The following is a 144,179-nucleotide window of genomic DNA, read 5'->3' on the forward strand; positions in this document are numbered from 1 at the left end:
AATACCTTGATTATTAAAAGTTTTAAATAATGTAGAAATGAAGAGGTTGTTTTGTTTTTGTTTTTTTTTTTTTTTGTTTTGTTTTTTTTTGGTTTTTTTAATCTTACTGGTCTTTCTGGGGAATTTGGAGGTACAGTAGCAACTCTAGGAGTAGGTAACCAAAGAAACCTCTGAAATTCTTTATTCATGGGATTTTTACAGATGGAAAAAAAGTTTTGGGAGAAACAGCCCTCTTCCACCCCCTTCCCAGCCTACGCTGTGTGTTAAATGTCAGAGGCTGCTTCTGTTCACTGCTGTGTGAAAAGCAAATCCCTCACAGTCATTTCAAGTAATTAAACACTGGGTGTCCCATACCCTGTGACAGGAGAGATCTTTCTTGTCCTGGGGTACAGAGCAGGTTTCTGCCAGCTCAGTTTCATATTCAATTGCTGAACTCTGCTGCTGTTTGATGTGCTCTGCCCATGCTCTGCTGGAGGGAGGAGCAGCAGGACAGAAGCAGTGGGCAGCACATCCCAAGGTGTCACGGGCAGCTCTGTCACTGTCATCCCCTGGAGCCCCCACCTCAGGCTGGAGCTGGTTTGGCTGACCCAAAGGGATGCTCTGAGTTAGCAGAGACTGAGCTGCTGCCCTGCAGGCAGGGTTTGCACAGACAGGGACCATGCCACAGAAATGTTCCTGCTGCAGGTGATGTGGGACAGCAAGGACAAGGTAGAAGTCTCATCATGATGGGTGTATTTATACACACCAGCAGATTAATGTGAAGTCAATTTTTTTCAGACTTAGGTCTTGAAAATAAGCTTCCAATTTGTGTTCAGAAATAAGTGTACTTAGATAACATTCCCCCTCCCAAACACAAGTTCTGTAAAACTACTTTTCTCCCATGGAGGTGTGAGATGAGGGGGTTGAAGGGTGACTTTCTGGGGGATAGAAGCTGTTGGGTCATCTCCAGCCATTCTGTGTAACAGCTTCTTGCAGGGCTCCTTTTTTGCGATAAGGCATTGGAAGAAAAACTCCACATCTTTTAAATTAGCAGCTTTTTTTTTCTAAGGCCAGTTTTATTTTGTTGTTTGTAAATTTTTCTTCCCTTTCTCTTTTTGAGAAATAACTTTGCTGTTTGCAATAATAGAATTTATTTCCAGGACTAAGTTATAAGTGCTGTGTAACCCAGTCACTCCTGCAAATCCTGATTTTCTGAAGTCTCTTAGAGAAACTGCTGATGGCAAACTGAGGAGCCACTTGGGACAGCTTTGAGCTGTGTGTGTGACTTTGACTTCAGACACAAAACAGACAAAATGGGCTCTTTTCTGTAAGAGCCAAATGGAGACTATTTTTTCTAAGATTTCAGGTCCCTGGTGAGCAGTGTCACTAAAAGATTGTAATAGAAGGAATTCTTAAGTTTTTTTTCTAAGAAATTGAGGTTAAGTCCAGTATATTAAACTTAAAAGTACGAACTTAGGAGTGACCAGGTTGTGTCCATTAATAGAATTCACCAGTGGTGCTCTGTGCAGATGCTCAGCCCTGCAGGGAAGGATTTGATGATACCAGGAGGGCAAAAGGGAGGGCAAGAAGAGGGAAATAAAATTTGAAAAGATGTGACTGTGTACCTTGTTGCCTGGGAGACTTTCTGTATGCATTAATGGATTTAGAGCAAACTTCTCTACTTATACATGTGGTTTCTGAAGAAAGAACCTCCTAAATACAAATGTGTGTGAGCAGAATCCAGGTCTTCCTTTCACCATCTTAGTCTGATATATCTTCCATTGTTTTAAATGCTTCAAATATCAGATAGGTAAAGCTGCTGGCTCTCAAAATGTGTAGGAGAGCAAGGACCTTGGGCAGAGCAGTGTTCAGTGGGGACACTGCCTTGGCAGAGCTGATCTGAACCCTTTGATCTGCTGGGGTCAGCTCTGGCCGCACTCTGCTCTGTGGCAGTGGGGCAGCTGCTTGTCCCCAGGAAATCAGGACTTGAACCTGCTAGAAGAATCTCCTTAAAGCCAGTGAGTTACAAATTGCAGTGGCCCCAGTGGTTTGATACAGGTTTGGAGAGCGTGATCCTGCAACGCAGCCTTGCTGTGCAGCACTGGCTTGGTTCCAGGCTGACACCCCAGGCAGACATGGAATATTTAGCTCTTAGGATTTATTCTCTGCCTTTTGTCTTCCTGTGCAGTTTCACTGACTTGTGAGTCCTACAGGTGAGCTCTTTCCAGCAGAAACTGTCATAGCCATGTGGCATGGGGGAAGAAAACCCTCAGCTCCTGACTTTTGTTAGGGGAAAGTGCAGGAGGACCAATGCTCATGGGAAAGCCCACCTGGAGCAGGAAATGTGAGAAGAAAGATGGGTCCTGCTGGGGCCCCAAAATGTTAACAAACCCAGTGTTCAGGCAGAGCAATGGGATGAGTTATGGAATGCTCTCCCAGAGGAGCACAGGGCTGGTGGTTTCTCCCTGGTTACTCAGGACAGTGCTGTGGCAAACTCCCCATGGGCACTGCCTGTGCATTCAAACAGGATGAAATATTACAACAGAATGAAATACTACAATAATAATAATAATAATAATCCATTGAAAGGGTGGCATCAGCTTCAAAGGTGGAAGTGATGAGTTGTTTCCCTGGCCCAGAGGGAGAGTTAGAACCCTCTTTAATTCCCAGGTCCTGACTCAGCAGAGCACTTAGCCATGGATGTGAAGTATATGAATGCTCCTCAAAGTGTTACAGGGGCTGCTCATCTTTTGAAAGCAAAGCCTGTAATAGTGAGAATTTCTCTGAATGGGGAGCACTCTGCTTCTCACAGCCTCGTGGCCCAGATTCCTGGTGTTCCACTCCTCTTTCGTGTTGCAGTGTATTGACCTCCAGTCTGCCTTGAGGAAAAGCCATCAGGAGGGGGAGGCTGCTGCAGGGCTGTGTTCAGAGCCTCTTAAAAGGCACATTGAGAAAATGGGATTTGGTAAAAGACACAGGGAACGATGTGTTTGTGTCAGGGACAGGACTGTGACTGGCAGAGGGTGAAAGGGATGGAGAATCCATGTGGGACCCCACACATGTCATACATCTAATAAAAAAACAGTTCCGGCAAGTGAAGCAATGCCTGTCAGTCCCTCCATGGTGTGCTTGTGTTTGGAAAGTGGATTTTTTGGTCAGCTTGAATCCAGAGCCTGGTTAAATAGAATGTTTTCTACACATATGTTTTGTGCATTGGCTAAAATTATGGTGGTGCCCCATCCCTGGAAATGCTCAAAGCCAGATTACAAGGGGCTTGGAGCAATTTGGCATTGGAAAACGGCAGGAGAATTGGTACTGGATAATCCTTAAGGTCCTTTCCAACTCAAACTGTTCTGGGATTCTATGATTCTGAATATCATTAATGAAACTTCCTTCTGCAATAGAAATGATCCTGGATATTGATGAGAGCAGCACAGGGCAGGGATAAAAGCATTCCCAGAAAATCAGTTCATGCTCTCAGCATGACAGGTTCTTCTGTAGTATTACTCCAACCGGGCTGTGGAGAAAAACAGGATTATTCTGGAGCTATTCTTGAATGTTTAAATAAAGAGTGCAAAGCAACGTGTGCTTTGTCAGGTTCTGAGGCTTTTGCCAGCAGAAATTCTTAGACCAAACTCATTATGGCTGGTAGCTGAAAACAAGCTATCATTACTTAAAAATAAATAAGAAATACCTGATTTGATAAAACTTGATTTATTCAAAAAGAGCTGAGAGAAATACACGTTCATTTATTGTTGCTTTCTGCATTAATTGGAATTATACCAGTTCAATTTGGTTCAGAGGAAATATTGGCCACATATCAAGGAATAAAATATTGAAATCTGTTATGTAGTAGTTTAGCTTATTGAAGCAAAATAAAACATGGTAACAAAGACAGTGACACGGAAGTATTATCAACTGTGCAACTTTTGGGTTAAAAAAGAAGAAGCTTGCAAACAGACTTCCATATACACACATTTTGTCTGTGTTCTTGAGTGCAAGCCTGTATGTGTGTGTAATTGCATTGTAAAATCTCCTCCTTTGGATGAAATAAGTTACCTACACATATATATATACACAGCTCCTCTGGAGTACTCTGCAGGTCAAGAACAGGGTTAGGAGCAGCATCTGACACCACTTTGAACCCCATTTCAGATGATCCAATATCCAAAACTGCAGCTAAAACAGGATTTAGGACTGGATGTTTCTGGATAGCTGATTTCTCCTGTATATTGAACCATTTGATACTAAAAATAAATAAATAAAAAAAGCTTTGCCTGCTGTTTGTGTTCCCACTGTTGGGAATTATGGACACTCTTCCCAGGTTCATGCAGTTTGATCTGGAATTGTGCTGTAACTGCAAGTTTACAAGAAATCAGCATCTATAAAATAGATTGTCACCTACCTGTGTTAAGCAGAAGCTTTTTTTGCTCTGATTATAGAACTAAATCAGATAGTAATTTGAAATGATAGGGGTTGCCAGTGACCAGTGTTGAATCAAGCTGTTGTCATATTGATAATTCATGCTTCTAATTGGGCTGGGTTTAGATGAAGAGCAAGGAGTGGTAAAGTAAAGCTACTGTTCCTATAAAGCTGTGTTTTATGGCTTTCTGAATTTTTCCCACTTTGTGTATCAAACTTGGAGCACTCTGCTCACACTGTTCATTAGTTTGCATAATATTAAATATATTAATTTTCTTTCGCCACTTCTCCCCATCCTGATTATTTTGGTTTCATGCTGTGGCAAATAATTTCCTTTGCAGGGTATGAAAGGTGAAAATAAATTCCTTAGGTGGTAAGTGTTTCACATAAGTAGTAACTTAAGACTTGATCAATGATACATTCAAACATCAAAAACACTCTTAACAGAATGACAATCAAAAGCCTAAATAAACATTTTTCATTTTCTCCTCCTGCCTGGCAGGCCTCCCACAGCATCACCACGCAGTTCCAGCAGCAGTTGGGAGAAACGGGTCGGGAAAATAAACTCATCTCTGTGGAGCTGTTAGGTAAATACACTGGTTTTTTACATTTGATGTTTGGTTTCATAAACATGGGGGAACAAGCTCCACCAGATGCCCAAATCAGAGACTGTTGTTAATACAATTATCCTTGTATGGACACTGAATGGGTGGATGATGACATTTGCATACACACAGAGCTTAATCTGGAATCATGGGGCAATTTTTTTGCAAAAACTGTATAAATTTGCTAAAGCATTCTCTTCAGTTCGTAATAGAGCTTTTTATTTACAGCTACTCAGATTGGCATACAGCATAATTTTGAGCAATCTCCTTCTGGCCCCTACTCTAAAGGGGGTCACATCCACGCACTGGCACATGGCACTAACTCCTTATTGCACAGGGTTTGTGGTGCCTGCTCCTGCTGGAATGAGAAGTGTCAGACAGCTTGTGTCCTCCACGGGTTCCTCGCCTCCCTGAGCGATCTGTCGTAAGGAAGAGTAGCAAAAAAAGAATTTTTCAGCTGGCAGTTTATGAAGAACACAATGAATGTCACAGTCAAGAACAGAAAGAAAAATAGAATTATGTAAGTCACCAAGTCTGGCTTATTTATTTCCCCTTCTTTTAACACCCTGGCTGTCGACATGTAAAGAGCAGAGGAGCTCACGGGTCTCGGAGTGCTGCTCAGGTAGGGCGTGTTGGTCTGAATCATTAGGTGAGCTTCAGTGGCACTGGTTGAATTCAGCAATTCACTATACATGTTCTTGCTTAAATTTCTTCCACAGCAGAAGTAAAACAGGAGGGCAAACGCAGTCAGTCTTTGGCATAGGAAAGAAATAATGTTCCTGCTTGTAAAAGGATGCAACCCAGCCGCATGTTGTCTGAAACAAATTAATTCACTTGCATGGCTCAGTGACTTTCTTTTAAACCTTCTTGGCTCATATTTACAGCATTTATCCACAAATATTAATAAAAAATGATACAGGTACCTCGTGTCCTGGCCCTTGTTCCCCCAGCACGCCTCGTCTGGGGAAAGGCGCTGGCTCCTCTGCTGGTCAGCCGGGATGTGCGGGGAGCGCTGGCGGCGCGCTGCGAGCCCCGTGGCACGGCTGCACCCGCATGGGCTGAGGGGGAGCCGAGCCTCCGCGGCGTGGGGCTGCCGCCGGGCGCGGAGCGGCCGCGGTTCGGGCCGGCAGCGCTCACCGTCCCTCACGGGCAGGCACGGTGGGCTTCCAGCTGCTTTGCAGAAGTGGGATGCACATAAATCCGGGGTTAAACGGCGTCTGCACGGAGAGGCAGCTGCTGCCTGGAGATCCTGCTGGATTTGCCGTCGCGGTTCTCCGCCTCGGGAGGGTCCGTGCTGCTGAAATCCTGGTGCTGGGAAGCATTAGTTGACTTTCTTAATCCCAGTTAACGGCGCTCTGTGGAGCCAGAGTTAGGCGGCTGAGCTTTCTGCTTGAGCTTTCCAGGCACTCCTTTCATTGCTTTGAGAGAAATAACTTTAAAAAATAAAAATTAAAAAAAAAAAAAAAAAAAGAGAGCGATGTCCATTTGTCCGAGAAAGAAACACCGAAAAAGCTTCCCTGGGAATGGGCGAGGGTCAGTTCTTTGGCAGGCTCCCCGCTGCGGGCTGGGGCTGTGCGGGCTGTGCCAGAGCCGGCTCTGCCCCGGCAGCAGCCCCAGCCCCGGGGCAGCGCCGCTCGCTCCGTGCGAAGGGCAGCGCTGCGCGGTGCTGCCCACCGGCCCCGCAGCCCGCGGTGCAGCTGGCACTGACACGATGCTAAAAAGGAAGAGATCTTCGGATAAATTCCCGTGAGTGCCTGAGGCTCTGGCTGGAGGTTTTGAGCTGGGGGAGGGTAGCAGAGAACGGGACAAAAAAGAAGAAAATTGCCTTAAAACCCTTCTTTCTTCCTCAGCCCTTTATTGTTTAAATCTAGATTAATCAATGTCCTTTTTTTTTTTTTTTTTTTTTTTTTTTTTTTTTTTTGTTTTACTTCTCTGTGATCCGCAGCACCCTCTCCAGCCTGACAATTAGCATGTTAATTCTTTTTTTCAGCGAATTGCTTTATGCTGCTATTAGCTCCTGGCTGCTCGCCAGCTTGCTCTCACAATCTCCCATGCATCAGATAAGCGCCGTTAATACTTTTATTTTAACGCATTGCAACTTGAAAAATGGGCAGGGGAGATGAGAAGAGCGAGGAAGAGTAAATGGGCAGAGGAAGACACCACCTCCAGCCCCAGGGTGCTGATCCCAGCAAATGCTAAAGCTGCTTATGATGAGCTGTTGCAGCCAACAGTGCCAGTGGTTAAACATTTCACTTAGCATAGTAAATGTTTGTGCTGAGAGAGGGCGGATGAAGAGAAGAGAAATCTTCTGGTCAGTTAGATTTGAATCAAATCAAATCAAATCAACACCCTCTGAGGCCCTGGTCAGCATGTTCCTCATCTCCTGGCATCTCCAGGTGCTCCAGTTAAACCCCTTGTGCTGCCAGCAGCTCTGCTGGGGTGGTATAAAGCTGACACATCTCTGTCACATTCCTGCTCACATCCTCCTGCATCCATCCTCAGAAGAGCTGTGTGTTTACTTACAAGTCCTGGGGACCCTGTCATTCACAAGGAGGTCTCCCTCTATGGAAGGTTTTCTTTTGTTCCTCCCTCTCTCTCTCTTCCCCCCGTTTTTCAGCCCAAGTGCTCTGAGTGCCTCATGCTGCTCTCCAGGATGGTAGCAGGAGCTTTCCCTGCCTGCCCCCAGTGCTCCTCCTGGGAGCACATCTCCTGCCCGCAGAGCCACGGGAGCTACACCTATTTACTCTGCCGGTTCAAAGAACAGGATGCCGAGGCAGGCGGCCGTGGGGGCTGGAAAAATCAACAGAGCCACAGAGTTTGAGCTCTCATGTTGCAATGTCTCCTTTCATGCCTCCTTCAAAGAGGGGACTCTATGAGCAGCAGCATGGCAAGGCTGAATGTCTTCCCAGCATCATCCCATCTTCAGCTCTCTCCTCTCTGAACTGTTTTTTGAGTTTAACAAAGCTTTGCATCCTTTTTTACTTATTTCCTTTATTGTTTTTATTAATATGCAGGAAAAACAAGCAGGTGTCTGGGGCTGAATCCTACAAAGTGTGCACAGTCTTAATGTTTTACATACAAGTTCTCTGCAAATGTTTCCAACTCTGTAACAGGAGGAAAATGCAACAAAAGATGCATAGGGATGTCATGGTCATTGATGTGTTTCCTCCCTGCAAGTGTGGTGCAGAAGAAAGGGCTCTGCCAGGGCTCCTTGGCATCTTTCACCTCCATCCCTCCCTCCCCTGAGCCCGTGGGGGCGTTCCCCTGGCTGTGTCCCTGGGGAGGATGGCACAGTCCCAGGACAGGATGGTTCCCTCACTGCTGGGACAGGGCAGTTTGCTCTGCCTGGTAAATGCCCCCAGACATCCTTGTGGGGCTGCATCCCTGCCCTGCACACACAGGGTGCCCCCCTGAGCACCCTCTTTCCACCCCTCTTCTCATGCAGGTTGCACATAGACACAGAAGCAGAATCTTTATTTTTTCCCTTTTGCTCCTACACAAAGTTCTCTCCCATTCTTGGAAAATTCCTGCCCTGAAGGTGCCGTAGCTCAGATCTGGTGCCAGTGCTGTGGTTGTTTCCAGTGGTCACAGTGCAGCTGCCCAGCGTGGGGATCAGTCCTCAGGGTGTTTTACAGTGCTCACAGGGAGTTCAGAATTGCTCTTGCTTTTTCATTGGATGGCTGGTGCTCATCTAGAAACTGATGAGAAACCTTGGGAGTAAATAAGATCTATTTTCCATGGTACTGTATCCAAGCTTAATCTTAAAACAGCCAAATTGCCATAAATAACACCTTAATTGCAAAAATAAGAGCTGATCCTTTCTCTTTGTTCTCCTTAATTTGGAAGAGTATTTAAAGTATATTCAGTTCCTTTTAATTTTTCCTCATTAACTTATTCCTTATTTAGTAGTTTCACTGGGTTTGTTTCTTGGTTTTTGGGATTTTTAAAAAATTCTTTCCCAAGGCTGCCAGCATTTAGTGGCTGATTTTGTTAGTTTTTATGTGTGCTGGCAGTAGCACTGCAAGGACAAACACAGAGCCTCTGACCCTGGCTAGAGTTTAATGATAATAAACTTCAGAGTGTTGCAACTTCCTGTCCCGTTTAGAAACTGGGTCAGCATCGCTGGCCCCGGTGGCATCATGGGGACAATCCTGGGGCTGGAAAGGCTTCTGCCTCCTCCTGTGTCACCCCCATCTCTGGGTTTGTCTGCCCTCAGCTGCATTCAAGAGCAAGACATTTTGTTCAGGTGTGTTGGAGCCCCAGCAGACCTTAAGGAATTGGTTGATGGTTGTGGTGACTCGGTGGCAGTTCTGGTCCAGTCTTGCCAAGGTGTGAGATAAATAATGACACAAACTGTCCAGAGCTGAAAAGAGAGAGAACAGAGCCTGTGCCCCTCAGCCCCATCCCCTGCCGCTCTCCAGGCTGGCAGGATGATCCTGTTTGCTTTAACAATCCTTCAGCCAAGCTCCCACCAAACACAGCGCAAATCTTAGCGGGTGGGAATTGCTGGGCGTTCATCCACACTCTGAGAGGCTGGAGCCTTTCCCCAGTTCCAGCCTGGTAAATAATGCATGATCTCTCTCTCATATGCTTACGCAACCCCTACCACGATAAACACCAACCTAGGGAAATGAAAGTGGAAAGAAACATTATCTTTCTCCGTAATGCAACCATTTACAATCTGCATTACGATTCTTCTGCTCTGCAGAGTGAGCAGCAGTCAGGGGGATGTTTCTATTAGCAGACCAGAATGCAACAAATCACGGGCTGTAACTTTCCAGTGCCGCATAAAAGCAGCTTAAAACCATATAAAGGAAAATATAAAAATAACATACAGGGATTATTTCCTTTTTTGTTCACTCCAAAGGCAAATACTTATTTCCAGGTGCCTGAGTTTCAGATATTTAGGAACATATTTTCAAGTGCAGGGTCATAAAACTTAGCACTAGACACCTGATGTGGGGATCTTGCCTTTGCTTCTTAAATATGGGGCAGGCTGCCTGAAGAAATTGGCTCAAGTGCAGAGAAGTCTTGAAAATGTTTTATTTCAGAAGAGCTTGTGTGTGTTATTTCAAACTGATTTCTACCATTAGGTTCCTCAGGACATGTTTGCATCAGCTAAAGCAGGAGCATTTAGGAAGTTTCCAGAGAAGTCTGAGGCCATGGGGTGGAACTGGGTGATCTTAAGGTCCCTTCCAACCCAAACCATTCTGGGATTCTATAAAAGGGAGCTTGTGTCTATTTGGTTAGTGCTGCATCCAGATCCTTTGTTCTTCTCTAGGCTGGGAGGAGTGTTGTGATTCATCCAGGCATGGGGTGGACAATAAGCACCACACACCTCCTGCCATCCCAGTAAGCTTTGCCACTGCTCCAGGGTGTGGGGGAATGACTCTGGCTGTTACTTGAATGGTGGGAGCATCCCTGCCTCCCTGCCCTGCCTGCACTGGCCCAGCATAGTGGGCAGCTCCACACGGCTTCTGGGGGCTTCTGCAGGGTGAAGAGCTTCACCCCTGGGGAAAGGTTGTGTGTGGTCATGCATGAATTCCCTGGGTCATGACAAAAATTTTCATTTTCTCTGTGCAGTTGCCTTCTTGGTGTGTTCAGAGGGCAAAGCACAGCTTGATCAAGTTTCACACAGCCAGGAGATGTGGGTGGGCATCCAGTGACACTCCTGGGGATGCGGCTTCCACACATCCATGCATGTAGAACACGAGCAGGAGGTGCTCTGGAAGAAAAAGCAAAAGGTTAAATTGTAGAGAAAGGTTGTCTTTTGTACCTCCTTTACACTCAAGCAGATCCCGAGTCAAACAGAGCTGCTTTCTCAGCTGAGCTGGGAACAAAAGGGGCCCTGGATGCTGGGCTGGGCTCTGCAGCAGAACAGCATCACCCAGCTCAGCCCTCGGATGGGCACTGTGGTGCTGCCTGCATGGGCTGGCTCAGGACCACGGCAGTCCTGGCCCTGCAGCACCAGGATGCTCCCTGGGGCTGTTTCTGGCCCAGCCTGGTGCCCTCTGGGATGGGGAGGCAAGTCCAAGGGCAGGAATGTGCAGTAACAGGGCTGTGTGCTGTTCACTGCATCTGCATGGCCAGCGTTTAACCCTAATTATTGGGGGTTGAATTTTAGTAAGAAAAGAAAGGATGAAGGGTTACAACTCACTACAAGGTTTCAGTTCTGAATATGGTTTACTTCTGGTGTTAGCAGTCCCTCACCAACTTGCAATATGAGCAAAAGGCAGTATCAGTTCCATCCTGAACAGATCTTCTGGGGATCAGAAGGAAATCTGGGGAGGCTGTGGAAAATTGTGCTTCTCACTGTCTCCTATTCACGTCTCTTCTCAAAAGGATTAAAGGGAGTCTTTCTCCAGGCTGCTGCTCAACAGATATCCCACCTGTGTGTATAACCCTACTCCTGCCTGTTCCACTGGTATGCTGCAAAACTTCCTATTTAACTGTAATGTCAACTTCATTGTAGGGAATTCAGGGGTGGCTGGGGGTCCCCATCATCTCTTGAAAAAGTGTTGAACTCTCAGGCAGAAATCCTCTGGCGTCACCCTCCTTCTCCCTAAATTAATTTTGCCAGTATCAGGTGTTTGGGATGAGCCAAGGATTGTTTGTGAAACTTCACAGATCATCACAGGGTTCTTTTATTACCAGAATCTGTTTTTATTTATGGCTTCTTGCTGGTACAACTCACCTGTCTGGTGTTAGAAATCTTTCCTCCTCTCTTTCTGAGCCCTGGGCAGGGTCTGTCAGTGGTGGGCAGCAGTGGCTGTGTCTGTCAGGCAGCAGGTGACAGCCTGGGGAGATGGGGCTCCTCTTTCTTCTCTGGTTATTGATTTTTGCTCTGTTTTTCTTACGGCTGATATTAACTGTAAATTCTGAGGGGAGTCAACAGCAAGTAATAAGGTGAGTTATTAAACCTGGGTGATCCCCATGACCTACAGAGGGAAGTTATTTCACAGCCCATGCTGTTCCTGCCTCCCTGCATGCATGCCAAACGTGGGTGTCTCTGGTCATGTTCTGTGCAACAAGATGTCTACTTTGCAATATCTTAGTTTGCAAACTCCTCCTTAGTTTGAAAAGCAGACTTGGTAATACTTCCTTACCCTGCAGGGATCCAGAGGATTAATCAGTAAAGGTAGCAAGGTGCTCTGATGTGGTTAAACGATAAAAAAAAAAAAAAAAAAAAAAAAAGAACCATCTAAAACAGGGTGGAAGATGGAGCTGAACCCTGGAGGTGATGGAGCTGAAATCTTAATAAGCTGTTGACACTCTGGAAAGTTATACCATCATCCCACTGGAATAGCAGTCCCTCAGTGTGGCTGGCTACTGCTTTAAGATGTATTTCCATCTATGACTGTGAAAAAATTAAAGGAAAATTGAACACAGCGTTCCCCAGCAGGCCAGGGATTGGGGAGTTTAATTGCTTGTGTGCTGCTTGATAAAGAAAAACAGTTTTGTGATTTCTAATTTGTCATTCAGAACAGTCTGACTCAAGAAATCACATTGCTTGTTTTTAACTCCAGGGTCTTTTTGATGTTATGATAGAAACCTCCTCTAAAACGCACAGAACATCTCTGAATACAGGGCCTGCTCATAGCAGGGGATGGTCTGTCCTCAGCAGAGACCAGGTTTCCATCAGGTGAAATCTTGTTTGTGTCCCAAACTGAAGTAAATTAAGGATGACAGAACAAAAACTTTGTTTCAATTTCTTTTTATGAACTCCTTAACTGAGAAAAGCAACCTCTTCCTTATTTTTCTGCTCTCTAAAAACACCTGCAGATGTACAAGAGAAGGGTAAATCCATCATTTCCATTCCTACAGAAGAGCTGATCTGAAAGATGTGTGCTGTTCAATGAAGATATTCACGCTAGAAGGGAGACAAAAGGCTCTTAGACCTGTACATCAGGTTTCTGTGTCTGTTTATTCCTTGTTCTGTGGTGGAGTCTGAATCCCAGAGAAGGATTTGATATTACAAAGTTTTACATATTTACATATTGTCAGCACTTTCTATTTCAGGTACATTTTATTATAGAAGTGGCAATGCACTGTCCCTGCCCGAGCAGACCCAGCCTTGAATCAGATGAAATTTTTCTGGTGATCCAGATTTCTAAGTGCCTCCACAAACCCTGGAGCACCCTCTCCTTGTTTCTGTGAGAGGTTGCTGGTCAGACCTTTGTGGAGAGCCAGGAGAGGAAAGCCCAGCTGCCAGGGAGAGATGGACAACAAGATCTGTGAGTGGGAAGCGCAGCTGTCGGTGCCTGCAGGGGGGAATGCACCCTTCCTCATCCCCGAGGCTGGCACAGCTCTCCCTTGTGAGTCCTCTGTGTCCCCTTCCCCAGCTGTGACAGCTCCGTGCCTTTGGCTCTCGAGCCTGTAATTAGCAGTAATCAAGGCGAGGTGCCTGCCCACGCTGCCACAGGGGATGGGGAGCAGCGTGCAGGAGCAGCCTGTGCCTTGGGAAGCCTTGGAGAAAAGCTCCTGGCAGGGCCAGGGCTCCCCCACCAGCTGCCCTGGTCCTCGCTGGCCACCCCAGCAAAGCTGCAAAATGCCCTTGGCAAAGCAGGGCTGCTACGTGGGCTTATTGAATGTACCTGCAAATAAAATCTGTCAGGGTGTGACAAGGGTTATTTTAATAATCTAAAATCTTATTGCTTCTGGAATATCCGCTCTTTCATGGAGCAAGAAAATTGGTTTTAATGTCATTGCCATGATTTCATGGAAATAAATTTGAGAAACTCAAACTCCACTATCAGTTAGAAAGGCAGTATTTTCTTTTTCCCACCTGTAACAGTGCTCATAAAACTGCATGAAATATAAAGCAAATAGAAATACTTGTAACTAATTTCCCCCATTAGTGAAGTAAAAACTTTACCTGATTTTTAATTTTGCAGAGGAAAGCTGTGTTAGCCAGAGATGGTTCTTTTGAGGTGATGGAAGATGTTCCTCAGTCATGTTCCTTGCCTAGATAGAAGCAGATACATTCCTGTTGTATTTTAATTAGTTCTAAACCTATGCAGGTGAGAAGTACAGTACAGTATTCTTATTAAAATTCATGCTTCATAATCAGAACAGTTAGTGCAGTCGCTGAGAACAGCAAACTAAAGAGCTTTTAACTTTGGCTAATAGTGGAATTATCTAACTCCTGCTATCATTTAACCCATTGCTAAGTTTTTAAGTAGAGAGAAAGGTTGTGGTCATAAAGTGAAATTGTTGCATTAAGATCATAAGGAGAAAAGCTATGATCCTTCTCAAAGGCTACATCAGGCCAGCCATTAATTATGAAGGCTCATTAATTATAATGGATTTTCTGCCACAAAATCTCTAACTGATCTCTTGAACTGAACTTCAGTAGGGCAGCTGTGACAAATGTAGGAGGATTGCCCCTTTTAAAAGGCTGGGGGTTTCTCTCTTGTGGCATCCATGCTGAAACTGAAGCAAAATGACTAATGAAGTTAAGAACCTCATTCTTTAGAAGATCAAAGTCATAAAATTCTGTTAATTCCCTTTGAGACAAAACTATCAATTATAGCAAAGAGATTTTTTTCCTTGTAACTTTTTGTTGCATTTTAAAACTCCCTAATTGTTCCCCAAGACCATTTTCCTCTGTACTTTGCTATAAACCAATTTACTGAAGTGTCAGGAATCTAAAAAAGGTACCTCTAGGACAAAACATCATATATTCTTCTTAACATGTATTCTTCTCAAGAACAGAATTAACACCCTATTCCTCTTCAGCAGAACCCAGCACAGGCTGTTAAGGTGTGGCATTAAGCTACCCAAGACCTGTGGTCCTAGAAAAGGGGGAGTAAATTTGGTATTTTTGTTTAGTATTTATGCTTCTCATCTTCTCCTCTCTGAGCTGCTTCCTTCTTCTCTTTTTGGGGTTCAGGACTCTTTGCTGATTTTTTGTAGCTGAACTTCTTCAAATCACCCCCCACCAAGTGTATTTTTGTGTCCCCCATTCAGTTTTGGGGAATACTGGAAGGTAGGGAGGGACAGAGATGTTTAACTACATGGTTGCAACACAACTAAATTTGGCTATAGCTGTTAATCTCTCTCGAACTGCAGTTTTTAACTCCTCCAGTGCCAGGTTGTTCCTAGAGCTGCTGCCATCACTTTGCACTGTCTAGTGCTGTTTTTGGCAGAAATATCCGGTATCTGTGTGGTCCCCACTCTGTAGCCTGGGGGTGCTCATCTCTTCAGTTAAAAATTTCCATAGAAGTATTTTTTTCCTTTGATATTTCAGGGGAAAAAAATCGTAGGATGAAAATGTTGCATCAATATTTTTAATGGTTATTTAGAGAATGAAGCGTTTGGACATGCTTGAAAATACTGCTGGGCACCTATTTGCATGTGTAGGTGCCTAAATATCTGAGAAAAACAACCATCTGGTGTCTCTGGACTCAGATCCTCAGAAAATATGTAGTCTACTCAAACAAAGAGAATTTAGGCACATACATTTCCTTTGATGATTTGCTCAGCTCTTAATATCTCCCTCTCTAATGTGCAGAAGAAGAATACACAAAAGGCTCTGATGCCTTTGCACTGTCTGTATGTGTTTTACAGATAACATTATGGAAAACTAGCAGGAAAACCCATATATTTTATACAAGTATTCTACTCTCCAATTTCAACATCCCTTAGAATTCTTACTTTATAAAATAAATAATTGCCTACCCAGTGCCTAGATAGCATTGCCAATTTTTTCAAAGTCAATTAATTTCTGAAATAGTTTTGAGCTACCTGAAATTGCTTCTCCTCCTTAAAGACTCATTTTCTTCCATCCTGTTCGAGCAGAATTCCAGATTTCATATTTTAATTTCTGTAGAACTCCTGGGTTGTCTAAAGAGAGAATTTGGCCTCAGCATGCCAGAACACAACGAATACAAACCTTCCTGCTGCCAGGAATCAGCCCTGCTTTGTGCACACCTTACCTGGGATAGAAGACAGAAGCATTAGCACCTGAATGCAGAATATTTTCTGATCTGTGCATGATGCCACTTCTGGAAAGCAATACAAAATCTTGTCATTCTGAGCAAAAGACCGTATTGCGCCAGATTTGGGTGGAAGCTCTTGCTGACATCAAGATAATTCCCAGTGGGTGACTGCCAGCAGAGTTTTGGGTTTTTTTTAATGCTTGGTCACTGGATTAAGTGGACACTGAGAAACACTGGTTAAAAAACCCCCACTCCTAAACATAAGAGCTGTTTCAGCTTCCACAGAGCAAAGCCTGGGACAGGGAATTAGTAAAATTATATTAATTTCAATGCTGATTCTTCAAATATAGGGCAACGTCTTGATTCTGAACCTGTTACATGACTTTCTTCCCTCAGTGTTGACAGTATTTAATGCCAAAATTAATGAGATACTCATTGATGCTGGGCCAATTCCCTGACTTGCACATTGTCAATCAGGTAGAAATCCAAATGTTCACCCACTCTCTAAACCATTTTATGTCTCTGACTCCATCACATGACACATCTTGTGGATCATGTGGAATAAAATCATATATTCTTTCCTTTTCACTCTGATGGAAAAGAAAGCACCCCACGATTCTCAACTGTATAATCGTTTCCTATAAAATAAATTACTTTATCTGTCTTAATACTGTCACACTTCTGTTCTCCAGTGATCTACTTCTTCCATCTGTGTGCATAACTGTAATCTTCTCTACACCTACTCTATGTATGCTCAAGTGTCAAAATCCAGCCTCAATCATTCCTGTCATGAGTCTCTTGTTCCTGATGGGATGGTGGGTAAAACATCACTGCCCCTCAGACTTCTCTGGGAGATTTCTGGGCTCACTTTGCAGAGTCTACATGAGCTATCTGAAACACAGTGTGACTGAGCTTTGCTTCCGTTTTTGTCACCTGAAATGTTCCACTTATGGAGTGACAGAGTATTTTCACTGCTGTGTGTCTTGTTTCCATCATGACTGATGCTGCAGTGAAGCATAATTTCAGGAGATATCCACATCACCCAAATCCTATGAAAGTTGACTTGCTGTTTCTTATTGAGTAATTCCGTGTGACTCATCCTTTGTTCTCTGATACAAATTTTTTTCACTCGTTTGCAGAATATTGTTCAGACAATTGAGCTTACTTACTCAAATCACCATCTTTTCTGGTGAGGCAGCACAATCACTTTCCCCTTTCACAAAGCCCTTGCAAGACAATGAGGTGACCCATTGGTTACCACCATCTTGTTTGCTTTAAAATACAGATTATACTTGGCTAAACAAAACAACTGCAGGAAAAAAGAAAAAGAAACCCTGCTGGAGGCTCTGCATCTTCATAGTTTGACATGACAACGTGCCTCTCCCGCTGAGCCATGGCTGGCTTTGCTCACAAAATCCTCTCATTACCTTTCCCCAAACATGAGGCTGTGGGAGCCCCAGGAATTCTGTGCCTCAAGATTCAAAGTGTCAGTCACTGACAGTCCTGCAATGTGGATTTGTGAATTCCTGTGCCAGGGGCTGTGCTGCTTATCGTGTCTCATGTAAATAAAATAACCCCTCTTCTCCTGCAGCTGTTTGTATCATTTCTTGTCTCTGCTCCAGATTCCAGGCTGCCCGCAGCATCCTCAAATTCACAGCTGGATAAATTTTGCCATCTCATGAATGATTCTGATATTTCTTTGGACTGATTTATTTATCAGCCTAATTAAAATGTTTTGCTCTGGTAGTTCAAAACTTTCTTTTTCTTTTTCTTTTTCTTTTTCTTTTCTTTTTCTTTTTCTTTTTCTTTTCTTTTTCTTTTTCTTTTTCTTTTTCTTTTTCTTTTTCTTTTTCTTTTTCTTTTTTGTTAAAGGAAAGGAATTCTTTTTCTCTACGCAATCTATTGTGTGCATCAAAACTTGGTAGGATGCCTGCTCATGGAGAAACAGGAGGCAAGAGTTTAAGCATCAACAGCTGTGGGAATGACCTCCAACATATGGGACGTTTGGTAATTATCCAGTCTCTATTATGTAAAACATAATATCACACAGTTCTGCTAAAACTTGAAAGTAGAGAGAAGGAAAATGATGGCAAATGACTGAATGCAAAGATAAAGATTTTTAACTGTACATTCATATTGTTCAGATCTTTAAAAAAGGCCTAAAATTTGCTTGTTAAATCCAAGTTAGTTACAGAGCAAAGGCTTTGCTTTGAAGGATGTTTATTGATAAGAGAAGAAATGTTTGAATCATAAATATCCACAGCTGAGAATGATTTACAAATGCATAGCTGCAGTAACTGGCTGTGAAAGAGCCTGTGCTGGGATTTCTCTGCTCCAGTTGGAGCAGGGAGAATTTCTGATGCGTGTCAGAATACAGAAGGGTAAGCTGTGGACTTTCAAAACCCTCCCACCCCCAGTGCGTGGTATTTGATGTCCAAATGAGGCAGGCATTTATACTTCCAGGGGGTGAAGTCATCAGAGCAGAACCAACTCAGAGCAGTGAGAACTGTGGAGTTATGTGCTGAATAGATCTCAGTAATGAAAAATTAAGTCAGTCAGTCCTACCAGTTATGGATGTTGAGTTGGACACTATAGGGAAAGACTCTGTGTTGAAAGGCTATCCACTCCTGGGATCTTCACAGGGAATTTCTTTCCCCAAAATTATTCAATGTTGTTGAGCCTAGTAACATATTGGAAAACCAGCTCACATGCACAGTGTTTAGGGACCCCAAATGAATTTACAAACTCTCTCTGGGAACTGGTCCAGTATGTAATTTCCTCCCTGACACTGGAACTTTGAGTCACATTAAGGAGTTTCACTGCACATTTATCAGCTTGCAATTTGGATACCACTATACTGTTGGGAAGTAGAACTGTTCTATAATAACATATACCATAATTTTTGAAAACATGTCTTTGTAATTAAGATGTGTACAGAAGTGTCAGAGTGAGGCCAAGGTATTTAGAGATTCTATGCTTGACACTACAGCCCAAATGATGAGTCCTGAAGAATTCTGTTCCAGTAAGGCATAAACTTCCACGTTTTAAATGCTCAGAAGTTGCCATTTGCAGTAGTTCTCAAACTCTTTGCTTAGTACTTACAAATTCATTTTGTATTGTACTTTGCCTACTTATGGTATTGCTTTACTTGGATTTACAGAACTCACCCTTGCATATAGAAAGAAGCTGTTTATGCTGTATCTTGTAATCTGTTTACTTGGGTTAATGCTTCTTTTATTATTCACAGTTCCAGACATTCTGCTGGTGAAATGTACGTTCTGAAAGCAATGTCTGACTCAAGGATGGAAATTGTCCTCTGAGTTATGAGAACCACACATAGCCCAGCCCTGCCCTTCCTCAAGAAACCTTTTTGTCTATTCCCTAAAATTTTTATGCCACCAGAGTAAAAAAATTATTTGCATCAAAAATCTTCATCTTAGATAAAAGATTTGAGTTGCTGTTTAAAAAAAATAAGTGACACTACCTCTCAAATAGCTGCAGATTCACTTTTCAGATATGCAATTTTCGTTCTATTGAATTTTTTGACATATGGTTATGTAAAACATCTAAAGCAAGCTCTATCCATTTACACCTTCCAGAAGGCAGTGACTTCAGGAGTTAATGTGGGATTATTTTTAGCATGTATTCAAGTTTATTCATGCTGAAAGGTAGTACTTATCTTTTGTAATTTTAGAGTAGTTATTTGAATAAAAACATGAGTATAATTCTATTTTAACTGTCATGTGACATCTGGGAACTGGTTCAAATCTCTCTCTCTCTTGGAGAGGTGGAAATCTCAGCAGTTTTTCTTTCCAATATCTCAGTGGTACACACAATACTTGTGTATGTGTTGAGACCTATGTCTGTAAATAATATGAGTAACAAAATAGGAGTAATCTTCTATACGCTAAGAGAACATTATTCCAGAAACAATGAAAGCATCGAAAAGGGAAAGTGCAATTTTCAGTGTTCTTTGTAGGAAAAGCTTGTTGAAGTTAAATTACCCCTTTGAGTACAAATTCCTTGTTGATCTGTCACTAGAGACACTGTTAGATAAAAATCTGTGGCTGAGTATTTTCTCTCTAGCTGGGTAAATATTTCTGTTAGCCAACTAACTGAGCCCTTTTGCATGTTCAGAGGTGATCTGTGCAGAGGTTGCAAGTTTCTCATGTTTTGGGGTCACTCCTTATATAAGTCTTATGCTGTTTCTACTCTCTAATGGAATCGTGAAGAACAAGGGGTGTGCAAATTTAGTGTGTCATTTTGGTAGAAGGACTTGGACTGTTTGTCCAAGAGGACACACAGGGATTTGGCTGGGGCAGGCTAATGCAGAAGCAACAGCAGGAGGTCAGTAAAGTTTCACAAAATTTTATTTGTTACAAGTTTGCTTTACAGGAAGAGGGACATAAACCTCTTACTTAGAGATGATTGTGAGTCTGACACTGGGAAAAGTTTTGCAGTAAAAATAATAATTAAGTTACAATGATAGCGAGGCTGTAGTTACTCAATGCCAAGTGATCTTTTTGCCTTTGCAGGCGATGCATGATTGTACATTTTGATATTCAAGATAATCTGGGTTGCTCCAGCCTTGGGGCCTGCATTGATGGGTTTGTGCTGTACCATCCTGCAGAAGAAAATATACCAATATTCACAGAATAATGCCTTTCACAGTCTCTTTCTCAAGCAAACATGCCATAAAAGTATTTGTGATACTGGGTCTGTTGACAGTGATGTTCAAAGTGTCATTTTATGATGTATTTTGTGGCATATGAGTAAAACCTGATAAAAGAAAGCCCTTGTAAAATCATGGCTCAGGACTTGCTGCTTTGGCTGGGTACAGCTAACAGCTAGCCTGATAAATTCCTGAGAGAAAGGAATTGTAACAGTGAGAATCAGCTTGCATACCAATCTATTCCTGTGGGAACCAATTTGCACCTGTGAGAAGAAGGATTCTACCCATGTGAAACATCTTTTTCCCAGGAAACAAGAATGTAAACATCTCTGGAGAGGAAAGTTTTTGATGGACACGTACACTAGCCATTACTAACCAATGAACTGATTTGCCATAAGTTATTAACCAATTAAACATGATACCTTAAAAAAACATAAAAATATGAGCTGTGAAGCATAAAGATTAGCTGTTCTGGATGAAGACACAGGTGTCTTCGTCCGTCCCTACTGTGACAGTATTTCTTCTACTGATCTATATTTCTATTCAGTGGATTTTGAAAGCATTTTCCAGCTCTGAGTCCCAGTGACCCAGCCCTGAATGTGCCACTTCCCTCGATGACAACTCTGAACCCTCAGGCAGTGTTTGTCACACAGCTCAGTCCAGCAGTGGAGAGCAGACTCATGGCAGTAAGCAATGCCCAGAAATGAGAGAGTGTGCTCGACTTTCCCAGCAGCAGAGAAGTACAGCAGAGCCATTCCTGTAGGATCCCCGGGTTTCCTTCGAGCATGAGCTGTGTGTGGGGTTGGGGTTGCTCTGACAGGGGAGGTTGGAGCTCAGCTCCTTCCCAAGAGCTGTACCCATCTCCTGCTGGGATCCCAGCCCCTACATGAGCCTTGAGGTCTTCTCAGCTCTGGTCTGACCCCCAACACATGATGGGCAGAGTGGGTGACTCCTTCAGCTCCCATAAAACGTGAGCCAGCCCTTAACTTCAGCTGGTTGAACCACTACTGGCTGCAGATTTGGTAGCAGGGTGGAGAGGAAATAATAATTTTGTTCTTATGAGCTGCTAATTTTCACACTGAGTGTGTGTATCTTCTCTTAATCCTTTGCCTGAATGGAATATTTCCATCTCTTGTTATTGGAACTAATTCCAGAAGACTGTAAAGAGATCCTGAGCTGAGTGATCTATTGTAATTCACTGAGAAAAGACTCAGCAACCTACATGGGTACAAAAAGAACTGAAGGAAATCCTCTTTGAGTTACAGGTCTTTTCTCTTGAGTTTGGAATTTCTTAGTGAGAAGAAGCTCCAAGAGATGTTCCATCTCTCTTAGCTGCTGCATAAGAAATAAACTTTGGTAAAAGAGTTCTTTATTTAAAGGAGCCATTTTGCATGGATCCTGTCATCTTCGTTACCATTTCTGATCAAATTGGTCTAGTGGGAGGTGTCCTGCCCGTGGCAGGGGGTTGGAACAGGATGATCTGTAACATCCCTTCCAACCCAAACCATTCTGTGATTCTGTGCTCTTTAACACTCCTCTGACCTACATCTCACGTGGAGAGTGGCCACTTGGGCAGGTTGTTCCAGGGAGTGCCAGGATCCAACCCTCCAAGGCATCCCTGGCTGGAAGGAACAGGGGCTCTGTGGTTTGCACTGTCCTCAGTGCCTCCCAGTCTGATGTCCCAGGGGCCCCCAGAGCCTGGGCCATACTGGGAGATGGAGGGGGCTGCTCCCAGTGCCCTGGGACACCCCAGCTCCAGCCTCACCCCATCCCCTCCAGGCTCCTGGCTGCGTCTGAGACAGGACACAGGGGGATGTGGTAGGAAGGACCCCAAAGCAGCAAAGCAGATCTGCAGTGATCTTGCAGGTAGTGACTTTTCTCACCTCCACAAGAGACTCAAACACCTGAGAAGTTTTAGGGAAAATAGAGCTGTTTTCTTTATTGACTGCCTCTTTGGTAAACTAAGAAAAACGAGGGAAAAAAAACCTAGCTCTTGTTTTTTTAATCTCTCTATCTGGCTTCATTTATACAATCCATCAAGAGGTATCTCATCAACAACATTATTTAAGCTGAAATAGGAGACTCACTATTAGTCTTAAAAATTCATAAAATAAACAGGTTCTGACATTTAATTTGTTGTAGCCAGTAAAAGAATAAATTATCAAGTAAACATTATGCAGAAAATATTTAAGCAAAGTAGAAATCAATGTTCTTTATATGGGAACTTAAAGCAGAACCATATATTTTGCGTGTTCTGTTTATTGTTGTGTTGGGTAAGATGAAGTGTGCAGTTTGCATTGTTTGCTTAGGGAATAATTTAAGCATGGCTAAGAATGGAGCATCTGTCGAACAACTCTTTGGCCAGTAAACAGTGTAAGATATTTTTTATTAAACATAGCCCAGCCCTCCCCCTTTCCAGGGATGGATGAGAACAGGAGGCACATGAATTTTCTCCAGCAGAAGGACCAGGCTGAGCAGAGCAGGAAGAAATGGCTGCTTTGTTTCAGAGCTATGCAGGCATCAAAATGATTTGTGCTGTGAGGAAAAGAAATAAGGGGTAGAGCCAATGCAGCTGGATTCCAGAAAAAATAATGAATGTCAAATAAGTGAATGCCTGAGGTAGCATCCTCCAAAAGAAAGCAGAGTGGAACTGGGCTGGTGGATAATAGGATTTCCATTAGTTTACCCAGGCTCATCATTCCACTGAGTTGATTTTGGTACAAAAAGGACAATCATGTCTCATTTAGAGATCTGCTGTGCACCACTGCCTGCTGAAACCCATGAATGGCCAATGCAGAGAGAGGCCATGCAGGACAAGGTGTTCCTCAGGGGCAAACACATGGACAAAACTCAGGAAACAGCTGGCTGTGGTATCAAAGGGCAGCTTGGGGCTGTTGGGACTTCACCTTCTTCATCAGAGAGTGCTTGGAACTGCCTGACTCCAGTACTGCCTCCTCCTGCCCTGGCCTCCTGCTCTGGCTGTTGTGCCAGAAAACACCCTGGCCTCAGTATCTGTGATAAACCAAACATCATGGTTATGATTTGAAAAGCATCTTCTTTAAAACTTATGAATTGTTGAGAAATTCTGTTATAAAACCCAGGTAGAACTGATGGAGGTAAACACACTGCTCTGATTATTTACTTCTGTTTGAATTTTGCTAGCTTTTAAAAAATGTTAATGATGAAAACCACACTCATATAAGTGTGGTTCTTATTCAAAGGAACACATGGTATAAGCCTTGGAATTTTGCCTATCTTTCCCTGTTTTGCTTTCCCACCCCTCCATTTATTCACCTGCATCTCTCACTTGCTTCTGACCTGCAGAGATGAGCTCCCAGGGTGAGCTGGGCTCCTGGCTTTGCTGCCTTGCAAATAATGACATGACATAGTCAAAAGGTGCTTCCACACAGAGCAGAGCTATTTTGGTTATTTCTAACAGTGCATGTGAAACTTCTGAGTTCAGATACAAATCAATGAATATGTTCTTCATTTGGTCTAATGGGAGCTGTGGTACAAACAGGAGAGATGAGGCTGGGACTGAGCAGCCCGTGCTGGGATCCCAATCTGGGCCAGCAGATGCTGGAGGTTGTGCTGAGAGATTGGATTCAATTTGCTCTTCTGCGCTGAGTGCTATGAAATTGGGAGCTGGGTGTGCCAGACCAAAGCAAAGAGGTGGCAGATGGGATGAGGGCAAGATGATTAATTGAAATATACCAAGCAGCCTTGCATTAGCTCCTGCTGCGTGTTCTGAAGTGTGTGGTTGTGAGGATCATCTCTGGTTTAGGGGCAAATCTGCTTCTCTGTGCTAGCAGTCCCACTGCGGCCTTCAGAAGCACTTGACTGTCCACATTGCTTACCAAGCTGGGAAGTAAAACTGGAAAAGAAAGGAAAAGAAAGGAAAAGACAAAGAAAATGATACACAGGAATAAAGTCTCCAGCTCCCTGAAGCAGTCTGAGAAAGAAGGACAGGAGAAGAGGAGCTGCAGTCAGAAAGCATTAGAGATGCAGATAGGCATGATAGAGACAGACTTTTAGATCCATAAGAAACTGTGAAGAAAAGATTGTTTGGTAAAAAAAAACTGCCATCAGTGAACCACAGGGACAGTATCCACTAAATGACATCATTTACCACTCTGCTTGTTATCACTCATTATGCTGTAGATCCTATTATGTGCTGCTTGATGTGAGTCTGGCCCCTGCTGTGTCAGGCACAACACACAAAAAGAGAGGAAAAAAAATTTCTTGCCCCAAGGAGTTCATGGTGGAGAGTAAGAAGTATTTCTATGAAAGGCTGCATTATCAGTTCAGTGCTGGAGGTTCTGGAAGACAGTCATAGGTGGACAATACATTTCTCAGAGTTTTATAACAAAAGGAAATTATATATATGTAAAGTAGAAATTACAGTTGGCTGAGTGCAAGAAAACCTTGGAGGTATGGCAGTTTCATTTTGTTGAAGGGAAGTGATAAGTTTTAGTGGCAATGGGGATGCTGGAGATTTCATTAGGTCTTAGATTTTAGTAGGCTACAAATCTTCACTTGTTCTAACTCCTGTGGGATTTGGGCTTTCACTTGGAACCCAACAATCCTTGGTAACCACTCTTGCTTTGATATGGTTGCTGCTTCTAAAGAAGAAATCAAAAATTCAGCAAGTGATAAGTGCCAGAAAATAGAAGAATTCAGGAAAAGTCTTGTAATCCAAAATGACCTCATTTTAAATAGCTCCAGGAAGGCTTTATAACACCACTGCAGGCTAAGGGAGCAGCAGGAGTCAGTAAGAAGGATTGGCCAGGAGGAGGCTGTAGTCAGCCCAGCCCAGCAGTACCCACAGCTTGGCTGAATTTAGGATAAGTAAGACTCTTGACTTGTCCTTCATAGGAGGGGCTTGAGGGTATGTTGTTGGTTTTAGGCAAAATTTGCTTGGGTTGTTTTTCTGTTTTTTTTTTTTTTGTGGTTTTTTTTTTTTTTTTTTTTGTTTTGGTTTTTTTTTTTTTTTTTTTTAGGGAGCTGCATTTCCAGTTTATAAGGATATATTTGATGATATCAGAGAAGTGAATTTGTAAAGGAATGATTGGCAGCAGATGGCTTGTAGCTACAGAAGGATGCATACCAAGCCTGAGGTGTCCTTGACTACCCCAAATGACAAAATTATCCTGAGACCCAAGAGAGAGTGGCTTTCTTCTAAATTCATCTACTGTGGTAAGTGGGGTTGTGTGTTCTTTGCAAGAATGGCAGGGTAAGAGACAAAGCTAAACAAATTTCAGGGTATAAGTTAAACTCCACAAAGCCTTGTCAGGCTTCCCCATATGGAAATGTATGTTTAATTCATACATCTAATTGAGCAAATTCAGCAATGTGTAACAACACAGGACTTGGCTGCCCTGGACTCTGCTACCAACTCCTGAAAGGAAATCCAAGCCTTAGGCTCTGCCATTTGCGTATAAAATGTATTTTGGAGACGGCCACTGAATGGGAGTGAAGAAGGTGCAGGTATTTCAGAGCAGAGGACTTCAATGGGAAATTCACAGCAGGACTCTCTGGCCTGGTGAGAAGAAAATACCTGCTCAGGAGACAGAGGCTGAAGCCACACTAAACCCCAGTGCTTATTTTAGTCATAGGGACATTGCTCTGACTCAGTTTCCTCAATTTAGGTTTAATTTGATTTATTTTGAAGAATGTACCTTATTCCATAGAACTTACCACATTCCATTTATTTCCACAAGTCCCCATCTGCTGCAGAAATTTCCTCCTTTGTTTCACTGCGTTTGACAATAGAAGAGAATTTTCCTCTCTCCACTGGCAGATTAACCATTATAGTTAGTGAAAAATATTGTCCAACAGGGTTAAGTCATCCCACTCAGCTGGCTTTGACTTTGCCATGCCAATTACTAATTTCCATTAAATTCAAAATATGTTTTATGCTGATAAAGCTTCTTAAAGCATTTTCTCTAAAGCTGTATTAAAGAAAGTGACGCTTACATAAGTCCTTTGGAATATCTAATGTGCCATGACTTTTGCTATAAATATGTGCCAGTTCATTATTTTCACTAAAGTTCACAAGTGGGTAGGTATAGATTACTTTAGAGTTAAAAGGGGAAAATCTTGGATACTTGCACATGGTCTGGGTAAGCTTGCAAAGCAATCTGCTGTTTTCAGTCTGGCCAAGTGGGTGATTATTTTCCTGGATTTCCTACTTTCTGTTTCCTCCTGGGTTTTCCATATTTTTTATGCTGGCCAATAATTTGCTGCCTGTAAAAGGTGCTTTACTGTTAGGATTCAACTAGAAAACTCTCTACCCAAAGTCCAAATAAGTTCTTCACACCAGGGAAGAACTTAAGAAATGTGAGGATGAGAAGAACTTTACAAAAAAAGTGAAGATGGGGTGGGGAGGGAATGTGAGTCCTGGCAGCTGGATGTGGGTAGAGCTGCCCCACAGCAAATCCCTGCTCTCTGGGACACTCTGGATTCAATGGTTCTGTCTGCACAATGGAGCAGCATCTCACAGTTTGTCCAAATTTGTCCTTGTTTGTCTCTGACTTCTCCCTTAAAGCTCCTGCAGCCTCAGGGTGATGGGCTGCTGGTCCAGCCTCCACTGTGAGCTGAGAGAGGCTTTGGGATGTTAGTCCACACTGTTTATAACTTAATTAGCCTGTCGGCTAATTGATTCCCTGCTCCTCTCGCTAACAGGCCCAATAAAGCAAGTGGAGGGCTGTCAGTCTGCTGTGTTTGAGGCACCTTGGAGCAAAGGCAGCTAATGAAACTGCTGTCAGCTGAAGGACACTGAGCATGCTGCTCTGGGGACCAGCCATCAGCTCTGGGGCACTTTGGTTTGCTGCTTTGCTTTTCCCTGTCATTTTCTCATACAGAAATTATTTCCAAGGTCTTGTGTTCTGTTATAAAAGTCTATAAAATCATCTTTCTGTGACAAAAATGATTCAACACTGTCCATGGTCTCCTCACCTCTTTCATGGTTCAGGAGGTTCACAGCCATGCTGGATGTGACCTCCAGTTAATCCTGAAATTTTAGAGTGTAAGATGTCCTTTATTTCTGAATATCAGAAAGGAATTTGCTAATTAGGGGGAAACCAAGGTCTCTCACATGGGGAACATTTTAAAAATCAGAAGTGTCATTCTGCTATGACAAATGACACTTAACAATGATAAAATAACATTTCATAGCAGCAGAGGTTATTTGCTGCTGATATTGCAAAAGTCTGGAACTTTGAAGGACTCAAAAAGAAGGAAAAGTAAAGCATGATTCCTTACTTAAAATAAGAGAGGGGTAGGAAGTGAAGAAGATGACTCTCCTACCTCCATGGGGAAAGATGTCCAAAGACCTACCTGGAATGTCTGAAGGAGCAGCAGAGCTGATAATGCCAAGTTGCAGCTTTTTACACTAATTTCCATCACCACACCTTCGCTTCACTCTGAAATTACCTTTGGGTCACTGAGCTGTGGTAACTAGGCTAGGCTGAACAGGGAGATGTTAATTTTGGTGGGGAGAAGGAGGACTTTAGGCAAACGCTTGTGGCACTGATAATTCACATCCTGGTAATTCACATCCTGGCTGTTTCGTATTGGTTTCTCAGTGGAGGCAAGCCCTGGGGATGTGACTTTGATTATCTGAATCAGGCAGCTCCAGATTACCTTAATGTGGTGCTGATTCACCTGGAGTGCTCGTGCAGAAAGGGTGATTAACCACGCAGCCGAGCATGGCCAAAGGCAGCCGAGATGGGATCAGCTCCAGGTGCTTGGTGAAATGCTGGGAGATTGCTTAGTCTGGTTTGAAACTGCACCAGGGCAGACTGGAACAGCAGCATTTGCTCTTGATGGATGAGCCCTAATTTATTTCCACTGCAAGAGGCTTTGGTGACAAGGTTACCTTATAAATAATGCTTAAATGGTAATTTTGTTAAGTATCCTTCTCCTGTAGGGGAAAAAAATAATTGCTGCCTTCTTTGATTATTCCAGATATTCAGTAACCCATCCTCATGCCCAATGTTATCAGTTATTTTATACAATATGTCTTTTTTGTATATGTGTTTTTGTATAATGTATGAATCTGTGTATCTATGTATTTATATATACACAGATATATATGTATATAGATACGTTCCTCAGCAGAAAGATAATTAATGGAGTGATGCCTGATCCAGCTAAGATCTGCACAGGTCCATCAGAGCCATGGACAGCCACCACAGCTGTACCTGCTGAAGGTGACACATGGCACTATCCCTGTGGGACAGTGTGTGCCATTTCCAGGAATGTGTCACCACAGCTTCTGCTTCTAAGAGGATTTCCTCTGGCTCACAAAAAATGAGGAGAGACTTTCTTCCTGACACGCCATGGACAAGAAGGGACTGAAATCAGCCATCAGAGACACCGGTGTGGGGAGGGGGGAAGACACAGCCTTGGGTGTGTGTCCCAGTTTCCAGGGCAGGGTGGAAGCTCAGTGGCTTCAGACTGTGATCCCTGTCTGAACCCTTTCCTAGAGAGCCTCACATACGGTTCTGGTTTGGTGTGGAACAGAAGAAACATGGACAGATGACTTCCCATCCCGGCTCCCTGATTTATTCTGATTCTCTTCACTGGGGCATGGGGCAAATTGAAAACCAGGGCTGTTGATGCCAGGTCCAGTGGCACAGGCAGCGCAGTGGCCGCTGCTCCCCAGCACTGTCTGGCTGTGCTCTCTCACTGCTGCTGCTGGCTGTGGCTTCATTCACGGCACTGACCTTTCCCCAGCAGCTTGTCAGCAGCAGAGGTTTCAGCCTGACAGCTGCTGGCTCCCAAATGTTACCTGGTGCCTGGCTGGGGGAAAGGCAAGCTGCAAACACAGCCTTGGAAATCCTCCTCCGTTCCCAGGGGCGTGTGGCAGAGTGGCTGCAGACTTTTCTCTGTTGGTTCTTGAGAGTGATGGTTTCCCCAGCAAGTGGCTGGGACCTGACTGGTGTTTGGTTTAAAGATTTAATTTTTAATAGAAATTTGGCACTTGATTTTGAGGGCAGCTCATTGTGAAATACCTGCTTAGATTTTAAAATATATTTTCTACCAAAGACCTTTGTTCTTCTTTTGTAGCCTCACTAGGGATGTGTCAGCCAGCAGAAGGCTGGCTGATGTCTCAGATCCAGGCTTTTTGTCTTAAAAAATGAGAAATATTAACATAAAATTGGAAAGTAAAAAGTGTGTAATTTAAACAAATTTGGAGGAGGCGGGGAGGATATTTGTTTAAGTTTGTCTTCAACACTTTAATAGAACGGTTAGAAACCTTTCTGCCTGTGAGCAGGTTTGCTGCAGCATGATGTGAGCTTGCAGCAGTCCTGCCAAAAGCAGCATCGCCTGTTTTACCAGTGGGTGTATTGCAAACAGTGTCTGGAAAAACTGTTTAGAGGGGTGTCACTGGAGGTGTTTCAGCCAGGATGACACCTGGGGTAGCACGAGCCAGGGTTAGTGACACAACTTGGCTTGTTTCCCTGGGCTCGTCCCAGCGAGGGCTGCAAGGAACAGCGCAGCCCCCGCTGCCCGAGGGTTGGCTCCATCTCCAGCGCTCACACAGCGCCTCCCCAGCTCCGGGCTCTGCCAGGCTCGGAGATAAATCTGCGGGGGTCATCTCCCCTCGGGGATTTTGGCAGCTGCAGCACAAATGGTGCCTTGCAGTGAAGCAAGCCTGTCTGCTTTTCCCAGCCCAGGGCTGTGTCTCCTCTTGGATCAGATTCCATCAATGAATCCTGTTCCCCATGCCCTCAGAGACAAGCACAAAGGGTTGGATGGAGATTTCCTGAGGATCACCAGGAACTGGCAGCTACAATTGCTCAGCACCTCCTCTCGAAGCCTGCCCAGTGCTTGGAGGATGTGGAGATGCACTGGCATGACAAAGGTCACCAGTGGGAATGTGACTTGGGGATGGCAAAAGTGCACAGGTGTGTTTATCCAGGCAGAGGGGGAAGCAGTGTGCTGATATTAACAGTTATTAACTCAATTCACAGTGTGAAATATTATTTATATATTTACTTCAAAAAATCCCCTTCCAACCAATCAAAAAACCTTTGCAGGGAAACCAAGGAATTTCTAAGGGCATGTAGCAATAGGACAAGAAGAGGAATAGCTTTAGATTAGGTATTAGGAAGAAATTCTTGCTTGTGAAGATGGTGAGGCCCTGGCACAGGCTGCCCCATTCCTGGAAGTGTTCAAGGTCAGGTTGGACAGGATTTGGAGCAACCTGGGATCGTGGAAGATGTCCCTGCCCATGGCAGGGGGTTTGAACAAGATGATCTTTCAGGTTCTTTCCAACCCAAACCAGTCTGTGATTCTACAGTTCTATGAAGTACTGGTACTAAGAGAAGATGCTTGCAAAGGTTAAACAAGTGAGTTGTCCTGCCCTAGAGAGTAAAGGAAAATTCAGCTGGGTCGTGATTGATTTTTGTCAATGCAAGAAGTCTGAGACTCTGACAGACATTCTGTCTACTCAGACATCAGGGAAGAACTTGTTTCAGTCTCAGGGAAGTCACTGCACAGGACTCATGACTGAGGGCTGGAGCTCCCTGATTCACTGCAGTTATCTAATGGGAAGAGTAACGTGAAAGGTGGGAAGGACTCTCAATTATCAGTTTATAGGGCCTAAAAGTGCAGTCCTGCCTCTCTGGAGCCCTGCTGAAATGAGACACTCACCGAGGAGCAAAGTGCAGAAGTTTTGGTTCAGCAGGTCCCATCATTGCTTGGTTAGAAGCCTGGAAAATCACAGGTTGCAGAAGCAGACTGCCTTAACCTAACTACAGATGTACTCTGTAATTACAGTGCTGTTTATGTGCAGAGCCAAGTCTGCTGTGGGACACTTTTCTTGGCTGGAATCAATGAAAGAATCCAGCAGCCCACTGACTGAGCAAATCAGGAGTAGTTAAGTGCATTTTGTCAGCAGAAGATGATTTTAATACTAGGCTGTGGTCTATCATTAATTAAAATAAACATCTATTATTTGGTTTTGAGATTCTTTCCAAGAAGGAAAATAGAGTTTGGAAAGGTTTTCAGAGCTGATTACTTTGCACAGCCTGGACTGTGCTTGAGACAGGCACGAAGAGGCTCTGGGGAAGGAAGACAAAGATGAGGGGGAACAAAAGGTGTTGAAATCAATGTCAGAAATTAGAGAAAGAACAGGCAGGGAGGGAACAGAAAAAGAAGCAGAACAAAACCAAAGAAGACAGACAAATTGTGATTGATTGGGAGGGAGGGTGGCAAAAGACGGCTGAGTGACTGGTGGGGGTGACAGCACAGATCAGGAGCTGGGGAGGTGTGTTTGAGACATTGTCCCTGGGCTCTCTAAGGGCAGGCTGGGGAAGCATTTGCCAGGCATGGTGTTGGTGTGGTCATTGCTCCCTGAGGTGGAGGTGGATGAGAGGACCTTGGAGGTCTCCTTCAGCTCTGGTTGTGCTCAGGCATCCCATGGCCCCCTGTGCCTGCCCTCCCCTCGCCCAGAGGGACTGCAGGTGGAGATTTTACAGGTCAGGTCTTCTCCTGGGTCTCTTTCCAGTTCACACAGGAGGCAGACAGATGCAGGAAGGGCTTGGAGACTCCTGCCTGGCCAGCATTATCCTGAGCACACACACAGAGCCCAGGGCCAGCTGCAGCATGTGCTGCTCTTGTCCTGCTGTGGTTATCTGGCAACAGACACCAGGTAAGCACATCTTTCTGCTGGGAGTGGAGTAGAAATCCCTGGCACCTCCATAAAACAAGCTCATAAAGCATCTGTGTGTGCAGGGGCTGTCAGGGGAGTGCTCCAACCCCAAACCCTCATCCCTCAGAGGCTTCCTTCACTGAGCAAATGAGCTTTTGTGGTGGCTGCTGTGGTCCTGCAGGGACCTTGTGTCCTCTCCTGTGGCTACAGGAGAGACAAGCCTGCACTTAGCCATAGTCTCTGCTCTCTGTTTAGTTCCCAGCAGAATAAAGAGCTGCTCTTTTATGTGAGGCATAAGGCAGATTTGAGGGCAGAAGGAGGAAAATGTAATTGAGCTTCACACCATCTCTGTAGACACACAAAAAAAGCAACTTCCTAAAATCACAGTTTTTCTTATTGCTTGATGCTACACCTATAGAAATCAGAGGAAAATCTACCATTGAAACCAGATTAAATGCTGACACTGTAATTTTGGATTTCATACTGATAAATAATCAAGAGTAGACCATATGTAGAGAGTGCAAGGTCTGTAGGCAGAGATAATTTTTTTAAATTGATCTGGTATTACCAGAACATTTGGAGGGCTTTTCACCAGCCAAGTGCTTGTACGTAGGAATAGCAGCCTTCAAAATGAAATAGGAATAGAGAAGAGTTATTGAGAGCTTACCTGGATGTGTGTCTCTTAGACCATGGTGGGAGGGAAAGGAGCAGGTGTAGGTGAGCAGTAAGAGCAACATCTCAGCAAGGGCTCTGTGTCTTGTGTGTTTTCTGAAGGTGCCTCAGGCTCCTGTAACCTTTGTGCCTGCTGCCTGGGAGAGACAGGCAAGGTGGGAAAGGGGAAATTCAGGTGTGACCTCAGCCACCTCTGGACAGCTGAGGGGGCCAGAGGGGATATTCCAGTTAAAGGGATGGGCATGGGATCCATGACTTGGGGGCACAGGCTGCAGCCTGGACTGCTGCCTCCTGCCTGGAGCATCTCTCAAGATGTCCTGAGAGAGTGAAGGGCTTGGGATGTTCAGGTGGTTGGAAGACTGGAGATCCTGTAGCCAGGTGCAGATTTCAAGGACCCACAACCCCAGAATGGCAGGATATTTCACGCCTTCCAACTTCCACCTGCTCATTCTCATTCCTGAACCCCTGGGGACCCTCAAGCCCAGGGAATCCCATGCTGTGTATGCATCCATGTCACAACTGAGCAAGTTTCCATCATTTTTCACTGCTGCAGCAAAGCCTTCAGGGATGCCTTGAGATTCCCAGGTGAGTATAGACACAGCCTGAGCTGTGTGGCTCACATGCCATTTGATAAATTCTTAGATAAATTCCTTAACCTTATTTAACTCCCATGGGGTTTCTGGACTTTGGTGTTGAAGCTAATGGGCAACATCAGCAAAGAATTACCACAATATCAAATGTGACATCAGAGATGTGGCATTGCTTATGTGCTCTAAACTAGTGACTAATTTCAGAGCATTTGTTCAGATGTCCTGTTGAAGGTGAAATGTTTTCCTTCGTCCTGTAACTATTTCACACCATAAGGAAATGAAAATCTGCTTTCCAAACAGCTACAGACACTGCCTGTTTTCAAGAAGGTGTGAAATAGAAAAGAATAGAAAGATGCTCAGCACCTCCTACGTGGTTCCCTGCTCTCCTTGAGCAGCAGCACCGTGCAGGATGAGGCCCTATGTTGGCATCAATTTTTGAGTAAACTGCCTCTATAGAAATTGAGCATCTGTTTCTATTAGCAACAGCTGCTTCTGCATGTAAGAGTGTGCTAGTGCATTTAAACACCTCATTATTAAATTGAGTTTGTCTGTGGGTTTGCAGGTTTGGGGTTGGTAGGGTGAGGAAGGGCTGGTACAGGAGAACAGGTCACCGTCGGTGGGAGAGGTGGGAGAGCACGATTCCTACGTTCACCTGTGCAAGAGCCAGGCATCCTCTGCAAACCTCCAGCAAAACCTCAGTAAAGCAGGGTGTCTTGTCAGGCAGCCAGTGCCCGACAGCCAGAGAGGAGCTGAGCCCTGTGCCCGGGGCCCTGCTGTGTGTCCTGCTCCTCCCAGCCAGCCAGGACTGACGGACACCGCGGAGAGCAAAGGGCTGGGTAACATGGGAAAGCACTTGCGGGGCAGTTCAGAACAACAGGATGCTGCCGGTGTGTTCCTGCAGCTATTCCCGGTAGGTCCAGGGGGATGGAAACGCTTTCTGCCATGGTGACTAAAGCAGCACGAGAGCAGCTTTGCCTTTCCCTGGCACGAGTGCCGGCTCCAGCTTGGGCGGGCGGGCTGGGATGGGACAGGAGCCAAGCTGCTCGTTCGCTCCCAGCCGGGGGATGGAGCCCAGCATCTGCTCTGCCCCGCCGGTATCCGCACGTCTGCCGCCTGCATCCGCAGCAGGAAAATAAACACACGCTCGGGAGAGGCTGGGTGTGGGAGGGTGGGACGCTGCACAGCAGGAGCAGCTTCAGCGAACAGCAGCTCTTGTTCACAGAGCAGCCAGCCCAGCCAAGGAAAGGCTGGAGGGCAGCCACAAGGCAGCCGTGAAAGTTTTTTCCTATTTAGCTGCAGGGATTTTGTTGCAAGTCCCAAGGAGACTTTTTCATTTCCTTTGGAAAATAGGCTGCAATCCCCCAGAGAAATGGCATGTGACAAGATTAGGGCAGGAATCACCAGTGAGATGAGCACCCAAAGAGAGCCAAAGGCTACATGAGCATGTTTCACTAAATGTGTGAATATTTCATTCTGCGGTGCTAAAGCATCTCTTAAGGTATCAGTATTCTCTCACTGAAGAAAACAAACCCATGAAATTCAGAGAATATACAAGGTGAAAATTATATTGAGGTTCCTCTCAGTCTCTGAACTTCCTTGCATACAAGCTTTGTCCAAGTGGAACTTACAATTTTCTGCCATAGAAACACAAAATTCTTCTGACTCAGAAAGTTGGAAGGACTAAAACTAATCAGACAGGGTTGTTTGGTAGCTTATAGCAAACCTTAAAAGCTGGGCCAAGCTTATAGCAAATTCAGCTAAGTAGATTAGCATATATGAATCTTGCAAGCTGTCAGCTCCTTGCCCAGGATTTGTATCGGGCACTTTGGACTCTCCTTGGCAATTCCCCCTGGCTGACAGTGCCTGCTCACTCCCGATTCACTGAGCAGACAAATTTTTCTGTTCTTCTTGGGCTTTTGTATTTCAGTTAGTTTCCTTGAGAAGGGGGAAGGGAAACACATTTACGTATTGCCATGGTTGCAAAATCTGGCATTCCAAAGGCAAATCAGCTCCCTTTGTGTGTTATTGGGTCAGCTGTGATGAAATGAGGGGCAAAGAATGTGTCTGAGCCCTTCAGATTTGGAATGTTCAATGAGAGAAGCATTTAAATGGCACCAGGAGGTCGGCTGTGATCTTGCTGAAGCAGCTGCAGAAAACATCTCCACTTGATGCTCACATCTCCTCAGCTGATAATAACCACTGCCACAGCCAAAGGTGACAAAAATTACATAAAGGCTACTCTTTCTGCATGAAATCAGCTGGTTTATTTTGACAACCTTCATTGGTACAATTAGTGACTGAACCCTGTGAGCTGAGCTCGGGGGAGGGGGTGGGAGGGGGAAAGGTGTGCAGGCAGTGTCTGCATCTCCAGGTCACAGCAAACAGTTGGGATGGAAGGAGGGCATGCATGCAACTTCTTAAATTCCTCTAGGCAAGTCTCCTCTGGAGAAATCTGGCATAACACGGATGCTTTTAAGGTGTTTTAGTCATCTTGTAAAAACAGCACAATGGTGAATGCCTGAAAAGAGCAGCACCTCTGCTGTTTGGGAAGTAGGAAGTAGCTGACTCCTGTGGGTTTCCTGGGTCTCTGAGGTTTGCTCAGTGGGCAGCTTAGGGAATATTTTCTGGTATGGTTGCTGAAAGATCTTGCTTTTGCATGATGTTAAAAGAACAAAAAAAAAAAAAAAAAAGCACCTCTCAGGTACTCTGGCTTTGTTGCTGTTTAAAACTGAGTATTTGCTGGTTTTATTGCTTTAAATCCTGTGCCTTATTGCTGACTTTTATCAACAGCCCCTCTGATGGATGCCTCTGCTCAGTACAGCAGATGATAGCCAGGAAAACACATTCCTGTGAGACCCTGCTCCAGAAAAATACATCCTGGGGCTGTACGAGCTCCCGAGGTCAGCAGTGGAGGTGCTGCCCTCTCTGCTGGCTGTGCACAACCTTCCCCGAGGCTGGAGGACAGGGGTTCAGGCTGGGAGCACGCTGGGATTATTCCTGCCAGGTATCCATCTCTAATCACCCTCACCTTCTCCAGTGGGAAGGAACTGATACTGAAACCCATTTGCCTGGAAATGAGCTTTTCCTGAGCAGCCTAATGCTCAGCTTCTAGGTGAGTTTCTATAAATGTGTTTATAATGATTTACCTAATTGCAAGTACTTTCACAAACGATTTTGTTAGCACTTACTGGGGCTGCAGTAACATCTGAGGTTATAGTGATGAAAATGTAATGTGACACGATAGCGTGATAACACCACCAAAAGGACTGATCTGAGAGGGATTAACATCAAGATCCCAGTTGTGGGTGCTTAGTTGGGAGCTCTCAGTGCAAGGAACTGCTCTAAAGTGTGGACAGGCAAGGGGCCCGGGGAGAAGGGAGATGGTGGGGATGTAGAAGAGAGGAGAATGAAGGACAGCAGGAGACCAGGACCCTTTCTTAGAAGCATCGTTAGGGGTCATGGGCACTGACAGAAAGAAAACATTTTTTTTAAGTGACTGAATAAGGCATCCTAGTTTTCCCTGTCTTTTTCTCCTAAAATGACATGAGAATTGCAGGGTAGCTATTGCTGAATAAACACAGTTTCAGTCTAGAATACAGAGCCCATAGAGGGGAGTTCTGTGCAGCAGGTACAGAGGAACAGGTATTCAACATCACCGGTGCAGGGCACAGCCCTTTGCAGATGTCCCTCCCCAGCAGGTAAGACTGGAGCTTTATCCTCTGTGGGACACATTCAGAGGGACCATGGAAGGTGACATTAACCAGGGAATGAGGACATTTGGCCTCTGCCCGGGAGTGCTTCTGTTTATAAATCAGTATCCACTTCCCAGGAAAATATTTTTGATGTTGACTTCAGACATCCTCCCTGGGAGACGGCCCAGCCTCCTGCCTTGCCCAAGAGACAATAGAAGGAAAACAAGCACAATAGGTGCATGTGCTAAACACTTTAATGAGCACTTCCACACCATTCTCCTGCATTTCCCCACATCCCCATGAGTCAATAAGCACCTCATGCAGCTTTCTAGAGAGTGTGCAATAAACTGGTAGAGCCACGGAGCAGCCCCAACATCAGCTCTCATGCACTGCATAATTGATGGAGATGTGAACAGATTTTGTGCTGTGTGTATTGTCTCAGTGACTATTCCCACTAATCCCTCTGCCTGTGTAAGCTTCCTACAACGAGATTATGCTTAAAATATTTCAGATACAATTATACCCATTTGTGCAAGAGGCACTCTGACAATTTTTGCACATGCACAAATGCCCAGTTGATTGATCTGCACCTGCAAACAGAAAAGGGCCCTTGAATTTGTTGCCCTGTGGCTCTGGAGGATGTGTGTCTCTTGTTTTCTCTGGTTCATTTTGAATAGTAAGTTAATGATAGAGCACAAATCCCCAGTGATTATGCTCTGGTCTCCATTGTCACCCAACATAATGTCCTCCTGTGCCTTTTTGTGATGATGCTCTGTGATGCACAGAGCATTCAATAGGAAGTGCTGTAAGTTCTGTACTAGAAAGTCAGCATTTATAGTAGTTACTTGGGACAATTTTATCTCCTGGAGACAGGGCTTTTAAATTATGACTAATACATGGTATCTGGGAGTCTTTCATCTCCAGCTCTCTCTCAGATATTTAGCCCAGATATACTTACATTGCTCCCAAACCACTCAGCCTTTCTCTTCCAATGCACACAAGAGAAATGTTTGTGGTTTATGTAAATGGAAAATTATCAGGCTTCAGAAAATTTATTTATTCTTAAATAAGTTTACATACAACCAGTAACAGGATCTGGACTGAGGGATGTGGATAACAAAGCCTTGTAAATAGAAAAGATGTGAGCAGAGAGGACTAACTTCCCATTCATTTAGACATTAATAAATAATAAAAATGCTGGTTTGGGATGAAATTCTGCCTCCATGTCCACTAAGACCAGCTATTTCAATAAAGTTGGTCTGACTCTGAGCTCTGTGTGGTTGCATCAGCTCAGGATCTGTTCTGATCATTCCTGCCTCTCTGCTGACTCTCTCTGACAGTTCACCAACAGCTTTTCAGTTACCTGAGCCTGTGAAAAGCTCATATAAGTATCTGATTTCATTTAGTGTTTTCCATCATGCTCTAGGTTACACTCAGTGCTTATTATCTTTGCATGTTTTGGAAGCATGTCACTACAAATATAATTTAGTGTGAGTATTCAGAATGAGGGATTGTTGGGAATTTTTCAATGAAACAGTTTTGCAGAAGAAAAAGAGTTCTCAAACTGGCAATGCAGCACTAAACCCAAAAATTGTACTGGGAAAGGTGATTGCTCAGGGTATTGGAGAACGGGATACTTTTGTTGGGGAAAAATAATAAAAAAACATTTTTAAGAAGTTCTTAATTTCATGCATCCGCTGAACCAGATCTTTCTGAGTGCTTTTGATGGACGGAAGATTTTTGGCAGGATGAGACTGTTCCTCAGTGCCCTTTGTAGCTTTAATCACTGTTTTCCCTGTTGTTCATGTGATGAACTCCAAACCATAGCTTGGTTGGCAGCTCAGTATCTCTTTAAATCACTACTGGTTTCTTCTGTGTCATTAATATTTTATTTATGTTGTATTAAATTTCGCATCAGTCTCCATGCCAACAGTTCATGCCAGCAGCAATGTCTGACAGAATAATTTAAATCCTCAGAGATATGAGCAATTCCTTTTTGAAAAGCATCACAAAGTTGGATTCATTTTGTCCTTGTTTAGCAGAGTCAAAGAGTCAGGCCTGGACATAGAATCACAGAGTGGTTTGGGTTGGAAGGGACCTTAAAAATTATCTTGTTCCAACCCCCTGCCATGGCAGGGACACCTTCCACCGTCCCAGGTTGCTCCAAGCCCTGTCCAACCTGGCCTTGAGCACTTCCAGGGAGGGGGCAGCCACAGCTTCTCTGGGCAGCCTGTTCCAGGGCCTCCCCACCCTCACAGGAGAGAATTTCTTCATAATATCCAATCTAAACCTGCCTTACTTCAGTTTGAAGCCATTCCCCCTTGTCCTGCCACAAGCCCTTGTAAACAGCCTCTCTCCAGATTTCTTGTAGCCCCTTCAAGTCAAAGGCCACAAAAAGACCACCCCAGATCCTTCCCTCTCCACACTGAACAATCCCAGTTCTCTCAGCCTTACATGTTCCTCCTCTGGCCCATGTCTGTGGGACCAACAGGGGCATCTTTTCACACAGGGGGAGTTGAGGACTAAAATTCAACCTGGCATCAAATGCCATCTATGACGGACAAAATCCTTAGGGAGAGACAGAGCCTTTTGCTACAGCAGATGATAATTCTGGGAAATCAGAAGGTTTTGAACAGAAAATCCCTTCCTCAGGACACCTGCAAACTCTTGCTTGTGGAGTTGCACCATTCTGGCTACACCCCTGTTACTGCTCTCATTCCCTTGTAAGTGCAATTATTTTATCGCATGTTTATTTTATTGTTCCCATCTGCTTGGTTGCTGTCAAGCAAATCTCTTTGATGCTGGTCTGGAGATAAAGCCACTGAGAAGGAAAACCAGCAGCCAGCTTAACTGCCCCTTAGACATGTACAGTATGGTCTCAATTTGGATTTCTTTATTTATTTATTGTTATTTCAGCCCTTAGTAGATTTCCAGTAATGAGCAAGGAATGGTACTCAGTCCCAGAGGTTCAGCAAGAGCAGACTGCTCTGTTGGGACTGCAAGGCATCTATTCTATCCTCTCTGGGATGTCACAGGAGCACCAGAGAAATGCAAAAACCAATAATAAAACAGTGAAAAGTTGAGTAGAAATAAAAAAGAAGCGTAAACTATTCATGTTTAAATAAAAGAAGAATATGAAGGAGAATACAACCAAAAATGGTTGGAGACTCAAGGAAAAGAGCAGCAAAAAAAATTTAGTGTGTTTCTTCATCTTTTCATTCAAGGGATTCAAGGGACCCCTAAAGAATCAGTAATTGAAATGCAAAGTCTGGATAAAATAATGTGTAAATGGGGATAATGTAATGTCACACAGGGGAGATTTGACACAAAACACTGCAGACTCCTGGGGCCCGACAAATTCAAATTTTCTCCCACCATATTCTCAAAATCCCAAATCTGCAAGACTTGGGAAATGCCATTAATCACAGGTGTAGCCAAAGGCAGAGATCCCGGAATCACAACTGCCTTCATAAGCCTCTGCACCAGAGGGGATTAGAGAGAAATGAGTTTACTGTGGAGTTAGCACATATCATCCATCCCAAGGAGCAATTTGTCAATAGACAGCACATCTCTGCCAGTGGAGGGGAAGCAAAGAAAGACCAAGGCAACAACTGCAGCTTATACACGTGGCTGTATTGATTTTCCATGCCAATTAATGCCAGCAAAGAATACATCCCTGGAGACCACACAGCACGAACTGTAGGCAAAATTGCCTCTCTTGAGACTGCAGCTGCCTTTGCAGCCTCATGGTATCAACCCGCCTTATTTGCTTCTGCTTCTTTTATTAAAAACCCACACTGGGAATGGTGCATCTTCCTGCCCTTGAAATGTAGTTGAGGGAATATCCATCTGTTTCAACAAGTCAGATCTATCCTCTGTCTTGTTATTTTTGTGGTTTGTTTCCTTCTTTGTGAAATATAATGAATGGTCTTGCTTATTTCTCCCAACTAGCAATTACTTCGGAGATCAAATCACAAGCAGCCCTATAACCTTCTGATAGGGCAGGATTATGAAAGACCTGCTGAAGTGCCATGCAGACTCTGCTGTGAAATCTGACAATTTAAGAGGTTCCATCCTGGACCAGACAGTGATGATTTTTGATACCCTTTTAAAATATCCTTCTTTTTTTTCCTGCTCTGATGGGTATTGGAGAAATAAATGAAATCTGCAATCTTTCTGCAGATGGGAGGGCATTTGACAATTCACTGGTTTGGATGGTGCTAACAGCCATCCTTTACATGTCTTGTCTTGGTTTAATAGGTAGTTGCAGCTGTGGGATCATTGCTTTATTTCACAGTTCTGTTCTATTATTAGATATTGGAGGAATATGAGAACATGGATAGCTTGTGTTAAACTACCAGTTCCTGTATTTATTGGCACCACCTGGGAGATTAAAACAGCTGCTGTCACTCTGCAGAGTTATCTTCAAAGCAGGGGAGATCTCATGCATACATGATCAAAGCACCCTTGCTTTGTCCCATTGTGCAGTAATTACAGATGGAAACGTTCTCTGAAAAGGCAGAGAGCTATTTCACTGGCTCTGGTGAAATAGCAGGCAGAAGCTTTGCCCTGATGTGGGAAAGCAAAGCCAGCCATGAAATCACAGAATATCCTGAGCTGGGAGGGACCCACGAGGATCACTGAGTCCAGCTCCTGGCCCTGCACAGGACAGCCCCACAGATCTCACCCTGTCCCTGGGAGGGTTGTCCAGGCACTCACTGAGCTCTGTCAGGCTTGGTGCTGTGGCCACAGCCTCTTCCAGCACCCAGCCACCCTCTGGGTGAGGACACCCAACCTAAACCTCCTCATTTTGCCACAGCTGCTGAGCAAGACCCTGCCTCTCCAGAGTCTGGTTGGGACCTCCCTCCTCTGCACCCAAGGGAAAACATATTTACCTTGAAAACAGCAAGGTAATCTGTCCTTTGGAGGAGAATGGGAAGGAACTGTTGGAGCTCAGATGGGGTAAGAAATCTGTGGCAGAGCCACTGGCTCACATTCCTTGCATGTGTGGGCAAAAGGGACTCAATAAATAATGCAGCAAATGCACAATTAATAATTTAGGCACCATGAGGCTTGGATGAGATACACAGGAACCCCTCCTAAATTTAAAGTGCCTCTCCCTTTTTGCATGGCTGGATGGCATCAGCCTCTGGGACCTGTGTTGCTGGCATCCTGGACCTGCCTCTGCCCACCATAGCTCCAATGCAGCAAGTGACACACACTGAAAGGCAGCAATGCCAGCAAAGGCCTGAGTGAGCAATTTGAACGTTTTACATAAATTTGCATTTATGTAAATTGCATCTGTGTGACATGGCTGCAGGCCAGTGCAAGGTGACATGTGCTGGAGGTGTGTGTGGTGGCTCTGGGTCAGTGAGTTTATGGTGGGTCGCCTCTGGGACCTGCCTGGTGCCACAGTTCAAATCTGAGAGGATGCTGTGGTTAACAATAAATCTGATCTTCCTTCTTAAAGAACTGTGGGAACTACTGAGGGGAATGTGAAGCTGGAGGCCAGTGAGAGAAAAACAAGACACAGGAAGGAGCTGGATCCCTACAGCCCCTGTGTTCTAATGGAGCCCTCAGAATAATTATGAATAAAGCCCTGCTTTCCAAACCACTTTCTAAAATAAACCATCCAGATGGCTGTAAGGGAAGACCTAGTCATCAGTCTGAGTAATGCTTATTTTGAGTACATTACCCATGAAATGTGTACAGTTGTGCTGGGTTGTGCACAGTCAGGCTCAAAGGGATGCAGAAGCAGGAATATCACAAGTGACAGACAGTGGTGGTCCACACTGTCATTCTGAGCTTGGTCTGTGGGACAATCGTGAGAGCTGTTTCAGTGTCTCACATGGAATGTGTAGAGAGGAAGAATATCTTTTCTTTCCTACAGCTTTATAGGTTCCTGGATCACTCAGAAATATGTATGAGGAGATACTCGGGGCTAAGAAAAGGTGAATGTTCTCTCTGTCCTTTCTGGGAGAGGTGGACAGGATAGAGACATCTTCTGATAGTCTGTGTGAACAAGGTTATTTGGCTTTTCAGCCAGTGCTGGGATTCTTGCCCCTCCATTCCCCCATAGCGTCCAATTCAACTTTGATAAAAACGAAATCTGAAAAGCAGCACTCGCACAGAAAGGCAAAACCCTGGTGCTCTGCTAGGGCTGTCTGTGTCTGCTGTAGCTCAACAGAGTATAAATTCACTATAACCATAAATTCACAGCGGTGTTTCCCAGCTAACACCTTGTTTAGTGCTTGCACTGCAGTGCCTGGGATGTGCAGAGCTGTGCTTGAGTGCTCTTTATGGGTGCACTCAGCGGGATGGCTTCCAGCACAATTGTGCCTAAGTGGTGAGGAATCGCCACCAGGTCTGCTGGAATTGTCACTAGGCTGAGCAATTCTGGAAGGGCCTTATTGGCTTCTGCCATTTCTCAAACCTTGAGTGAAAAGCTCTCCACAGGGAACACCCCCATGGTGTTCTGGGGGCTGCTGGAAAGTTCCCCCCAGTGCCAGGACAGGTGGAGGGGCCGTGCAGAGCCCCCGCCCCACTGGGTCCCTTTCACAGGGCCTACCTGCACATGGCAGAGCTTCAGCTGAGAAAAATACCACCTGAAACTCAGTTTGGCCACTGCACACTGATTTGCATCACCAGACCTTGTGCCAAATTACAGCCCGAGTAATAGCAACGGCTTTATTTATTTCATTTTCCTGAATGCTATTTTTATTAGCTGTGAAATCAAGCCCTTTCTGGAAGTATGTGAGCAGCCTTTGTGTATAGGAAGATTATAATGGTGTAGCAGAAAAACCAAACCATTGGAAGCTCTTGAGGCATAAATTCAAACCCTCATTAATCTCTGTGGGCTGCATTTCAAACATGAATTTTTACAGAATGTGGGTGGTGTTTCCAAAGTGAGTTGCTGGAATTGGTTGGCTGAGAGGATTGACTTAGTTAACAATATGTTTCTGAACCACAGCCCTGTGCCTGAGCAAGATGCAGGCTGTGGTTCAGGGGGTGCCCATGGCACGGGGGTGGCTCCAGGCCCCGCAGCTCCGGGCTGTGGGAAGCACTGGGAGCTGTGGGACTGACACACAGAGCTGTTGATGGACTCATTTTGATTTTTCTGATCTTCACTAATTCAATTACAGCATGCTTTTATGTCTGCTTTATTCTTTTTTTCAAGAAACAGTTGAACTTCTTTATCTGGGCCAGCTCAGCTTTTTTACTGTGAATACCCAGTTTAAGTTGGCGTGTGGTGGATGTGTTGTCCCCACAATTCTGAATCACTCCTGCCTTGCACCCCAGTCCCAGAGGGGTCCCTTGCTACTGACAGAGCATCTCAGGTGTTGCTGGAGACCTGAACACCAGGAAAAAATTGATGCTGGCTTTGGAGAGCTGCTCTTGGCTCCTGAGCCTTCACCTGGCTCTGGTGCTTCTGGGAGCACCAAGGTCGTGGGTTTAAGCTGTTATAAGTCAGCGAGGTTTGAGTCACTGCTGCAAGAAGACTGGCAAGAAATAAACTGCTGCACTTATGGAATTCAGCTTGTGACTGAAGTGCTGTCTTTAATTAAGGACGGCCTTTGTGCCTAGAAGGGGCAACAAGAAGGAGCTTAAGGCTGAATTCCAGCTCCAAGAAGGATGAATGCTGAAGGGATTCCTCTTCAGATTTTGGAAAAACTGTCAGTCATTCTGCTATCACAAACATCTTGGTGCCTCAGATGTAAGAATTGTCCACATTTTGTTAGAAATACTACTAAAATTGGAAGAATGGAGTAAGGAAAGGCTGTAAATGAGATGATAGCAGAAACATGCATTTTTATTTTCTAATTTAAATCAGTTAGGTGTTGGCTTATGTAGGTACAGATTGGGAGAAAATCTAACCTTTATATTTTCAAATCAGAATCAATTAGCAGAATCCATATATTAGGGAAGCAGCTGTTCTGGCCACAGTAAGTCCTACGCAAAAAATTCAGCTGAAGAGGGAATTTTCTTCTGGAGCTCTGTATCTATATTTTGTGCAGGTACAAATGAGAGATATTGAAAGGTGTTTTCCTCTGGGAACCAGCAGACATTAAAAAAAAAAAAAAAAGACTAAAAGAGTAAGACAGTAAAAAGCAGAAAACTTCTCTGAGTGCATCAAAGTCAGTTGAAGAAAAATTTACTTTCTCAAGAAAACATCGATCAACATTTATTTATTTTTTTTTTTAATAACAGAGTTTAATAAGCTCCAGATCCTTGTGGCTTTATGAGCTGTTAAAACACGTAGGCTATAATGAGCTGGAGAAAAACCCTGCAGAAAGAGGAGGGGTTTTCTTTTTTTCCTGTAGCTTTGCTTTTACTGCTGAGCATTCCGGAGGCAGAGCTGTGGATTTCTTGATTTCTTGTTCGTGAGCACAACCTGCTGGCTCCCACTGCAACCAGCAGCAAGAGACACGGGTCCAGCCATCTCCTTTCTCTCCCATCCCTTCTCTCTCATCCACAGCAGTTTGTGTTTCGAGTGCTCTGGGTTGTGTTTTCCCCTCATGCCCACTGAAATCTCTATGAGACATCCACAGCTTATATAATAAATTAAATATAGAGAAACTCCTCACAGCTCTCTGTAGGTACAGGAGCTTTGAACATTTACAGTTAAAAGCCAGGAAAAAAACTCCTGAAAAAAACCCAATCAAACAAATAAACAGCAAACAGTTTCTTCCTCCCAGAGCACCAGGTACTTGGGGGGCTGAGGGTTTACTGCAGGCTGGGCACCAACTGACATTTCCAGGCACAATTGTTCCACCCCCTTATGATGCTGTCTCTGAGCCAGAGCCAGTGTGTGGGGTCAGGGTGGCTTTTGGCAGACTCTGCAGCTGGATCCATGCTTTGTTTGTCCCCAGGGGTTAGCTCTGAGCCAGCACAGCTTGGGTAAAGGTGTTCACAGGCAGTAGTTCATGCTGGTGGCTGTAACTCCAATTGAGAAAGGGCTATTATTTTCTCTTATGCCTGCTGACACCTGTAGTAAGCACATTTCTCTCTCTCTCTCAGGATTTTTCATAGACGAGCACAGAGAGAAAGAAAGAGAAAACAATTTCTATTTCTGCTCCTTGTTTTTCCCATGTGGAATGTGTTTGGAGAATTGTTTCCCTGGGGTGATTGCTTGATTGGATTCTGGTGAGGATTGTTTGAGCCTGATGGCCAATCAGATCCAGTCCTGTCTGGACTCTCTAGACTAGGGTCACAAGTTGTGAGTTAGTTAGATATGGTAGTTAGAAAAGCAGGTATGTAGTTTTAGTATCTTCCTTTATATAGTATATTAATGTATTATAGCATAGTTATAATAGAGAAATCATTCAGCCTTCTGAACTGGAGTTGGACATCATCATTTCTTCCCACTGGGTTCACTTGCATTTTACAATAGACACCCACTTTTTCCTCTCATTTAAATATATTTTTAGTTGGACCTTTCCCTCCTCATCATTTTAACTTTAGGATGGATGCAGAATATGAGCCCCAACATTTTTTCTCTAAATATTTAAAGAAACCCAGCAGTAAAACTCAGAGTGCATGGACTTTAATTCACCCCAAAGGGCAATGAGGCACAGGCAGGTGATGCACACCTCAGTCTCCATGCTACAGCTCAGCTGCCATGAGTGCAAAGTTCCTCTCTCATTCTCATTCCTGTCCTGCCTGCAGACACCTGCTCCCACCTTGCTCTGCTCTGAAAACAAAACCTGCTCTAAGTTTGTGGTTCAAGGCTGCGATATCATCCCTTCCATCCTGCCCTGGAGGAGAGTGGCAGCAGTTTTACCCCAAGACCCTGCTGCTCTCTGCAGCTCCTGTGCCAGGCTGCCTCTGCCACCACACCCCTCCACTGTGTGTCCCACAAGGATTCCTGTCACAGCAGGGACGGTGACTCCGGGCATCACCACAGATGTGGCTCTGCTGTGATGCCTAGGTGGCAGCAGGGACCAACCAGGTGTTCCCAGCTACACAACAAACACTTCAGAGTGTTTAATAAGCACAAAAGTCTCCCTCTAGTTGTGTCTTTTCAGTCTGCAGTGAACGTTGCTTCTGATGAGGTGTCTGTAATTCACTCCCTGCTGTACTTTGATCTCTCTAAGCCGCTGCCTGAAAGCTGGGAGCTGGAGTTCTGCTGCTGGAGTTCTGCTCCTAGGTGTGCTTAGAGGCTGCCCCTCCAACAAGCCTGCTGGCCTCTCCTCATCCAAAGGCTTGCCTGAGATCTGTGACAAACATAAAAGTCCCTAAACTATGGCCTCACTTGGCTGGCTGCAAATGCAGTTGGGAATACTCCTGTTCCCAACTTCTGAGTGTGGTCTTCTGAGCATATTGCTGAAGCTCTGTCTGTCTGTCCTGGCTGGCTGCAGGAATGACTGACAAAACCAGTCAGTGCTGCTTCTATACACATGAGCTCAACAAGCTTCTTTTTAGGATGAGCTCAGTTTTTTAATTGTGTTTGGGAATCATGGTGAAGATTTGGCCTGAAGTATATTATTGTACAAAAAGCACTTTTGCATCAATTTGGCTTTTTAATTTCATGGAAGCTTTCATGTTCAAATGAAAACCTTGGAGTGAGTTACTGCAATCCCTGCTGCAGCCCCTGCCATCAGAAGGGATGCTGGTACCAGGGCAGAGAGGCTGGGAGCCCTGCTCCAGGGGGAGAGCACGATGCTCCCAGCTGCTGGGGCACAGGCACAGGTTTCTATCAGCTTGTTTTCAGAAGCAACTTGCTATGAGTCTGTGCCACCCACTTGGATGTACAAGGGTGTGGCTGTGACAGCCTGGTCAGAGAGTGAGAAAACCAGGTAAGTTTTCTCAAGGTTAGCTTGTGAGATTTTAGAGAGTTGTAGAGAAAGAGTGATAGCTTGTTATTATAAACAACCTGCAGGTGGTGTTTTCCTATTCTCTGTTTTCCTGTTTTTCTCAAAGATTGTTTATAAGAAAGTTGTTTTTTGTTAATTAGCCAGTCAGGTGAAATGTATTGATTAATTGACCAATCTAGTCTGTCTGTATCAGAGCAGTCTATAAAAAGAGAGAATTTTCATAGTAAAGATGCTACTGTGCAAACCAGCCTTCAAGTGAGTCTGTGCTGTTTCTTACTCAACAACAAGGGAACAACCTTCATCTCCTGCTCCCTCCCACACGGGTGTGCTGTGCTGCCAAAGCTGTGCCCACCCTGGGGCAGCTGCTGGAGAAGAGCCTGGACTCAGGGCAGTGACTTCACACAGAAATTCATCTCCTCACCAGATCCTCCGTGCTTCTGCTATGTAAGCCTAATTGCAGCACAATAATTAATCATTAGTAAGGGAATTAAATATTAGTCTGTATTACAGTAAACATTAGTTGTATATTAACAGGATCATTAGCTGCTCATTAACTGTTTAAGCTCTTCAAAATCCCCTTTGTCACACTGCAGGTTTGTGTTAAATGTCTGTTTCAAAAGACCTGAAACAAGTGTCCTTTTACCTGCTGTAAAAGGCATCACAAATTCCAGAACCAGTTTAGTTATTTTGTTCCTTTGGTTATAATCTCCCTTTCTGTTTGACTTTATTTAAATTCAACAAAAGTGAAGACATATCATTGATAAAGACCCTCTAAAATCTCCCAGGGATCGAAGGGAATGACTTCCCAAAATTATACATGATCACTGAGGCAATCAATCTTTTTTTTTTTTTTTTTCCCTTTTGCTCTTGTGCTGATGGCATCAGGCATTGGCAGGTCCTATGCCTCACTGAGGAGTATATACTGCCCTACAAAGATGCAGAACAAGGACTAAGAGAGGGCAAAGCTAATGAGCATATTTTCATTCTAATAAGATTCAGAACCCCAGCTCCATTTTTGGCCCCTTCCTTTCAGGTCATTAAGGCAAATCACTGAATTGCTCTGCATCTGCCTTCCTTCACTGGAAGCTACGCTATTTCATTTCCCTTGTACAATAAAGATGTATAAAACTCCTCCTTTCTCAATAAAAAGGTAAGTTCCTTAAGGCTGCAGTTTGTGCAGGCTGCTGTCCAGCACCAGGTGTGGTACCTGCAGGGTTCACAGCCCAGTCACAGCCAAGGTGAAATGGGAGTAATGGGACCTACTGCCTGCAGCATCCAACACTGCAGTGGTGAGAGATTTGTGGCCAAAGCAAGGGCAGGGCTGTTTTTCAGGTCACAGGGAAAGTGTTTACAGTGTCTGGATAGAGGAAACAAATGCCTACCCTGCCCATGTGAGCACAGCCTGCCGGCCTCGGCTGCTGTTGTGGCTTTCCCTTCCCTGCCTGTGGCTTAGTCAGGGCAGCCAGCTGAGGGATGCACTGCCCTGTTGCTCAGGCTCCTGCCTGGCAGGCAGCACAGCTGTTGTGTGGCAGGGCGCAGGGCTGGTCCTGCCTCCTCCCAGGGCTGCAGCCAGACCCAGCTGTGGTGCAGCAGAGATCTGCTGCACATCAGCTGGAGATGTGTTTGGAACCCTGTCCACGCTGCTCAGCTCTCCTGCCTTTGTGGTGATGGACTGTGTCCTGGCTTGTCCTTACTGAGTCATCATTCATTTCTTGTATCTTTTAATTAGGGCAATTTCTTTTGGCCTGCTGGAAATGCTTTCCTCATGTAGATTAATTAAAAATAAAGCCTAGCTCTGACAATTTAATATGAGCTCTGGTCAGGATGCAGGCAGCCTTGTAAGCCATTATTCATTACACCATTCATATTCTTCATAATATTTACTTTTAAACCATGTTTTTCGGGAACTGAGGACACTATTTGTTAGTCATTCTCCACAAAGTTACAGGCAGAATTAATCCAGCTGGAGAGCAAAGATGTACATGAAGCATCACATCTGCCCTGTGGCTGCACAGCCCATCCCTTGCTGCTGAAAGCAGGGCCATGGTGCCAGATGCCCTTGGGCAGCTCCTTTGTTTTGGGACCAGCATCTCTGGGCAGCAGGGGTCCCTGGCTTAACACCAGGCCGTTCAACTCCATGAAATATCAAGTCCTGTTAATGCTTCCTGCTGTTTTTTCCTCTCTGTTGGCAGCAGCTGACTGGTTTGGCCTTTGCAAGGTGTGAAACAACTGTCTAGAGACTTGGCCAGTCAATAAATCAATACTGGCTAGTGAATGACTTTGTTCTGATCCTCCTCAGGGTGTCTATTTAAGTTCCAGTTTGATTGGCCTGTGGTATTTGCAGAATTGTGACCATCTCTTGGAGAGTATTCACCTTTGTGTGGAGGACTCCAGATTAGTTTCATTTTTATGTGACCTCTCTTATTTCCCATAAAAAGTTCTCTATCTACAAATAATTTGGGTAAAGCTCCATCCCTTCACAGTATTAAGGAATACCCACAGTCCAAGGAATACCAAGACCTACACTACAAAGCCAAAGGTAGAGGTGTTACAGACTGCAGCAAATCCAACTCAGGGCGTGGCTGATGTGACACTGCCCTGCCAGGAGGTCCCCTGGTGATGGGAAATGGGACAGGGGACCCACATGTCTCAGGTCTCATCCAATCCTGCACTCACCTACCTTGATTTTTCCTCGGCAAACTCTCTAAGTTCTCTCAGGCTTCTCTTTCAGTGAAGCTTCTTAATTTTAATTTCTTATAAACTGACCTTGGAGAATAAACTCTGCTTCTGCCAACAGCCCATTAATACACAGCGAGCAACTTTCTTGGGTGTGTTACTGGGACCAGATGAGAAAAGTGCTCTGATGTAGTGGGATTTTACTTGTCATGAATATTTATATAAAGTCTCTGTACTTTGATACTTTCAAGGATGTAAATGCAAAAGGGGAGGAAGCAGATTTTTTAAACAATATTTTTAATACATCTTTTATTCTGCTTTTGAAGTCCTAGAGAATATTGTGCTCTTTCTTGGCAGATTCCTGAGTGAGAGCAGCATGCTAACTCCCTGTGGCAGGACTGCCCTGCTTCACCTGTGCAGAGGCTGGAAGGGCAGGAGCTGATGGACACAGCTGTGCCTCCACCTGGGACCCAAAAATACACCAAAGTCATCCACAGCATGGTGTTCTTTGTGCTGACCAGAGCGTGCATTGATTGCAATATTCAGCAGTAGAAGAATATTCCTGTAGGTGTTGCTGTACTGTAGATCAGGCATTTTCCTGAGCTGCATTTAAAAATACAAAACATAAATGCATCATAGCAGGACTTGCATTCAATATCATGAGAAATTTAAATTATGGTGGTCCTTATAAGTTCTACCTAGAATATATTCCTTAAATCCCTGAAACACTAAATGGGAGGGGTGAAGGAATACTTTGATCAGGAGCCCAGTGTAGAAATGTAATCAGATTAAATTTTAAGATGATGCTGTGACAACAGGGCTGGTTTTTTCAAATGGAAAAAAGGTTTTACACAGTGGCTGGAAAGATGGAGAGGGGACAAGTAGTATTGCCATGAAATATATTCCTTCTTCTTATGGGGAAAACTGGATATATATTGGCAATACTTGCTGTGGGAGACAGCCCAAAGTGCTGAGTAAATACCATTTCATAGTTTTATTAATTTAAAATGTATTTTAGTTTAAGTGTTGCATTTTGGCTCTTTCAGGCTTCAGAATGCCTACGGTAAAATTACTTTGTATAATGATTTCATTGTTCACATATTGGAGAAAAGCAAAAAAAAAGAAAAAGATCAAGCAAATATTTCACTCAGTGTACAACAAAATATTATGAGGTAATTTTATTTTGTTTCCATTTTTAGGTAAAAATATTACAGTATACAAGATAATTTTATTAAAGGTAAAAATACAGTATTTTTTTCTCTAAACAGATCTACGTACAGTACACTTTTTTATTTTGTTTTCTTTTATTTTTGTACAAATATAACTATTATTCTAATAGGCTATATGTATTCTCATCTGGCACTTAAGAACAGATCACAGATCACCTTCTGGCTCTGCTTGTTTGTCTCTGCTGAAACCTAGATGTCATGTTCATTTTATAGGTGTCTCATGTAAACAAACAGTCCAGTTCCGTGGTTCCCAAGTAGTAAGGTGTGCTTTAAGTAGTTGAAATCATGTAGCAAACCATGAAAACCCAAGCCATCCATGTTTGAAGTTGTGTTGCACATACTTACAACTTTCCTGTTGAAAAGTGTGATCCTTCTATTACCACCGCCTTAGAACAGTTTGAATCCCTTTCTCATCCTCTGTAAGAGCCAAGAACATGACAACAATTCAATTTCTACAATGAATTTTCCTTTATTTCCTTTTTTTTTTTTTTTTTTTTTTTGGTCAAAATGTTCAATTGAAACCTTTTTGTACTGATTTGAAGGCTGGAAACTACTGGGCAATGTTCCTTGTGATTGATCTCTCCCTATGGCTTGCAGTTTGACCTCTGGAATCTGAAAGCTGAGCTCCATTGCATCGCGGTCTCTGGATTAATGTTGTTCTTTGAACTGAATACATTAGCACAAGGTATTTTATCTCTGGGTATTCCTGGGAAGTGAGTTTCACATCATTACGAGTATTTCAGTACACTGTTGTCGGAGATGGGATCGACTAAAGATAAAAGAGAGGCTAAGTGCATACAAAGAGACCAAATCCATCAGCAGACTAGCTAATACAGCTGGAAAAGGTGGACAGGAGTGTTTGGCTGGAAATCCTTTCATCAGGTTAAAGGATAATTTACCCCACAAGCTTGATTTCATTTTTCCAATGCTGTCAGTGTCTACTTCTTGCTCACTGCCTTGGTCACTTCAACAGATGATTTCTCATTAGTTTTTCATTAGCCACGGTGCTGATCAAAGTTATATTCAGGGTTTCCAATGTAAACAAAAAAGGAGAGTACACACCCAGGAATAGGAATTTAAAAAATTTTGCAGGGAATGTGCTTGGCACATTTTTCTTCAGGCTTCACCCATTTCTGATCAGTACAGGTTCTGTTGGTGTTAATGAACACAGTTACATTGTCTTCTCTGGAGTCAGATGAATGAAGATCTGGCCTTTTTTTGCCTTTAATTGGAGGTGCCTTCTCTATGGTGCATCTGTTTCTGATGTCGAGGGGCACAGGTTTTTACCATGAAGTCACTTTCGTATCAGAAAAGATTTGACTGGTCACTCACCAAGTGCAGGAGAAACGCAAAGTGCTCCTACCAACACTTGCTTGTCAGCAGAAGCTGAGTGTGTAGTACCCATCTTTCACATGTTTTTTGCCCTCCTAAGATGCTGGTTGAGAATGAACAATGTTTAGAAAACAAGTTGTCTTTCTCAGTATTCACCATCAAATGTCCTTATTTAAGGTCTTCCCAAACTTGTCACTCAGCTGCTGTATTAGTTTTGCCAGCTCACCAGTAGCTTGAGACTTTTCCTCTAAGAGTTCATAGCGGAGACTGGAAATATCTTGTTTGATTTCTTTAAGTTCTCCTGAAAGAGGAAAATGTTCCTGTTAGCCATACTGAACCAAGTCAGTAATCCCTACGGGGCAGATTCTGTTCCAAGACGTGAGAGAGCAATAATTGCAGTGTGTTTGGTCAGGAATGTGTGTGGAGCTGCATTTGATCTCCCTGCATTATGCACTTAATATCTGTAGTTACAAGGAATAACCTGTACTTGCAATAGTGGTAGCAACAGCAACAGCAAATACGTGCGGAGAGTTCATGTTTGTTTCTCAAATTTGTTCTCTCTCCACAAACTGATCTCCACCTACATAGGGTATTTGCAGGAGGGTAGCAGATAAGAGGTGTTAGAGGTTTTTTTCCATCTGCACACAAATCCCACATGCCACCACAGCAATATGAATCTGGATCCCATTCAAAACAGGGTCCTTGGGGCAGGCCTGGGGAGGGCAGTCAGAAAATGCTTCATGTAGACACCAAGGTAAGGTTGGGTGTTGGCAATACCCTGGTAGTTGTAAAGGAAGGAGAGTTAGAGCTACAGGGGTGAGCAGGGCTGGGTAAGATCCTATGAGATGTGTGTTCTGCTAAGGAAAAATAAGGACCTGGAATTTCTAGGGCACAAGGGTGGCTCAGAGTAAGCATTGCTCACCTGAGTGTGAGCAGTGGGCAAGATGAGCAAGCTCTGTCTACAGAGGATCTTAACTAAGCTCAACCCTCGTACTGGCCACATCAGCAGCAATAACAGCACATGCTCGTTAGGTGGGTCAGTTATAAAATTCCACTTGCCTTCATTGACCTCGTCATTTTCCCGGTCAACCTGAGCCTTCAGCACATAGCGCTTAATCAGACGCTTCATTATCTTCTGAAAGGAGAACAGAAACACCCCTTTAGTGGGACACTCTCCACATTCCAGACTTATTATGAGCAACTCAAACATCTGGTTTCACTAGGGATATTATTATTATTAACTATTATTATTATTATTATTGTTGCTGTTATTATTGTTATTATTATTATTATTTCCCATTTATTTTACATTTTATATTGTGAACATTGTACTACAGTAATTGATTGACAGCCACTCAATCATGATCCCACATATGAAGCACTTTGGGGTTCTTTGTGGGATGCATGTGAATGTAGAGCATGTCCCACAGACAGAGAGAAAACACAGATGATCCAATAGAAAGCTAAGGAAATGGGTTCCAGAGCCTTCTTTTAGCATGTCGCTGTCTAATAGTACTTTACAGGAAGAAATAAGTGGTTAATTAATGATGTTACCAAACTCACTCACAATGCAGCTGACCTGAGGTTCACAGAAAGACTCTGTTAGCCTTGACATTGTATTTTTAAGTGAAAACAAATTTAGAGAAGGACTGAGAAAAGAGAGTCTGAACAAAGGTGGGGAACTTGGCTTAGGGGAGAAAAGTTTCTTATGGAAATGGCAGATTTTAAGAGACATATATGGTGAAAAATATAAAGCCATGTAAACTTACAAAATGGAAGATTGTTAGTGAGGAAGAATAAGTATGGAAATAGATGATAGTTATGGATATGAGCTTGCAATGTGCTATTGTTCCAAGGATGTCTAAGTTCCATTTATCTAGAAGGAAAATAACTTTGGCAGTCGTGGGCTGCACTGGGGTGCAGCTGATGGCCTTGTCTTCAGTGTAGAAAAGACACCCCAGTGGGGAGAAAATCTCATAATAAAAACCTATAAAGGAAAAAAGGAATAAAAAAATATAAAAAGAACTGCTCTCTGAGAGACAGAGATTTACATACATCCTCTGCAAACACAAGAGAGCTCAGTGTCTTTGATTGACAGATGTCCAGTGTTAAAGGAGAAGACTCTCCCAGCATGGACTCTTCTTCACAGAGCAATCACATCTCTGCTTGGAACATCTGAAAAATGCTACAAAGGGTGTGAAATACAGAGTCAGTAAAACAGCACACCTGCTCTTTTTTTCTGACTAGCCAAATAAGGATTATAGCAGTGCAAAAGGCTTGTGAAGATCAAAGAAGGATCCAGTCATTTGTATATGCCATGCAGCCATGGAATATGGGATGACTAAGACTGTCCTGGTATGTCAGAGGCATCTGGCTAAGCAGGTGAGTCACTAAGGCAACAGAGATGAGGTACAGTGCACCTACGGTGTGCTGGAGATGGCCAAGGTAGTAGAGTCCAGAGGGAGGTAGGGCTGTCACCTGAGAAAACATAAATGAAGTAATGTTTGGGGAAAGTAGGGAAATCCTGGATCCAAAAGTAAGTAATTTTTTTCCATAGCAGAAGTCAGAGGAGATTTAGACTAAAAGAAGGAATCAGAGCATGGGTTCTTATTACCTGGAAAAAAATGATACATTACCTCTCTTTATATAAATTCCCACATTCTCTTTGATAAAGGTATTGTTTTTCCTAGACTACTTTATTCCCAAATCATGGCAGCTGTATTGACTTGTTCCTCATGCTTTTCAAAGTATTGCATGTTTAAATTCTGTATATTTTTGTTATCCCTCTAGAGCACTGTACATCTGTAGTCAGTCTTAAATACACAGACTGCAGAGACTGCAGATACATCCCTCAATAAACACTGCTAAGCAATAGGCAACTGCTTCAAAGGTTTTCCCAGTTGTAAAAGAAAAGCTTTCCAGCCAGATTACAACACTGTTGCTTCTTCTTTATGTTTAGATAATCAAGACTATTACATTCTCTTTCTATTATTTGGGCAATTTCTTTCTGCAGCAACTGAAATGTTCTAAAGTAGTTTTAAGACAAACTTAGCGTTATTAAAACAAAGTAACAGGTACTTATCTTTTTCTTTCTATTTTTCACAGTCACCTTTGCCTTTTTCAATATTGGAAATAAAGGTCTAATTTACCACAAACACTAGGTGGTCTCATTGAGAAATAATAGCCACAGGAAGAGACCAGTTCAGCAGAGGCTGACACATCACTTGTGGGTTTGAATGGATGGGAACGTGTCAGAAGTGCTGAGATGCCAGAGTGAATGCATCCCATTTCTAACTTAGATTTTTAGATACCCTCCTATTTTGGTAGAAAAGCATGAAAAAATTCTAAAACCAGAAGAAATTCTTACTGCTCTGCTGAACAGCGTGGGAGCCCATTGTGCTGGAAGCTGTACCAACACAAGGCAAACCACTTCTGGAATTGCCCTTGCACATTTTAGCCAATTTTGGCACATTTTAGCCAATTTAACGATTATTTTCCTCATCTGTCTTTAATGTCAGTCCCTTCAGACACACCACTTGCCATCAGATTCCTTTCCCCTTTATGTTAAAAAAGAAGGCAAATATCCTGCGGGGCAGATTCTGTGCATTGTTTTGCCCTAGGACACGTTCGCACAAGACAGAGCACATCTGCTGGCACAGCACTCGTGCCGGACAGACAGCCCAGACAGCCGTGGTGCCCTGTGCCACCTCTGCAGCCACAGGGCGGTTCTGAACCGTAGCACATTGCAGGTTTAGCTTGGCAGGACGAGCCACTGCCAGGGGATGCACATGCAAATGTTAATGCAGCAGCTGGAGAGATGGCCGAGCCGTGGGAAATGAAATGCTGGCAATGCAAGATGGGAGGAGGAAAGGTTGGGTGATGTGTATTAAGCTAAACCCCCTCGAGTGGCATTAATTAGCATCACAAATGCTAACACCATGCGTATTTCCAGGGGGTACAGGCTGCCTTTGTTTCCAAAACGTCCCAGCTCAGCCCTGTGCCAGTGCCCCAGCCTGGCACACGCCAGGACAGCATCGGCTGGGAGAAGGCAAACGTGGCTCTTGCAGGAAAGAGTTGGGCACTGGCAGACCTCTCCCCTGGCTCTTGCTTTCATGCTGTGATTACCTGGTATCTTGTGGGCTTGGTATAAGCGTTCTTCCCAGAAAAACTCTCTGTGTTTTGAATGCTAGAGTGAAAACGAACTTTCTGAAATTATAAAACATCATGACATGGTTAAATCAGTGATAGCTTCTCATACCCAGACAGCCCCAAACTAAGAGCTTTAGAAAGACAGTAGGAAATAGTTCTATGTGCAGTAGAGTAAAAGCCAGAACTTTCAGGCCAAAAAAGGAAATTTTTGGAAGACAGAAAAAACCAAAATATACACAAATTAATGGAAAAATCTGGATTCTAAATTATCTAGACAGAAATGGTATTCACACACAAGTTCTAGACAACAGAGTGTTAAGAGGCACAAAATACTTTTATCTTAATGAGGCTGATGCTTATCAGTTTAGAACACAAGAAAGATAACTACTTGTATTTGGAAAGAACAAGATTGTGGTACAAAACCAAATTCTAAAACACTGTTGATCTTCATGGATCCTTTTAAAACAGCAGTACCCTTTGCTATTTCTTTCAGGTCAAGAAAAATATGCATTTTTTAAACAGACAATTTTTTTTTTTTATCAGAGGCATGACAGCTCTAGAAGCTTCCAAGGAGACTTTTCTGGACACTACACACAATATTTGTTGGTGGTTTCTTTGACTGTAATCCACCTCTGAGGTTTTTGGTCCAATACTAATAACAACCAAAAAATCACTTATTCAGAGGAATAAATATTACAGATTCCTGCACCTATATCCAATTATATGTAGAGGGGAGGCCCTGGATAAGGGCTTTCCTTCCCTGGTTGAACCAGAGATCCTGATTGTTTTTTTTTTTTTCTTTCAAATCAGGATGTGTATAATGATTAGATTAAAAGTCTGAAATAATAGTGTATTTTTAAAAAAAATTCTTTCTTACTCATCAGGTGTATCATGAGTTTACAGAGACTCTTGAAGATGATACGTGAAGAAAATCAATAAGCAAGCAAGAAATGACTGGTATTCTTAATTGTTTATGCTAAAGCCATGGAAAATATGAATTTTGCATGAGTTCCATGAAAAAGGGCAAGCCAGACACTTTCACTCATCTGGCTTGGGGAAGGAGAGGCTTAGAGAAAATTTTATTACTTTGTTTTAGGCTTTGAAGCAGAAATTAAATTTCAAACAAAGAGAGCTTAGTGCATTCTGATTCAAATAACATTTTAAAAACATTTTAAAATCATTATTTGAGGTAGTTGAAGGAGAAACACTTCTTTCATTTTGAGACCCCAGTGTTTTAGTGGTTCTTCCAATAATCAATAGCAGTGTTAAATGAATTTGTAGACATGCTTGTCTATCTTGGCAATGCTTCCCATGCTGATAGCTGAATTATTTGATAATACAGAGTAAACCCCATGGACAGACTTCTCCCTTCAATTTAGGTGCTGGCAGAGACTGCGTGAACACCTGACTTGAGCAGTTCTCTCAAAGTCCTGGGAGGATGATCCTCTTTGGAGGCTGTGGGCTTTGCCTGGAGCTGGAGGGCTCACCATGAGCTGAGGGGCTCACCAGGACCTGGATGTTTCACCATGAGCTGAGGGGCTCACCAGGACCTGGATGTTTCACCATGAGCTGGATGGCTCACCAGGACCTGGATGTTTCACCATGAGCTGGATGGCTCACCAGGACCTGGATGTTTCACCAGGAGCTGGATGGCTCACCAGGACCTGGATGTTTCACCAGGAGCTGGATGGCTCACCAGGACCTGGATGTTTCACCATGAGCTGAGGGGCTCACCAGGACCTGGATGTTTCACCATGAGCTGGATGGCTCACCAGGACCTGGATGTTTCACCATGAGCTGGATGGCTCACCAGGACCTGAATGTTTCTCCATGGACTGGATGGCTCACCAGGACCTGAATGTTTCTCCATGGGCTGGATGGCTCACCACGAGCTGGAGGGCTCAGTTGTTTGCTCCTCCAAGAAATCCAGGCAGACCTCAAAGCAGCCTACGTGTCCCAAAGGCAAATTCTGCAAAGACTCCTCCAGCTTCCCTTCCCTTTTCCTCAGTCTCCCTTTCTAGGTTACAGCTGAGGTTGGGCTGCACACACCTCAGCTGGAGAATGCCACCCTGTTGTCCCCTCCCTGGGCAGTGTCACACAGCTCTGCTGGGAGCACCTGGAATGGTGGCACTGAGCCAGACAAGCTGTGAACCTGTTTGTGCCTCTGCTTCTGCCCTTCTCTCTGACCTTGGAGTACCTTCTTTTATAAAAATTGCCCTTTCCTGGTGCCTGGTGCAATGAGGCCGCACCTTTGGGAGGATGCTCTGCTTGCAATGTGGTAGAACAACGTGCAGTGGTGAAGTCCTGTGAGAGGCTGAGCTGTCTCCACATTCCCTGTGTACCATGCACCCCCCTGCAGAAGCTCCCTGGCATGAATCCTTTCCACAAAGAAGCTGAAAAGTGGAGATAAAACATACCCGTTTTTTGGAATTCAGCATCCCCATCTCAAGGTCATTTTCACAGTTTTTGGCCTTAGATTTGCAGAGTTTTATGAGGCACATTTTTATTCTCAGTATGAGATAATAAAATGATTTAGGGCTTGGCACTAGATTAAAAGGAGCAGGTAAAGTCCTTCCTTCATCAAAGTAGGATAGCCAGAGCTTGGCACGTGCAAACTTCCACTCCACATCCGCATCCTCCTTGGGAAGGGAAGAAGGAAAAACAAATCCACACCCAAATTAGTAAATAGGAAGGAATTCAGCTATGACCAGGACAAACATACAGGTAGGAGTTAGCTACAACCAAATTCTGCCCACCAGAACAAAGCCCCTGCAGAAAACATGTATTTGTAGGCTTCTCTGTGGTAATTTCAAAACAAGGAAAATTTAAACAAAGTGTTGCATAAACAGAGTGTGTGTGTCTTCCAAATATTAGACAATTTCCTTGTATATCAAAGGGGTTCTCTCAGTAGCAATCTGGTTTGTTTGCTATGCTGATAAATGAATGTGTCAGAACATAGAGACATGGAAAGCAGAAGAAACTTTTATGAGCACAACAACAGCAAAGACTGTCTGATGAACTGCAATGCTCTGTGCCATCTGTTACCACTGCATTGGCTAGGAATCCCCTTAGGGAGGCTCAGACACTGCTTTCTTCTATCATCAGCTGATTTCCTCCTGGGTCCTGTCTGTATTCACCATCATCTATCCCTATACACCTTAATTCTCCTACTATTCACCTCCTGCCACTGATGAAAGTGGAGAATAACTCCATCATTCAGTGTCTGTGAATCTCCTTTATGAATTGTCAAAGTGGGCCAGGATCACTTCCAAGTAACAAGGGCAAGGTTAGCAAATGTTTTACGGAGGAAATCGTTCACTTGGCATTTATACAGGAGGATGATCAGGGCCATGTATCAGGAGCATTTATCAGGCAGAAGAAAGGGTGAGATACAGCTGCTGTACTGCTGTGCTCATTGTGCTTTACATGGAGGGCAGAAGCAGCAACAGAGGTGTGGATCTGCCAGCTCCCTGTACTCGTGTACATCTGTGTTCTGCTGGAATTCATAACCTCTGATTACCCTGTACCTCTGGAACCTGGTCAGGAACTGACACCACAGAGATTAATTCTGCCACAGCTACAGCAATGTGTCCTCACCAGAGCAGCAGCATTCCCTTCTGCCATTTGCTGTTCTCATGGTTTGGGGTTGCACCTCACAGAATCCTTCAGATGAATTGCAGAACAAACCACTAGTGAACAATTCCAATGCCTTTATGTTAAGCAGTTAAAAGTACTATTGATGGGAGTAGTTCTGTTTTACAGCTAGCAAAAGGATTTCTTCCCACTAATCCAAATTTGTCAGGAAGTGCCAATACTTGAGGCATAAGCAGAAGAAAACCAGAAGCAGCTAAGAGAGATGTTAAATGGAAGGCAGGAAAATATGGTCTTGTCTCTCCAGTTAATAGTAAACCATCTACCCACTGACCATAGTGGAATTTAATTCCTAAGTAATGCCCATCCCAGGACATTATTGACATTGCTCTGGTCAGACAAACACTTTGGCAATAGAGACTTTCTCTGCAGTCAGCCACCACCCCTGGGGATATTGAAGGATGTGTAGATGTGGCACCTGGGGATATGGTTTGGTGGTGGCCTTGGCAGTGCTGGATGAATGGTTATAGGTTTTTTCCAATCTATATGACTCAGATTCTACAATTCTCTTTAATCTTCACAGAGAGTTCTCAAAATCTCACACTAGTGAGTACTGAAATTAATTATTATGAGAAGAAATAGTTTTTCTTCAATTAGGAGGATCTGGGACAAACACTCACACTTGTTTTGCTTGCTGATACTTACAAGTTATCTTTAACAAAATTTTGAAAATTTCCATGCAATCAAGAAGGATGACAAACCATTTTGCCAAGAAAATGGCCACCACAAAGTTTAAACTGGAAAGTTAATATAGGCCATCTCTTTTCAGGGATTTTTTTTCTTCAAGAGCATCTCTGTCTACTACAATAAACTAGAAAATGCAGTAAGAGGCTGAGACCCCTTCTGAAGTAAAGCTTGTTTCAAGTGAATTGGATTCAGGGAATTGCTTGATCCTATGTGATTAGAAACCTTTGGAGAAATGACTCTGCTTTCTGCAATCCTTAAAGGTTTTGGGGCAGAGAGCATATGTAAGGTCTCTCTGACATTTAGACTCAGTTACAGCATGCACAGGATAGAGATATTTGTACTACAGTTCATGGATGAATCAGACATTACAGTGAGAAAATATTTTCAGCTCTGGCCTTTTTCAATGTCAGGTTTTGAGGGGAGATTAGGACAAGTAATTACTACAAACCCAACTGCAGAAGTTTGACATTTAACAAATCAGAAGTAAAAGGTGACTCAATATTAACATTATCCAAATTATGTGGGCTTTTTTCTGCCTTTATTTAGATTAGTAGAGAGTTGTTTATGTCCAAAGCATTTAGCAAATCCACTCCACTAATAGCCACACTACTGAGCAGGGCTGGGTAAACCCTGTACCTTTCTGCAGAAACCTATTAATATTCCTTGAGGGCTGTGTTTATATGCTTTAAAATATGGATTTTGTAAATGTCCACAAAGTCATGTTTTGCAGACCCTCTTCAAAAAAATTGTATCAAGTTTTATGCCTGGTAATTGGAAAATATGGAATTTCTAAACATTTTCATGAATGCATATGAGCTTCAGATCTACATGGGCTGGAGTGCTTAAGCAGTAGAGAACAGGCCAAAAAGTCAGAAGAAATATTACTCTGTCATAAGCAAACAATGCAGCTGAGGCAACACACATGGATAAATTATCATAACCAACAAAGGGAATAAAAATATCACAAATCACTTTCATTAAATACGTGTAAAGGAAATTGGGTTTATTCACAGAGGGTCATTAAAAACAAGGAAGCTGAAATAGTTATAGAAATGATTCATTATTGATTATTAATTCAATCACAATCTGGGGACAGACTCAACCTTAACTGTTATATCATGTTGATTTTTTCAGGATTCTAACCTTGGATGTAGAGTAAGCTACAGCCTCCTTGGGTTTTTAGCATTTTCATTATCAGCAATAATAAGTACATTGAGTTTATAATCTGATTAATCTTACCTCAATTTCCTGATAGGAGTTGTTGATCATGGCTATTAGCATATTAAGCAGCACAACCACCATAGTGACGTTATATACTCCATAGAGTACATATCCAATATTCTCAATGAATTTATGGTCGTACTTCAGCACCACAGAGATCACTTCAGACAAGCCAAATATTGACCAGAATAAGGTTTTAAAACTTTCTTCTACCCTAAAAATAAAACAATCTCTTTATAGAGTTGACACTGGGTTAGCCATGCTAATAATAAAAGCAGCAATCCACAAATATAAATATGTCTTGGCACAGTTCTTGCAACCCATTATCCATGACCCAGGGATGTGCCAAATCATATTTCCTGATTTGATAAAGAAATATGATTTCTGATTAATACTACAAAGTTACAGTGTGCCCTGATTTGCTCCATCTCTTCTTATCAGGAGCATTACACTTGGATTTTGTGTCCCTAATAGGTATGACAAATCCATGGGCAACTTGCAGTTTGAAACTTTTTATGTAGGGCTTTTGCTTCTGCTCACTCACTCACTCTTTTTTCATCCCAAAAAGATAGAACCAAGTCTGACCTCCTTCTATGCAGTTTCCAGGGCAGAAGAGAAGCATGTCTTTTACCCAGGAGAAGGGAATGAAAAGTTCTACATTGTGGGATTAATATAAAGAACACAGAGTGCAAATATAGTCAGACCATAGTCTGATTTTCTTCCCATCCTGCTTTGGGACTCCAAACATGTCAGACACCCAAGCATTTGTAGGAAAAAAACTGGATTTAAGGAGTGGTAGAAGATGTTGCAGAGAGGCATTTTGATTTTATTATTATCCTTGCTTGAAAGTAGAAAGGAGCAAGAGGAAAATTAAAACGTTGAAAGATAGGAAAAAGGATAAACAAATGACAAAATGGGGCTGGAAAGAATGTGGCCAGACTAACAGGTCAAAAAGAGAGTTTGATTCAAGGAGTAACAGGGGAGGGGAGCAGCCACAGCTGAAAAGGACAGAAGGAGGAGGAGGACGGATGCTGGCACATTTTGAAAGCATTTTACCTAATATTTAACTTAGAAGGCATTTTGCCTTTGCTGAACAATCCTTAGCCTGTTAACAGTTAATTGCCTTCTTTCTCCTCTTGCTTGCCAGGAGGTAACACCTTCAAATGAAACAATGCCATATAAAAATTATTTTGATGAAATGTTTTTTACTAGGGTGGCAGACTAATCCTGCTAAATCTGTTTATAAAAACAGCTTATAGACAAAATCCATGGCGTATTCAACAGGAAAAATAAACTTTACATCAATTCCAGTGTCAATTACACCATTCAGAAAAGCAAGAGAAATTAATTTCAACCCTTTGAAAGGCTGGTGCAGATTCCTGGACAGCTCCTTTCTGCTGCAGCAAACTGGTTTTTAATTCCCATCATAATTTGTGGTACTCCATATCTCATTTACTAGTAGTAGTAAAATTGCTATTAAGAGTGTCATATTCACTCTGTATATTGTTTTGTGGGGAGTAGCCTTGAGTGATGTTTCAAATAAATGTTGCACAAGTTCCTGGATAACCAGAGTCACTGATCCCCCACTCCCTGACCCCTGTTACTCTGCATGGCTGCAGAGATACCCTTGGGGGATCCCTGACAGTGCTACACACAGGTGCCATCACTTTTCCACCTGCTTTTCCTCTCCTGTAACACACTGCTCTTTTCTCCTGCCCTCATCTGCAGCCTGGCATTAATGTGTCAGACTCCACTGTACAGTGGCAATCTGGCCACTGCTTCTTCCCTAGATATTGTACTTTCCAGCTAAGGAACACATATACACCAATGACCTTTGGCATTGAAACCCACCACCGAGGTGATTTCCCAAACAAATAAAAACCATAACCCCCAGCCTTGAGCCCAGCTGCATTCTGCTATTAACTTTCCTTTTTAATTTAGAAAGGTTCCCTCAGTTTTCCATCCCGCTGGCAGATTTTAATACAATGTGTCAGCTCTGCTCCTTTTCTGCAGCTTAAACATTGACCTCTGTACTCGAGCAGTGCCAGATTCTCCTTGAAAAGTAAATTGAGAGCTGCAAGCAGCCTTGACCACCAGAGATAAAGGCAGGGGTGCCAGGTTTCTCTGTAATGTCCATAAACCTTATTTCCAGTGTCAGGTAAGGGACCAGTGCCCGTGGTGGTGGGACTGAGAGGCTCCTGGAGAGGCTGACCTAACCTGTGGCACCAAAATGATGTTTATCAGTGCCCCCAGGCAGATGCAGGCATCTCTGTGTCAGAGGAAATGATTTAAGAAGACCTTGTACTAGTCCATCCCTACCCTTCAGAATGGCTGGATGACTCTTTCCTTCTCCCTTTTAGATTATTGCCAGGTTGCACGAGATTTGGCACAGGGGGCAGAGAACATCAGTTGGGCTTTTTGGTTGTTTTTCAAGAACATCTCACTAAAATATGAGAGGAGGACACTGGGAGCCAAATTCTCGAAGATTCCAAGATGCCAATGTGTCTCCTTGTTGCCAGCTGAGCAATTTACCCCCTTCCTGCAAGGTCAGCAGGTGTTTTATCCTTCTCAAAGGCAAACAAATGAAGGATTTAGGAAATCAGGAGTCCTGCCCAGACTGACAGCTCCTGGCAGCAGGAGGGTCTGGCAGTGACAGATTGGCAGATGCTCCTTGTGGAGGTGGCTATGCAGCAATCACCCTCTTTACTGTGGTAGAACAGACTGTACTGGGGAGACCACAGAGATTGTTTGTTTGCTTGCTTCATTACACTTATTTCAGTAAAATTTAAAGATTTTGCATTGAGGAAGGTGATGCTTCCTAACAGACCATAGCCAATTATCTATTTGCACATTTTCCTCACTTTTGTATACAGCAGTGTGCTGCTGTTCATCAAAAAGGATCATGGCAAGGCTCTCATTTTGTATCAGTCTTGTGCCCTCCTCTTTAAGAAACCTTAAGGCATCCTTTCAGATTTATCTCCTTAAATGAGTTTGAGAACTAACTCTGCCAAAAAAAGCAATGTAATCTACAAAACTATCACATTTTGACAAAACAAAACAAGTAGAAAAAAGCCTTCAAGCCTCGAAGTATCTTTGGCACTGAACAGTGAGTCACATTCCCCTTTGGGGAGAGTGAGACAGAAATCCTTGCCTTGTAGCCTTCAGCCTGATTTCTGATGCAGAAAGCAAGATGAACACAATCAGACTTGCCTCCATTTCGATTTTGTTTGCATAGCATGTTCTTAATTATAGGCTGTTTCAAGAGCTGTGTGCTGTACACAGCATCTGATAAACAGATAAACATAGCTGGCATGGTGGCAACTGCTGTGGAAATGATCTGCTCTTCAGCACTGAAGAACTTCCAAAAAATTTTGGAAGTATGGTTAGTTAAATAATCTCTATATTTAACTGTGTGGAGTAAAGACAACTGCATCCTTATTTCCTTTACTTCCAGAACATCAAATAGAAAGAAATGAAACTTTGTATAATAACTCAAATCAGAGGCCACTAGAGTGCTATGTACTTGCTCTGTAGATGACAACAAAGAAGAAATTGAGTACACAATTTCAAAGTACAGTAGAAATGGAGGGCAAAAGTTAAACCAAATATTCACAAAGTATTATCATTAGAACTAAGCAAGCAATTCCCTCTGTGTACACTTTTTTTCCGGCTTACATACTGCCCTGGGAAGGTGTGCTTTTCTTAAAAGTGTAATTTGAAATATTTTAGTGAGCAGCTGTTTGCTTAAGGTTCCCCACAGAGGCAGTGCAGGGAGCTGTCAATGCTGTTTGGAACTGCCCACAGTCAATTATGGGCACAAATCCAATGGGCCTTTTTCTGTCACAACTGTCCAAGTGACCTCTGAGAATCAGGTCCCACAGTTAAATAGTCACTTTTCTGACTGCAAAACTCGCTGTAAAATTTCACCCATCCTCACTATAATCCACAAGCATGCTCCCAGGAAATGCCTTTTGTGATGTTGCTGCAGTCACTGAAGGGTTATGAGGACACCAAAGTAAACATTATCCCTTCTTGCCCCAGTGATTTTTCAGTGAATGAACAGCTGTAATACCCAAGCTCTGATACTGAAATCTTCCTCCTTTCCATGAGTAACTTGATGGCAGCAGGAGACCACCACCTTCAGCAAGGCCAACAAGCAGCCACCAAAAATAGAGCAGGAAGCATTGCTACAACTGGTGTCTGCCCATCTGCCAAAACAACCTTGTAATTAGCTTATTAAAATTGTTTGAGACTGTCTACCTCAGGGCTTCTAGTTTGTTGCATGGAATGTCTAAGAAGGATTTTCAGAATGAATGTAAATCTATTCTCCTTGTTTCACATGATGAAAGGGCTCATTTTCACTGATAATCATTTGCCACTCCTGTGTGTTTAAATAATCAGAAGAAAGTAAGTATTTTTAAAGTCTCTTCCAAATTCTTGAAAGGAAAATTTATGCTCATGGAAAATTTGCTTTATAACAACATGAAGTCCCCCCAGGAGAAGTAGTCAGCAGGCTGAAGTTAAGGAGAATCTCTCCCCAGTCCAAATACCCTTGGGCATTTAAAGCAATCTTTACTCCAGTGAGCAGTCATCATCTTAATGAATGTTTGATCATTATTTCAATAAAAAGCCAGTAACTACTGGAAGAAGCACTTAGGTAATGAGTGCTAATAAGAGAGCTACTGTGCTGGATTGCACCAGTGACTGGAACTTGTCAGTGCTGTTCTCCAGGGATGTGCCTGGGGGATTCCACAAGTGAGGGCTGCTGTGCCACCAGGCAGTCAGGGATGGTACCGACTTGATTCTCATTAACTCTTGTGCTTCAAGGGCATCTTCTTCTTTTCAGATCTGAAGAAAGTCACATCCCACACACTCAGTTAACTTCTCACTAACTACTGAGCACAGATAGATGTAAATGCATCTGGTCTCACAAATCCTTCCATTAAAATGCACCCTGAGGCTCCAGGAGAGCTCTAGAAGGCAAATTTGGCTCAACAAGGGAAAGTAAGCATTGTATTACTGGTTACATGTGGCACAAGAGAGTGGTGTGGTAAAACTGGAAGGCAACAGCCACTTGCAGGACAAAAATGATGCCGGAAAACTCATTTCTCCAAGAGGAGTGATGAAGTTAGCCCCAGGCTCACTGTGTAACACCTTCCAGAACACATCAAATGCAGCATCAAATGTCTGCTGTGCACACAGTAACCACTGCGGGCTCAGGCACTGTGGCTTTGGAGTGGAAGTCTGACTTCCTGGAAGTCAGCTCACAGAAAGGGGAAAACATCATGCCAAGCTCCCCACAGACAGGTGTGTGGGAAGAAGGCCCCCCTAAGGCAAGTCAAAGTGGATTTGTGAGACACAAAACAGACTGTCCCAGAGCTGTGCTGATGCCACATTGCAGTGCAAGGGAGGAGACTTTCCCCTGGATGCATGGGACACATCCCTCATACTCAGCAGGACTGTCCCCTGCTCTGAAAACTCCTTCAGGATCTCAGCTGTCCCCTACAAGACTGGGTTTTGTGTTCCTGGGGTCCTGGAGAATCAAGACTGCATTTTGTCCTGCCACAAAAGGGCTGTAAGTTCAAAAGCAGCCTCACCCTGAACCTCATTCCATTGGCATTTGCCAACCTCTTTCTCTTCCCAACATCCCTGACAAGGTGAGGGAGGGACCCCCAGCACAGACAGCTCTGCAGGGCTGGGAGTGCTGGCAGGTGAGCATGGCCCAGGCAGAGCCACTGTGGGGAGGAGCCTGGTGTGATGCTCTGTGCAGCCTTCACAGGGCTTCTGCTGAAAGGCTCCCAGTCAGGATTTGAACCCCACATCCCAGGCACCCTGGGTGGCTTTGCTCTGTTTTGAGCACCATGGGCAGCAGCTGGCTCTGCAGAAGGACACCCAATAATCACAGCTGCACTGAGATGATGTCCTAAACAGACCACACAATCGGAGTTGGAAGGGGCCCACAAGGACCATTGAATCCAACTCTTGAATGAATGGCCCCTATGGGAATTGAACCCACAATGCTGGTCTCAGAGAAGCAAAAGCCTTCCTTATTTTACATACATTTCATCTTACAGGTTTAAGAACAGTATTCTTAGGTTTAAGTTCTCCACTGCTTCTCATGAAACATCAAACTGAACATCTCACAAAATATTTCCCTGATCTGCTATTCTGATTTCCAGAAATAACCAGTTCTGAACAGCTCCTCTCCCTACACTCAGGCCTAGAGCTGGCTGCCAGGGCTGCAGGCTGTGGTACAAGTTTCCCTGTCAAAACCTGGGTGTGATTTCCCCTCCCAGCTGCAGCAGGAAGCACCTGAGCAGACCTTGCACCAGCAGCAGGCCAGAGGGGCCGGAGCCCTGCGGAGCAGCCTCCCTCCCGCGGGTACTCACGTTGTAAACGCGGGGTTGTACTTTGCACCAAGGTAGTAAGAGTAAAGGTTGAACATCCCAATCATGAAGGCTAGGAACACCATGATGAAGATGACCATGAACTTGAAGATATCCTTCACGGTCCTCCCCAGAGAGATCTGCAGGGGGCCGAAGCTTTCGTTGGCTGGAAGAATGTAAGCAATGCGGGAGAAGCTGAGTACCACAGCTATGGCATACAGGCCTTCTGAAATGATCTGGGGATCCGAGGGGAGCCACTTGTTCCTGGCTAAAACAATACATGTACACTAGGTGTTAGTAACAAAAAGGGTTAGATGGAAGCTGCTATGATAAATGACCCTTTTCCAGACTCAGTCTTGCATTTGGGTGGGAGTTAAAGAGAAAAAAACAACTTTGGGGCAATTGTTCAGTGGATCACAATATGCTGTACAAATATGGTGAATTAGTTGTACTTTTCACACGGTAAAGGCAGGAAATGACCAAGTCACTGGGATTTACTGAAGCCACACAGTGAAAAAAAAACAGCATGGCTTTAAACAAATTTGATAATTTCTGTTTCCTAGTTGAATTTCAACTGTGCTGTGCCTTCTCTGAAGCTTTTGAGATTGAGAACCAAACCACAACACGTGGAGTATAGGTGTGGATTTGGATACAGGGCACTGTGTCAGTATTTGGAAAGGAAGCATGAGGGAAACCAAGATCTCTATCCCCACCATTAGATAAGAAAGTTAGGATTTTTTCAGATAAAGTAGGTATAAACACTGTGTACCATTTTCGTGTTATCTGTAAATTAAAACCATTTTCTGAAGTATATTTACTCTAATATTTTTACTTTAGAAAGCCCCAGATATGCATCATTTACCTAATCTGCTGAAATGTAAACATTTATATTAATATGGCTTATAAGTGTCCTTGCATCAACTCAGGTTCTTGACGGAAAGATTGTGACTCACAGTTAAAACATGTGACATCTTCAGGGCCACAGCAGTAAACTTAGGCATTATTTGCAGTAATCTGAACCAAAGGAAAAGCAGCAGATGGAGGAATTCACAGGACCTCATTGGGATATTCTGTTCTGAACCCTTTGCACCTTTGTGTCATGAACTCACTTTAAAAGGGTGAGCAGCCAGGCAGAGAGGGGAAAGCCACAGCCCCACCTCCCTGGCTCTTGGCTTTGTGGGCAGAGAGGGATGCAAGAGGCTGAGCTGCTGGGGCCACCCAGATCCTGCGGCTCTGCAACTGCTGTGGGTCAGGCCCGTGGCCCTGGGGCCGTGTGGATCTATAGTGGAGGAAGTGCTGCCTCAGCTCTCCTCTCCAGCCCAAGCACAGCACCAGAACAACCACCTTACAGCCCTAGGGAGCCACTGGTGCTCCTGAGTGCCCAGCTCTGGAGCTCCTGCAGAGCCCCTGTGAGCAAAAATCCCCATGGGTTCTGCCCAGGGTGCCATCTAGAGCTTGCAGAGGCGTGCTGTGTCTCCAGTCCCCACATGCATGTGAAGCTCTGTTCATTTCTGTACAGCACAGGAAAACCATTTCAGCCATCCAAAAGAACATTTTCAAGGCACTGCTGCGGCTTGCATTTCCCAATGTCAGCACTTATAGCTGATAAAGGCTCTACAAAAATGTAGGTTTTGATGAGCAGCAGCTATTTTTATTGCTATTCTTATTTATTTTTGTAGAGGTGTTGGATGTAACAGAAATACAGAGCTACAGCAACCTCAGCTTCTGTGTTTGTTCACACATTTCCCTCCTGTCTCATTTGGAAAGCCAAGCAGATTAATTCATCTGTAATTTAAATTCTATTCTGCTCACTCAGAGTTCCTGATTATCTGTTGCTCAAGCTACATTTTCAGGATGTGATTGACCTGAATGTAGCCGTAGCACAAGAGCAGAGATTGAATGAGGTTTGGGTCCTTTCTGAATGGTTAGGAAGATGGCTGGAATAGGTAGAGCTAGGGAAAATAATTTGGTTTATTTAGAAGAAAACTATATAAATATCACAAAAAGAAAGCTGTTTTCAGTACTCTCACACATTAACCTAAAAGAACAGGAAGTATTAGATAGCAAAAAGCATCTTACCATAGGTGAAGTAAGCAACTTCAGGGGGAAGGGTGACATTGTTGAGGTCATCATCTTGAACGTACTGATCTACGTACTGCTGTGCCTCAGAGGCTTTAAGAAAAGCCATGAACCTGGCAGTGAATGATGCCACGAAGATGGACAGCATCCCAAAGTCCAGCAGGTTCCAGAGATGCACCACATATTCACGTGGACCCTCTTCCCAGATCTCCTTGCACTCTGACCATATCATACCTGTGGAGGGATCAGAGCATCTTTAACTGGCAAACACAGAAGGTGTTTCTGTATTCAGACAGATCTGTTTGTTTCCTGCTTGCAGTGGCTTCTAAGACTGAAGCAAAAGACCCTTTAATGAAACAAATTTATTGAGAATGGCCCACGTAATCTTTTCTTAAAAATTAATCAACCTTTTCGTTTGTGTGTCTTTCTATGCTTATGAAGCAGAAATCTCAAAACGTCACTATATAAGTCAATGGAAAAGCTGCTTTCTGATGATGACAGAAAAAGCACTGTTCAGAAATTCTGATGACACTAGAAAATTCTACTGCTGATATAGTCAGAAAAAATGTAGATTTCCTCTCTTGTCCCCAAAATGACCTTCCTACACCGTGGCACTGAGGATGGCACTGCTTGCTCTGCTGCTCTTTTCCTCCTTTCCTAAGATAGTGGGTGTGTCCATTTTGAGCATGCAAACAGAACTGTTAAAGAGTAAGTTTAGTATGATTAGAAAAGGGTAAGACAGAAGTTCTGTCCTTCCAATTTCATAAAGTTTTCTGTATTAAATAATGAATTTTCATACATTAAAATCTGAACTACCACTTGAAAACACTGAGTTTAGCCCAAATTTATGATTTCTGACAACAGACTTACAAATACATCTAAATGCCAAACCTAGTGAATTCAAATATTTGACATCCATGTCCTACTAGGAAGAGCTGGAGTGGACAAGTGAATTCAGTCAAGGATCTTAGGTCAGACTCACCAATTTGCCCAACTTTCAATCCCAGCAGGGCTCCAGGGCCAAAATCTTGCTCCTGAATAGCTGAAGTGCTGGAATATTTAACCCACTGATAAATATTTCCTGCACTCTACCCAGTCCTGTTTCCATAGCAGCAGCAAAATTCACATTTAATCAAGAAGGAGCAGAGCCTGCCAATTTCCATGTCACCTCCTGCAATCTTCTCCTTTCTGTGACCTCCTTTCATCCTCTCTGCTGGAAGCTCTCGTGGTGTGGCATGTAAATGCTTTTGCTTGGCTACTTCTGAAGCTCCTGGAAGCACGGGGTGTCCCCAGAGGTGACGGGGAAGTCGGGTTACGGAGAGGGAAACAGGTCAGTGGGAATTTAGCCCGAGGGTGGAGGAGTGGGGAGCTGCTGCTCTCAGTCCTTGTGCATGGGGAAGGATTTAAAGAGAAAAAGGAAAGCTGAGCTATCCACAGCACCATCAGCCAAGGTCACAGTGAGCCCATGACCTGCACAGCCCTGGAATCTCCTGGATGTACCCTGATTTAGGTTATGCCCAGTATAGGTCTGTCCTGGGAGAGAGCCTGAGATGTGCAGAATGCTGAGCAGAGGGCAGGAGAGGAGCCTCCCCCTCTCCTCCTCCATGGTGCTTGGCTGTGTAAAAGCAGGAACTTCATCCTACGCTGCCACTCACCCTGAGTGAGATTTAATAATAAATAGCCTCAGGGAGAAGGTGAAAAAATTGGTTTCTCAGGAATTTTCCTGGAGCAAGGATGAAATATTAAAGAAACATTTCTACCTTGAAAAAAGCATTCCAGAAATGATGGATAGGAGCCATTAGCTCTGTGCATTACACATGTGTGCTTCATAAAGGTACTAAAGCACTTAAGGAAATATCACATGTGGTAGCATTGCCCAACAAAGCACTTGTTCACTGATGACCAGAAATTATTCCCATCCAAATTTATTTCTAATCTTGCTGTCTTAATATACCTAAGTCACAGATTAATGAAGTGAGAAGTGTCTAAAACTGAGGAGTCTGACTAAAATAAGAATCCATCTGTGAAATTAACATGCCATTGGCCTATAATTTCCACCATTCTCTTCTCCAACTTTGTGGCAATCATTTTTTAAAAATGTCTATTCAGGACAAGTAGAAAAGTTACAGTAATTGGTCAGTACTGCTGAGTAATTGTATACACATTGAGAGAGAGTAATTCAAAGCCTCCTTAGTAAAAGTATTGAGAAGAGAAAAATCAGCTAAAATTCAGGGGATGAGACAAAAGATGAGGTGTAAGAAATAAGAAGTAGTTAGACAAAGCAGCTCTGCCAGGATGTGTGGTGTTCCTGAGGCCCCCGATGGCTCTGGCAGGGGGTATTTCCCTGAGTTTGATGCTCAGAGATGTGGGATATGAGCAGCTCCTAGGCTCCAGCTTCTGCATGTCTCTTGTTCCCACAGCAGGGATAATCAGAAATGTCACCTTGATGGGCAGTTCTGGTTTCAGCAGGGGAAGGAAAGTCAAGATACAGGCACAGCCCATCTGGAAGAAAAATGGGAGTGTGCAAGAACTGCTGTTCACCACCTGTGCACAAAAAGGAACAGTTTGTCAGATTTTTATATCCTCTGGCCTGGTACATAAATCAGGAGCAGCTGATGTTGCAGAGTTGCCTTTGAGCCTTCCTGGGTCCACCAAAGGCTGTTGGATTAAGAGATTAATAGTGCTCAAATTGCATCTACCCAGAGTTTAACTGCTACCCTGGCTGCTTTGGCAGTGGGGCTTAGAAATAAACTGTCCTGCCTTCAGTGCACACTTCAGTCCATACTGTTCACAAGGAAAATGCCAGCCTTCCTCATTTGAAGGCAAGAGATGGGAGACTGGCCACAGGGAAGAGGCAGCCAAGGCATGTAATGAGCCCTGGGTGCATGAGCCAAAATTGCTGTGCATCATGTACAAAGGGATGCTGGTCTTGTTTAACCTCATAAGGTCCCCACAATTCCTTAAACTTGTCTGGACAATTGATCCCATCCTTCAGGTGTGTCTGCCTCAACATTTACCATCTGCCAGCTCAATGTGGTGCTCTTGAGCCCTCTGTCTATGTCATTAATGCTGGAGTTAAATGACACTGGTCCCCATATAGACCCCTGAGGGACACCACTTGTCACTGATGTCCATCAGTGGACTCTGAGCCACTGACCACAGAACCCTCCAACAGCTTTCTTATGCATCTATCAGTCCACCCATCAAATCCATCTCTCTGATTTAGAGAGAAGGATGTTGTGGGGATCCATGTCAAAGGATTTACAGAAGTCCAGTTAAATGACGTCTGCAGCTGGTCCTTGTGCACTTACACAGTCACTCCATCAGAGAAGTCCACTAGGTAGGTCTATGTTGGCCACTTTAATTATATTTCTAGTTGCACATAGGTATTTATAATTTCTGTAAGATTTTAGCACCAAAAGTTGCTGCCCTTAGTGCTTTTACAATCCTTGAAATTCAGGGTCACAAGTGGGGCTCAACAAGTGCAGGTGTCTGCAGGCCATGTGCACCAAACTTTTACCTCAGTATTGCTGAAACATTACTGCTGAAACATATTGCTGAAACTTTATGGAGGCAGGCAGGTAAAATGACCAGAGAAGATTGTCAGTGCAGATGTAGGTAGTCATTAGAAAATCTCATTATATTCAGGAGTCTGTACAATGAATCACTTTTCTTCTCCCAGAAAAGTGAAAACCTTGGCTTTAAATGAAATGTTTTCTTCTTCATCTCTCAGGAACTCAACAAGAGACAGATACCTACTGCCTGTGTGAAAAGAATACCTAGTTTAAAATCTAATCATCTTGTCCAACTGCTTTAATATAATTTTAAAAATATATCTTACAGTCTTACTCTATCCAGTCTGGCATCTATTCAGTATTTTCTAGCCTAATATCCTGTGTGGGATTCTGATTATCAGGGGACAGGGAACAAAGAAACATTGGCCAGGAAGTCATCTGATAGAGCAGCCATATCCTATTTTTCAGGGGAATTTAATGGCATCAGTACTTATGGAACAGTGGAATTATTTGCTGCAAGAAGAGAATCAAAGTCATGGTGGTGAACAAAAATAGCTAAAGAAGAGGTAGACAAAGATTCTACAGAGTTGATAAGCTCAATTTCCCAATAAATTCTCCTGAGCTTGTTTAGATTAGTGGTTCAAACTAAGTGACCTGCCAGGAGTAAATGATGCCTGTAGGAAAAGTAAGACATCTGAATTTGTCTGAAACTCCTTAGAAATTTGACTTGTGCATGTGGCACACTTTTGCACTCAAAGGGTTCACCCACATGAATCCTTACTTTGTAATTGTTGAATAACTTAATTTCTATTATAAGATTTGAGCACTGCACTGTCCTCTCAGCAGTAAAAATTTCATACTATGAATTTTATAAAATCTAGCTCTTACTTGCCTAGAAGGTTTCATCACTAGACCTTGGAGTGCACTACAAGGAAAGCAAATGACATAATACTTATTTTGCAGACAAAGACACTGAGGTTCAGTGAATTACAGCAGGATCCCATGGCGGGGCAATAAATCAGACAGACTCACCACACTTCTTTCTGCTTACTTTGTCCCAGAGTGAAGCCACAAGTTTCTATTATATGACCTTCTTTAAGATGCAATGATTAAACCAACAGAAAAATAGGCAATATCTATAGCATTTATGATAGAAAGTGGAAAAATCAGGTAAATGAAAATTTGCTAAGCATCATTCAATGTTTTCAAAAGTGGTGGCCAAGATCAAAGTCTTCTTCGCTCCTCTTTTAATCAAAACCCTTGACATCAACCTCTAGACTCATAGTGGGTTGTTTCAATTTTGGGGAATTTTCTTGGTTTGGGCTTTTCATTTGTATAGCTTGGGTTGTGTTTTCTGGGTGTTTTCTTTGTTTTGTTTTTTTGTTTTTTCAGAGCTTTTTTTCCCATTTTTTCATTTTTCTTTGTCTTGGCATTGTGTATCGTGCTATTCCTAATGAGGTTGAATTTCCACAGAGGACTTGTAGACATTTTGGTTTTACTTACCCAGTACCCACTTCATGATCAACAATTCTGTCCATGAGAACTGGGTTGTTTTGACTCTGAATATTTGTTTTGGATGATCCGTGATGGTCTCATTGGGGAGATTTTTGACTCCTTCAAACCGATCTGAGGCGTTCACTACTAACAGTCCAAGGAAGATTGTGAAAGAAACTGCATGAGCCACAAACTTCATGAAAGGACTTCGAAGGGTACGTCCCAGCTGCAATGGAACATGCACAGTCATAAGGTTTTTATTTACCCACCTCCTAGAAGTTTTTTCACTATAAAAATTTGAAACCTTTTGCCCACCATGAGAAGGATTCAGTAATTGATTCTGGATCATTAGCTAAATAGGGTTTAGATTTGTTCAAGTTGTTATTTGCTATTACTAGACACTGTGCATTGGGTAATTTTCTATGCCTGGCAATGTCTTACAGTGCCTCTTTAAACCCACATGTAATATCTAATTGCCCTGGCCATATGGTGAGTGGAAAATGAAGAGCCAGGACATTTATATGAGAGACATGTTTGTTTGTGTATGTGTTATATGAATGCACTCATGTGTCAATGTAAATCCTAGTGATGGACACAATTCTCATCCTTAAATCATTATTATATGTTAGAATATTTTATTGATGGTGAATTCTTGGTTCATTATCAATGTGTAAGAAATAGCCTTCTGTTTAAATATGCTTTAGTAATGTTTTTCATATGCTTTACTGTGATAGTCTTCTCTCATAATTAGAACCAAAGCTGGAGAATTACACCCAGAACACAAGGACTTGTTTCAAGACACTAATCCAAGAACAAGAGCAGCAGATCTCTTCACTACAGATCATTGCTCTGCTCTTCTTGACAAGCTTTCTTGGTTAATGAATTTAAATATCACTCTTTAAATTTTAAATATTCTGTGACCCAAGAAAACATTACTCCAGAAAGACAGAAAGAGTAGAAGCATTCCCAGGAGCACTAGGGCCAAAACCTGTACTGCTGGACACAACAATGGAAGAGCTGGCCTGGATGGGGCCTTTCCGAACTCCCCTCAAAGACAATTGGAATTTGTTTTTTCAGCTTATTACTCATTGATTCATTCCCCTTGATGCCAAGGTATCATCCATTTTTTTATAAATATCCACTGATTTGATAATAAAGCTTCATAGGAACAAGGACATAAAAAGGAAATTACTTGTTTTCGTATTTATCTCCAATAGCAGATTAATTCCAAGGAGCCCTGGTCTCTGCTTATGGCAGAACAGGAAACATTTCAAAACCAGAGGTCTGTAGGTCTAGCAGAAATTCAAAGGAAGTCCTAGGATTCTGGGGTTTATTTCTTTTTCTTATCAGATTTTTTAAAATGTCAATAAAATATTTTATAAAGTTGACAGGATAGGAAATCCTATTGGAAAATGTGCATGTTTCTAAATACTGAAGAGATTTTCCATTAAAGAAAATGAAAAAATCTGCTCTTTCCAGAGGTCCCCTGAGGTCAGTAAGGACATGTTTCACTGGGTAATATTGCACTGACTTGAAACCCAAGTTTATTTAACCTTGCCTAGGAATAATATGGCAGACATAGGAGTGGATGAAGTGTGTTAAAACCAGTCTCAGCCCTGACAGTTCTGGTTCACCTCCTGTGCTGTCACCATTGGTATAATTCTCAACAGTTTTTTATGTTTGATGTTGTGGAGATTTATGCTCTGTAGTAGAATTTATAAATTCAGTACTGAGCTGATGGGGTGATGGGGTAGATCTGAAATCACACAGTAATAATCTCAGATGTTTTCCTCCTATGACCTGAGAAAGTCCAGATTGCAAGAATAAAGTGGAACAACAGCCATGGATCCTTAGCAAGAAATTTTTAAGAAAGTACATTTGCAATTTATATGAGACTCATTTCTACTCTGAATTCACTAAAAGAGGAAAAGCAATACCTATTGAATCATGAATCCTCTCCACATAGACTTTTCCTGCTGTCTATAGAAATGTAAAAAAAAAAAAAAGACCATAGATTAAAGTAGTATAGTCTCAGTTATCAGAGAAATAATCCTGTGTATTACAAAACCAAATGAATTCTGTGGGTAATTTCCCTTACTTCTCTCATGATTTAATAGAAATCTGCATTTAGTTAATGTTACATCAGCCATTTGTCCCATTTATTACTGCAGAAAGCTTACCATTATTTTTTTTTTGAGCTGATGCTTTTTGTATCTTCTCAGAAATCTAATTTTTTAGCTAAGAGCTACAGAAGATGTTGACTAAAATATTCTGTAAAAAAATTACGAAGTGTCAATTCCTGCAGCCAGTCTAATGCTTTATGACAATAAGATTTTTCAAAGAACATGATACAGCTAAACTCAAGGTGTGTAGCTGCATTTGTGTATCAATTTCTTGATTTTTTAGAAAATCAAAATTCCACCTTTCATCAAACCAGCATTGCAGGGTAGTGTCTGGCTGTTACTGCTAAGATAGAAACACTGACAGTGTGTGAATACAAAGGTTCATTCTTAAGAGAGCAGAAAATTTCACGACTCAGTATCCTATCTCTATGATAGGAAAATAATGAAGCATACATTCATGTGAAAACAAAAATATATAGTGTGATATCATTACAAAATTTTCTAAATGCTCGAAGAGATTGGAACAAAAAAGATTTTTTCCCAGAAGCATATGGAAAAATCCATTACTGTGCTCAGTACTGTGCCCATAGTAGAAGCAGGAAGGATATTATTGTAGTGATCTTGTAAATTTTAGGGGTAAAAAGGTACAGATATGGCTTAGGCAGAGGCAACCATTAAAGTTCCAGTGCTTCAACAGCACAGAGTCTGTTGCAGTGGGAGCTGCATTCCAGAGATCCCCAGCATGGCTTCAGGAAAATGGGAGAACAGCCCAGACAGCAAGGGCTGTGTGTGAGTGACCTCTCAGTGTTGTGATGTTTGAACATGCACTTCAACCAACCAGAGAAGAAAGAAAACACATCTTGAAGCTCTGCAGACAATCCAGACAGCCCATCTTGCTCTTGTCATTACATTTTCAGGCAACAGACTGTGCAAATTTTCTGTCCAATCTCTTTTCTCTTTCGATCACAAATGAAAAAAGGTTTTGGAGACCAACATATAAAGCAACAGCTTATTTCAGAGTCATGGTCTCCAGGACATGGATGAGTCAGCAAGGATATTTCAGCATAGGATAGGCTTAAACTTCATGGGTCATGAAGTGAATGAATGACTGACTGACACCAAAACTGGTTTTAATAAAGTCAGTTCTGTGCAACTGAATGAAAAAAAAATGTAATGTTGTGGTACAAACTCCAGTCAATACTATGTACCAATTTTTATGGGTAGTATTTGGTATGGTACATTCTAACCCCACAGAGCTTTATTAAAGAAAATTTTCTGTTGGGGAGGACAGGCTTTAAAGCATGTTCCTAGCTAAGATACATCAGTGAAGGAATTTTGAATATGAATTCCTCTATTGCGCTATGTGAACCTGCAGAATTTGATCATCATAAGAATGTGACACACAGTAGTGTCGCTCAGGACAGCTCCCATTGCAGTATTCCACATTAGAGAATTCCTCCATTTTTCTCACTGCTTTGGTCCAGAAATGAGCTCCTGACTCATGCCTGGGCACCTGTGAGTCTCTGAAGACAGGCCTGATTTAAGTTAAATATCTTAACTGATTATTACTGTGGAAAAATGATTTCTTTGCCCAATTGTGTAACATCAAGATTGCTTCCATCAGTAAAAACCAAATAAAACACTTGTAAAGTTGACCAGGACAAAACTGGGCTGCTCAAAGTGGAGATTCTGCCTGTATAGAATTTTCTGCAATGACACTGTGAGAGGATAGCAGGCTCTTGGATCAACCTGAAGCCCTTGAAATTAACAGTGATGATTTTGGGTGAGGTACCAATTGTTAGGGAAAAAATTGTGTTTGTGATTCAGTTATTTCTATCACAGGCCCCAATCAAAAATCAAGACTACATTGTTCTGATCAAGGCAAATCTATGCATTAAAAGACAATACCTGCCTGAAAGAAATTTCAATTGGGCTTTGTGCTAGAAGGTTACACGTGGTTTTTCACAATCTAGTGGGGTGAAAAGGAACATTGAAAAATGAGAGTGCATGAAAATTTTAGGATAATGAAATCAAAGCTGATGAAAAGTTAAGTATCCCCCTCCCCCCATTTTTAAATTTTAATAGGCCTACCTCAAGAAATTAAACCCAAGTAACTTTCTCAATAATGTCTCAGTTCTGCTGTAAAACTGTTTCAGTTTTAGCAGGGAGTTGCCTCAGTTTCTTTCCTCTTAGTTTTTATGTTTTTCTTTTAAATTCTCCACTTATTTCTAGTTTAATTGTTCTTTCCACCTATTTCCATATTCAAATGTGGCCTCTGTAATTCTGAGACTGCACCACTGTTGCTGTTGGCTGGTGTGCCAACTCCCAAGATATTCAACAGAGGTGAAGGAAATTAAACAGCTTCATAAATCCCTGCAAGACTGGGATTTATGGGGTCTGACATGGACGAATCAAAGTGGTAATTCCACACAATAATTCCCTCTACAACCCAGCCAAAAGCACCCACAGCACAGCCTGGCTTTGACATGAACTTCTCTGTGAGCACCTCTGGAGTCCTGTCTATTACCCATGAAAAAATGAAGGGTTTGTGTTGGTACAGACCTCGAGGAGATGAAGTTACAGCCTCATATACTTTAACGCAAAGTACTCCCCTTGGAGCTATTTTGGAGGAGACCAAGGCTTAAATGTGTTTTATTATCTCAGATGTACTGAAGGACTTTTTCTGATTGTATTAATATGTGTTTCAGATTACAGTCTTTCCTCAATAGTAATTGATGGATCTACAACTACTTGAGTTTGATGAATTTAGAAAGGATTCCTCACTGGTTTTTAGAGGCAGTGGAGGAAGATTCTTTCAAGACTGAATACAATACCAGTGACAGGTAATTTTGATCAAATTTAAGTACCTGTGACAAGCCTCCTGCAGAAGACATCTACCTTGTAAGGGGGATGTTGCTGGCTATTGCTGAATGTGAAATGATCTTCTCCCCTGCCACCCCTTTTTCTGTGGCAAGAGCAGTGACAAAGCTATTTATCACTCAGCCACACACTTATTTATCTCCACTTGTTTGAGCAGATTCTTTCAGGATGAAACCTCTACAGATTTCATACCACAAACAACTTGAGATTTTACCTAAGCTAATGTTTGGCTCTGGTCCTTTGACCACTAGGTGTCAACAAACTCTCCTCCTCCGTCTGACCTATATTTAGATATACAGCAATATTACAAGTTTCATCATCTCTTCCCTCAAAACCATAAATATTTTATTATTAAGTCTAGTCTATGCTGCAACACTAAGAAGGTTCCGGGGGCTTGCCAGAGTTTCAGGCCCATGTGTCATAATAATGTTCCACTAACTAAAACCACAATAATGCTGCATTAACTAAAATCACAACAATGTTCCACTAATTAAAACCACAAGCTCAGAAAGAAGGAGGAAAGGTAACAAAGGAGCCCTGAAGAAGGGAGGAACCCACAACAAAAAGTGCATAAAAGAACAAGAATTTAAACATCAGAGTTAACTAAAACAAGAATCTCCTCCTTTTGTTTTTTTCCAGTTTTGGTGGCTCTTCTATTTTTTCTTCACTCCACTCCTATGTTGTTATCTCCTATACATTTCTTTTTCCTTTTGTTTTCTTGTCACCCATTTCCTCACCCTCTTTGCCCACCACCCCACTTCTTTCCCTGTAAAGATGAATCTCAGATCACGACAGTTCCATTTCTGTCTATCAAGCAACACCCCAAGCTTGCACTCCCCTGGGGCAATATTAGAGGATACCATGAATCACTTCCCAACATCTTTATAGAAAAATCTGGGGTTTCATTGCAGGCCCTGGGTAAAAATGCCTGTAAACCCCCCAGAGCATCAGGAGTTTGTACCTTGCTGCAGGGAGCAATCCAGTAGGCTATGGCAAGGAAGGGCAGCCCGATGGAAACCCCAAAAACAGCCAAGAACTTCACAGCTATGGATTGCTGCCGTAAGCCTGAGAGGTTTTCGTACCACATGGTGAGCAGTTGCTGCTGGCAGTTGGGGTGAGCAACAAACTGTAAGAAAAGCAGAAATAGAGACATCAGTAGCATTGTCTGAAGAGGGAGAGATTTCCAGGAATAAGCTTCTGAACTTGCCTGTGGAACATGACAGGTCATGTCTTTGTTGTCCAACAAATAAAAAACCAGAAAACTGCAAACCAGGCACACAGGACCCCTAGGTGGTGGCAGAAGGTGCATCCCTTCTGCTCCTTGTCTTCTCTAGAGAAAAGCTGTTTTTATATAATTAAAAAGCAGAATATGTGAGCCAAACCCCAAAATCCATCAGTGGTCAGCACTGACAAAATGCCTCTGAGCAAGTTACCTCTTGGGGTAAGACAGTGTTACCCTGAGCTTCAGAAAAGACCCAGAGAGGGACTTGGAAGTCAAGCTGAAAAACACTGTGGTGACTTTGCCAAGGCCACTGACACAGCAGCTTAACACAGCACTAATATTAAATTGTTCTATTCACTTTGTGAAGACCAAAAGGGAGCCATTCTGCAGGGCTCTCCTGCAAATGATGAGATCTGGCTGGTATTTTGCTACTCTAAATGCTTTATCTCAAAGTACCTTTCAAAATATGACAGCTCATTCTTTACTGATAGGACAAAAAGACAAATTCAAAAGGAGTAGGAAAAGCTGTGGTGCTCTGGTACAGAAAGTACCTGTTTTGTACCCTGTAATTGGGACTCTTCAGTTTACTGGTCAGAAGTAAAAAAAAAAAGAGCCAAAAAAAAAGGTGCATGGCAGAAAAGTGAAAAGGGCAGTTTCTTAATGGCAAAATTACAGCACCAACAGATCCTACCTAACAGTATTATAATAAAAGATTAAACTTTAGTTCATATTGTTCTTTGAGATGATTGAATTTAGAATGTGGCTATTTTAATCACAAAGAAGGATAATTAAAATGCAGAAGAATAGAAAGAAAAGATGAAAAATAAATATGTTGCTGGTGCAGCTAATTTCATAAGTAGAACTGAGGGTTTCATTTATTAGTTCTGTGGCTGAATAAATGTTCCTAGGAGGCAAATGTAAAATGCTCTACTCTTTCAAAGAATAAAACTTTCTGGAGGTGAAGGGGAGGAGGAAGGGGGTCAAGAAAAAAAGAGAGGAGGAAAGCAGAGGCTGCTGGGGGCTTGGCAGCCACAGGGACAGGGACAGGGACAGGGAAAGGGACAGGGACCATGCCTGGCAGCCGCCCCTTGCCCTGAATCAGCCCCTTAAGCATCACCCAGCTGGAGGATTTCAGCTGGCATCTGTAGTTTTCTTGGGACTGAAAAGCAGAGAAAATGCTAACTGTGCTTTCATCTTCACTGCCTGTGAACGATGATCGATTTGGGAACTTAATGGACTCTTTTGAGATGTTTGCATAACAGAACTGTTACTGTTCAGGAGGAAATACAGTTGCACAGTAATTAGGATTGCTCTGGAGTAACACTTTTCCCTCATTAATAGCACATTAGCAGCTGTTTAAAATATGCTTTTGAGATGAATTAGGCTTTGGGGTCTACATGTCTCAAAAAGAAGAAAAAAAAAAAAAAGAAAATGAGACTCTACCCCTTCCACTGAATAAATCAATCAGAACAAAGAAAATTGATGGGTACTTTTATCCTCCTCGGTCTTTAGAATATTTTCCTGGAAAATTTAACATTTTAATATGCTTTCTTTTAAGCTGCTTTCATGAAAAAGAAAGCTTTCAAAAAAAGGTAATTATAAATCAGGAGTCCTAGTCCTTCTGAGCATTTAAAGTTTAAGGCTGAGGTGATGACAGCAGTATCAAAAGAGGCACTTCCTAATGCCTGGTGTTTATGTTTGTCCTAATACTGCTTGGGCTTGTTATCTTCCTGGCAAATGGACAGAAAAATGAAGTGGAACTTCATTTCAATTTCAATTCTCAGTAGAGAATTGATCCCTTTTGTAAATTTTATTTTCAGATATCATGAATTCAACAACACTTGTAGTGACTCTTGGAAAGGGAAATGACCCTGGTGAATGTGCAGACTTCTGGGATGTAGGGCCCAAGAAATATCCAGACTTCCTCCTCCTGTTGCAATTGTTCACTGCATTGTGAGAATTGATTCAAAGAAATTTGGTTGTCCTTGGCAATGAGACACTCAAAGACTTCTGGTTGCCATTTCAGAGACTTCATCAGACATTTTAATCTGTCCATTTTTTCAATGTGTCTGGAAACAGATATAATAAAAATACAGAATAGGAAAATTGAGAAGGAATTGCCATAAAAGCCAGTTCAGTGGAACAATTTATTTTGTACAAGGCAATAAAGACAGGCAGAGTGCCATAGAGCCTAGATGGTGTTCATCTGTCATCTGTTTGGCCCATATCCTCCCATTGCCCATGCCACTCAGGATTTTCCGTGACTGGGTCCAGTCCTGGGTCAGGGGTCTCATCAGCTCCTCTGGAAATCTCAACCTTCACTCTAGAGAAGCTGTAGACCATATAGAGGAATCTTACCAGATTAAATACCAGGAAAGTGGTCTCTTTAACATTCAGGGGAAACAACATTCTAAAAAAGTGACTTAACAGATTCAAAGGAGAAGAAGGAAAGGAAGGGCTGAAAAGCCTCATCCCCTGCTCCTCCTCTAACAAACTGCGTGCAATTACTAATAAACCCCCAAAGCATGCTACTGGAACTAGGACACAGCGTAGGATGAAGAAACCACAAACCATACATAGCTTGAACAAACTCCAGCACCTTTGTAAACTCCCTATAAATCATTATCACTGAGCCCAGCACAATAGCTATTCCAATCTGTGCCCCTCTACTGTAAAAGAGACATGTTAAGGACAGCACTGGGGCTATCTCCAGATAAGAAAATAAGCCTAGGGACCAGAAAAGTGTTAAAATCTCAAAAAAGCCTAGGGACCAGAAACACATGAAGGCCTCCACCCAGAGAGACATTATGAATTCAAGCAATGTGGCTACTGACTGCTTTATCCCAACACAGAGTAAGCACAACCAAAATGCAATCAATACGTTTTTTTTCCACTTTCTCAAGCCCCACGTTGGGTGCTGGAAGAGTTTTTGTCCTGGTGTAGGGCAAATTTGGGAAAAAAACTCCAAGGGGGTTCCTCTAGAAAGCAAATTCAAGCAGCCCCTCCCCGCCACTGGTTCAGGAAAAGATTATCTTAGAGAAAAGTGGAAAACACTGTTTATTTAACAAGCAAAGTACTCACAAACATGCAAAGATTAGTAATATTGAACAATGGAACCTCTTGTTGTTCTGAAGAGATATCAAATTCAGAAGCTCCTTCTGTGGATTGGAGAGAGAAAGAGTCTTTTTTGTAGGCATGTCCTTGGCGTTTTCTTGGTCTCTCTAGGGCCCAGCCGGTGTCCCGGCTGCAGTGCAGCCTGGGGGTCCCCTGGATGACAGTCCTGGTGTTCCCGCAATGAACAACAGCTGAGCAGTTCCAAAAAACCTTCCAGCCTCAGCTAACTAAAACAAAAACTAACTAAAATCCAAGGAGAGTTCTCTCCTGCTCCTTGTCTGTGCTGCAGACAACACAGCTGAAGCTCTTATCTCTGGTTTTGAATACAGCCACGAAAAAATTCCAGTGCTTTTCCTCTCCCCCGCTTTGCTCTTGGATCTAATTTTAAAGGCACAAAACTTTTTTTTTGGGCTAAACAGAGGAATGGGGATACAATTCAGCATCATAAAGTCACCCCAGGACATAATCTTATTCTGAATATTACAAAAATGAAGGAAAAGTAAGTTAAGGATCAGGAAGATCACAGCATGGATGAGTTTTGATCTGTTAGTTGCTTACAGCAAGCAGTACAGTTTCCATTGTTTTCTCTGTCAGACATTAATGAAACACACAGTGACCCCTTGGGCACTGCCAGCCCTCTCTCTATCAACATTTCAGAAACTGATCTTAGATGTCCTCAGAGATGTGACAGAGCCATTTAACTTTCTCTCTTACCTGGGAATGGGCACTGACATCACGGTAAAGATTACACTAATGCTTTGGTTAGACACTTAGGCATGGAGAAGAACAGAGCTTAAGACAAAAGCTTCAAGGCAGAATGCTTCAAAGCATAATGACAAATGGTGATGTGTGATATTGAATTTTAGAGGACTGAATGCTGCAGTGCTTTTTCAATGTTCCCATTAAACGCCCTTTTCCTTTTCTCAGTGCTGGAAAATGAGGCGAGGAGGCTTTTAGTGACAAACTGTGGATGCTCCTGTGCTGCAGACAAGAAAGAGCAGTGTGACCAGGGCTGTGCAGAAGGGCAGGAAATCTCTGATTGAAATGGAAGCACTGGCAGTGGAGGGGATTGCCTGGCTCCAAAACCAGCCACTTAAAAGCATTGAGTGCTTTATCTCCTGGGCAGAGTCAGTAAGGTAATGCATCAGGATCTGCGAGCTCAAGCAAAATGTTTTCTAGTGCTTCTGCATTCAGAAACCACGGTGGGAGCTTTGCTGGTCCCATGGCCCTGGGATCCCAGTAGATGGCAGTGGTTTTTCCTGGTACTGTGCATACCTCTGATATAGGAAGGAAATTGTTCTTCCCTCCAGCCTATCACTTGCACAGGTTTTTAAGTTAAAAAAGGCTAAAAAAAAACCATAATAAAATCACACATCAATCAGCTCAAATAACGAAGCCACCAAAGCAGCATTTTTGAGAGGCAGTGGAAGACTCAGGTAAGTATAGTCACCTCCAAAAGCCCCTGACCTGTGCTACAGGGGATTAAATAAAAGACATGGATATGTATCTGGAATATGGAAAAAAGTTTCTCGAAGACTTCAGAGGGAATTGAAAGGACCCAAAGGAAGAATTTTACATATAGGAATAAAGAGGGTGTTTCAGAGACCACTGTGGATACCACATTGAGTGATCACTTTTCCACATTTCTATTCAATTTGATGTGTGACAGCTCTCTGTGGTAACTTAACATGTTATATGCGTTGTAGGGAAGCACTTTTGAGCTCTTACGACAGAATGAGAGTTTTTTCCTTACCATAGCTGCTCATAAAAGCAGGAGTTTCACTCCACAGATGATAAAGTAACTTTATATTTTATAAACATATAGAAAGTTACTTCTGATAGAAAACACTGCAATAGAAAGATTTTTATTTTTTAATTTTCTATTATATTGAACAGAGAAAGAGCCTGTAATGAGGAGGAGAGGAGAGGAGAGGAGAGGAGAGGAGAGGAGAGGAGAGGAGAGGAGAGGAGAGGAGAGGAGAGGAGAGGAGAGGAGAGGAGAGGAGAGGAGAGGAGAGGAGAGGAGAGGAGAGGAGAGGAGAGGAGAGGAGAGGAGAGGAGAGGAGAGGAGAGGAGAGGAGAGGAGAGGAGAGGAGAGGAGAGGAGAGGAGAGGAGAGGAGAGGAGAGGAGAGGAGAGGAGAGGAGAGGAGAGGAGAGGAGAGGAGAGAAAAATGGTGTCAGCAGAAATAAGGAAACTTATGGCAAGACAGCTGAGAGGCAGAGGTCAGCCTCAGATGATTGGAATTAATCGTGCAGAAAGAAACCGGTATCTCTTTTATTACTGAAATAATTCTATTTCCCTTAAAAGTACAGAAATCTGCCACTGAGGCAAAAGAATTAACCACTCAGACAGGATCATCTCACTCTGCTAATGTGCCCTACACTGACTAGCCAGGGGCTGTCATAGGGAAGGCAAAACTCATCAGTGAAGCAGTGAAAGCAGACAAAACCCTGCATATCAGAACTAACAATGTGAACCTGGGACTATAAAGTCCTGAGGTGCTCCTGTCATGTCCTCCCAGCTTGTGCCTTTCCTGTCAGCCTTATGGCAAACTTCAGGGTGTTTAATCACTGAGTGTGAGCTAAAAAGGAGCTGCATAAATAGACTTTCAGGAGAACATTGAGGATGTCAAGAGACACTGGCAGGGGCAGGGATGAGCAATTTCTCTTTCCATCATGTAGCTGCATTCATGTCCTTGGAACAACCTTTCAGGGTTCATTATTAAGCATTTGTCTTTTAATGTAGCTCTTTGCTTGTGCAAACCTACATTTATTAACACATTTTAGGCTGCAGCACCTGCTCACAGGAACCCTGGGCTGGGTGTGTAATGCTTCAAATGCCAGAAACCTGAGGGAAAATGCTGACTCAAATGAGTCATCCAAAGGGTTTCAATTGGCACCTTGTGCCCCTGAATTACAAGTGAAAAAGAAGGGGGCAGTAAATGGGTTGCATACATGGCTTTTCCCATTTTGCCTGCCCTGCCCATGACAGGAGGCTTGGACCTGGGTGATCCTTAAGGTCCCTTTCCAACCCAAACCATTCTGTGATTCTGTGTTGTCAGGAAGAGAGGAGCAGTGCTCCTGCAGGGATCCACACCATTGGAAAAACCAGATGGGATCTGGACCACACACACTGTGTGCTCTGGAAAGCTAAAAGTACATCAGAATAATCATGAAGATTTCCTGACACCTCACAGACAAACACAGCTTGAGCTGAGCTTGCCATGCTCGTGTTCCCAGCAGGACCAAAGCCAGGGCTGGTCTGGAAGGGGAGTTGAGGTTTCCTTGGCAGCTTTGCTGTGCTTGAGCAAAACCAGAGGGAGGAAGGGAGGGAAAGCTGGGCTTGCTGCACAGGCAGTGCTGTGTTTCTCAGCAAAGCCTTCACCAAAGGAGAAATGAAATCATCCTTTTTCAGCAGGTCGCTGAATGCTGTGGGAGTATCAGCAAACATTGGCAGGGGTGGAAAAAACTCAGGGAAAGGTCAAAGCAGGATATTACTGCTCTTCCCCTGAAGGGTAAAAAATACACTGCCATTTCACCAAAGAGAGTCAGATAAATTAAGAGGCAAACATATCCCCACATGCAAATAAGAGGGGAAAAATCACTGAATGTATAAAAACAAAACATAGTTTCTTTGCTTTTATAGCACTTCTCCCTTTTGAAGATCCCTTTGATATTTTAGGCATTTTTAAGACTTGAAGCTTAAATAAAGGGTCTGCACTTACACTGAATAAAATACTTTTCTTGAACTGAAACATACTTTTTTGGGGGCAGGAAAAAGGTGGAAAATGTGTCAAAACATTTTTTTTTAATCCAGTAAAAGACCCATTACAGATTTGTTTCTCTTGATGCAGAGCAGAAGATGACAGAATTCAGAGGGAATTACTGAAGTTTGCTGGAAAACACACAGTGCAGGGAAAGAGCAGCACAGGCAGAAGCCTTTCCTTATCTCCACATTGTACTCTGCTCTGTGAACTTCCAAGTGAACAAAGAGCCCTTTGTTTTGCAGAAACTATTCTGAGACCTTAGCAGAAGCAGGTGGGATATTCTATATATTATATATTTATTTCATGCTCTGGAGTGTGAAAAAAAAAATTGCCTTTAGCAAATGCATGTGCTATTAAATTCTGACAGCTGAAATTGTCAGAGGGTAAATATGGCTGGAACTTGGTTCACTCTTTGCTGTTGTGGCTGCAAGAGGGGCAAATAAAACTGCAGAAAGTTTAAGAAAGAAAGAGGAAAGTACATGCCCTACTGCTAATGTATTGAAAATAAAAAGTAAAGTTCTATTCCAAAGATGTTGGGACCTTTTCACAAAAAAAGAACTGCTCTAATTATAGTTACATTCTATCTATGGCCACGGGCCCTGTTTTAAAAACACCTTGCACCAGATTAACCTTACAAGAGAGAGTAAAAACAGGTCCAAATTCCTTTGTCCAGATGCAAAGGAAAGATTTTGATGGACGAGAGAAAATTCAGCTGATCAAGTCTTGTTTCAATGGGATTGAACCACAGCATACAAGGAAACACTACGTGACAAAAGGTCCTCTGAGATATTGCTGCAGACACCCAGGGAACAAGGAAATGTCCCTGCCCTGAGGATTGCTGCAGCTTTCCCTCTGTCCCTGGGGTTCATTTGACTGTCTAATGGCATCACACAAATATTCATGAGGTTCTTGCTCATCCTGCAGATGAGCTTTGTGACAGGCTTGGTGAATATTCAGACCTGCTATCTGAAGTCTAACTTCAGCGTTTTTAAACCTGTAGCAAAGGGAAAAGGTTTGTATTTATAAACAAGGCCCAGATAAGCCAGGATTATCAGGAAAAAAAGGCCAAGTAATTGTGCAACTTCAGACTCTGAGTTACTTTTAGGGCATACATCCACAAGTATTTTGTACAGTTTTAGTAATAAATTGCACCTTTCACCAAACCTTTCACATTGTTTCCTTTGGAACCAAAATATCTTTGTTATTAGAGCCATTTGGCAGAGGGCAAATACATCAAAACCCAGGATATTAACACATTCCCCACTCTTATTGAAATCCAATATCTGGATCCACTTGCTGGTTGACCTGAGTTATCCAGTACAAAATTATAATTCTGAGCACTTAAAACCTTCACATAGCTCCAGTTTACAGCCACATCTCCTTCCTGTGACTCACTCTGCTTTATAAAAACAAGAGTGTTTGGGGCAGATCTGCTCCCTGCTAAATCAGTGAGTGCATTAGCAGGACTGGGATCTCGCTTTGCAAAGGTGGCAGGGGACAGAAGCAGGGCAGTGAAGGTCACCCAGTGCTGGTGTGATTGTCCCAAAGCCCCCGTGTGGCTCAGCTCTGGAAAGGGCAAGGCATGATCCTGCTAGGATGAGTGACAGGGGTGGAAACAGGCTTTGATTAGGCACAACTTAAAACCCGACGAAAACAAATTGGTCTAATAGAAAACAAAAACAATGGGGTAAATAAAACTGCCAAGACCACTGCAAATGCAATTTGCCCATTGACACTAACGTTCTTCAGCACTGACTGGAAAGGCAAATTTAATAATAATAGTGGAAGGGACTTTTTGTTGCTCTCCTGTTAATTTTATACCATATGAAATGAAAAGGCAAGTCTGACATGTGTGATTTGTGTAACTAGAAAATGTAGAGTTTACACAAATTCTTTGATTGGTTCAATTTAAACCTTCCTTTGCCTTTAATTTTCTTTATAATTTGACTTTCCTGAGACAAAGATAGGGCTTTTTTGGGCTCAGCATTCTCCTCTAGAGAATGCTTATTCCCTCTAGACTAGGGAATAAGGTGGTTGGCTCTTTGGAAAACTTCAGTTTCTTCTTCTAGAGGGCTGCATGTTTTCTGAAGAGATTTATTGTTACTGTCTGATTTCTCCTCTTTTTACATATATGAATAAATCTTATCACTGAATTATTTATTGGAAAACAAGAGACTGAATTGCAAGTCCCAGCCTTTAACATTCCAGGATTTCCATATCTGTGCAAAATCAAAACCACTTGAAAATCCTTATCATTGAATTATTCATCTGAAAACATGCCACAATAAAAAAAATACCAAACAACAATGTCCCTTTGCTTTCTAAAAAAACAGCCACAGAGGGCACAGAAGGGGACATTTAAAACACCATCACCTCTTCCTGCCCCAGGAGAGCCAGGAACTATTTTCCCTTGGCTACATGGTGAAGAAACTGGGCTGGTGCTGGAGCTCAGTGTGGATGGATTTATCCCCAGCAGGGCTGATGGGCACACAGACTCGCTCATAGGAGGAGACTCCTCTCTCCATCAGGTGTAGAGTCCCAAAAACGTGCCCTAATGCAGACATCTACAGGGGACATCACACAGGAGAGCCTCACCCTGGGACAGTATCCATGCAGAGCCACATTTGAACACCACTTGGGAAAAGACCCTCAATAGCCTGAAATACTGATTTCTTTATATATTTTTTTAGGGTTCTACTCATCCATATCTGACTTTCCATCCTTTTACTGGTCTATTGCCTATGGGGATTTAGGCAAAGTCAAAATTGGAGTCAGGTCAGGTTTGTAGCAAACCATATTAATTGCTCTTTTTTAATGGGAATTTTATTATTAATTATTAATAAAAGTAATTTTAAGCCCTTTCATCAGTGATGTACATCCATACAGTGGTTTTGATGTGTTCTTGTGCTCACTTGTCTGTAACTTGATGGACATTTAAGAACCTGTGACACTTTGCAAATGAAAATAATTAAGTCTGCATATTACAGTAAATTGGGAATATTGCAGACAATATTCAGGCTGGAGAAATGATTAATTGAAACCTTAAGAGGATGGATGGATGTGCAGGAAATAACAAAATGAGATTCATCAAGGAAAAGAAAAGAAATTAAAACATCTGGGAAAAAGGAAATAATCAGAGTCACAGATTTTAGTGGGAGGAAGGAGCCTTGCTAATGAAATACTCAGATATAGAAATGCATTTGTGGGGAAGGGAAGTAACTCCTTCCCTTTCCAAGCTCTGTCAAAACATCTGCAACATGCAATTAAAAATGTAAAAGAAAAATTACATGGATAAGCTTTAGAGTCCAGAATGACCACAGTGTTTCCACTGATATTAAATTACAATTTACAGTATCCACTGGCTCTCCCCTGACAGAATCAAGAGATGCTTTTCTTCCCACCACCACTGTCCTGGCCATCAATGACTTCACAAGACCTCAGTTACATATTCCTGAAACTAAAAAGTGGGAAAAAAAATTAATGAGGAATTGCAGAAACAAAAATACAACTTTCTGAAAGCCCTTTTGATTGAGAAGTTATTCTCCTTGAGTCTTCTCACCAGAGGGAAACCATAACCCTGTCCTGGTCCAAGCCATATCTGTGTGTGCTACAGACACTGGGGCACTGAAAGATCAACGTTTGTCCTATGAGAAATTCCTAAACTGAAGTTGTGGGTGTGAATCACTTCATTTGGGTTATCCAAATATAGTTTCTGTGGGTGTTCAGGCTGGTGTGCAGGTGTGGCCAGGCCCTGGTGTGCCCTCTCCCCTGTCCCCTGCAGCAGTCCCGCCCCAGGGCACTCCCCGCAGGATTCTGCAGGATAACTGCAGATTGAGAGCAGAGATCTCACCCACCATGGCATGTGGCACAGAGACACTCCTTGCTCTCCTAGTGCCAGAACTTCTGGCCACTTCTGGGTTGCTCCTGCCTTCTGTTTTTCCCCTTATTTTTCTGTGCTTCCTGGGCAAAACCCAAGCTGTCCCAGGTAACCTTCCTAAGGATGCTCTACTGGAGCTTGTTTGGGGCACATTTTGGGGGCAAAGCCAGCACAGGCAGGGCTGGTTCTCTTGCTCATTCAGGGACTAACCTTCTCCAGCCCCCATTCAGGCTGTTGCAGCAGTTAATGAGAGCTGGGACTTCCCATGCCCTCAAGTACCTTGGTCATGTGTCCAACGCAGTGAAAAGTTATAATCTAATGCAGCCATGAGTATTCTGTTCAGAGCATCCTCCATATGTTAATTATTAATAATATAGTTATGAAAAAAGTTCCTGTTCCAGCTCTCTCCTAAATAGGATTTACACAGCCATCTGGTGTTCTGTTTAATTCTTATTTTTTTTTTCCAACCCAATTTGTGTGTCTTACTGTTAATTAAATGAAAACTCGTGAAAGAGAAAGGTGCTCTGGCTTTGTGGTGGTTATGAACAGAGCTGCTGAGAAGACAGAGGTGGGCACTCAACGTTTGCAATTAAAAGAATAGACTAATGATAATTTTGCCATTGGGAAAGAAGGGAAATGAATGTCACCTCCTACAGAGGAGCAATAGCTTTACACCTACAGAGAAGCCACAGCTTTACATTTAAAGGTAAATGTTGACACAAGTCCCCTGCCAGCATTAAAGAGAGACAAGAAACGATTGTATTGGTACAGACTAAAATGAGAACATAAAATATGTGCATCTGATATATAGAGCAGCAAAATGGTTTTGTTGTGAAACATCAAAACTTTAATTTTCTCACCGTTGGCTGTCCAAGGGTAGTTCCAACCTCTGTACCTCTGCCTCTCAAAAGCAGAAATTCCATTCTGCCTTAATTAGAAATGAGTTCACACAGAAAAAAAATGTGTGCTACCCTTACATTTCAAGTATCTGGGTGAAAACAAATTTGTTTGCATGTTTCAAGAAAAGAAAAAACCAATTACTATAAGATTTTCAGTCAAGAGCACAGTAAGCTTTCAGATGTTGTAAACCTGCAGGAGGAGCAGCTGAGGGTATCCATGGCCACAGAGCTCGTGGTCCTTGGGACCAGAACTTCAGTGTAGCAACTCAAGCCACTTTTGGTTATAATCCACCAAAACCACCTATTCCACCTTAATGCTGCTTTTTATTTTGCCACTTCTATGAGCAGCTGCTGGACCCCACCAGTTTGCTCTCACTGTGAGAGTTCCCAGCCTCTGCTCCAGTGTCCAAGTGAGCACCTGGACAATCTGCTTGCAGCATCATCAGAGTGTTTGGCTGCTCCTCCTGCACCCAGCTGTGCTCCTCCCTGTGCCCCAGACCCTGCAGTGCTGGAAGAGAAAGAAATCTCTTATTGGCTGAAGTGAGCAAGTGCAAAGCACCACTAAATAAACCAGGGGAGACAACGGTAAATTTGCAACAATCCCATAACATGGGCTAGAAGTTCAGTTCTTGGAAAGAATCCAGGACTCAGTAAATGCTTAAGTGTTTGAAAAGTGTTTGTTTTGCTCCTGACAAACTCTTTCCGTTTTAATAATTTTCAAGGAATCATTAAGACAGCTGATCTAAATGGAAAAATGCCTTTGGAAAACTTGGTCAGAGGACATTTGAGTGATTTTTTTCCAAAAATCCTGGAGTACAGAGTGATTATCTATCAAAAAGTGTTTATTTTTTTTAAATTTTTATAAACACTTTATAAACTACTGTAATTTTGGGTTTCTCCTTGCTGCAAAATATGTAAAGGCAGAGTTTCTTAATTCTTCAAATATTTTTTATGGAAAGTCCTTGAATTAGAGCCTTAAGATCCTCACCATCTTCACATATGTGTTAGTAGGATGCTTTGCAGAAGAAAAAAAAAGGAAAAAAAGAGACCAACAAGTGAAGCCTGTAATTTTTGATGCCTTCTTGAATGACTTACTAGGTTCATCTCAAACGTTGTGAATTAGGAAAAAAGATGATGATCAATAAAACCATGTCCTTTCACTTGACCAGAGAATTGCTTTTTTGAAGTTGAAAATGAACGAGGTAACAGGAGACTTTAATTGGAAGCACAGAAGGAAAAATGCAGACACAGATCATTTAGGGCATGGACAAAAACTTGCTGTAGGTACCGGCTACAGGTTTACTGAGCAGAGGAGGTAAGAAGGCTTCAGCTCTGATGTGAACACAAGATTTTCCTCAGACAGCTGTGACTGCAGTAACTGCACTGTATGAGGACAGTGAAGAAATTTGGAAGAACAAGGAAGATTTTAAAAGATTTTGCAAAGGCCTGATGAAACTTTGCAGATGCAATTGCTCTTCTGTCCGAGGGTGGGAGTCCTTGACATCTTTCCCAGACTCTAGAAATAAAAATGTGATGAAATACAGACTGCATCAGCAGCCGTAAAAGTAAAGTAATGGATATTAAATAATAATTTTCAATGTGTTTCATGCTTCTCTGCAATTTTTCTTCAAAGAAAGCCTAATGTAGGCACTGAGTATTAATATGGAAATGTGAATTAAGAAGCTAATGGTAGGAATAGATTTTTTAAACATCGAATATTTCTTAAAATTTCCCATGCGTGTGCAAATATTTAGTCTGGATATGAACTTAATGAAAAAATAACTCATAACCACTAACACCTTTTTTTTTTCCCTGTTGTCAGACCATTCTGAAGTCCCTGAAGTTGTTTTATATAAAACCCCTGCCCAAGCAGAGTCATCCCAGAGAACATGGCACAGGATTATGCTGGCACAATTCTTGAATATCCCCAGTGAGGGAGACTCCACACTCTCTGGGCAATCTCTTCCAGTGCTTGGTCACATGAACAGTGAAACCATTCTTCCTCATATCCAGGTGGAACTTCCTGGGCAGCAGTTGCTGTCTGATGTCTCTTGTCCTGTTACTGGAGCACTGAGCAGAGCCTGGTGCATCCTCTCGACACCCTCCCTGCAGGCACTGACAGACATTGATGGGGTCTCCTCTCAGGTCTGAACAGGCCCAGCTCCCTCAGCTTTTCCTCATAAGAAAGATGCTCCAGTGCCTTGATTATCTCTGTTTTCTGCTGGACCTGTTACATGAGCTGCACATCTCTCTTGTACTGAGGAGATCAGAACTGGACAAGGTCTAGTCATAATGAGTCATTAGCTTTGAAAAAGTGACTTGAAATTTACAGAATCTGTCCAAAAATCAGTTTATTAAATATGCATAATACTTCACCCTCCCTCTGACCCTTCTCTATAATAGCATTTCCTTAGAATGGAAATGGATTTCAAATCACAAGATCTGTACACATAAATGTAAATATCTCTCAACTGAATAAAAAGCTTGCACCTGAAATGCATTGCCTCTTAAGGAATTAATTATTGTGCTACCATAACACAATGTTTTTGTTCAGCAAGTGTGACCAGTATCAGTCCATTATCATGTCACTGCCAAAGCCAAAGCCATTTATCTGAGTGTGTCTGTGTCTTCCAGAGATTGAACGGTCTTGTTTTGGAGTTAGCAGTTAAATACTCATCTTACACATAAACACACAAACCAGCTGCTGAAAGGAATGTGCTGAAAAGTACTGACCTGAGAGTCATCACGAGACTGCTGAACGCTCATGTTCATATCCTGAAATTAGGATTAATTCAACAGTTGTTACCAGTGTGCAACCAGTTGCTGTGATCCACAAAGGATGCTCAGCTTTCCTGGGCTTAGGAAGATATTTATACATGAAAAGATCAACTGTACATGACCTCCCATTGGTGCTTTAGGTCAATGTTCATGCATTGTGAAAAGTTGCACATACAGAGAGGGTAAGAACTGGGGGGAATGTCCCTCTGGAACCAGGTAAGGCAGGGTGGAAGTGCTCAGAGCAGCACAGCGGCTCAAGCTCATGGTCTTGGTATCAAAAGGATGACACCAATTTTTAGAAGGATAAGTGAGCAAAGTAGCACAGGAGAATTCACACATTGAAAAGGCTCGAGGTTCTGACAAAGGTCCCTTGCAGCACAGAATGTTCTGTGATTCTGTGACTGATGATTCTCAGGTCATGGATCACTGGGCACTGTTCCATGATGAGGTACTATCTGTGTCTTCTAGATCAGTACATTTTCTGAAAAAGCACCAGAGGTTTGGCCTCCTGTTACCAAAGCAACAGTTTGAATAACTAAACTTGACCTAGCTTGTTGATCATCTGACTGAGAGCAAACTGAGGTGTTCAGCTTGGTTTTGGTGATGGAACAAAGCAGAGACACAACATCCTAGGAGAGAATATTTGGCTCCATACTATGTGCTTCTGCATGAAAGCATTTAATTTCAAATATGTTTTAAGATTCTCTTTAATTAATGGCTTTCATAACAGGAAAAGACCTTCTCCTGCCAGCAGAGCAGCGCAGTCAAGAGGCAAAATGAAGCAGGTGGTGGGTTTGGGAGGGGAACGAGAGAGCAGATGTTAGCTCAAAAATTTGGAATGCTCTTCGAGTCCCGTAGCAGGAGCCCAGTTTCCATCAAAGCATATTGTAGGAGCAATTAATTGGGACCACCCAGGCCTAGAATTTGCCAGAATAGCATTTTCCACTCACACAACACACTTCTGTAAGGCTGACTCGTTGATTCAAATACCTCTAGAAGAATTTATTTTTCACTTTGCAGATAAACTTCTCCATACTAAAGAATATGAGAAAATGCAAATCAAGCCACAAGGTGCTAAAATTCTAGATACAGTCCTGGTTCCACTGAAATCTGTCTTGTTTATTTTTCAGGTGGCAACAAGGAAGCATAATTAAATGTGAAGACATTTTCCCCAAAGGAAGAGCTTACCTTTTTGACCTCGTATTTAATAGCAAGTTTAATCCTGCTCAAACTTGGCCGGTGGTGCTCAGGGCACAGTTGGATGTTCACATCTCCATTCAGAATAGCCTCCACTTCTTCAGTGTCTCTGCACAGGTCCAGCACCCCCACAACAAAGTCCTTGCATTGCATAGATAACTTCCTGTAGTCATTCTGAGGGAAAACAGAAAAAAAGGTATTTAATTGTGTGCTGGAAAGCTGGGCTGCAAACACCAAATGAAAAAAGGAAGAGAGAGCAATTGTGAGCAAGGTTACTTCTGCAAAACTGCTGCCTGGAAGAGTAAGAAAGCATTTGATTTACACAGCATGTTGATGGTTTTTCACAAAAGTACAGGAACTCCTCCAGACTTAATTAGCAATGTCTCTATCAGCAGCATAGTTTGCATGATAATAGAACAAGTTTTACAGAACAAGTAAATAATTTCTAGGGAAATTTTGATTTTAAGCAATCAGTTGATCTCTGCTCTCTGTGTGGTGTATCTTCAGGAATGTAAAAATATGGCCCAAAAAAGGGTCCTGCTAACTGGTTAAAATATACAGCAAATTTTTCAGTTTAGATTCTTTCCTAGTAATTCTTTCTTTCGTAACTTTCAAGAAGTTTCAGACTGGTACAACAAGCTGGGGCATCACACACAGATGTGTTCAAATGAATTATATAGTTGCAATACTAACTTCAACCTCAAACCTTAGAATTTAGTTAAACATTCCTGAAAGAGCATCCAGATGAGCATTGTCACAACACCTCTCCAAGAAATGGAACTTCAGAAACTCAACATGATTTCCTGTGAAATAATTTCACTTTGAAAACTCAAATTACACTTGTGGGGAAAGAGATAACCTGTACCTGACTTGACAGAGGACTAGAAGAGCAAATTCCACGCCTTAAATTAAATTGTGATTGATTATCACATGCTGACACTTAAAAAACAAGGGAGGTGTTGTAAATTAGAACACAATTAAGGCTACCATTAATATCATAACAAAATGGTGATATTAAAGGCTCCATGCAACAAATAGGAATAATAAGCATAAGACAAGCTCTGACTTGAGAGGTCTTTTTAAATTAGGTTTGATGAGTTAATTAAATTCAGTACCTTATCTAATTAAGCCAGCAGCCAAAAGAAGATAGTTAAATGTGGCTTTGATGAAGTGATAAGGGTAACCTGGCTTTGTGCTTCTGTATTTTCTAAATTATCTATTCTATCATTTACACATAGCAACATATTAGCCTTCCTTGTTACACAAAGATCTCAAAGCACTGTACAAACATTCATTAATTAGTTAGAACAGCAATGTCTAGAACACTTAATTAGAGGTGGCTTAACTTCTTTGGTCAGTTTTCCCCCTTCAGAACAGAGATGATAATGAATTTTTAAAATCCATTGGTTTAATAGCTTTGTCATAGGTCTGAGGTTACTTCTACCATGAATGTGTTTGCATGTCCCAGCTTTGCTTTTCATGCATGGAACAGCTGGGAAGAGCACAAAATAATTGAATAATCACAGAATAATAATCACAGGGAACCAGAAAGCCCCTCAGGGCTGCAAGTGGGGCATGCTGACAGGAAAGGGAAGAAGCCATTTCTGATCCTTGTTTGGGAGAACGGGCTGAGGACAGCTGAGGAATAGCAGGGATTTTACTGCTGACATCTTCTGCAAGGTGAAGCTTGTATGTTTACATCCCCTTATGTATCAAAAAAGTTTAGATCTGAGTTCCTCTCTTAGACCTTGAGTGCTGTAATCAGAGCAGGTGTTCTAATTGTGTTGTTAACAGAGAGGGGCAAGAACTTCAAATCTTCATTAAGAGGAGACATGAGATTACAACAAGCAGATCTTTATCTGGGTGAATGCCCCATTGCAGAAGCTGGGGCACCAAGACTTCCATAATTGTTCCAAGTTAGAGCACTAAGATTTCAGATGTTCTTATGTCTCAGGCAGAAGATGATGGTCCACTTACATCTAAATCTAATGCCTGAGCATTTTGTGGAGATAGATAGGATTTGTGGAGTAAATGTTTTCAAATACAGGGTGAGGTAAGGTCTGAAATATAAATGAAAGACAGATTGTACTTTATGGCTTCAAAGCACTCCTCTCAAATCAATTCCATGCTTTAATCTTCCCCACACCAAGATGAATTTCAATAAATTGAACGCTTACCTCTTCACTGAGAGAATAGATGGCCAAACAAAAATATCAGCCTCAAAATAATTACAGAAATAATGAAGGACAGCAAATATAGATAGATTTGAGAACATGTGTAGGGTGGGAATGAAATGTCTTGCTGCCACAGGTAATGGAGATGCTTAATTAGCCCAGCAGCTTAAAAAAAAACCAAGGGTGAGAACGCTGCTGAGCTTTAATACCATTCTCTATGTACTGTTTGCAAAGTTCACAAGCTTATCTCTTAACCAGCACATTTTAGGTAATTCTCTTTACCACTTCCACATCATCTGAGCAACTAGTTTGTATTAGATTAGATTATTTTCCCTCTTCTCCTTTCTTTAAGGAAAGATGTTTAGTAGCAACTAGGAAAGTGCTTCCAAAGCATCTACAAATGGCAGGTTCCCACCTGGAAAACTCTATCAAGACCACATCTCCAACCTTAATGTTTTTACTGGTTCTGTACATTTGTAGGAACTGTGGATGATTTCCTCATTCTAAATTTTTTACTCTGATTTTTAAATAGACACAAGCAGTCATACATTCTTTCCAAGATACAGGCTGTAGAAAGAATAAAATTAAAATAAAATAAAATAAAATAAAATAAAATAAAATAAATAATAAAATGCCCTCCAGCAATTCTGCAGCCAGGCAGGCGGGCAGATTACATCTCTCAGAAAACTGCTCATCTGTTAAGACAAGTCTCAAAGATCACTGAACCTGCTGTGTCTTTTGATGATCCCTTTTACAAAATCATTTGTCATCTTTGTTCTGGCCTCCTTAGTGCTCACAGTCATCATAGAAAATCCTGATCACCCTGATGGCGAGAACACGCTCAACGACTCTCCTCATGTCAAGGTATTTCTCTCAAGCACACATTATTCTTTACTTAACAACTGAGATTAACAGAGGTCTGACAGCCAAACTTCTCTTGATCCTGGCTTGCAAAGCACAGTTCTGGTGACGCAAGCAGAAATTCTATACCTGCATCTAAAATCCTGAATTGTGAGTTCTGACGCTCAGGAAAAATCCCAAGGAAGCCAAGGAGATTGATTCACAAGCAGCATCCAAGCTCTATCGGTCTTCGTGCCAGCACTGTGTATTTCACACATTTGCCTGTATTTCACACATTTGGAAGTATGCAAGATGCTGCTTTCCCTGCAGGAAGGAGTGCTGGAACAGTGGATGGAAGGGCAGAGATTAGCAAGGGGTGGGAGGAAGAGGTGAAGAAGAACAAGGATGCATTTCCAGATACTTCCAGACACTGGCGAGCAGTTTAAGAACTTGGGGAAATGGCATGAAGCTGTGTCAGGAGAGGTTTAGGTGGGATATTAGAAAAATATTCTTCACCCAGAGGGTGATTGGGCACTGGAAGAGGCTCCCCAGGGCAGTGGTCACAGCACCAAATCTGAAATAGTTCAAGGAGCTGAACACTCTCAGGAACATGATGGGATTCTTGGGGTTGGACTTTGATGATCTGTGTGGGTCCCTTCAAACTCAGAGTATTCTGTGATTCTCTGTGATTCTTGTTACACCAAGGGTTTTGAAGATCATAGCCCTGAGGACTCCCGTGACTCTGCCAGGTCACCGAGGAGCAGATGGCCACTGTGTCTTGGGGTGCCAAGGGACAGTCCCCACTTCACCACTGCCCTGCCAGCCAGGTTCAACCCCTAAACCAGGCACTTCATGGCCCCACTGTCTAAATAAGTTTTGTGGAGAACCATCCTGGCTGCAAGCCTGGACAGACAATGGGTGGCAAGCAGGGTCAGACTTGTACCACAACAAAAAACTCAGGGCTGGAGACACAAAATCCAGCTCAGGTCTCCTGGCAGGGCAGCAGAAACAGACACAGGCAATGACAATAACCCAAACCTTCCCAAGCTCCCCAGTTAGGTGCCATATTATGGAAGTCTGAGGATTAAAAGGCTCATAAACCAGATGGATTTTTACAGTAGTGAAAATTGCAGATCGTACATGAGAGACACTGGGGCCTCATCCTGACAGGCTGAGTGTTGTCAAGCCTCAGGGAAGAAGATGAGGGACACAACCAAGTAGGCAAGAGAGCCAGTCTGCTTCAAATAACACATGGAAGAGAATATTATTTCCAATAGAGGCAGTGAGCAGAGCAGGATCAGGATAATGCCTGAGAATGTTACAATATCATTTTTTAAAAACTAGAATGTAATAAAAGGATTCCAAATTAGTAATTTCCTGCTTCTTCTAACACTGTTGTGCATGTGGAGTTAAAAATGTCTAATTTTGCTGTTTTGAAAAGGCTGATGGTACTTGTCATTCACTGCAATTTCTCTGAGTACCCTATTATTATCTGTTGATTATGTTCTAAATGAACTCTGTCATGTCTCCACATCTGTTCAAAACCAACCAGATTTTTTCAGAATATAACTGTTTCAGGTCAGAGGGATGGAGTTTGCATAAAAAAGTTAAGTGAAATGAGAAAAAACTAAGACCAGGAACCTACCTGGCATTTCTGGGTAGCATTAAATTTGCTGTGCAAATTAAAGCTCTAGGCGCATTGCACAGAGTCTCTTTTTATGTTTCTTTGAGCTCTTGGCTCTTTGTATTTAATCTACATCACACATACACATATAACAAGGAGAGAAATATTGCATTGCTTAGATTAGCATTTTGAGAAGAGACAGCAGGAAAAAAAAATGGAGAGGTAATTCTGTAAATAAGAACAGAAAAGTCCCCCAAGTAAAAATTATTGTAGAAAGATAACAAAGCTGAGAGAAAGGAGGGGGACAAAAGCAGAAATATTTCATGCAAGATTTGAAATGAAATTGTTAAATAAACCATTGTGTCAACTATTCAAAATGCTTATAAATATTTACCAATTAGATATCACATGAAATATGCACAAGCCTGTATAGAAAAGTTGTGGGACAGATTTCCTTCTGGGTACTTACAGTGTCTTTGCCTGGCCATAGGTTTGGGAGTGAAAAGAAGGCCTGGGGTAGGAAAGGTGGTGAGAGAAGATGCTGAGGAAGGGCCCTGCACTGATCCTGACCATATAACTTTGTTATCCTCTGAAATGCACTGAGCACCCCTCCCAAAGAGCTTTGCCAGCTGCTGGCACTTTTGAATACAGTTGAGTGCATTCTTATTGTTTGCAGACTAAATGCCTATGTGCACAGTCTATGCCCAGGCTGTACAGTTAATTTTCCAGGAAGCACATCCAGTTGGTTTATGTTCTCTTGCTTCTTAAGTGGCAGCACATCAGAGAATTATTGGAGCTCTGGGTACATTGTGCTGTACCCTTGGGCATGTCTCTGAATTTAGAGCCCAGTGCTCGTTTAAAACATTTCCCCACTCAGGTGCAGGTTGCTAAATGTTTCTAGAGGTAGGAACAGATGCCTTGGTTCATTTTCAAAATGATCCAAACCTTGACTTCTTAATCTCCAGCGTGCATAATATAATAAGCAATCTGTTCATATACAAGAGTTTGACATTTCACAAGTGTGACTCTGTTTCTTTCCAAGCAATTTGGACCCTTCGAAATGGAGCCAAGATAAACATGGCCGTGGTTTGTCCTCTGAGCAGTGCCAGGTTGCAGCATGGCAGAGCAGAGGGGCCTCCAGGCAAAGGGGGATTTTAGATTCTGTCAGGAGATACTATGAGAGATGTGGCCAATATAAGAGCCCAAGGACAAACCTGAGTGCTGTCTGGGTTGACATTATTCTTCTCCAAAGAAGCCCAGAAAACAACAACATCATTTGATTGAGGACCAAAGGTTTTCTGACTTCCAACAAGCCATGGAAATAATATCCCTTGCATCATTACAAGGATGTCAATGGCAGTTGCAGACTGATTTACAATAAGACAATTTTTTTAGTGTCTCTTTATTCTTTGCTTTCCAGCTGCAATTCATCTCTTCATATGCACTGCAGAAGCTCATCTCTAAGAGAGCATATCCCTCCACCAAGGGGATAGAGCAGTAAGGAATCAATTAAACCACATGGATTTCATCTTATACCTATTGACTGGTAGATACATCAAATCCTTCAACAAGCTCAACGAGATGATGGTAGTAATTCTAGTTGTGGAGTCGAAAATCCTATAAAATTTGTTACCATTCTCTTGCAGCATCATTTGCAGGTCCAGGTATGTGTTTAATCTTCAGCAATAACATTCCAAGAACGCTGAAGTGTGAACAACCAAAAGCAGCAGAAAGGACAGGTTTGCACCTCCCTGTTTTGTTTCTACTCTTTTGTACTTTATCTCTTTTCTGCTCTAGCTCTTACAAACTCTACCAATAATACCTTCTGGGAAATTATTAATTTTTTGATAAATATAGCTTCTGTGGGACCAAAACTAATGAATAAATTTTGGAAGCCGTTTTTCCATCAATAAAAACATTAGAAAAGGAAAAATACTTTACTTTGACTTCCCCTTGGAACAATTCCGTTAAAAGGTGTCTGGGTGGCTTTTTTTTGATCTAAAATTAATGGATGGATTATTTGGGGAAGCAAAGTCAGGAAAGAAAGTTAAGGACTGAGACTGAGCACAATTCCTGACTCTTCAACCAAAGTTTTAGATTCCCTAGCTTAAGAAATTTCAGAATCAGTCCACTCTCAGCCTTTTTTATTACTTCTATTGATTTTCTTTACTATCTGAAACTTAAAATAAGTTTTCTGTACACATTAACTTCCTCTACACTGAAATTAATGGATGATTTGACTTATCCAAAGTTCTCACCCTGAACAGAATGCAGTCTTTCTTTTCATACCTAATGAGTTGCCAGAAAAACACCTCCATCTCCTCTACTCCCTTCCCCCAAGGTCACCTTCAGCCTGACAGGTACCATTACTGAGCATCCCTGTGCAGGAACATCAGTGCTATTCAGCAGAGAGCTACCACCCCATCCCATATTCTCTGAAAATATTTAATTAACCTAGAACAGAAATGATATTGGTATACATTTTTTTTTAATGAGAAAATTTAAAGGCTCAAGGTTGGCATAGCAGCTTTTCAACATAAGATGGCATTTGATGCTTCAGGTACTTCTCTTTCCTATCACCTCAGCTCGTTTTCAAACACACATCACAAATAAGCCACAGCTTTTGATTCCTCAACTAAGTAAAAGGTGTTTTTTTTTCTTGCAGATTTTCCCTAGCTCATTTGAATGTTTATGCTGAAACACCTGTTTTCAGAAGATAAACTATCAAGTCCCTGGATGTCTCATAAACAGGACAGAGGTATTAGTGAAATGTGGGGAATACAAATGTGGCCAAGGAGAGGGCCTGTCTCCAGTGTCCTGTCAACAGCTTCTCTTTAAATGCAAACTATGCATTTCAAAATAACACTGATGATTTTCTGGTTGAAGAAGAGTTTAGGATCTGTTCGCGCCAACAGTAAAATCAAGCTCTGCTTGATGATGCAGTGCATTGCTCCAAATCCCTCTGCATGACATTCAAACATTTGTTCTCTCCTTTTGTGGGGATATGACACTGAGAATCACTGGCTACCTGGGAGAAAAGGCCATCCCCCACCTCACCACAGCCTCCTTTCAGGTCATTCTGCAGCTCTGATGTGAGAGATTTATCAAAGCACAAAGTTACCTCTGGGCCAACCTTCTCATTTCTCATGCCATCCATACTTTTTCTCTCTGACATTTCCCCATGTATATTACATTCCTGATCTCTTTGTTGCAAGCTTCACTGGGGAAGATTTCTATTTCCTATACAATTTGAGATGAAATTGCTTCCTTGCACTAAAAGAATTAACTTCTCTTCCTCAATTGCATGGGTCTTTTCAGCTCAGCTGCTTGAAATCTCTGTGTTTCCTGAAAATCAGATGGGAAAAAACCAGCAGAAAATAATGGATTTAAATTCAAAGTAATTGTTTGCTCAAGATAGCTTCATTTATCCCTTACGCTGAGGTAAATCTGGCCCCATCAACTTGCTTAAGGAACACACTTATCTGTTCAAAGGTGCTATGAGTCCCTTCTCTCACAGGAATTTTGGCTACAAGCGGCACGTGTATATCAGGAAAAAGACTCCTCCTAAATCCATCCTGCAAGTGAATGTTGGCTTAACTGCGAGCCACGATGCAAGTGATATTAATAATCAAAATAACCTTATGTTTTCCAGGTCTCAAACAGCCAACTACCAGAGTTCTTAATGTCCAGCAAGGAGAGCATCTTATAGAACTGGTCACAATCATCAGAGTGGGTGAAATTGTGGTTCCCACAGCACATAAGCAGCAACCAAGCACTTTGGAAAAATGTGATCCCAGCTGCTGAGTCCTGGTATAGAGCACTCTTGACCATATGGAAATTGTCCTCTCTCTAAGAAGAGCAGACCTAGAAGTCATGCTGCAGAACTTTCTTGAGCAGAAATATTAATATAAAAACTGCATGATTATATCTCTTTGTTCTGAAATGAGTTCAGATCCTGGAGTTTGGACATTGAGAATGAAATGGCACCCAATGGGCAATGATCTGTTTCCATGCTGCACTGGTGACGATTTCCCTGCAACAAATTATATTCCAGAAAATTGCCATTTTTGATCATGTAAATGCCAAAAAACATAGATACTACAGTGCCTAGCACTGTTTTAAAGCAATATGAAATTGTTTGTATACCATTACTGTTTATCCACAATTCTCTGAATAGTCTGCCTGGACTCAGTGAGGATAAGTTCATCATAATTAATTACAATAACAACAATTAACAACATAATGAGGGATAAACTAAATCACTTCCCATCTGCATCCTATTTGATGTCATACTTGAGATCCTCAGAATGTGTTACTTCGTTTACATTCATTAATATGATATTGATTCCCTGCAGTGCCTTGGATAAACGTACCTGACTCCATTCTCCCATCTGCTGATCTAACACCATTATTCTATTCGGAGCAATCATCCTCATTATTCTCATTTGTAGTTCCAGTAATATCCCTTCCCAATGTGACTAATGAGCAGCACTCTTTGGAAAGCAGTCATCTTGCCCATGATAAACCTCCTGGCTCCTAACTACTCCCAAAACCCAGTGCTGATACCAGCTGAATGGTTGGCCATTTGGTGGTACTAATGAAATGCAAAGCTTACCAATGTTGGATTGGGCTGATATCACAGTAGTGATCACAGCCTTTTCTGTCTGTTTTCCTCAACAAGATTTGGATTTTGGCCATCTGAAAAATATTTTCATCTTTGGTGTTCTAAGGTGGACCTCTCTTGGTACCACTCATTGCTGAGGGGAGGAAGAAGGGGAATTGTGTTGCTGTGTCATTTTATATCAGTAAGTGTGCTGAGAAAATTCTCTTAGATGAGTGGTGAGTGTGTAAGGGCAAGCTCAAAGTCAGATGAGCTCTGAGTTCCCTGCAGAGGACCCAGTGACTGGGATGGAAAGGCCCAATAACTATTTCCTTTCCAAGAGCCAGCTCAGGGCATCAGGAACCCTCCTCACTGCACTGCCATTGACAGCATGCACCAGTTTGAGCACCAGGGCTCATTTTGTCTTCCACGCTCAGTGGGCAAGAAAGGAAAGCACTCTGTCACTGTTAACTAAACACAGGCAAGTGGCCAAATCAGTGTCTCTGGTGATCAGAGCTCCCGAGCAGCTGGCAGCAGAGCTGGCAGGGAATGCGGGATGCTCTGCTCCGAGCGGCTGCGAGGGCTCCGGCCCAGCACCACGGAAAGGCCCCGGTGCTGGGACAGGGCAGCCAGGGAACAGCAGGAGGTGGCACAGAGGTGTTTGTCTCACATTTATTGCTTAGAGACTGGAGAGACAAAGGTTCATTCCGTGGGAGAATCCAGATCTTTGGGAGAGATTGTGCTAGGGATCAATCCCACCTACTGATACGCCAGCCGATCACGCCTTGCTGTGATGTATCCGAGATGTGAGATGTTATTCCTTATTTGTTTAAAGAGAGGAATCCATGAGTAGGGGGCAGCCTTCGTGACCTGCTGGTCACCCCACTGCTTCACTGCACATCGTTCTTTCCAAGAGTGAGCATGAAATCATGGCTTCAACAAATCTGTAGATGATGGTCAAATGGGTGATGATTTTGCCAGCTACTGAGTTTTTCTCCCATGTTAAAGCTGCTATAAAGATCAAAATGTGACAATAATAAGATTGTGGTAAGCTGAACTTTTTATATTTAAATTTTGAAAGTATTTCTAAACTATTTTTATATGGATTTTCCAGCTCCTCAGAAATGGGCTCTTGATAGAGGATGGGTTGCTTATTTATAAGGAAACACTGAAATCCCAGGAGGAAAATTACGTTAAAGCAATTTTAACTGGTCCCAGATTTTACATTTATTTCTCTACCTGGCTAAAGCATCACAGTGATTGGCTTAAAAGCTTTATATGTGAAAATGCTTCTGAATTGCTTGGCAGTGGTGAGGCAACTGCTGTGCTACTTCCTTACGTGATACTTTTCTATTGCTCTCTGCTTCCCAGACGTTTCCTCCCATTAATGATTATAAGAGGATTCCATGTTATTTTATATCTTTATGATCATGTCTGTTGCTCACCTAAACTAAAATCCTGCTCCAGGGATGTGTTCAATCAAGCTGGAAGCAGTAAGATGTAAGTGCTGCAGTTGCAGTGTTGCTCATCCTTAACTGAGTAGGACTAAAAATGACTTCCCAGGGAGCTGTAAAGGGTAATAAACATTGCACTGATGGTGTGCATACTGGCATTGCCAAAAATCTCTCTTGCAGTAGCATCACAGGAAACAAAAGTTTCCCAGCTATACTGTCTGGGAGAATCAGATATTTCCAGGGTTGCATCTGTCTTGCCATCCTCAAGTGCTGAAAGTTTCCTTCAAGTTTTGGAGATTTTTTTAGGGGAGAAAAACCCTTAAGGCATTACTTCAAATATTTCGTTTTCTTACACTGATGCATTGTCTATGTTTTGATGTGTAGAAAGACTCTTTTTTTCCCCTTTCACTCTTTCAAAAGAAAGAATGGGCTGGTTCCCCAGGAAAGCGAGAAAACATTTTCCTGCATGTAAAGTATTTTGATAACTTTAAAGAGGTTTTCTTTTAGCTGGGAGATTTTAACAACAATGTCACTCCTAAGGTAGGTGAAATGACCTTGTGGGCAGTGGACATTATCCAATTTTATGTGAGTGCTCAGTGGCTTGTGCTGCCAACAGAGTTACAACTTGCATGAAAAATGGTCTTGATTTTCCCAGGTACATGTCTGGGTTGTAGATGATTGAGTTATACCCTTCACTGTGAATCACCTACTACTCTGCTTGACTGTGAGCAGACACAGACAGATGCTAACACACCTTCACTCACAGAAGTACAAATCTGGATTTCTCAAGACAGCTCCAGACATCACAGCTTTGGCGATGGTCCTACACCCCTCTGAAAAGCTTTGAAGATTTTCTTCTCACACAACATTTTAAAGCCATTTTTCTTGGGCAATACGCCAGGCAGAAAATTATTTAATCACAGAACCTAAAAAGAGCACTTACCAAAACAACTCTCAAAATATAAAGGATAATTCTTAGTTTATAAATATGTAGAGAGCAACATAAGAGTCACAGATTTGGTGGGTTTTAAGGGCAGAAAAACTATACATATCCTTTTTCCACAGTCTCTGCTATATATCCTTAGAAAAATGTAACCACGATTAATTAATTTAGCTATCAAGACAAAGTTGGTGAACAGCTATTATTAGTGAATTTGTCTCTGAAAAAGAACAGCACAGAGAATGAGTTCCTTCTGCACAGAGTGAGTCCCACTCAGTGAGCCAAAAACTGATTTCACTAGAAGGCTTAAATATATTCTCCTTTTCCCAGGCTATTTCCATTATCACTTTTAATTTCCTCTCTTATTTTAATACCTAATTTGTTCCAACAAGAACTTAAACTTGCAACAATAGGAAATTTGTTTTCCTGCTTTACTGGGACTTGATTCTTTCCTGTACTATGAGTTGGTTAATTAATTGGTTGTACCTGTTGATGCATTTGCTTTGCACATGTGAAAATTAAAATAAAAAAATCATAGCTTCTAAATGTGCGTGTTTTCATGGCAATGGCGAAAATTGGCTTATGGGGGGGAGGGGTGGAAAGGATCAGTTCTTTTCAAAAGTTAAAAACCACCAAACCACATCCCCGACTCCAGGGAAGTGGAGTCAGGGGAAAAAAAAAAAAAAAAACTCTAAGAAAAATAAAATGCTAAGAAAAAAAATAATATTCTCACTAAAGACTGACCTGGAAAATTAATTTTAAAAAATAATTTGGGAGTAATGATGTTCATATACTCATTTGTACTGGTGATGTTTAATTTTCAAAGCGGGCACGAGATAAGATTGAGAGCTGTGCAAGAGAAATAACAACAGTAGTAAAAGGCAATGAATACATTCTGCCTATCAGACCAAATTTCTGAAGTTCCCTGCTGCCTTCTCTTCTTAAAACCTAGCAAAGTGAAACATGAGGAAAAAAGAAGAAAGCTGCTTAAATAAAAAATTCATCCCTTTAAAATATGCAACTCATGTCTGGAAGAAAAATAAAGAAACAAACAGAATGTCTGAAAATTTAAATGAGAACTTAAACAAATGACATATAAACACACTAAAGCCTTTAAGAGCTGCTTGCTGAAATAATAAATATGAGTCATAAAAAGTATTCCCAAGCATAACAGAAGCAAGATGTCTGCCAGAGAATATATTGAGGGCAGAGATTAAGAAAAGATGAAAAGATCACTCAAGGAAGAATGGGTCAGAGCGGAAATCCGAAGTGATGGATTTACAAGAATGTTCATGAGGCTAATTAGGGAGGTTCCCACGCCAGTTTCTGGTTTCAATGGGAGATGAGCTGCAGGCAGCAGCTCCCATCAGTCAGTCCTGAGAGCAAACAAACCCCAGAGTCTGTTCACCCTGGGTAGGAAGCAGAGTGCATAAGTGCAGCCTTGCTGGTTTACAGTCTGAGGGTTTCCAAGTATTTTTCTCTTTCCAAGTTCACTGCTATCCTCCATTCTCTCAAAGTATTTCCCTCTCCTACTAATTCACTTGTTAATGCTTTATGCCATTTTCCATATTTTTATCACTCATTTCAAAAGACCAAGAGTCTAATAATGATTTTTTTAACTCCCTGCAGCATGAAGCTAGAAATACTGAGAAAATGGACTAAGTAATTTCTTTTAAAAAGTTTATGTTAAGCATATCATGTGAAGTAAACAATTTATAGTTAGGTAGAATAAAAGCTGGAGCTGACTTACTGAGGCAAGAGGAATGCCAGACCATCCTAACAAGTCATAGAGTCTCAAGGGCTGTTTTGTTACTCTTTCAACATCATGAGAAGGGAGGGATTTGAGCCTCAGCAGCTTTGCATCACTGCAGCCCCAACAGAACCAGAGGCAGTTCCAGCAGCCTCATCCCTGCAGGCATCCACACACTTGACTTGCTGCCCCACCAGCCTCCCATCCCACAGCCACTCACAGTCCCTCAGCCAGCTGAGCCTGGACCTGATGCTCACCTGCCCATGAGAGCAGGCTCACTGCCAGGACCTGCTTTTGGATCCCAAAAGCTTTTAGAGGAAGTGTTTTAGAGGAAAAGAGAGAGTAAGAAACATATAAGTGAGAAACAAAACATGTTTTGCTGTAGTAATTGCACTGACAATGTTGGTGGGAGCAGTAAACAAAGACCACACACCATATGTCTTCCAGGTGGTGATTTTGATCTTGCTTTTAGTAACATTTTAGTCAAGAGGAGCTGAGATCTGATTTACTGCTTATGGTTGGTGAGATCTTTTCTAAGCCTCCTTTGCAAGTCTCTAATTTGATTTGTCTGGATTGCTAAATGGAATGATTTGCCTGATTTACTTCATCACAAGGATGCTTCCTGACACACACAAGCATGTGGTCTAACTTGAGAGCATGCAAGGCTGCAAAACAGTCCTGGCTCTGCAGTGGGATCTCACTAGAAAAAGGAGCACACAGTCACTGCTTTAGGAAAAGTAAACAGAACTATTATTCTGGGTTTCACTCAGTTTCCACACTGTGGACAGTAATATTAAGCTGATGCTGCTGTTAAAGACAGCTGCAAAGGCATTTCCTGCAGGCTGTTTGCTAGAAATTCAATCTCCTAAGGTTTTTGATAGACATATAAAAACGATTCTGTTGACACTGCTTTTAATATTCCAGTCTTGGAAATGAGTCACCTGGCTGTGAACAGCTGGTGACTGTGAAGACATCTGCATATGCTTTCACACCAAGCTGCCACGAGGGAGATGGATTTCTCTGGACCAAAGAGGAGAGCAATTCTCATCAGCCTGGCTCAGGGGTGATGACTGGTTCAGATGGACAAATCCTGGCCATGTTATTCATACTGCAAGTGACATCAGACTTATTTATATGAGCAAAACAAACAGGATCCTCTGGAAGATGGCAGAAGGATTATTTGCTTTATGACTAAGGTCCAAGATCCACAAGCTTTTAAAGAAATTGGAATGTACAGAGATGGGGTTTTTGAGCAAAAAAGGGAGAATGAGAGGGGAGAATTCTTCCTGTGTGGACTAGAGGGATCCTAGCTCTGCTAGACTGACAATAAATGCTTTCTCCCTCAAAACTTCACATAGTAATCATTAGCCTAAAGTCTGTTTTCCACTCTTCATGGAAAACTACAAAGCGCATTAACTTTGTCCTATATTTGTATTAACTGTACTTTTGATTTTTAAATTGATGTTTCCTCAGTTTCCTACTCAGTTTTCCCTACACTCTACAGAAGCATGGCCACTTGGAGCCTTTCAATCCACATGGGATCCTCTCTTTCTCTGTGTTTCCAAGGGTGATACAGAAGAAGGGACCCATCCACTGGACTAAATGAGGCCCCCAATCTGTACTGCCTTTGCTCCAGTGGATGGTGGTTTGGTTTTTTAAAACACAAAATTAAAACTAGAAAGAGAGAGAAAGTCATGAACTGGTTCTTAATTTTGAGCTTTCAAGTGGGATATACAAAAATGACAAAGCACTCAATTAAGGTTACTTTTTTTCTAACTTGGGCTGCCTCCACTACAGGAGAATATCATTGTATAAAGACCTGCAAACATACACAGGGATTCTGATGTTTGTTTCTCTCTCTTCTGAAATCCATCTCTTGGGGGTTTCCCACCCCCCCCATTTCTACATGTATTTTCATAGAAATAACTGGTTCCATATTTTCCATTTTACTTTGGGGAAGGGGCCTTATTTATTTCTAGACTAATGGACTACATATTTCATAGCCTTTTTTTTCTACAATTAATAAGAAAACTTCTTTCTTGGCAACATTTTGCAAAGCTGTTTTGTCAGCTTTGCAGCACATCACTGAATCTTAGCAATTTAGGGTGATAAAAATCTATTCAGCTTCTGCCACAGTAAAAAAACCGAAAGAATGGATAAGTTGGCCTACCACAGGTAACACAAGCTTTCTTCTTTAAAGTGGTCCATGTGTCTGTTTTGTTTCACATTTCTCTGCACAAAGAGGCAATTTGCTTAAAAAATTTCATGTTCTCTAAAAAAATAGCACATGTATTGGCTTCTTATTTTGACGTGCTGAAAGGTGCTTTTGCGTAAGAGATTTGGGGCAGCAAGCAGCAGGCGAGAGGCACTGCATTTATATTTTAATTAGCTCATGTTAGCAGTTTCTTCAGAGGTTACTAAATTACTATTTGTCCACCTACATTATTAAAATTTTGTGTCTTTCCGTTTCAAGGACTCTTTGTACCTTCTGAAAACTGCATTTCTGCAATTGCACATAATTTTTAAATAATGTTCTTAAATAATCCCAAGTGATCATTTTATAAATCTGTTGAGTGCCAATTTTAATTATAGAACTTTAGGAATCAAATATATTAAGATTCTGGGAAAATTCTATTTTAGTCACCAAAAAAGCTCTCTAGAACTTGTCTAATTTTATAAGTTTTCTTATTTTGTGGGCTTCTAAATACGTTTTCAGCAATTGTGTTCTTTCCTGAAAATAAATTCTTAAATTGTCATGTTCTGTGAAAGAACCCCCACTGTTTTATTAATACCCTATTTCACATCACACTGATTATGTTAATAAGAATAAATATTTTTACATAAATACATACCTCTGGGTTTTTTTTTTTTTTTTTGCTACAGTGAGAATATATTAGAATCTTGAGAAATTTCTTATTTCTGGAAGAATTAATATACTAAAGGAATGTGAAATCTTTGAAGCAAACTAATGGTATGGGTAGGTACTTCACTAACATGTATGGAGGTGTGCTGCACAGACCCTTCCAGTAAGACAATGAACTTGGAAAACCTAGAAATGCAGTTATTTGGCACATAGTTTCTAATGTTTTGGGGTTTTTCCTGGTATTGATTTATTCCCATCCATTTGCCAGTGCAGAGCTACAACCTCCGTGAAGCTTTTCAATGCTGGATTGTCGGTTTGCTCCTGGAGGATTCGTGCACCTGCCAGTGCCAGTACAGACCCTGCTGGCAGCTCCAGGAACAAAAGGAAGGATTCTAGTAGAAATACATTTACTTTTCTGCAGCAAGACACTTATCAGGACTGACAGGCATGCAATGCTTGAGGCTGCTAATGCTCCTCTCAATATACAGTTGTCTGTGAAAAGAAGCTGGAGCATTAATGAGATATTATTGTTGTTAAGTGTGGGCATGAGCCTCCAGTGCTTTCACACTGGAGCAGCCCTCACTCAAGCAGTCAGATTCACTGAGCCCAAGGAGGTTGTTTCAGTCAGACTGCATCCAAATAAAACTTCCCCTTCAAATTATTGTGTCCTTGCATTCTGATGCACATGGGCAAAAAGAGTTTGCAAAATTTTACCCTGATTTTATTGGCAAAAAGGTCTTAGTGGTTTTGGAATTTTTTCCTGTTAGAGTTACTAAAGGGTTGCGAAACGCGAGAATATGTTTTCTTCTTACTTTTAAATTGGAGAGCAGAGATTCATAGGACTGTTAAGGTTGGAAAAGCCCCATAAGATCCAGCTTTAAACCCAGCACTGCCAAGGTCAGCACTAAACCATGTCCCCAAGTGACACATCTACACAGCTCTTAAATCCCTTTAGGGATGGTGACACAGCCACTTCTCTGGGAAACCTCTTCCAGGGCTTGACCCCCTTCTCTCTGAAGAGATTTTTCTTAACATCCAGCCTAAACCTCCCTTGACACAACTTGAGACTGTTTCTCTTGTTGCTTGTTATCTGGGAGAAAAGACCAACCCCCACCTGGCTACAACCCCCCTCAGGGAGCTGCAGAGACTGGGAAGGTGCCCCCTGAGGCTCCTTTTCTCCAGGCTCAGCCCCCCCACCTCCCTCAGCTGCTTCTCATCAGACTTCTGTTCCAGACCCTTCCCCAGCTCTGTTGCCTTTCTCTGGACCTGCTCTAGAACCCCAAAGTCTTTCTTGGAATGAGGGGCTCAAAACCTGGGATTCAGGGTGGCCCTACCAGTGCCTGGTGCAGGGGGGGTGATCTCCTCCCCAGACCTCTGTACTATAGAGCTACAAATCCTGAAACAGATGCTTTAACACATGAATAGTTTTCTTAATTAGAAATAATGGATTCCTGGTGAGCATCCTGCCTCAGTGTACTCACAATGTGGACTTTATTACCCCAGAGTCACTGATCCTGATTGTAGCTGCACAATAGCCATAAGTCAGAAAAAAAGTCTAATGTTGATGGCTGAGCCACTGAAAATGAGGGGTTTAATGACTAATTTATATTAGAAAGGGAGACAATGCTCTTTATATCATGTAAATGACATACAGAAATACTGCAAATGGCATTGGACATTTACAAACTCATTATGATCATGGAAATCTCAAATAACTTGTAAGAGAGTTCCACAGGCTCTACTCTTACGTTTGGCATGATGATAAACTTCATAGCTATTTATTGATTGTTTCTCTTTTCCTTTTTCATGCAATTCATCATGTATAGATGCAGCACCAAACCATTAAGATGTAATGCAGTTTAAATTATTTTACAGAGAACCAAAACTTCTTGATTTATAACTTTTATCATTGTAGCAGAACTAGATGTACTGGATTGTTAAAACAGTCTCTAGAACTCTGCCTCTAAAATAGATTGCTCAATTAAAAGACTTACCTTTCTTAAAAAAACGAGTCTCCATTTTTTGAATAATCTAATTTTTATTCCTGCTGCAAACTAGAGATTCTAAGCAAAATCACAGTGTGCAACACAGAAACTTAAGCTTCTGCTGTAATATGCAATGTTCAGTTCCAAGCATTTATTAACTGGAGAATGACAGTGATCTGAATCTATGCATAGCTAACACATCTGGCAATCTCTGCCAGTTTCACTCCCCCACCTCTCAAGCAGCAGCCCAAAATTTGATCAAACACGTAAACTATTCAATAGCCTGAACACTCTCAGCCCAAGGAAAAAGGCACAGTGGTGAGTTACCTTAAATTCAGTTTCAATGTTGGCTAGCCTGGCCAGTTCATTGCTAAGCTCTAGAGCAGTAAGGACAGGGTCTTCACTGGACAGAGACAAATAAGCAGCACTGGCTAATCCTTTGTAGGCATTCATTCTTGAGCGAGAGTGACTAAAGGAGTCTTTCCTCTGCTTTTCCATACATTCATTGCACTTGCAAAAATAGTCATGTGGCCTTTCAATCCGTGCACCTTTTAGAAGTAAGATGTGAACAATTTCATACTCCTGGCAGTGGGCAGCAAGTATGATGGGGGTAATGTCATGGGAGAACCGAGTTCCATCTTCATCGTACGCATAAAAGTCATCATCCCTCAGTTCCTGCTCGAGAGGGCTGAGTGTGAGGCGCTGTCCCTGTGCGAAGGCCGGGTGGTTCAATATTGCTTCCACGATGCGCACGTACCCTTTACTGATGGCTAACAGAAGTGCATCCCCGACTCGGGCGAGATTCTCCTTCTTGAGGAGCAGCTCTGTCACTTCCAGGTGCTCATTCCCTACGGCCAGCTGGAGGGCGTTTTGTCCCATGTAATCGACACAATTGAAGTTCAAGGTTTTGGATTCCTCCAGCATTTTTCGCACAACAGGAATGTTGCCATATTCTGCAGAATCGAGAAAATGCTCCTCCTCTGCAGTGAGGCTGGTGCCTTTCTCGTTGAACATGTAGGCAGGGCCCCGGATGGCCTGGCGCCGGCCCTTCTCCCGAAGGGTCGCGTGCCTCCGATGCATGTCTTTAGAATTGCTGTGTCTCAACCTGCAGAAAACCAGAAAGGAACGTTGGTTATATCCTAGCAGAGTCATCATTTCACAGAATCTGAAATAAGGTTGGAAATGTGTCATTATGACCAGATCTGGCTAGCTTTTTATGGCCTGAGCCAGTTACTTAAAATCATTTCGACACACGTGGAATAAAGATTAGCTTCTGAACAAAAGACAAGCTCTCCTGTGATTTGCTCACCCTTCCTGATTGCAACAAGGATGCTCAGCACATCCTTAGTTTGATAAATAAGAAAAGAAATGTGCATGTATATAATTTTCCATTTGTATTGTTTAGAACTTCCTTACATCGTATTTAGGATTAATATACACAAGACAATATTTCTCTGAACTACTCTTCTTGAAGTGCCCTACTCTTCTTGAATGCCCTCTCCTTGAGGGCATGAGCCCTAAAGAAATTTAGCAGGACTCTCCCTTGTCAATAGACCTTTGATCTGGCCAATAAACTATGTTCCATGAAGTTTGTATGTTTCTAATTTTAAACACATGGTAACAAGGATAATTATATTGCATATTCTGCTAAGATTCAGCTGGTATAAGCAAACCACCTAATCATTCCCTGCTTTTTTTCAAGGTACATAATACCATTTTTCTGTTTCCTGATCTAAAGACTTTAATAATGAACTGTCTAATTTCTTACTGAAATACAACTGGTCACTACTTCAAATACAAGTACCCAAATCCAGGGGAGAGTCTAGAAAAACACAGGAATAACTCCTGATATAGTGTCACATCAGTCCCCAGTAAGCATGTTTTAGAGAGCTACTGCAGAAATACAAGACACAGGTCTCTCACCACAAACAGAGGGCAGGAGAAAAAGGCTCATAAATTTCCCCACTGATTATGTGGCTGAAATGCCCTTCACTTGGAGCTGGTGAGATGAAGACAAGCTATTCTTATTCCACCTTCTCTGGAAGTCCCAAAGAAAGCAATGCTATGTGCAGTTGGTCTCATGGGTGAGAAAACACACTGTTGTATGAAATAAATGGAAATTCTGAATGTATCTGTGCCTTTAAAACATTCACATTTTGCATTCAGAGCTGTCTCAATATTGCTCTTTTAAAAAATTTTATTGCAGTAGCATTTCAACACACTCACAGTGCCTTTTAGAGTCTAGGCATGTGGAGTTAATTGCCATCCAAAGCCCTCAGGATGTGCAGCCTGAGTAAAAAGGTAAAAACTGCACTGCTTTCTCAGACAACATTTGCACTCAGCCCAATAGCAAGTCCTAAATCACTTGGGTAAAATCTTCAGGAGCCTCTGAGCTGCAGTGGACAGATGTAACAAATAAGCAGGTGTTAATGCTCGGTGGGTGGCAAAGGTTCATCCTTTCACACTCCATCTGTTCTCCAAGTCAGTTTTGACCTTCAGTCAATGAAAAGTTCATGTGTGGCTCTGAAAAAATACTACAGAAGTTGGAAAGTTCTGCAGCGAGTGACGAGAGGGAACTGTGCCAGGAGACAAAGTGGAGAAGGTACATTGCCTTCAAGAATAGGTAACAAAGGAGTAAAGGAACCAGCAAGAACCTGGTAAAACACAGAGTATCAGAAACCCAAAATACCTAAAGATCCAGGACACCAAAATTCTCAAGGTAGCTGTTCTTATAGAACTAACATATACTTATGTATCTACCATTTTAATTCATCACTTTTGTGCTGATCTGGACTGAAGAGTTTCAAACAAATTTTGCAGCAATTTTTAAAGAGTTACATTAAAATTTAAACAAATCCTAAGAAATCAATTTTGTGACCACACAAGGTTGAAATAGCGTCTCATAATCGAGAACCTCTCCCCCCAGGCTCTGTTGCGTCACTGTAACATCTTAATAAAAGCTAGTAGGAACTGAACGTATCATCCCAGGCTCCACTGAGAGATAAAGTGCTCTATGAATCTTAGAACTATTTCCTTCCAGTATGTTTTGAAGTTGAAGAAGCATGCAGAGATGAGGGATACAAGAATAATGAAGGAAATATGGTTAAGTGAATGAATTCCCTAGACTGCATGAAATTTATTATAAGAGAAAACAATAACAACCAAATAAATAAAGTATGCAATTAACATATTTGACAGGGATATAGAGCTCTCTAAAGCCAAAAAATGCCTGGGGTAAAATTGGGGGGGCCTTTGAAGTCAACTTTATAAGTTTCATTGATCAGTGGAGTCCAAATTTTGGAAACATATATGCATACACACATATATTTTCCTCTGCAGTTAGCTTTCATCTCAGAAGCAGTTCCAGCAAGGCCAGGACGAGTAACACGTGGTTAAAAAGAAGTATTTAACCATATGCACAAATGCTTTTCTAAACTGGAGCTCCAGTCCTTAGCTGTTCAGGGCAGCATTTGTGTTTTAAACACATAGTGAAACCTTGCTGAGTTCAAGCAAGGACTGCACATGCAAAGAAACACTTCTGAGCTGTGACTTCGTTAAGTGGGGAGTTATAGAACCAGAAAGCACTTTAAAAATTTACAGCCTTGGGAGTTCCTGAGTGTTGAATTAAATCTCTTAAAATGTTAAGCAACTTGAAAGGACGAGCTGGTGATGACTTGAGCCATCACTGCTGGGATCAAGGGGAAACCAGTCCAGCCCAGGCAGGTGCTCAGTAATCACCCACGAGTGCAGCAGGACTGCACAAGCCTGAATATTTTAGGACAGTTAATTTTATTAGCTGCTTCAAGCTGGAGGAATTCCACTGGGTGCTTTTGATATTCAAAACCCATGTATGGTAAGACATTTGGCAACCTTACATTTGTTGTTATATTTAAGTGTCAGTACTGGAAGCAACTCAGAAATATCTGTAATTTCCAACAGTGAGAAATCTATTAGATATTTTTCCTGATGTAGAAGTACAGTTCTTGATACTTCACCTTTTTTTTTTTTATGTTAGAAAACTTTTCTCTTCAGTTACATTATTACCTGTAAAGGACAACCCAGAGAGATGTGACAGATAGCTTTATAATCACATCCAAAGTAAACATGAACCCATAAAATATTACTGTTGGCCTAGTTAAGATTTTTGCCTGAAAAAGAGGTTAGAGTCTGGCCTAGAGCTAATTCACACCTGTTTGTTGCATATGTGAAAACATGCCAGAAAAAAAAGGGCCTTCATTTCACTTTCTTCAATTCAGAGAGAACAGTGGCTTCATACACAGTTTCTAACAACAGAAATTGCATCAGAAAAAGAGGAAACAGGAAAGAACACCTGCTCTTCACAGAGATAATGACTATCCAATATTTATCTTGCCACAAATGTTCTGCAGGGATGTCCCTACAGGACAGAGCTGATCTCCACTCCCTGCAGCTAAGGGCAAGAGCACCATCATCCAGAGAGCTTCACCTCAGATGAATTATGACCCCCCCCCATCCCCTTGCTCATCAGCAGAGAAGATCAATATCTCAGCTATCACACTTTGTCATCTTTACAGAGAAGTTGAGATGAATAAAAAATTACACTTTGAATAATTTCATTAGACATGCTCAGCTGTCAAATCCCCTTCTGAAAAAAAGTTATAATTATGCTTGACCTGAGCACTGAATCATGACAAGAGAAGCAGTAGTGCAAAGAGCAATGCATGCAGTAGCTGAAGCTCTTGGAAACTGAGCCCTACTGCAATGTCACGACTGTACTCGACACCTTGTTCTATTCTGCTTTTCAGCTATGTGCAGGTAGATTTAGAATTAATCATATTTACTGAGCCTGTGTAATGTGCTTGCTTAATAAAAGTAATTGTGACTTGATTGCATTTATCTTTCCATTTTTCTTCAAAGGTGCTTTGGATTGAAATGACTCTGTATTTGCATATTTTATTGAGACAGCTAGTGATCAAACTCATCAGGCACTGCAGTTAAATAGTGTTTTTCTAGGAAAGGATGCCAATGCATGCAGTGCTCTTGGAGACAAAATGGTCCAGGAAAAGAAAATAAAAAAATTCAGGGCTTGAGTACTGCTTGCTTTCCATGGCTGAGGGAGCCACAAGATGTCTGGACTCCTGTTGGGAGTGGAGAAGAATAACCCTTTCTGAAAGGTGATTTAGCTTGTAACAAATCTTCCTCTGGGAGCATTTCAGTTTCTAATTAAAGTGGCTGAGAGCAGGTCCTTGCAATTGGCTCTGAGGGTGCTGAGACACTCAGTGTCTGAGAGGGGAACATGGCATAACATGAGATTTGTTTTTAATGTGGGGGCATTAGAAACACATTGAAGTTGAAACTCTCCTTATTTTTTGCAGGCACACTCTTAACTGATTCGAGAGCCAACATGTAGGACAGGGTGGATATTACAAAGAAGTTGAGCTGCTTCACATGGAGCTTATTCCAGCAAATGGCCTCTTCTTGACCTTCCTTTCCACAGTGCTCCAGACTCTGCCAATTCAAGACTTTCTGCTGCCTCTCTAGATCCACACAAAAACCTGTGGAAGGTCAGGGCTACCACCTGGAGTTGGGGTTTGGAGAAAATCTTCAAAGACCCAAGTGCCTTAAAAGGCTGAATTGAAGTTTTTACACATGGCTTTGAACCAGAGCTTTAAAAGTGTGTAGGAGAGACTGAGTAGTACCTGTTTGAGTTTTTAAAACATCCAAAGTCTATGAAAGGTATTGAAATCAATAGGTATTAGGAACTGCAGCAATTCTGGAATTCTCAGGTGATGTCAACCTTTACTTGTCTTTAAGCCTAAAAATTGAGGAGGACATTTACAAAGGCAGCTTTAGGGATGCTTGGTCTCTGAGTACACTTTGGGTTTGCTTTCACTAAGTGGGGAGAGGTTGGCAGTAGTCTCCCTGTGCCCTTTCAATGGCCCCCTTTGTCCAGAAACTACAGAAGAGACTTTGGATTTGTAACCATTATTGTGCTCTATAAGCTCTGTAAGCACCCATCAGAGCAGGCTTTGATGAGACGTTAACTCTGCCTTGTTGAAAAGGAAATTTCAGTTTCTGAAAGCCATTTTGAAAGTGCTGCCCTCAGTCCCTGCAGAGCCCCAGAAACTGTCAAATTGACACTTTACTTATTATTTTTCTTTCTACTTACATCAATACTTCTGAAAAGAATCAGGGCACATAAAGGCTGCAGACTCCCTGAGGCCTCTTTGGAATTGACACAGCTCATATATATAAAAGGACCATTTTTCTCTTTTAACCCTTGGTTCCACACAGAAAACCTGGCCAGCCAAGACATGCTATAAATATGAACAAAAAAGAAGGAAATTGGGTTCTAAAAGCAAACACAAGCTGATATAGAAATCAATCAATTTAAACGAATAATTCAAAATTTTCAGAGTAAAAATAGAAGGATGTTTAATCTTTTGATTAAAAATTGCAACTTATTTTGAAGTACACTCTAGACTTCAGGCAAGGAACACAGACTGAACACAACTGCATACATTTATTTTGCTATGTACAATAGGCTACTCTGGCATTCCAAATGCTGCACAGACTTGTATTGCCAGAGTCCTCTGATATCCCCTTTTTCTCCAACATCTTAATCAGCCTTCTAAATCTTACCTTAAGACAAGCTTTTTCTCCTGTAAGACGAGACTTTTAAGTATCCTTTTTCACATATTGCTGATTTACTATGTAAACAGACTCAGTAAAATTTGGGATGGCTGCCTTGATTGACAGCAGCTTATTCTGAAGTTTTCTTTGCTTTGAAAAAAGTGCCACTTCATTTATTCTTGGATTGTGACCAACATGGAAAATCCCAATTCGATACTGTCAGCAATGTGGTCATTCTCCTACATGTAAAGTTGAGCACATGTCTAGGAAGCATTATCAGATTTTTTTATTAATAGATTTTTATATATACTTAATAGAAATGTTTAGCCTATGCAGGCAGATATTCATTCATTTGCAGAGTAGCCCGACAAACCAGATGCAGGAAGTAATATCCCCTCCCCATTGTTCCCACTGCCCATGCAGATAAAAGAACAATTTGGAAAGAGGTCTCTCTCCTTGTGGAATTACAGGAGCATTCAGCAAAACTACATGTTTTCAAGTCTTTTTAGAGAATGGCAGCATGAGAATGTTCAGGAAGACAAACCAGGCCTCTGGTGCCATTAAAAAATGCTGATCAATGACACACATGAACACTTTTAACATCTTCATGATATGAAGCATAAGGTCTGAGGACAATAGCCTAAAAACATTTAGGATGGACCACCAAATCTTTAACAGCATCTACATTTTCAAATCCTCCCTGGTCTCTGTTAGAAAGGAGGCAGCTCTGTCAAAAAAAAAAAAAGGAAATGGAATTTGGTTTTCTGCTAGCTATCTTGCAGAAAAAAACATCCGCTGCTTTTCAGCTGTCTCACCCTCCTATTTCTTATAAACTAATCATCAGCATTTTCTTTCCCATCCCATAGAAATGTCATGCACCAATAAAAGACTTTTACAGCAGGAGAGACTGACAAATAATCACCTTTGCTCTTCTATTCAAATTCTTCTTGTGTTATAAAATAAGTACTAGGTTACTTTTTTCCCCTTTCCTCCCTTGTTTCTCCTTAATCTTAGGTTGTGAAGTTGGCTAATTATTACAATTTTAGCACAGAACACTTGAGATAGATGTACCAAAATTAAGGCTATTTTTACATTCTCTCCCATTGTTCATTCATTAATATGTTTGACCACCAAATGAACTGTCACAAGAAGAATGAGTTCTACTTTCTTCTTTTTTTTTTTTTTTTTTTTAATCTGGCTTTAGGAACTAGGAATATTTCACCCTCACTGTTGAAGTGCTTCAAAACTCAGGCTTGGATCATACTAGAGAACACAACAGAAATACCTGTTCATTCATAAATTTTTACTAGTGACGAGAGAAACGAAAAATCTCTAATTGTTCAAGCAGGGGGCAGTATAACGCTGATTTTCAACAAGCAGTTCTATTTAAAAGAGCAAGAAAAGCTTTGAAAAGAACTAGTAATCTCTGTTCTGGCTGTATGTCATTTTCCCCTACTGATGCACCCTTTTCAATGCTCATTTCATAGCTGTCTCAAGACAGGAAACAACGTGCAGAGAAGGACCCCTGACAACCATAAGACCTTGCAAGCTGCAACAGGCATGATACAGTGTCCTCTTTCACTTTTTTTTTTTTTTTTTTAATTTCACCTTGCCCAAACTGCTTTAACGAAAAACAAATCCTTAAATATTTCACCCAGCTACCAAAGAAGCCAACAGCGTGGCTCCAAACCATGTGGCTGGTAGCAAACAACGAGCCCTTTGCGTTACACTGAAAGCAGGCACAAATTCCAAGGGTAAAAAGCCAAACCACTTCCACACGCAGCCACCCCGCCTCGCTCCCACCAGCCCATCCTCAGGCTCGCAGGAGACCGAGCTGCCCCGAGACGCCTCCAACGCCCGCAAAACTTCCCAGCGCCTAAGAAAGGAGCGGCATTAGAGCCAGGGCGCTTCTCAGCGGAGCCGAGAGGAGAGCGGCTCGGGCAGGGGCACCATCCATCCCCCGCTCAGCATCTTACATGTGCGCGTCGGGGCAGGCTCCGCTTCAGTGCCGGGGCGCGGGGCGGGAGCGGCCGCCCGTGGCCGCGGGGCGCTGGCCGCGGTGCCGCTCGGCCCGCCCGCTGTCCGCGGTGCTGCAGCCGCTCATCCTTATCCCCTCGGCGCTGCTGGGGCACGGCTCCCCGGGAGCGCCCGGGATTCGCTTCCTGGAGGAAGAGCCGGCTGCGAGGTTGGCATGAGAGTTGCGTTGTCCTCCCCGTCTTCCCTCCCCCTCTTCCCACGCCGTTGTCCTCCCGTAGGTGTGGATTCGATGCTGTTTTGGGCGCGCCCCCTTCTCAGCCGGAGGTGGGCGAGTAGCCCGGAGCCCTCCCAAGGGCTGCCCCGGAGCAGGCGTGGCAGAGAAGCCTCCCGGAGAGGGCAGGGCTGCCTGCAGGCTGCCCGGCGGGCGGGGGGCTCCGGCGGGGCTTTCCCCTCACATGCCCCGCTCCTGCCTCACCCGCCTGTGCTGCCCCGCTCTGGGGGTGCTTGGAGCCGCTTCTCCCCGTCTGCCATGCCCAGGCTGAGATTGTTTGGTCCCTTACCCAGGAGACCTTGTCTTTTAGGAAGTAGCGGAGAAGGGCTGTGTGTATGCGTGTGCTAGGAGAGGAGGGGGAGTGAAACCAACATGCAAAATAATCAGTCAATTCAATCACTCCCCTCCTTTGCGTGGCAGAGGAGAGCTGCCAGAGCAACTTCAAGTTGCATCCAGGAGCACTGGAGCATCATTCTGCACCCCATTCCGAGAGGTAATAGTGGGTGTTCTTCCCCCAGTCACCCCCAGGATGCTCCCAGTGCCTCCCACACAGCTCCAGTCACACAGGGCTCTCCAACCCCTGACCTTCCATGTCCTTCCCCACTGGTGCAACTCCCCTGCTCACCTGCTTTGCCTTACTGGGGATGCAGGGATCCCCAGCTAATCATGCAATTACCAGGTAATGGCACCCTGCCTCCCCTGCCGTGTCTCTGGGAGTTCAAGCCTGGAGGAGCCCCTCTGCTTGGAGAGGTGATGGTGGGAGGCAGTCCAGGGCTCTCCGAACAGAGAGAGGGGACACACATGGGAGGATGGCACAGTGATGATTTGCCCCAAGTTCTTCTTCTGCCACCCACTCACAGCACTGCATGAAGTGAGAGCGCTGATTAGGAGGAGATTTTTCACCATCTTTCAGTATCAAATCTGTGCAATCAACTGAGGATGTTATTTGATTGAAACACCTGAGGGCACTGACCATTTTGGCAAGGACCACAGAGAGCTTGGTGTGGCTTCTGCAGTGGCACTAGAAAAACATCCCAGATGATGCCTTTTAGAAACATTTAGAGATGGCTGATGCAGGACTTTCATCCCACATATTTGGGCAATGAAGCTAGTTTCACCAGCCTGAGCTGTACTTACAGCTGTGAGGAGGGGAAATCTTTTCCTACTGAGAGGTTTTGTCTTGAATAAGGGGGAGAGAGTATTTATTTCTAAAGCTCAAGGGCAGCAGCCAGACCTGCAGGACTCACTGTACTGTTTTGATACTGTCAGCACCTCCTTTTCTGTAAAATGTACTCATTGCTTTGGTCTTGCCCCATTTGGGGCTCCTTGGAGTTCACTTAGAAATTAATGAGGGCTCATATTGGCAAACATATGAGAAAGATGTGGATTTTACGAGGCTCATGGGAGAGCACCATTGTGTGGGAAGAGACGACTTGTGCAGATTGGAAAATAAAATGAAACAGAACAAAAGAAAGTCTCCACAGGTACATACTCAATATGATGTTGAGATAATTTTGAAATTATATGATGCTGCAAAGACACAAATCTCTGCTTTAGGTATTAAACACAGCTTGGGGTAAGATCTATGCCTCTCTTGCTTTTGGACAATTCTTCCCCTAAGCAAAAAAAATAACAGCCCTCTTGGCAGTACCTCTTGGTACTTGTCCGGGTGCTGATTTTACTGGGGTACAGTTAATTCTCTTCCCAGTATATAGTATGAGGCCGTGTTTTTATTTTGGGCTGGAAAATGTTGATAATTTGGGGAAGTTTTTGTTACTGCTGAGCAGTGCTTACAGATTCCAGGCTTTTGCACTTTCCCACTGTGCTCGCCCCAGTGAGGGGTCTGGGGGTGCATGAGAAACTGGGAAGGGTCAAAATCAGGACAGGTGACCCCAGCTGGCCCAGGGGACATTCCACACCATTTGACATCATTCTCAGCATGTAAAGCTGGGGGAAGAAGGAGGAAGGAGGGGATGTTTGGAGTGAAGTTTGTCTTCCCAAGTCCCAAGTAATGTAGGATGGAGCTCTGCTTTCCTGGAGATGTCTGAGCAGCTACCGGCCCATAGAAGTGCTGATTAAATTCCCTTTTTTGGGGGCTGCATGTGTGATTCTTGCTTTACCTATTAAACTGTCTTTGGCTGCACTCATGAGTTTTCTCTCTTTTACCCTCCTGATTCCCTCCCCCATCCCACAGGAGGGAAGTGAATGAGCAGCAGTGGGGGTGAGTTGTCACCATGGCAGTGAAACTTTTTCTTTCAGGTTTCCTTTTTCTGCTATTGGCTTGTCTGTCACCATAACAAACTAATAAAAAATCAAATGTGTTATAGGCCCTTACATTATAAGTACCCCTTTATATTTAATGTCTGAGTCTTGGGAATACTTGAAAAAGATCTATTTATTCACTTTTGTGGGTTTTTAAGTGGGTAGATGGGAAATGGGTCTTAGACAAAACCAGACTTTTTCTTTCATTTATCTTGTTCATACACAGTTTTGCCAAGTAATCTGAAAATATTAATTTTAGGATTGAGCATGGAATTGATTTGACTAAATATATGTAATTTTTCTCCCACCTATATCCTGGCGAATACTGAGGTATGGAATCGATGTACTGCATTTCTGCTCCATGTGTCTGTACAGTTGCAATTACATCTCCTTACCCTTTCAAGTTGTAACTTCACTGGAAAACATTCACCATTTCTATTTTTGTACTCTTATCTTTTTTCCACTTTTATTTTAAAAAACTCAAAACCCAACCATAAACCCTAAAGCCCCAGCAATGTCTAGCACTCAGTTATCAGGAGACCCTTCTTAATAATCTTGATAATCAACATCTTATCCACTCCATAAATCTGCAGCTGATAAAATACTGACAGCACTCCCAATTGCAATTAATTAGGACAGTTGAACATGCAAAGCAAAAAAATGAGAGGGGAAAAAGGGGACTGAGGATGTCTGTAGTCTGTTATTATCAATGCACATTAAACGTGTATAAAGTATTGTTGTAGGTTTCTGGTTAAGTCCAGCTCAGAATCAGTGGAAACCCACAGCTTCAGAACCAAGAAATCTTACACTTGGCTCTTTTAAAAGGCATTTAGCAGAAGGTTCTGAACTTCTGCAAGTTGCCTTTCATCATGATTAACTTTGCATTTTGCTATTGCAACAGTTTCATATGAAAAGAGTGTGCTGAGAAATCTATTTCTAATATTATACAAAACTCTTCTGACTAAAGTTGTATTGACTAAAAAATCATAGAAAACTTGTGGGTTTTTTCTAAAAATCATCAAATATTTGCACTCTTGTAGAGTACCAATAATGTTCTTGCCTCACTGGGAGCAAAAGCATTTCTTTTATGAAAGAATCAAGTTGTTACCTTTTTCATCTCACCTGTGCCTTTAACTAAAGAAAACACATGGTAATTATTGCATCCTACAAAAACCAAGCAAGTGCACATTTCTCTGCAGAATCCAAAACATGGAAACAATTAAGCAATTTGAGAAGTCACAGAATTGTATGGTTATGTCATGACATTGAATGAATATTGAGACTTCAAATTTTCTTTCAAGGTTTGTAGTTTTGAAAGTTTTCCAGCTCTTATTTGGTTCATTATTCATCTTCAAATATTATTGTATTCCCAGACATATTGAAGGAAGAGAATTGCAACTTCTTGACATATTCATGTTAAACAAAAGTCTATTTTTGTTTGCAGTTACATGTGCACCATCATAAAAAGCCTGAAGAAAAATTTTTGGGGGAAAGCTTAAATCAAATGGGAAAAAAGAGTTTAGAAATTGTGATATTAAACTTTTTATTGATTTAGGAGTAGTTAATTGCCCAGTTACTCATCAGAGTAATTTCTGCTGTCTCTTAATGATTCCCACCACTTAATTGCTGTCACAACCAGTCGAAACAAGAGGACAAATGGAAGTTCAATGATTTTTTGGAAGAACTTTTGCTTCTGTTGATAAACATTTTGTCATTACCATTGATAAACCATTTTGTCCAGACGCTTCTGTATTGTTCAGTCACTGAAAAACTTGATTTGGTCCTTCCTTCAAACACATGCATGTATTAAGGACCAACATTTCAAACCACTTCAGCTAAAATATAAACAGTAAAGAAAAAAACATTAGGAGTATGAACAAGGTTGGTAGGATTCCATCTCTTTTTCCACATTTTTTTGCAGTGCTCCCTGCTCCTGTTCCCCAGACCTGGAAAAACAACCAAAGGACCAGGAGAGAAGCAGCAGAGTTCTGCTGAGCTTTGGAGAAGCCAACGAAGAAAGGAGGCGGAACAGGAAGGGCTCAAACTCATCAGTACTTTTAACTCATCAAAGGCACGGGCAAGAAAAAGCACACTGAAATTCCTTCCAAGCCCACACAGAACGAGCTGTACCAACATCCTACTACTAATACTCCTCTAGATATTAGTACATAGACCTATCTTGCATAATCTTTTAAAATTCAAGAAGATAATTCCAACCTATATGACATGCAATCCTAATTATTTCTGAAGTGGTACCCATCCGAACCAGCTTTGACCCAGGGCTGAAGGGCAAAATATTGCTTTACATCTTTATATTACTTCCACCATCTCATGAATTTTCCATTCTCCAGAGCTACTGGCTCTGATGACTGGCAGCTTACAAGGGTATCTATGAATAGTAACCCTGTTGGCTGTACAATCTCATCTAATATCCTTCCACATAAAAAAAAATGAAATAAATGCCAAAGTCGCCTCACATTAGAAAACATAATAAGCAGAATACATTTTTGTTACTCAGTCTCTGTCTAGTTGTGAACCTTTATATTGAAGACAGTTTTATTCACTTCAGTACCTTTTTTTCTCTTGAAACTTCTTTCACTGACCTAATAGCTTCAGGATAACTTTACTAAGGCTAGCAGCAATCTACCCCCAACAACGAAAAAATTGATCATAAAAAAGTGATAACCCTCAGATAAAAGAAGCAGCAAGAGAACAAATGTGACGGGTTCATTTAAGATCCTAACAGTGATATGATTGGTCTGACAAGAACTTATTTCTTTTAACCCATTTTATTTCAAGAACAATTTATATGGTAATCAGATCTGGTGCAATTTTTTCTCATTATAAGGGCATGATCCTTACTTATATAAAAAAATCTTCTATTAATATATTGGACAGTTAACACTTGAAACAGAAGAAACTCTGGAATACAAGTAAACATTTAATTTCCTATAGAACCTCATTGCCATTATAAAGTTACAAATACAGAAAAATACCTACAAGTTAAAAAGCTGGAGAAGTTTAAACTTGAAAGAGAAATTCTGCTTCTTTCTTTTAATAAATATGACTGTTTCCTTCCTTATATTAAAGACTACTTTCCTAAAAGTTATGAATAAGTTTTGTCAGGGCCAAAGACAGTGATGTTTCTAATCATGTTTTCTGTACATATCTCAGCTGTAGAAGCCATTGTAAATGTATTTTTTGATGCACATTTTAACAGCAGTGACAGTTCTTTATTTTCTGTGTGAGACCTTACTGGCTGTGTATTCTTTGCTGTTTATAGAAGTGCATGTGCAGATGTTTGAGGTTTTGCTGCTGTTTCCCACCAAGCAGTCAGATAATGAAAAATTGCCAACCTCAGATATTTTTTAAAAAAAGCTTCAGGTAGCTTTTCTGCTCTCCTCAAATTATACTGCTTCTTCACAACCCTTGCCAAAGCTTTCTAGAGCTTTTATAATTTTCTTTGTCCCATTTCTCTCTTTCAAGTGTTTAATTATTTTTGCTCATCTTTTCTACACATCACAGTTTCCTTTCTCCTGAGGGTACAGGTTAGGGACGAGTTGCCAGATGGCCACGCTTACACTTGAGCATACATTAATTAGCCCTAAACTCTTCCAATTTCCCTTCTGAATCCTCTCTCTCTGCTGTCTTTCGTAATCAGATTTTATGCAACACTTCCTGCACGCTTCCCAAACACATTTGTTTGCAGACCCCACGGCCATTTCCCCCCAGTGATACTTTCACTTTCTGATCCCACTCTAATTGCATTTAGAGCATATGTATTGCTCTTATGGTGCTGTCCATCCACTCTCAACAGTTCTACTGATGTGGTCTGAACTATTTATATTTCAATTAAATATTGCTCCCTCCAGAAGCATCACAGAACAATAAGATATCTTTCAGCAGTATTAAAAAAATATTCTGTGTAAAGGTACAGCTTATTACATGTTTCATTAATTTTTTTTTCTCTCAGAACTGCTCAGGATTTTTTATAATGTTTGGCTCTTTTTTTTTTTTTTTTTGTTCCTCTGTTCACAATATTGTAAATTGGCAGAATTTCAAGGAAAAAGGATTTTATTCTAATTGCATAGTAGAGAACATTTACATCCGTTAGTGCCAAATCTTCCTCTATGCTGAAATAAAATAACTGCTTAAGGGAAAAGAAACTCACAAGGTACAAAATTGCATACAATTGTGTGATTACTAGAGAGAATTCACAGAATTGTGATTGTTCAATATTTTCATTTCTTTAAAAGTATTCCCAAGCACAAATTATTGATAAAACTCTTCACAAAGATATTGTACATAAAGAAAAAACAACATAAGGTAATTCATTTTCATAGGAATCAATGCACATGAACACCAGAAACAAGAGCCCCAAAAAATATGAATATGTTTTTTCTTGTTTGGAATAAATAAAAAAAAACCTCTATGTAATAAATACTTGGGAATGTGGGAAAGACATAAAATAAACCAAAATATTAAATTTAAGGATCAGAACACAAATTCTCTTTTTGGATTTTTTTTTTGGGGGGGAAGGGGGCAAAACGAACCTGGAAAATTACAAATTCACAAATTATTTTTAAGTTACATTAATTATAAATCAAAGAGACATTTTTGCTTTTCCAAGGTAAGATATTTTATACCTATTTTCACTATCTGATTCTAGAGTATAATCTGTAAACATGGCATCATTTTAAAGTAAAAAAATGCAAAATATTTATGTTTTAATATGTTTTTAATGCAAGTGTTTAACCACATATTAGAGAGATGGCCACTTAATGGAAAATCTTATGCTAACACTAAGTTCTCAGTTCTAGTACAAATTTTAAGCACAAAAACCATTTTCACTTTTCACTCCCCAGAAATATGAGCTGTTCCTGGCCTTTTCAAAACTGCATTTTTGGTGCCTCTTAGGGAATGAACACAAACTCTGCCAATGACAGCTCAAACCCTCTGCTGTGCTTATCCTATAGGTATCCAAAACAATCAGATCAATAATATCATCAGTGAGAGGATCAGCACTGCTGTTCCTTCACCCACTTTTCATCAGGGATAATTTAGAGCAGTTTAGTGCTGTGGGAAACTCAAGCGTAGCTCTGAACCCCCATGGGGATCTTCCCCAAGGCCTTCTGGCAGGTGTGGTCCTGATGAGCCTCTTGGGCATCAACAAGGTCCCAAGAGCCCAGCTACACTTCCCAGCTCCTCTCTTTCACACAGTTAGATACACTTTAGGATAACTTTTCAATTTCTGCAAGCATTTGAAGAAGGCAAGAAGCAGAACCCAGATTAACTGTGTGTGTCTAAAAGAAGGCTTTCCACCTAAATGCTTGTGCACTGGAAACCATATAAAACATGGGGCAGATGATCTGCTCATTCAGTTTTACTCTTCTTGAGAAGAACCTGAAGTACAAGTTACAAAATGAAAAGCTTAGCCTTTGAAATCAGGGTTTCCATTAAATTTGCACTTGAGTCCTATAGTAAAATGTGGCAAACCCTGGATCCAGGGAAGAAATGATGATGTCTGGCTCCAGATCAGGAGGCTGAAGGATAACTTTATTAAAACTATACTATAGTACATTAATATACTATTTAAAGAGATACTATCTTATTTTACATACTTCTTACTTACCTACCTAACTCACAAACTTGTGACTCTGCTGAGAGTCCGAGACGCAGCTGGATCCCATTGGTCACTGAACTGAAACAACTTCACCAGAATCCAACCCATCAATCACTGCAGGTAAACAATCTCCATTCCACATTCCACAGGGGAAAACAAAGGAGCAGAGATAAAGATTGCTTTCTCTTCTTCTCTCTGTGCTTCTCCTGAGAGACAGAATTATGTCTGTCTGTCCAGAGGATGTGAATGTCACAGGGTCCTTGCAAACACAGAGAGCTCAGACTGTGCTGGCAGCAACATTGGTACAGCACCGCTGCTGTGAATTTTTGTAGTTAGCAGCCTGTCTGTTCTAAAGCATCCTGCTATGTTTTGGGCCTGAAAGTCAGCATCTCAAAACATTGTTCTGAGTCTGGCTTGGTTTTGGCCTTCCTTCCTCTCTGAAGCAGTTTTGTAAACAATGCTATCACCAGACCAAGCTTGTCTAGAGCCCATCTGCTTAGGGATGCTGATGTGATGCCAGTGCTATTGGAATTATCAGCTAAAGCAAACCGGCTGAAGGTGAACTTTCCTGCAGTACTCAAAAACTTTAAATCTCAAAAAAAAAAAAAAAAACAGAACTAGACATTTAAGATATTTCAAAACAAAAAAAGGAACCGTTCACAAGCAGTTGCTTTTGGAAATAGCACAGTGTGATCAGCAGCATTTGGCAGTAAGGCCACACAATGGTCGTTCTTCTGGCTTTGAGACAGTGACAGAGATAAAGGTTTGGCTCAAGCACAGATCAATCTCTCTATCTGGAAGAAACAAGCCCTGAAATAACTTAAAATTTCATGCAGGAGAATAAAGTCCCTCTCAGCAGCCTCTAGAGTCAACAGGAGGAGGTAAAGCAATCCAGATTAACCACTGAAAGCTGATGAGTGAAAGCTTCATTAACTGCACCAAATTTAGCCTGGAGGAATCTCATGCATTTGTTTGACATAATATGCCTACACATTGATTGAACAAAAGAGAAAATTAACAGAGATGACAGCTTAGTTCACAAAACCACTAGTAAATTCCTTGTCCACAGGACATTGAATGAAATCAACAGACTGCACACACTGTATTTATTTAATTTGTTCCTTCTTTGATCTTCCATCCCAAACACTTTAATCCCTAACAGTTTTTCTCTCCTTAAATAAAATCCACAAGAGAAAGTCTATTCTGCATAACACTGTACTGTGTTCAGCATGAAGCTTAGATTTGTGGGTACCTCATATTCTTCTGTGCATTTTCAGCACAGAAGAAAACAAGAAGAAAAAACATCTGAAACAAATATTTTTTGTATGTGTATGACTGAGTGCCTTTTAGCAAAATTTGCGTTAATGTCAGCTTTGTTGTGCTATGAAATATGATTGGCGTAGTAGAATTAAAATAAAAACAAACACAAGAAACTATAACTAAATCTCAACAGCATTTCAAAGAGTGCCCAATTTGATACTTGCATTAAATGACCATAATAGTAGAAAACAGATGCCAAAGTGGAACCTGCCTGTGGGTGAATCCCGGTAAAGTTCTCTGAGTCTTCCAAGAGTCTTCCAAGTAACCAATGATCAGAAATTTTTTGCAGAAAATAAACAATTGTTAAGCCTTCAGAAATAATTTATTAAACAATATCTACGTCATGCCAGCCAGACTGTGAGCTTCAGATGTGCCTAACAAAGTCCTTACTCTCCGTGATAAGAAAATCAGCCTGAGCGACGTTACATAGATAGGCATCTTTCTGGGCATATTCTCTAATTCAGTAAAGTCTGGTTTTCTTCTGAGGACAAGTTTATTTGTTCATATCTCTTCAAAAAATACCCACAGAATGAAGGTATAACATAAACATTCATCTGGAGACTAATTGAAATAGTTATCCGTATTCAATATGTGATACCTGGCTTCCAACATTAAATTCTATTATATACTGTAAGAAGAATGAGACAGATAATAAACCCACATCAGATCCTTTTTGAAGGCTAGCAGTCAATTACTTGCCTTAAATGCCTATTACCAGTTTGGCCACTGGTTTACTTCCTCTTGGATAAGAAAAACCTCAAGAGAAAAATAGAGCTTTTATTCCTTTACCTCATCTTCTCTACTGTACACCAATACTTCAATTATATGAGATTTCTCTTATCACTCTCAGTACAGTCCCTGGCAAATGAAGTGAGCTCAGAGATAGGAGTTTTAAGCTGACAAGTGAGTTTTGATATTTGGATTAACAAGTTGCAGTCTTAATCAGAACATCTTTCCTCCAGCCTTTGCACCCTGCAGTGTTGATGTTACCATCTCCATTTCTCATCACTGGTGGATTCAGCACAGGCAGAGTGCAGGATGAGCTTGGAGCACAAATCCCAGTATGGCACAGGAGATGGGAAGTGTCAGACTCAGCCTGGGGAGTTATTTAACCCAGCCAAAACATAACAGCTCAGAAAATATCTAGTGGAACATCTCTAGCCAGGAGTATTAGGTGTGGCATTTTACAGTTCTAAGGAGTCAAGGTTGGCTCCACACAGGTATTTTCACTGGGATTGTTGCTGGGTACCCAAGCAAATCAAAGACATAACAGCCCCTCAGCATCTATTTAGCAACTTTGTGACTGAGGGGCTCAACACTGCAAATTTCCTCAACACCAGTTCAGTGGAGGACAGATGTAAATCAGTGTGTGCCAATTGTCTTCAAATACCTTTCTCTTCCATTGCATTAAAAGTACCCTGATCTGCTTTGTTTTCTTCATGCGCCTAGAGCACATAATTCTTGCTCTTTACTATACTGGAAAATGAGTTTTTTGAATTACTCCATCAGAGCATTTGACATGCATTTCCTTTTAAAGGCAGCAGCATTTGAGAATTCTTGAAACCACATACTTGTTTCATGATGAAAACAAAATGTCAATAGTGTCATCTTTGAAAGGCAGGGAAATAGGTCTTTCATTCCACCTTGTTGAGTACATCTGTAAGTCATTTAAAGTTACACTTGACATGCTCCTATTTTGCAAAGAAAGTTGCAAGAAAACAGGATTTATGAACAATAGATACATGATACATTATCACAAGAAAGCAGTAAAAACTTAACATACCTTTCAAACAATGTTGAAAGACTTGGAAATCTCTCCTGCCTTTTACATTCTGAATTTTATGTCTAATCTTTGTGAATCTAGATGGTATGATAAATACCTCATGTTTATATTCTGATTTTAATCTATGTAATAATCAACAGTGACATTTAAGAATTTTGCATGAGGTGACTGAGTTTTGAGTTTTGGTCTCTGTTGTTGATAGATGAAAAATATACAAATATTTGAGCAAAAGAGGATCAACTATGACACTAAATTTTTTTTTCAATCATCATTACTAAAGTGTATTGCATTCTGCATATTAGGCAATATAAAATAGTATGCACTGAACCCTCAGAGCCAGTTTCTTTCTGGAACACATCCATGTTTATTTAATATCTCAGCTCCACATAACCTTCCCTGCCCTTCAGAAAGGGGTGGTACTGGCTAAAGGACATTGTTAGGAGAACATTCTCTTCTTTTTTGATTAGAAATTTACTTGGGAGGAAAAAATCTGATCACTGAAATAGTGGTGGAAAGTAGCTTCACTCTTTTCTCCTTCCCCATGCTGTTCAGCTTGGATTCAGGGATCAGATTATTTATTCTTCAAACAGTGCCACAACTACCCAAGTAGGTTAGAGGATGGATCCATATGTGGTAAGAGCAGGAAAAAGTGAAAGAAGATTCCTTTTACTCAAACACAGGTTGGGGAGATGACAGTCTGAGAAAATATGAACCAGTTTTTCATTGAAAACTTTTGAAATTATGGATTTTTTTTAAAATGTCAGTCATTGCTTTTAGCTAGTTTGGCTTATATTCCTCTAACCTCCTTTTTTTGATTATATATGAGCCTTCCCATTAGACCCCAGGGTTTAATTTCTCCCCAGATTAAAGCACATATGCACAGTGCTCTTCCCAAACCTGAGTTTGCCAGCCTGGGAGCATTCTTATGCTGTGTATTACTTTCAAAACCCTTAAGATAACATTTTAGGCATACTTTTTGTCTTCACTTTGTGCTTAAAAAAAAAAAAAAAAGCTCTCCTGAAGGGGCCTTTCCTAATTGTTGGGGAGAAAGAACAGTTGTGGTAAGAATCCCCTTTCCTGCCCAGCCTGATGCCACTGCTGACTGCAGTTGCTGCACAATCCACGCTCATTAATGTGAACAGCCCACTTACCTGTCAGAGTTTGTATTATTTGCCTCCCTCCTCTATTTACTCTTAAAGAGAAGCAATCAAGGGAAGCTATGAATGATGAGGTTTAATTAAGCTGCAACTCCATTAACTGAGATCCCCCAGGAATTACCCAGCAATTATTCACCTGCAGCAGGTCATCCTTCCTTCTGTCATTTCCACCCAGTGAAGGGAGCTTCCACTGATCCCCCACACCTCAGCCTGAGCTTTGCTTTTCCACAGGGTTCCTTCTACATGAGAAGCTTGTGGCTGTAGCAAATCTCTGCCTCCTTTCTGTACCTCCTGGGGGTGGGATCCATCTTACCTGAGGTTAGGGGTTAACAGAGAGAGGAGGTAATGGCAGTCTAAACTGGACATACAGTCTCTCTTTGCTGTCAAAGGAAAGAATTAAGCACTCCCAGGGTGGGATGTGCTTTGTTTAGATCCCTTAAATCTATTCCCAACATACCTCTTCTCCTCCTGACATGACATTAATGTAGACAATGATTTAAGGTATAGTTACAGACATTTGAGTGCAAAAGGACAAATCCCACTCCGAAAGAACCAAGTCACTATTTATAAAATACCTAACCTGCAGTGGATGAGGCTCAGACTGAGCACTTGCCACAAGATGGTTGTCCTGCGTGCACCCATCCAACAAAATAATGCTGAATTTGGAGACGTAACAATTGACTAACTTTAGAAGTGAATTTATTCACCAGATCAGGACATCTTTAATCTTCCTTAACTTCAGAATACAGTATTTAGCGATTTTGTTTAATTTCTAAATTTCTTTCAAAAAAAAGGGCTAGATAATTTACAGTCTACCTAGCCTATTGTCTTCTTGACCCTGACAAGCCTGACAGTTCCTTTTTGCCTTTTTGTTCCAAAGCATTAGATTTGTTTAGAAGCCTTTCCCTGAAATATTATCACCCTAAATCTTTCTCTGTCCTGATACTGCACTTTAAAATTCAAACTGATTTCACTCCTTTTTCTTGGAGCCAGCAGTCAATGACCCATCACTTTTAAATCCTTCTTTCAAACTCAGTCAAAAAATTGCAGTCTCAGCTCTAGAAAAGTGAGACCAAACTGCGTGAGCATGAAACCTGATTGTTCTAACTCTCCTTTTATGCCAACCAGCACAAGTCAGTATTTTGCAAATAAATTGTCTGAGTAGATGTCTGCTGTGCAAAAATATTTCCTGAAAAAATTACCCAAATGTAATTACTGTGGATTCTGCACTTGCAGTTGCGTTTGCACAGCTTAATGAATAACACATGGTGGTTGATACTTTATCTATTATCATGATTTCACAGTGGTGATTGGAATAAAGATTATTAAATGAAAATCCTTTTTATAATGATCATTTAAACAAATAGGCAGGTCAGATCTTCTTGATCTTTACAAGGCTTTGTGTTTTGTCTGGAATCAGCAGGAGTTTTGTGACAAAATCCCTGAGATTCAGTAAAGTTTCAAATGAAGCCAGATTAGTTTTTTCTGCCTTCTGATAATCAGAAGGCACCAAGTGAGAATTATTGGGGTGACACCCATAACCTGATGGGATAACACAGCCTTCAGCCTGGCACAGCCTTACATGCCTAACATGTACAGACAAGAGCCAATGCTTCCTGGAGGAAACAAAACGAGCCTGTGATGCTCTTGGAGTCATCTTCACAGACCCGGACTGAACCACTACTGGGAGAAAGTGTCAACCAAGTCAGCAGCACCACTACAAAATGCTGGTTTCATCAGTGGTGTGATTTTCAACTCATCTCAGCCTTTAGGAGGTGCTTCACTGTACTAAGCTTATGGTCAAGGCTCATAATACATTTTATGAGTGTAAATAAATCATCTTTCTATGATAAGTTTTATTTGTTAGTATCTGTGCATCTTAAAGCAGTGGAAAAAGAATGTTCTGTAAACTTTTGCCATATGCATTCTGTCCACAACCAACTTCAACAGCCAGATAAAAAGCCCTTATCTCCCCAAAACACAGGTAGACAGTCTTGTCAATAAGAGATGATTCATGAAAGCCACCTGTCTTATGCTGTTCTTCAGAGAAGCGTGGAAGGGTGAGAAGGTTCATCTTACAGAGATTTGTCAGGCTGATAATGGGAGAAGAGAGAAAGCTTTCTTTTTCACAGTTCTAATGGAAATCCAGCATCATTTCCTCCACCAGTTCAAGATTTTAAGAGAATACTCAAGGGATGACTGGTGGGATTGTCCATCTGTGCAGTACACACAGTAAATAGGAACCTCGGGGTTGTTTAACAGAATCTCTGGCTCAGTGGCACCAGTAAAGGACCAAAGGTCTAAAGTAAAACTAAACCCAGTAAGCAGAAAGAGCACTGAGTTCACAGGGTTCCCCTTGAAGTGATGCTCCTCCTGAAGCTTTTCTGCCCATTTTTTCTCACAAATAAAGATGCTGAGTTGATAACTGGAGACAGATTTATGTATTTTGGTTCACATTTACAACAAGCTTAATTTTTTTTAAAATGTCTTTTCATGCTTATTTTGAAAAAGTCTAACCATGGTCAGAGCCTAATGCTGCCCCTGCTGAGAGGTTTCCATGGAAAGATTTAGAAGGTAGCACTGAAGGTCCTGCTCAGACTCACATGGAGGAAATGCCTTTTCAAAAGTCTCTTGCAAAAGGTTTTCTTTCAGGAAATAGGAGTGTTTTTAGCTAAACCAACCTGAGTAATTTGTACAGACAGAGGTCACTGTGGCCACTTTATGCTTTCAGATTTATTTCAGTTTTGAGAAACTCTGCACACCACCTGCCTCTGCAGACTGCTGCTTTAACTATGAGAAGGGTGAGAATCTTTTGTCTCTACTCACTTTGAATACTAAATTAAACAAGGAAAATCTCCCTGCTTTGTTCACAATAAGTCTTTTCAAATATTACTGTTCGGACTGCAGAAATAAAGAACAGAAGAGTAATTTTTCCGTAAAAATGTAGAGACTATAAAATTGGTTTAGTCTGTCAAAACCTAAAATAAAAAAGTTTCAAAGTTTTAAAAGTTTTTGCAGCATCGACAAAATCCTTGTTACTTCAAATCTGAGTTTGTTATTTGTAAGGTGGCTGCCAAGCCAGTTCCTGTCTTTAAGAAGAAATCCTGAGTAAACATCCTGAGCAGCTTGTGTGTGTACTTCACCTTGTTACACAGAACAGGGAATCCAACACATCACTGCCGCAGCTTCCTGATTCCTGGGGCCAAGATCAGACCCTGCAGTGCTCACCCTGTTGGGTACAGAACCCTCTCTTCCACTACAGCAAAGGATGCTTTGGAGTGGATACCTAGAGCAGAGGCTAGACAAGATTAAGAGAATAAAGTGTGTATTTATTAAAGGCCTTTAAAAGATATACCTTGGGCAGTCAGGAGCCTCTGAGAGAGGCTACACCCAAGATGGACAATGGTCATGAGTTTTTCAGACAAATACAAGTTTGGTCCATTTACATATCAGGGGTTAATCCTCCATTTACAGCTTCAGGTAACAAAGTCATATTCCCGCAGTTTGCTTCCTCCCAATTCACTTTTGCTTTTACTTTTCAGGGTCTGAGGCAGTAGAGTGCCCTGGAATTTCAGGCCTAGAGGGATTGTTTTGTCTGACCAAAATGTGAAGACAGTAGCTAACGCTCTATATGGAGTTTAGAGTTATGCACTAATGCAGTGCAGGATTTGAAAAATATAAAAGCTAAAATCTTAAGGCATCACAAGAACAACAGAGTATTTGCCACAAGACTGGAGCCAACCCTGTGTAGGCACATAAACATTGGAATGCAGTTTCCAGATATGGCAGCTTGGTGATGTTTTGCTTTGAACTGATTTTCTAAAATGACCAGACGAGGGTTTTTTTGGGGGAGACTGAAGGGAAAAATACAGCTGCAGCCCCTTGTAAGCCTAATAGGAAAATAAGTTCCATAGGAACTGAGGAGTGGATAATTATGTGTTCCCTAAGAAAAAGAAAACTGTTCCCTCCTAGAGCTTATTTTGTTTTGAACTTAAGAACTGCTGGTGGATTTCTATTGAGCCAAAATAATGAGAACAGAGAAAGCTGGGCAGGACAAGCTACACAAGGTTTTGTATATAGGAGCAAGGAAATATGCCAAAATAATTTCATAGAATCATAAAATGGTTTTGGTTAGAAGGGACCTAGTTCAGACCCCCCTGGTATAGGCAGGAAATCTGGCTTTTTTTTTCATATCAAAACAGGTATTTTGGAGATAGTGAAGTAGTTATTTAATGAAAGAAATAATATGCCTATTAAAGAGGTATTTAGAGTGATACATGAGAATCAATGGATTTCTTTAGGGGATAACCTGAGTGCTTTAAGAGAAAAAATAACCATGTTTCACTAGATAAATACATGGATCATAGAAGGCCACTGTTGTTCCAATAAACCAACAGCAGTAGACACAGAGAGATGAGGTAAAACTGCAGGGGGCTTCTTAATGGTGCTTGAAACTAAGAAAAAAAAAAGCAACAGCAAAACAAAAAGAAAATATCCATTTGAAAACATGCAGAGATTGGAGAGAATATGAAGATCAGGTTCCTCTTAAACTGTGATTACAGTGACAGGAGGGTTTCTTCTATGACATGCTCCCCCACAGTCTGCCCTGGAGGTGGCCAGAAGTGCACGAGTCAGGCTGAGGACAAAACCAAGCTGGCTTCAGGTTTGAAAACCCCGAGGTAGCTCAGGGCAGAAAACTCACAGAAACAGTTCAGCACCAGCCTGGGTGGAAAGTAAAGGAATTTCTTGGCTGAACAAAAAATGAGACAAGACAAAAACCCAAGAGAGTCTGGTCACAACAGCTATGCGATTAATGAAAGAAGTTTTAACAAGGGCTGCTGTGCTCATTTTAGGTCACACATTTTGAATTCACTGAATAAAAGCCTGGTTGAGGTTAGAAGGGACATCTGGAGCTTATATGGTCCAAGCCCCTACTCAAGCAGGGCCACCCAGAGCCAGCTGTGCCCAGGACTGTGTCCAGACTGCTTTCCAGTATCTCTAAGGGTGCAGAGCCCCCGGCTTCTCTGTGCAACCTGTGCCAGTGCTCAGTCACCTTCACAGCAAAAATTCATTTCCTTGTGCAATACCAGCCCTTGTAGATGGTTTGGCACTGGACATGTCTTTAATTCCAATGGTGTGAAATATTACCTTCAATCAACTCACCGTGCACTTTCCTTCCAGAACTGAGTTTTCACACCTGTAAATCTCAACCGCAAGCCTTACACACAGATTTAAAACTGGGCAGTGGGTAGGACCTACTGCTTTTAATTCTCTTTTAACTTTTGCTGAACTGCTTCCTTTAAACGGGTGCCACAGTCACTTAATTTGCATTAGCAGTTGGTGGGATTTTACTTTGCTTACATGTTTTGGTTTTTTTTGGGTTTTTTTAGGAGTTATTGTGTGGGAGTTTATTGTAACTTAATTGTTCTCTTTTGAATGGTGGAAGAAAACATCCACATCACAGTGGTGCAGCACAAATGATGGGCACTGGCCTTGAGGATATCCTGGCTGTGCCACAGCAGGCAGGATGTTGGCAGTGCTGTGTCACAGGGGGCTGGTGACAGAGATGGGCCAGGACAGATATAAGGAGGCTGCTAGCACTGCTAATGGCACAAAATCAGCTCTCTGCTCCAGAAAAATGAGCTTTCTCACAGGACAGACAAATGCAGCACGCTGGGAAGTTACGTGTGAGGACTTGTGCTTTTAGAGATAAGGAACAGCCTCACGGCGGGCAGCTGACCTACATTCACAGCTGAGGAGATAGAGCTGACCCACAGGGAGCTGCATCTAACCTACCAACACAGAGGGAGTGCTACTCAAATGGACTGTGCCATTTGAAGTGCTAAACGAAGCTGGAGCAGCTACATGGGGACAGGCTTTGTTCCTGCTGCCGGACATAAAAAGCAAATGAGATCAATACTTAATTACCAAGGATTATCTGTAATTGACAATACCCTTTATGTAAGATGAAGTTTGCACAGTTTCCAGTGCAATACACACTCCTTAGTGACTGACAGAGTTTTTTTCCTTTCCCAATTTCATTTTAAGCATTGCCAGCCCCACTTCTGTTCTGGTTCCCAGCAAATGGATCAGCTGCTTCAAGGTAAAAATTCTGTTCCGAACCAAAAAAGCTCTGCTCTATTCACAATTTCAAGGCAAGATTGTTTTCATAAACACTAGGCTTGTCTGTTTAGAGGTTTGATGTGTTATTGACAGCCATACAAGTCAGGTTATGCAGATGGAAGAGACGCTGCCTTTTTTAGGTACAATTAGCATTTCGTTTCCTATCAAACAATTTCCCCATCATGTTGAGTACCACCAGAGCAATGGGAATATTCAAAAGGATGCTTCATTGCATATTTTTACTATTAAAAACTCCCAACCAACAAACAGAAAAACCTGAGCAATTTCTGCACTAAGGGATATTTTGTGGTCTTTTTGTTGTTGCTATTGTGGGTCCTTTGCGTGCAGTATTTAATTCAGTAATTACTGAATTAATACCAGGTATCACATCTAAAGCTTTAGGAAGGTTTGAACTCTCTATATTTTCTAATGTTATTTAATTTCTCTCAAGGACTTAAAAAGTTACATTATTAAAATTCTTCTTGCAGAAAGGAAG

At 42.0% G+C, this 144,179-nt stretch overlaps 2 protein-coding genes across 3 annotated transcripts; both read right to left on the reverse strand.

Moving 5' to 3' along the window:
- Positions 1-3,657: 3,657 nt before the first annotated feature.
- SMIM32 (small integral membrane protein 32) lies at positions 3,658-6,319 on the reverse strand. Its single transcript, XM_053956680.1, has 2 exons — positions 5,930-6,319; positions 3,658-5,821 (listed from the first exon to the last, which is right to left on the reverse strand). Exon 2 carries the CDS (start codon positions 5,698-5,700, stop codon positions 5,380-5,382), a length of 321 nt encoding a protein of 106 aa, XP_053812655.1. The 5' UTR covers positions 5,701-5,821; positions 5,930-6,319; the 3' UTR covers positions 3,658-5,379.
- A 47,061-nt stretch (positions 6,320-53,380) lies between these two features.
- On the reverse strand, positions 53,381-117,653 carry TRPC7 (transient receptor potential cation channel subfamily C member 7). 2 transcript variants are annotated; one of them, XM_053956614.1, is made up of 12 exons: positions 116,883-117,653; positions 98,317-98,499; positions 82,432-82,596; positions 76,477-76,693; positions 71,459-71,692; positions 69,383-69,647; positions 63,012-63,207; positions 59,852-60,073; positions 57,411-57,491; positions 55,710-55,763; positions 54,345-54,420; positions 53,381-53,586 (listed from the first exon to the last, which is right to left on the reverse strand). In XM_053956614.1, exons 1-12 carry the CDS (start codon positions 117,633-117,635, stop codon positions 53,444-53,446), a joined length of 2,589 nt encoding a protein of 862 aa, XP_053812589.1. In that variant the 5' UTR covers positions 117,636-117,653; the 3' UTR covers positions 53,381-53,443. The 2 variants fall into 2 exon arrangements, with proteins under 2 accessions (XP_053812589.1, XP_053812590.1); XM_053956615.1 differs by lacking the exons at positions 55,710-55,763; positions 57,411-57,491 and having other exon boundaries at positions 116,883-117,608.
- Positions 117,654-144,179: the final 26,526 nt, after the last annotated feature.

Source organism: Vidua chalybeata, chromosome 15, assembly GCF_026979565.1.
Source record: "Vidua chalybeata isolate OUT-0048 chromosome 15, bVidCha1 merged haplotype, whole genome shotgun sequence".
Classification (NCBI taxonomy): Eukaryota; Metazoa; Chordata; class Aves; order Passeriformes; family Viduidae; genus Vidua; species Vidua chalybeata.

What these genes read in the sequence shown, in the direction of transcription:
- SMIM32 (XM_053956680.1), bottom strand. Translation starts at nt 5,700, where the DNA reads ATGTATAGTGAATTGCTGAATTCAACCAGTGCCACTGAAGCTCACCTA.
- TRPC7 (XM_053956614.1), bottom strand. Translation starts at nt 117,635, where the DNA reads ATGCATCGGAGGCACGCGACCCTTCGGGAGAAGGGCCGGCGCCAGGCC. An exon ending in AGTTGCTTACTTCACCTATG is followed by an intron (nt 69,648 to 71,458) that starts GTAAGATGCTTT and finishes GTATTGTTTTAG; the next exon opens with CCAGGAACAAGTGGCTCCCC. An exon ending in TGCTGAATTCCAAAAAACGG is followed by an intron (nt 57,492 to 59,851) that starts GTATGTTTTATC and finishes TTATAATTTCAG; the next exon opens with AAAGTTCGTTTTCACTCTAG.